This window comes from Paroedura picta, chromosome 4, assembly GCF_049243985.1.
Source record: "Paroedura picta isolate Pp20150507F chromosome 4, Ppicta_v3.0, whole genome shotgun sequence".
Classification (NCBI taxonomy): domain Eukaryota; kingdom Metazoa; phylum Chordata; class Lepidosauria; order Squamata; family Gekkonidae; genus Paroedura; species Paroedura picta.
The window spans coordinates 139311018-139429592 of record NC_135372.1 but is presented as its reverse complement, the minus strand read 5'-3'; the positions used below and the strand labels follow the sequence as shown (position 1 = coordinate 139429592).

Sequence of the window (118575 nt, the reverse complement as noted above, 5' to 3'; positions counted from 1 at the left end):
GATCAGGTCCATGGCCGATCCAGTCCAACACTCCAGTCCAACAGTGGCCTAAACCCAAGGGCCATCGGAAGGTCCACCAGCAGGGCCAGATGCCCTCCCACTGTGCCCCCCCCCCCAGCACCGAAAATACAGATCATCCCTGACCCAAACAGAGCGTTACTTTTATAGCTTGGGACTAAGAGCCACTAATGGACCTCTGCTCCAGATATTTCTCCAGTCCCTTCTTGAAGCTGTCTATGCCTGTAGCCACCACTTAGAATCAAAGAATCATAGAGTTGGAAGGGGTCTCATGGGTCATCTAATCGAACCCCCTGTGCATATCACTCACAACCCTTTTGGTAGCAGTGAACATAGCTTGGGACATACAGAGAGCCAGTTTGGTGTAGTGGTTAGGAGTGTGGACTTCTAATCTGGCATGCCGGGTTCGATTCTGCGCTCCCCCACAACCAGCTGGGTGACCTTGGGCTCGCCATGGCACTGATAAAGCTGTCCTGACCGAGCAGGAATATCAGGGCTCTCTCAGTCTCACCCACCTCACAGGGTATCTGTTGTGGGGAGAGGAAAGGTTAAGCGACTGTAAGCCGCTTTGAGCCTCCTTCGGGTAGGGAAAAGCGGCATATAAGAACCAACTCTTCTTCTTCTTCTTCTTCTTCTTCTTCTTCTTCTTCTTCTTCTTCTTCTTCTTCTTCTTCTTCTTCTTCTTCTTCTTCTTCTTCTTCTTCTTCTTCTTCTTCTAAGCAGAGGCCTTCCAGTTAATAAGAAATATTTCCTCTGCCGATACCCAGAATCCTACGTTTGCTAACTCCAGAGTGGGAAGTTCCTGGAAATCAGGGAATAGGACTGAAGATTTGAAAGGGGAGGGACCCAGTCTAGCATAAGCTCTTTTCTCCAGGGGAAACTGAGTCTACAGATGGAGATGCCAACCTCCAGGAGGGACCTGGGGATCTGCTGAAATTACAACTCATCTCCAGAGTATAGAAGTCAGTTCCCCTTGAGAGAATGGGCGATATGACTTTGTACCCCACTGAGGTCTCTGTTCTCCATAAGCTCCCGCCCAAAAAAATCTCTAGGGTTTCCCAATTTGTAGCTGGCAAAGAGACCAGACAGCTTTCATGAGTCCCTGTTTGCTTCAGGAGATGGATCAAGATGGGGAGACCTGTTAGTTTGTCTGCAGCAGCAGGGAAAGAGCCCAGCAGCTCCCAAAAGTCTTGCAACATTTGCCACAGGGCAGGAGTCCTTGCGAGTCACTGCTCACTTTTCCTGAACAAGTGAGTAGCGACTCCCGGAAGCTCATCCTCTGCCACAAGTCTTTATTTTCTACTCAAAAGGAGTCCCAAAGTGGCCTACAATCGCCTTCCCTTCCTCTCCCCACAACAGACACCCAGTGAAGGAGGTGAGGTTGAGAGAGCTCTGAGAGAACTGCCCTGCGAGAACAGCGAGAACAGGACTGTGACTTCTCCCAAGGACACCCAGCTGGTAGCATGTGGAGGAGGAGTGAGGAATCAGACCTGCCTCTCCGGATTAGAGGCCGCTGCTCTTAAACACACCATGCTGAAAAAGAAGGAAGGAAGGAAGGAAGGAAGGAAGGAAGGAAGGAAGGAAGGAAGGAAGGCAGGCAGGCAGGCAGGCAGGCAGGCAGGCAGGCAGGCAGACTTATTGAATATGTCAGATACAAAGCAACACATTCACCGGTGTTCTGTCTGTGAAATGGATCACTCATACATGCTGCAAGCTGCTACAGGACTCAGGCTGTAAGAATACAGCTCTGATTGTTTCCCTAAATTTCTCTGCCTTGCCCCCACATTCAGAGCCAAGGGTGGAAAGAAATCGGCCACCTCCACAAGCAGGAAGTGCATTTCAGATCTGCTCTACCGTTGTCCTTTGTATGTCCCCCTCTCATCTTATCCCTAACTGGCAACGTTTTCTGATTTTTTATTTTTGCGCAGTTGCTCTGCCCTCCTCCTTGGATAGATGGCCGCCCCTCCCACGGATCTCTCTCTTTCCTGAATCTCCATTTTTCAGGACCCGCCGGGTGTAAGGTTCCAGCAAGTATATTCATTTTTGTCTGATGTTTTAATAGTCAAATAAAAAGATATCACTGCCCTTCTTATTTTTTATTGCTTATCGCAGGGAAAAATTGATATTTCTTCCGGAAATGGAAAAAGATTCATTGCAACGATGCTGTCGTCGGCTTCTCTGCAAGGCTATCGGTTTGATGAGAGGGAAGATCATTTCATCCGTCATGACGGTAAGCAATTTTTCCAGGCAACCTGTGAGTTGCTGTGTAAGTGAAGCGAAGAACAACACAGGATCAAGTAGCTGAACGCACTGCAGGTTGCAAATGGAGCTCTGATCTCAGAGAATCACACAGAATCACAGAGTTGGAAGGGGCCATAGAGGCCATCTAGTCCAACCCCCTGCTCAACGCAGGATCAGCCCTAAGCATCCTAAAGCATCCAAGAAAAGTGTGTATCCAACCTTTACTTGAAGACTGCCAGTGAGGGGGAGCTCACCACCTCCTTAGGCAGCCTATTCCACTGCTGAACTACTCTGACTGTGAACATTTTTTTCCTGATATCTAGCCTATATCGTTGTACTTGTAGTTTAAACCCATTACTGCGTGTCCTTTCCTCTGCAGCCAATGGGAACAGCCTCCTGCCCTCCTCCAAGTGACAACCTTTCAAATACTTAAAGAGGGCTATCATGTCCCCTCTCAACCTCCTTTTCTCCCAAGTCCCTCAACCTATCTTCACAGGGCTTGGTCCCTTGATCTCAGCAAGAGGGAAACATTGATCGATTTTCAGAATATCAGAACATCAAGAGAGCCCTGCTGGATGAGACCAGTCACCCCTGTTGTCCAGCATCCCATCTCATATAGTGGCCAGCCAATTATTCTGGAGGTCAACAAAAATGGTGGGTCGGGACATGGAGGCAGATCAGACCAGGGGTCCACCTAGTCCAGCCTCCTGTCTCAAACAGGGGCCAGCAAGTTCCTCTGGAGGGCCAACAATATGGCATATAGAAGCCGCGGCCTTCGTAAGAACTTTGCAAGAGCCCTGCTGGATCAGACCAGCATCCTGTCTCACATAGTGCCCAGACAATTCCTCTAGAGTAGTGATCCCCAACCTGTGGGCCGTGAACCACATGTGGTCCTTCGACTAATTGGAGGTGGGCCCCGAAGGACGCCTCCCCCCCCAGCCCTTTACTTCATCCCCCCCAGCCCTTTACAACACACTTCATTGTTGTGGCGTGTCTGTATCTTATTTTGAAGGGATGTTTAAACATTACCATAGCGATCAGAGAGCGTTAGGGCAGTGGTTGAGAGTAGAGGAGTAAACTACCCCCCCCCTACCGGGCCTCAATAAAAGGCGTTGAGTGGTCCCTGGTGATAAAAAGGTTGGGGACCACTGCTCCAGAGGGTCAACAACAGAGTATAGTGGCCAAAGTATCAATTAGAGTGTCAGGAGAGCCCTGCTGGGTCAGACCAGGGGTCCATCCAGTCCAGCCTCCTGTCTCACACAGGGGCTAGCCAGTTCCTCTGGAGGGCCAACAACAAGGCAGAGAGGCCGAGGCCTTCCTAAGAGCACCAGAAGAGCCCTGCTGGGTCAGACCAGGGGTCCATCCAGTCCAGCCTCCTGTCTCACACAGGGGCTAGCCAGTTCCTCTGGAGGGCCAACAACAGGGCAGAGAGGCCGAGGCCTTCCTAAGAACATCAGAAGAGCCCTGCTGGGTCAGACCAGGGGTCCATCCAGTCCAGCCTCCTGTCTCACACAGGGGCTAGCCAGTTCCTCTGGAGGGCCAACAACAGGGCAGAGAGGCCGAGGCCTTCCTAAGAGCACCAGAAGAGCCCTGCTGGGTCAGACCAGGGGTCCCTCCAGTCCAGCCTCCTTCCTCACCCACTGGCCAGCCAGTTCCTCTGGAGGGCCAACAACAGGGCAGAGAGGCCGAGGCCTTCCTAAGAGCACCAGAAGAGCCCTGCTGGGTCAGACCAGGGGTCCATCCAGTCCAGCCTCCTGTCTCACACAGGGGCTAGCCAGTTCCTCTGGAGGGCCAACAACAGGGCAGAGAGGCCGAGGCCTTCCTAAGAGCACCAGAAGAGCCCTGCTGGATCAGACCAGGGGTCCATCTAGTCCAGCCTCCTGTCTCACACAGGGGCCAGCCAGTTCCTCTGGAGGGCCAACAACAAGGCAGAGAGGCCGAGGCCTTCCTAAGAACATCAGAAGAGCCCTGCTGGGTCAGACCAGGGGTCCATCCAGTCCAGCCTCCTGTCTCACACAGGGGCCAGCCAGTTCCTCTGGAGGGCCACCAACAGGGCAGAGAGGCCAAGGCCTTCCTAAGAACATCAGAAGAGCCCTGCTGGATCAGACCAGGGGTCCATCTAGCCCAGCCTCCTGTCTCACACAGGGGCCAGCCAGTTCCTCTGGAGGGCCAGCAACAAGGCAGGGAGGCTGAGGCCTTGATGAGAACATCAGAAGAGCCCTCCTGGATTAGACCAGGGGTCCATCCAGTCTAGCCTCCTGTCTCACTCAATGGCCAACCAGTTCCTCTGGAGGGTCAGCAAGATGGCAGAGGCCAAGACCTTCTCCTGATGTTGCCTCCTGTCCATGGACATCTTGGCCACCCCTGCTCAAAGCATTCTCCAGAGGAATCTGGGGCCAACCAGAAGGGGGTGTTGTCGTTATGGACTCATCAGGAGTCAGTTGTGAGGATAAAATGGGGGCAGGGAGGCCTCCCCGAGCTTCTTAAAGGTGGGGCAGGATAAAATGTACTCAAAACGCTTACATATAATAGATTAGGCACATAAATCATCTTCACATGAAATAATTATTTTGTTTGTCCCACGTCCATCTGTGGAGGAAAGAGATTATGTTTAGGAGTTCTGGTTGATTATTCTGGCGGATTCTGAGCCAAGAGGAATTTCAATATTTATTCACCAATAAACCAAATTTGGACAGAGTGAAAAAGTCCGCCATGAGCAGAGCGTGACTCTTAATTACATCTTTAGTGGACACTCTCACGGCTTGAACCTATTAAATTAGACAAATTAGCTTGTGTTCCAACAACCTTCCTTAGCAATTGCAGTGAGCCTGTGAAATTGAGTAGAACCAGGGCATGAAATCTGTTGTTTCCTTTTCCCCACCTGGTCGCAGAAGAAATCTGCACAAGGTTGAGGAAGGACAGCCAGCCATGTAGAGATGACAGAATCATAGAATGATTGTGTGGGAAGGGACTTGAAGGGTCATGTAGTCCCAACCCCCCAACTTGGTATAGTTTTTAGGAGTGAGAACGTCTAATCTGGTGAGCTAGGTTCGATTCCGCACTCTTCCACATGCAGAAGAAGAAGAAGAAGAAGAGTTGGTTCTTATATGCCGCTTTTCCCTACCCGAAGGAGGCTCAAAGCGGCTTACAGTCGCCTTCCCATTCCTCTCCCCACAACAGACACCCTGTGAGGTGGGTGAGGCTGAGAGATCCCTGATATCACTGCCGAGTCAGAACAGTTTTATCAGTGCCGTGGCGAGCCCAAGGTCACCCAGCTGGTTGCATGTGGGGGAGCGCAGAATCAAACCCAGCATTATTATTATTATTATTATTATTATTATTATTATTATTATTATTAGATTTATTTCCCGCCTCTCCCGATAGGCTCGAGGCGGGTCACAACAACTAATCCCATTAAAATTCCCATTAAAATATCAATCTACTAACTAACATGGCAGCTAAAAATCCCATCCCTCCCCCAATTATTAAGAGGTGAAGAGGAATGGATAGGGGAGTAGCGTACACTCCAACTCCTAGGGGGGGAGCGATGTCCCTGATTTGCTGACCCCAGCCTCAACCATAGACCTGGTGGAAGAGCTCCGTTTTACAGGCCCTGCGGAAAGCTGACAAATCCCGCAGGGCCCGCAGATCACCCGGGAGCTCATTCCACCAGGTAGGGGCCAGGACCGAAAAGGCCCTGGCCCTGGTTGAGGCTAGGCGCGCTTCCTTCGGGCCGGGAATGACCAACAGGTTCTCACCCGCAGAGCATAAGGCCCTGCGGGGGACATAGAGCGGTAGGCGGTCCCTCAGGTATGTGGGTCCCAACCCGCATGCCAGATTAGAAGTCCGCACTCCTAACCACTACACCAAACTGGCTCTCAACCAGTTGGGTAACCGTGGGCTCGCCACGGCACTGATGAAACTGTGTTCTGACTGAGCAGTAATTCTTTTTTTCAGCATGGTGTTGTGGTTAGCAGCAGTGGCCTGAAATCTGGAGACGCATGTTTGATTCCTTACTCCTCCTCCGCGTGCAGCCAGCTGGGAGACCTTGAGCCAGTCACAGTCCTGTTTGAGCTGTCCTTTCATCACAGTTCTTTCAGAGCTCTCTCAACCTCACCTTCCTCACAGGGTGTCTGTTGTAGGGAGAGGAAAGGGAAGGCGACTGTAAGCTGCTTTGAGACTCCTTTGGGTAGAGAAAAACAGCCTATAAGGACAAACTCTCCTCCTCCTCCTTCAAATGCAGGAAATCCACCTGTCCACCACAGTGACTCCAATTCCATGCCCAGATGGGCAGTAGGTTCAGGAGTGAGAAAGGAAAATACTAATTTACACCAAGAGTGATTAAAATGTGGAATCTGCTACCGGAGGCTGTCCTGATGATGGTTGTTAAATCTGCGGGGTCAGAGGTGGTCACAGACACTGGTAATTATTTGAGCTCTTTATGGGTCAAGACCTACTGCACTGGACCAACCCCCCCCCCCCAAAAAAAAAAACATCCAATTTGTATACATGAGCACACAATGGATCTTCCCACCAGTGCACTCTATTGGTCAGTTTCATTTCAAGCCGACTCGATCCTGCAGCTGGGCATTGGTCAGTTACAAACATGACCTGCTCCAAGCTCGGTCCTCCTCAAATCTACAGACACAGCAGGGGAAATAACAAAGGGCCATTTCTTAAAAACCCAAATGCACGAACTCGAGGGCGTCCAACGAAGCCGATGGGCAGTAGGTTCAAGAGAGACAAAAGGAAACACCACTTTACACCGAGCGCGATTAAAATGTGGAACCCGCTGCCGGACGATAGCGCGTAACGTTTTTTTGTTTTTTTTTTAAATCTCGTTTCAGGACCAAAAATAAAAATACAAATCACACGAATCTATGTGGATCCGTTAAAAATTTCCCACACTCCCTTTTGATCACGTTGAGGGCGCTCCGTTGTTGTGCGCCGCCCGGAAACGGCCAAGAAAGACAGACAGACAGAATGGGGGGCGCGGAGGCCCTCCTGCGAGCATTGCCCTTTTAAGAGTCGCAAGCCCCCCCCCCCATCACCCACCCACCCACCCTCCGCTTTCCTAGAGGGGCTTTCGCACAAAGCGCCCGCAGCGGCAGCAGCAGCAGCAGCGGCGGCGCTAGGAGCGGTTCGCCGGGCTCAGGCAGCTGGAGGAACCGAGCGGAGAACCGGGCCGGACTGCGCCTTGGGCCGGGGGCCGAGCGATGGTGGCGGGCTGAGGATCAGCGCGGCACAGCCAGGGCGAGGCGGGGCGCCGGGAGGCTCCCGGCCAGGCTCCCGGGAGGATGGGATGCTGCACCGGCCGCTGCACGCTGATCTGCCTGTGCGCTCTGCAGCTGGTAAGGGGCGCCCGCTTCGGGGACGCACTTGCGCCTTCGCGTGAATTCCGCGGAGACTCGTTCCCACGTGCAGCCGCGGCTGCTTTTTTGGCAGAGTTGCTGGAATTGCGATGGGGTGTTTTTTTTTTGGGGGGGGGGGAGAGCGTGGCTGTTCTTTTGCAAAGGGAAACGGCTAATAAAAACCCACACCCCACCCCACCCTCCCGATCTGCGCTCCGCGGGTTGTATTGTGCAGCGCCTTGCGCTCCCTGACCGCTCCGGCGGTCTCCGCTCTTCCTTGCTGTAAGGCGCAAAGCGATCCGGAGCGTGCGTGCAATCCTCCCAAAGCGCGCCTTGGCGCGGAATCAGGTTCGCTTCGCCTGCTGTTAGGCTTCCTGGAACGGGTTTTGCAACCGCTTTTGGAAATATTGGGGTGTGTGTAGGTGGGGTGCGGGTTACAAAGCAGTCGGAGCCTAGATCCACACGCTCAGCTCTTCCGGTGACACGTGTACGGGGGCGGTGGGGGTAGAGAGGGTGACCCTGGCATCCCGTGTGGACCTTAAGGCAGATGAATCCATCCAGATTTTAAAACTGCAATTTGGGGTCTATACTATAATAGGAAGAGGGAAATGAAATCAGAGTCCAGTAGCACCTTTAAGACCCACAAAGATTTATTCAACGCGTTAGCTTTCGAGTGCAAGCCCTGCTTGCACTCGAAAGCTCACGCCTTGAATAAATCTTTGTTGGTCTTAAAGGTGCTACTGGACTCTGATTTTATTGTGCTACTTCAGACCCACACGGCCACCCGCTTGAATCTAGGAATGGTAAAGTTAAGTAATATTAATATTAATAATAATAATAATTCATAATAGCATCTCCCTGTCAAATATCTGGCCGGGACAATTCATAATAATAACTTTTCTCTTCCTTTGCCTGTTTTTTCTTTCCTTTTTCTTGGTTAAAAAAAGATGCCGAGCCACAATAGCCATAATGTAGAACACCATCGACCCCCCCCCCGCTATCAAATATTTGAGGGTCCCAACGAAGAACAAGAATCTTTCTTGCCCCTTGAACTCCCTGATTCCTGAAACAACCCTCAAGCCCCTTCCAAAAACCATCAAAATCAGATATCCCATTGGAGGAGATGCTTCTCTTCCTCTCCCACTTGCCGCCTATTAATGAAACATGAACCCTGCCCTCCCCTAAAGTCACATCGAAATCAGAAAACCGAATTCCCCAAACCAGCCAGGTGGAGACTGTGTAAGGGGACTGATGACAGATTTCCGCCCCCCCCCCCCCGATCTTAATCGGCCCAGATGGAACTTCCTGTCCTTTGTGAGTCAAGGAGAAAGTTCACGTTTTAATGGATACGTACATCGATAGAAACAAAGGGGTATTCAGGCCAATTTTGTGCTGTCTCGGCTTTTGACAGCTGTGCCCAAACTTCAAAGGGACTCCCCAGGCCTTTGAGTTGCTGAAACAGCGAAGGAGAGAGAGAGCTAGCTCTCTCTTTGGACGGAGAGATTCAAGGCGTCGGTTTATTGCAAAAAAAAATTAATATTCTTCGCCAAAGGAAATGGAGGAGGTGCATTTCCCTCACCCCCCCTCCAAAAGTCCTAAACAAAAGACAGCTTGTTACCAGAATATTCCCACCCCCTTCCTTGGGGTCATTCTTTTTCAAGACCCGCTTTCTTCCTTGGCGAACTTGTGACTGTTATGTAGGCACTTGATTTCCTTTGGCCTCTTCTCCGGTTTTAATCCTTGAGAGTTCTTGTAGACCGGAATGGGAGGGAGGTGGGGGGAAGGGGGGACACACACTATTTGTTTGGGAGTTAGAAAGAGTGGGCCAGGGGCATTTGGCTGGCTGCTCTGGAAACCCAGGCGGGTTTTGCAAACAAAACTGGAGGGTCAGCTCTTTCATTCAAGGAGGGAGCCGGTCAAAGTCCCAAGCCTGCAGGCTGGACCAATCGTCATGCACAGAGGGCCAGGGGTCATCATGTCTATGGAGTGTGCTTTATAAGGCTTTATTATTGAGTGTGCTCATTTGGGGTGTGTCCTCCCCGTTCCCCCCCCCCTCCACGCACCAGTGCATGGAGCTGATGGGACCTTTGCCAGTTTGCAAACAAATAGCGTAAAACATTCTCAACCTAAAAGGCCTCAGGGAGAGAGAACAAATTCGGGTCAGAACTGGGACACCGAGGGGGGCGGGGGATGGACAAGAATGCTTCTCCCCTCTGGGAGCACTACATCTTTTCTGGCTGCTGGTCAGAGATAAACAAAGGTTTGGCTGTTTGGTCCTTATGACTGGAGGTTCCCCTACATGTCAATTTTTCATGGGTGTCTTTCTCGGCTTAAAAGGGCAACGGCCCAGCTGGGTTTTTTTTGTTGTTGTGGTTGTTTTTCTCCTCCTGTGGGTCCTTGCTCCCCCCCCTTCCTCCAGACCCACTTCATTTCAAAACAGGCTGTGGGTTTTGTTTAGGAAGGCTAGATTAGAATCCAGCATAGGATTGCCAGCTCTGGGATGGGGAAATCCATGATTATTAATTAATTAATTAACTAACTAACTAATTAATTGGCTTTTTAGATGGGTCTCCTGGCAAGCCAGCTCAAGGCGGTATACAAACCCACAACATTCTAAAATACAGTGGTTAAAACGATAAAAAATAAGATTAAATTAGTTTTAACATCACCCCGAAAGTCCAACTGAATTGAGAGTAAGTGTAGAAATAACTAGAGCAGGTTTTCTCGACCAAGGGTGTGTGAAACCCTGGGGTTTCTTGAGTTTCCCCAATTAGGGAGGACGGGGGTTGATTAATTTTTAACATTTTAAAAACTTTGCTAAACATTTATCACGTGATATTACCATAGATGGTCATGTCGACCTCCCCCCTCCCAAAATGGCCAATGATGGGACAGGAGGGGGTGGGAAGGGGAGCCCCCCCCCTCTTTGTCTTCCCAACTATATTTTGGGCTGTTGTACCACTTCTGGGTTTTCACAAATCCTGAAGAATGTTTCAGGGATTTCTCAATGGGAAAAAAATTGAGAAAGGCTGGACAGGTGGGATGGGCGGGCCCATAAATAAACAGGTAAGTTGATCTCCACTTTGGTCCCAACCAGAAGCCTGGCAGAAGAGCCCCGTCTTGCAGGCCCTGTGGAATTGTGTCAACCCCAGCAGGGCCTGGTTGTGTTCCGAAATCTCATTCCACCAGGTAGGGGCCAGGACAGAAAATGCCCTGTCCCTGTTGAGTCCAGGCATATCTCTTTGGAGCCAGGGACTGTCAACTGGTTGGTAGTCAAAGAACGAAGCGTTCTTCCGGGTATAGATAGAGAGGTGGCCTTTCAGATACGCAGGACCCAGACCACAGATGGCCTTATGAGGTTGCAGCCTGGAGAAGGCAGGATTTGGGGAGGGGCGTAACACCAAACCACCTGCCCTCCAAAGCAGCTGTTTTTTTGAAAAAAAAATCTTTCTTTTAAAATTTCTATTCAATGTATGGTCTGTTTTACTAGTTTTATGTACATTGTCATCATAGTGAGGGGCAATATATAAATTTGGATGGATGGATGAGTGAATGAATGGATGGATGGATGGATGGATGGATGGATGGATGGATGGATGGATGGGAAGGTGGGTGGGTGGGTGGGTGGACGGACGGACAGGTGGGTGGATGGGTGGAGGGTGGGTGAACTTATTGTTATTATTATTAGTTTTATGTACACTGCCCTAAGATATCATAGTGAGGGGCAGTATATAAATTGAATGAATGGATAGATGAATTTGTTGTTGTTATTATTTAAATTTGTATACTACCCTCCCAGCAAGCTGGGTCAAGGGAGATCTCTGGCAAATCTAGTCTAGCAGCAGTTTACAAATCAACAATATGAGGGTAGGGTGCTGGGGTGGGGGGTTTGCCCTGACCCTGATAGACCATCAGGTCCTGGAAGCTAAGCAAGAACGACCCTGGTTAGCACGTGGATGGGAAACCACTGAGGAATTCCAAGGTTGGTATGCAGAGGCGGGCCATGGCAACCACCTCTGAACATGCCTTGGCTTGAAAACCCCATTGGTGTCACTGGAAGTCAGCTGTGACTTGACGACAAAAAAAAAAAGATCTTTTCATCGGGCACAAATCAGAATGGAAATCCCTGAGCCCAGGTGTCCCAGTTGGAAGGTGGGAAGAGTATGGCAAAGAAAGGATGGGGGATGCAGAGGGCGGACCGCACAACGTAATCGGCTTGATTAGACCAGTTGCTGGCCCTCCAGAGGAACAGGTTGGCCACTATGTGAGACAGGAGGCTGGGCTAGATGGACGCCTGCTCTGACCCAGCAGGGCTCTTCTGATGTTCTCATGAAGGCCTCGGCCTCTCTGCCCTGTTGCTGGCCCTCCAGAGGAACTGGCTGGCCCCTGTGTGAGACAGGAGGCTGGACTAGATGGACCCCTGGTCTGACCCAGCAGGGCTCTCCTGATGTCCTTAGGAAGGCCTCGGCCTCTCTGCCCTGTTGCTGGCCCTCCAGAGGAACTGGCTGGCCCCTGTGTGAGACAGGAGGCTGGACTAGATGGACCCCTGGTCTGACCCAGCAGGGTCCTTCTGATGTCCTTAGGAAGGCCTCGGCCTCTCTGCCCTGTTGTTGGCCCTCCAGAGGAACTGGCTGGCCCCTGTGTGAGACAGGAAGCTGGGCTAGATGGACCACTGGTCTGACCCAGCAGGGCTTTTAGCTTCTTAAACTGGCTGGAGGCTGCTATACACAATCCGAATTCCAGCAAAAAGGAAGTCCTTGGCATTGAAAAGGATTTATTAAGCGTGAGCCGTTGCAGAAATGGCCAAGGGGGAGGCTGATCTGTTTGTGAGCTCATTGACTAGGAGTTTGCCAGTTCTTTTAAGAACTGAAACAACGGTTAAAAGCTGGGTGGACAAAATGCAAAGTTTATGCCATCCAGCGTGCTGTGATGGTTAAGAGTGGCAGACTGTAATCTGGAGAGCCGGGTTTGATGCCCCTCTCGTCTTCCGCAGGGAGCCTGCTGGGTGACCTTGGGCCAGCCCTAGTCCTCTTAGAGCATTCCTCATGGAGCAGCTCTCTCTGAGCTCTCTCAGCCTCACCCGCCCCGCAGGGTCTCTGTCATGGGTAGAGGAAGGGAAGGGATTTGTAAGCTGCTTTGGGGCTTCTTCGGGGAGTGAAAAGCAGGGTATAAAACACCTCCTCCTCCTCTTCTTTCTGGTTCTCCTCCTCATTGGAGGACACGGGCACCATCTGGATTCTTATCACAGTAAAGGAGGCCTTTGCCATGAAGAATTTTGTAGAAGAATCTGACTCTTCTTGCCCTCCAAACAGTCTACCTGCCTCTAGGCGCCAACGTGGCGGAGTGCTCGCACGCTGTCATCTGGAGAACTGTGTTGGATTCCCTGCTCCTCCGCATGCAGCCAGCTGCGTGATCTTGGGCCAGTCACAGTCCTCTTAGAGCATTCCTCACGGATCAGCTCTCTCTGAGCTCTCTCAGCCTCACCCGCCCCGCAGGGTCTCTGTCATGGGTAAAGGGAGGGAAGGGATTTGTAAGCTGCTTTGGGGCTTCTTCAGGGAAGGAAAAGCGGGGAATAAAAGCCAGCCCTGCTTCTTGTTCTGATTTGGTCCTCCTTCCCTCCTTCCTCCCCCTAGTAATGGTGGTCTTCACTATTGACAAGCGTGGGAGTGCTCCGGTATCCAGGATACGGTCAGACAAAGAAACACAAGCATTTTTCTTTTTTTAAAGAATCAGCGGGCTCTTTCGGGAGGGCCTCCCCCCACCCCCCACCCAGTTTTGGATGCCCTTTCCTTAGAAACTTCCCACGGCATTTTGCCTCGGAGGGCCGACGGGGAGGTCAAAAATTCAATGTCCAGGAATGTCGAAAGCGCTCTCTCTTGCTCTGCTTCGCACATGTTCACGCCCTTCTCCCAGAAGGATGAGCTCATAACTTCTTGGCCAAACTCCCAGTAAGTTACTGGGTGAAGCGGCCAGGGGGGCCGGGGTCTCTCCGAGGCCTCTGCTAGCTGCGTGGCCTCCTCCATCTGGCCGGCAGCACCCCCGGAGTCGGATCCCACGCAAGGTGGGCCCCGGGGAAATATGAAAGGAAAGGGGCGTCCATTGTCAGGAGTTGACCCTTTGCTTTTTCTCCTCCTCATCTGTGGCCGGATGGATCCTTTGAACTCTTTGTTCACCTCTTCCATGGGAACAGTTTGAAACTGCGGGGTGGGCAGGGCGATGTTTCAAAGGCTGCCAAGCGACACCCTCTTGCGGATCAGGTATCTCCTTCAGCATGCACGGCCCATCTCTCTACTGCTTGGGAGGAGAGCCCAGAGGAGACCGGTCCTGGGTTTAGGATCTCTTCCCCTACGGATTTTTCTCTCTTTAAAACTTCATGTTGGTGCGTTAGGAGAGAAGGATGTAGAAGTGGTGGATCTGGGTGGTGTGATCCATAAGAAATGTTCATAGAACAGCTCCGGCTCAAGTACTCTGGGTGGCCCAAAGCGATCTACTTATTCCTGGTTTGTTACAGGCAGAAAGGGGATAATAGGACAGCTACGCCTACCCTCAAGGGTTGTTGTAAAGCTCACTGAGATGGTGCTTGCAGATTTGTTCTCCCTGTTATTGTGACAACAGCCCTGTGAGGTAGGTTAGGCAGAGTGTGTGACTATCCCATGGACACCCAGTGAACTTCCATGGCAGAAGTTCCAAATACTGACCCCTCATGGCTGGGGTCGGTATTTGGAAGGGAGGCCACCAAGGAAGGCTCTGCAGAGGAAGGCCATGGCCAACCACCCCTGCTTCTTACCTGCCTTGAAAGCCCAGTGCTGGGGTTACCATAAGTCTTAGATGGGAGACCACCAAGGAAGGCTCTGCAGAGGAGGGCCATGGCCAACCACCCCTGCTTCTTACCTGCCTTGAAAGCCCAGTGCTAGGGTAACCATATGTCTTGGATGGGGGACCACCAAGGAAGGCTCTGCAGAGGAAGGCCATGGCCAACCACCTCTGCTTCTCACCAGCCTTGAAAGCCCAATGCTGGGGTCACCATAAGTCTTGGATGGGAGACCACCAAGGAAGGCTCTGCAGAGGAAGGCCATGGCCAACCACCTCTGCTTCTCACCTGCCTTGAAAGCCCAGTGCTGGGGTCACCATAGGTCTTGGTTGGGAGACCACCAAGGAAAGCTCTGCAGAGAAGGGCAATGGCCAACTAACTCTGCTTCTCACCTGCATTGGAATCCCCTTGCTGAAATCACCATACGTCTTGGATGGGAGACTACCAAGGAAGGCTCTGCAGAGGCAGACAATGGACTATAATGAAGCAGCCATTGGGGCAAAACTCTCCTCCTGTTTTATCATCCTAATGATGATTTTTGTGCTATTTTCTTTCCGACGTAGCCCATTCTACTTTCCTTGCGTCCTTTATATATTACCATTTCTTTAATTTTTTAAGAAATAACACAAATAGGAACATGTCCCGGCTTCCAGCTGAACCTTACTTAGTTCCTTCGTGTGCCTGAAGACCTCGGTCTCCCTGCAATCCGTTCCTAGCGTGGATCTCTTTGCCTGCCAAGTGAGAAGTCTGGACATGATTTAGCAGGGGCTGTCCGTGCGCCTGGGATGCTTGCTCCAAAATTGTTTGCACCAATTAGGCTCAAGAACGGAACCTGGGGATGGAGCTGTCCTTTGAAATGCAGCCAGAGAGTTTTTCTGCTGTTCCATTGTCTCCTTGTGTTTTTCCCCCCCCTTCACTTTTTGCACGTTCGAAAAATGACGAGATCCTTGGCAGCAATCAGCACTGGTCTACGTCATCGGGGAAATTGAGATAACGGGGGGCGGGATATTGCCTAGCTGGGTTTCTGATTGGTCCTTGGAGATCTGATGGGCTGCTCAGGTGTTTTTCCAAAGAAAATATTCCTTAAATCATGTGATCTTTGAACAGGGTATGCGGTTAAACAGCTTCTGCCTGAAGCGTGGGAGAGTTACCGTCGGCCTTTCTTATAGCCCTTTCTTACATGGTATTTTGGGCTGTATCAAACGGAGTATCGTGTCCAGATCACGGGAGGTGATGGTACCGCTTTACTCTGCTCTGGTTCGGCCTCACTTGGAGTCCTGTGTTCAGCTTTGGGCACCCCAGTTGAAGAGGGATGTAGACAAACTGGAGCGTGTCCAGAGGAGGGCAACAAAGAGGGTGAGGGGTTTGGAGACCAAGACGTATGAGGAAAGGTTGGGGGAGCTTGGTCTGTTTAGCCTGGAGAGGAGACAACTGAGAGGGGATCTGATAACCATCTTCAAGTATTTAAAAGGGTGCCGTATAGAGGATGGAGCAGAATTGTTCTCTCTTGCACCGGAGGGACGGACCAAAACCAAGGGGATGAAATTAATTCAAAAGAAAATCTGCTCAATTATCCGGAAGAAGTTCCTGACAGTTAGAGCGGTTCCTCAGTGGAACAGGTTTCCTCGGGAGGTGGTGGGTTCTCCATCTTTGGAGATTTTAAAACAGAGGCTGGAGAGCCATCAGACGGAGAGGCTGATTCTGTGAAGGCTCAAGGGGGTGGCAGGTTACAGTGGATGAGCAAGAGGGTTGTGAGTGTCCTGCATAGTGCAGGGGGTTGGACTAGATGACCCAGGAGGGCCCTTCCAACTCTATGGTTCTCTGATTCTCTGATTCTCTAGCACTTCCTTATGAAACTAGCGTGGTGACGTGGTTAAGAGTGTCGGATTGTAATCTGGAGAACTGGGTTTGATTCCCTGCTCCTCCTCCACCTGAATCCTTCATTGTGACCTTGTACCTCCCAAGGTGCCTGTTGTGGGGAGAGGAAGGGAAGGCGGTTATAAGCAGCTTTGAAACACTTGAGGGTGACCTTGAGCCAGTCCCAGTTCTCTCAGAGCTCAGTCAGCTCCACCTATCTCACAAGGCACCTGTTATGGGGAAAGGAATAGAAAGGCAATGGTAAGCTGCTTTGAGACTCCGTACAGTAGAGAAAATCAAGGTATAAAAACTTCCTATCCTGGATTTTTTTTTCTTAGTGAGACCCAGGCGTGATAACAATGCTTTCAAGCCGTGTCCATCGATGCTTCCGGCCTAGATGCTTTTCTTGTTTGCTGCTTCCGTCCTAGATGCTTTTCACGCCCCCTGTCACCTGATCCTTTCAGCTGGCCGCTCTGAGGATTGAACCTGGGACCTGCTGCATGCTGGGCAGGTGCTGCACCATTGAGTGACCACCCCTCTCTTGTCCAATTCCCCTCTTTTTTATTTCTCCCCGTAGATCAAGACGACACTGGCAACGTTTTGTTTTTAAAATAAATCCCGAGAGAAATGACTTTTAGGCAGAAAACCAGGGGCTCGACGCTTTGTCTGAAACAGACCCGGAATGGATTTGACAGGCCAGGGGGTGGAACCTGGAGAGCGGTGCCTGGACAGAATCAGATTCTGGATGATTGGTAAAATGCCAATTACGTTGGCAACCTTTTGCTTCTGGTGAGGGAAAGCAACGCCTTGGCCTTACGGCGAGAATTTCCCGCTAATAGGTTCCAGAAGTCTATAAGTGCATGCTTTAATCTGATAAGAGAAGTTCAGCAAGAGCTTGGGAAGCCGTTCTCCACACTAGGGAGAAGAGAAGGAGCTTTTCCCGTACCTCTGAGCCCCTTAGAATCATAGAATAAGAGAGTTGGAAGGGACCTCCTGGGTCATCTAGTCCAACCCCCTGCACTATGCAGGACACTCACAACCCTCTCGCTCATCCACTGTCACCTGCCACCCCCTTGAGCCTTCCCAGAATCAGCCTCTCCGTCTGATGGCTGTAGCAATCTCTGTTTAAAAACCTCCAAAGATGGAAACTTGGGAAGCAACAAGAAACCGAGTTGTTTTTTTGATGGGCTCTGAAGCTCAGCCCACAGTCAGTGATGAGCCCCCCCCCATCAACCCCCCTGAGATGATACCCCCTGTTATTATAATCCAGCATCAGATGAGGATTTGGAAGACCTGGGTTCAAATCTCGACTCTGCCATGGAAAGTCGTTGGGTGCCCTGTCTGGATGGCCAGACCTACCTAGAAATGGGCAACATGGTTCAGATAAGCCAAAAAGTACTTTATGGACCTATCCGCATCAGATTGCTTATCCCTGTGCTTTAAACTGCTGAAAGGTGGCTGAATCGCAATTCAGCCATGATTCATCAAGTTTAAAGGAGGGGGAAGAGGGCATGCCAGTCAGCTGATCTGTCATGATCAGCTGTTTGGTGGGCCCTTTAAATGCTTCTTCAGAAAGCAGAGATACTCCCCCCCCCCCTTTTCCCAGGAAGAAGGAATGGGAAAGAACATTTGAATGAGGGTTGTGATTTGGGCCGTTTTGGATTCGGACAAATTGATTTGGTCGAATCTGAACCAGTGAAGGGCCTTTCGGGGGATTAGGATTCAGCTTGAATTGATTCAGGCTGAATCTCCTCCCCCCGCAACCAACCTACCTCACAGGTTTGTTAGCCATATCATCATTGTTGTTGTTGTTAGGTGCGAAGTCGTGTCCGACCCATCATGACCCCATGGACAATGATCCTCCAGGCCTTCCTGTCCTCTACCATTCCCCGGAGTCCATTTAAGTTTGCACCGACTGCTTCAGTGACTCCATCCAGCCACCTCATTCTCTGTCGTCCCCTTCTTCTTTTGCCCTTGATTGCTCCCAGCATTAGGCTCTTCTCCAGGGAGTCCTTCCTTCTCATGAGGTGGCCAAAGTATTTGAGTTTCATCTTCAGGATCTGGCCTTCTAAGGAGCAGTCAGGGCTGATCTCCTCTAGGACTGACCGGTTTGTTTGCCTTGCAGTCCAAGGGACTCGCAAGAGTCTTCTCCAGCACCAGAGTTCAAAAGCCTCAATTCTTTGACGCTTGGCCTTCCTTATGGTCCAACTTTCACAGCCAGACATTGCAACTGGGAAGACCATAGCCTTGACTAGACGCACTTTAGTTGGCAGGGTGATGTCTCTGCTTTTTAGGATGCTGTCTAGATTTGCCATAGCTTTCCTCCCCAGGAGCAAGCGTCTTTTAATTTCTTTGCTGCAGTCCCCATCTGCAGTGATCTTGGAGCCCAGGAAAATAAAATCTGTCACTACCTCCATTTCTTCCCCATCTATTTGTCAGGATTTGAGAGGGCCGGATGCCATGATCTTCATTTTCTTAATGTTTTCAAGCCAACTTTTGCACTCTCCTCCTTCACCCGCATCAAGAGGCTCTTTAGTTACTCTTCACTTTCTGCCATTAGACTGGTATCATCTGCATATCTGAGGTTGTTGATATTTCTCCCTGCAATCTTGATCCCAATTTGAGACTCCTCTAATCCTGCCTTTCTCATGATGTGCTCCGCATGCAAGTTAAATAGGCAAGGCGACAGTATACAGCCTTGCCGAACTCCTTTCTCAATTTTGAACCAATCAGTGAATCCATGCTCGGTTCTCACTGTTGCTTCTTGACCTGCATATAAGTTTCTCAAGAGACAGCTCTGGTATTCCCATCTCTTTAAGAACTTACCACAATTTATTGTGCTCCACACAATCAAAGGCTTTAGCATAGTCAATGAAGCAGAAGTAGATGTTCTTCTGGAACTCCCTAGTTTTCTCCATGATCCAGTGTATGTTGGCAATTTGATCTCTAGTTCCTCTGCCTCTTCGAAATCCTGCCTGTACTTCTGGAAGTTCTCAGTCCACATATTGCTGGAGCCTAGCTTGTAGGATTTTGAGCATAACTTTGCTAGCATGAGAAATGAGTGCAATGGTGCAGTAGTTTGAACATTCTTTGGCATTGCCCTTCTTTCGGATTGGAATGTAAACTGACCTTTTCCAATCCTGTGGCCATTGTTGAGTTTTCCAAATTTGCTGGCATATTGAGTGTAGCACTTTTACTGCATCATCTTTTAAGATTTTGAATAGTTCAACTGGAATGCTGTCACCACCACTAGCTTTATTGTTGCTCATATACACCGACTAACCTACCTCACAGGGTTGTTAGCCATATCATCATATAGGCATTCAGGAAACTCTTCCAGGGCCGTCAAGAAGCCCCAGGGAAGAGAAGAAGTTCCAACAGTGGAACTCCAAGACAGATGTAGAAATCGCCTCTTGGCTTCCATTGACATGGTAACAGGGGAAAATATCACAGCACGATGTTTAGAATCTTCTCCCTGCCTCTAAGCAATCAATTTAGCGAGCGATCTTCATATAGGCGTATTATCATTAAAACATCTGCTCCAGAGGGTTTTATGCAAATGGCTTCTAACTGAATCTAATTCTAAATCATAATTCAATTCTATTCAGCAATATGCTGCCTTCAGCGAATCAGATCTGTGGTGGGGTTCTCCTGTGTAATGCAGGAATTGCAAAATGGGGAGCCATAAAGGGCATGACAGTTGGGGACCGGCACAAGGTGTTGTAAGGGTGGAATGAAACAACAGCCATGCTTGTATGGATTCAGAAAGCCTTCCCAAAGCCGGTGAGATGATGAAATGATTAAGAAAACGCAGTAGTGGTGGACATGGAAATGTAATGTAGCATAGTCCTGTTGGGCAGAAAGCTCAGCTAACTATGCTGGTTGGACAACCCCCCAGTCAGGTACGTATCTACTTTTCAGCATCTTGTGCTGGTCTATGACTGTAACTAAACTAAACTAAACTACTTCACTGACCCTTCGGCTGCCTAAGAAACAGAAACCAGACAGTGCAGCTACAGGATAACTGCCAGGTCTGACATTTTCTGTGACACTCATGAATGTTTGAAATAATTCCGTTCAGATTTGAAGAAGAAGAGTTGGTTCTTATATGTCGCTTTTATCTACCCGAAGGAGGCTCAAAGCGGCTTACGGTCGCCTTCCCATTCCTCTCCCCACAACAGACACCCTGTGGGGTAGGTGAGGCTGAGAGAGCGCTGATATCACTGCTCGATCAGAACAGCTTTATCAGTGCTGTGGTGAGCCCAAGGTCACCCAGCTGGCTGCATGTGGGGGAGTGCAGAATCGAACCCGGCTCGCCAGATTAGAAGTCTGCACTCCTAACCACTACACCAAACTGGCTCTCATTTGGAGTATTTACAGATCTGTATTATTCATGTGCGAATCCTGATTGTAAGTTCTTGCTTGAAAATACATCTGGTGTTATTGTTTTGCAATCCCCGGTGCCTTCTGCCAGTAACTGCAGCTGATTCCGACAGGATGGTTTTCCTCATAATGTTTCTAAACCAGCCCTCTGTTGTACATGTTGCAAACTTTGGCACATGCAAGGAAGGATTTCAAGCAAAAGATTCTTCCCACACAAAGACACACGTGTATTTTGAGGTGGCACAGTCCTGGGAGGGGACCGTACCATGTCAGAAATGGTGCTTTTGCATGGGCTTTGGGCATAGAGCAGAAGTCACTAGAGGAGTGGGGTGGATTTCCTGTGTTGATTGGAGAAGATGACCCTTGGTGTAGTGGTTAGAAGGGTGGACTTCTAATCTGGTGAGCTGGGTTTGATTTTTCACTTCCCCACATGCAGCCAGCTGGGTGACCTTGGGCTCGCCACAGCACTGATAAAGCTGTTCTGATCAAGCAGTGATATCAGGGCTCTCTCAGCCTCTCCTCCCTCACAGGGTGTCTTTTGTGGGGAGAGGAAAGGGAAGGCAACCGTAAGCAGTTTTGAGACTCCTTCGGGTTGAGAAAAGCGGCATCTAAGAACCAACTCTTCTTCTTCTTCAGTAATCTCAGGGCTCCCTCAGCCTCACCTCCCTCACAGGGTGTCTGTTGTAGGGAGAGGAAGGGAAGGCGAAGGGAAGCCACTCTGAGACTCGTTTGAGTACAGAAAAGTAGCATATAAGAACCAACTCTTCTTCTTCTTCTTCTTCTGAACTAGCTCTGGGCATAGAACAGAGGTCACCTTGGGAGCGGGCGGGGAGGTAGTTGCGAATTCCCTTCATCACGCAGGAAGTCGGACTAGATGACACGTTTCTATGTTCTTAACTGGAACCTGTCCCGTCCCCCTCTCCAAATTTCATCCTGTTCTTTCGAATCCCCTCCCTGCCACTCCACACGGATCTCTCCCTCTGAGCATTTGCTTCACAAGCGTCACCCGCTAACGTTCCCCTTTGTGCCGAAAAAGACTAGCCCCCTGCACGCCGGCTGGTGCGTAATCCAGATTTATGCAAGAGGAGCCTTCCGACCGACCGCATGAATGGCATGACCCCTTTCCCACAGATAGTCCCATCTGCTCTCCTCCCCCCAGGCTCTCTACCCTCCATCTGGTGGGTGACCAGGTGTCCGATCGGCGCAAAGTGCTCGGAGGGGTTTGGGGATGAGAATATTGCAGAGAGGGAAAAAAGCCCTGGGTGTGGTCAAAGCCGGTCTCACCACTTTAGGGCTGGGGGTTCCAGTCTATTGATCTGAGGGCTGTTTTTAATTTGGGGGGTGGGGAATCACAGGCCCCGTAGATACAGGAGTTCCCGACCGCTAAGGCTTTGAATGTTGAAGTCAGAATTTTGAATTTGGTTTCACTTCCAATCTGGGGCCAGTATGGCTGGGAGCATATGGGTGTACTATGTCAGTGGTCCCCAACCTTTATATCACCGGGGACCGGTCAACGCTTGATAATTTTACTGAGGCCCGGGGGGGGGGTAGTCTTTTGCCAAGGGACGTCGCTGCCACCACTTGAGCCCCTGCTCCGCTTGCTTTCCCGCCGGCGCTCCTGACTTCCCACCATCTGCTGGGGGGCGCTGCCAGCTGTGCAGTGCCATGCTGAGCGGGGAGCCCCAGCCATGGCGGCCGCTGGAGAGCACCAAAGGTGAGCCAGCGGCAGAGTGGCAGGGCAGCCCCCGAGGCAGCAGTTGAGGAGGAGGAGCTGCGGCCCGGTACCGACTGATCTACGGACTGGTACCGGTCCCCGGACCGGGGGTTGGGGACCACTGTACTATGTGCTCTCCATCAAGTCCCGGTAAGAACTCGAGCTGCTGAATTCTGGACCAGCTGGAGCTTCTTCCAAGACTGTCCAGCACGGAATGAGTCACAGGAGTCCGATTCGGAGGTGGCCGATGCGTGGACTGCAGTGGCTAGGTGGGGCGTTGGGAGAGATGGCATGAACTGCCATGCCTGGCGAAGATGGAAGAACGCCTGGTGAGCAACATTTGTGGCCCATAGATAGGAAGGCATCCGGCATCCCAACTAGGCTTTGGAAGGTGGCCGCAGGTGTCAAACAGACTCCATCAAGGGCTGGGCGTTACAGAGCATCTCTTTCAGCTTGGTCCTCTTGAGCCAGTCCACCACGGCCTCTACGCACCTGGCCGAGGACTCTGGGGTGAGGACGGATGGCCTCCCATCGGCAGAAATAGCTGGCTGTCATCAACATACGGATGACAACCCCCGTCCGAAATCACGGATCACTTAGGCGAGGGGCACATGAAGCCAGCATGGTGTCATGGTAAAGAGCAGTGGCTTCTAATCTGGAGACCTGGGTTTGATACCCCACTTCTCCACGTGCAGCCAGTTGGGTGACCTTGGGCTAGTCACAGTCCTGTTAGAGCTCTTCTCACAGGGCAGTTCTCCCTGAGCGCTCTCAAGCCCACTTTCCTTACAAGGTGTCTGTTGTTGTTGTTGTTGTTGTTGTTGTTGTTGTTGTTGTTGTTGTTAGTTAATTTTTAGACCACCCTTCTCCAAATAGGTCTCAGGGCGGTTTACATCATATATAGTTAAAACACAATAAAATCCCCATAAAAACCCCAATTATGTTGTGGGGAGAGGAAGAGAGGGCGATTATAAGCCGCTTTGAGTCTCCTGTTGGTAGTGAAAAGCGGGGAATAAAAACCAACTCTTCTTCTTCTTGATATTAAACAGCATCGGGGAGAGAATGGCTCCCTGCCAGCCCCCTTAACACAAGAACTTGCTGCTGGGATATTCTCTCCCCTTTTGCCACCTTTGTCCCCGACCTTGGAGGAAAGACTGTAGCCATTTTAATGCTGTGCTTTAGATCCCCATACTGGTTGGGCTAATAGCCCATGATGAACAGCGCCAAATGCTGCTGTCAAGTCTAATGAGGAGCAAGCGTTATTATTTGTTTATAAAAACAATCAGGAGAAGGACAGATGTACCAAACAGGTGTAGTGAACAGGTGTGTGTTTTGTTGATAGGGAAATGGGATATTTAAAAACAACAACAACGTTTTGCTGTTTTCCAGAACCAGCGGAATTTCTTGTCCCGTTCCGAAGCGTATACTGCCCCATACACTATGCACCCATGTAATGATATTACTGAAGAAGAAGAAGAGTTGGTTCTTAGATGCCGCTTTTCTCTACCGGAAGGAGGCTCAAAGCGGCTTACAGTGCGGCTTCCCTTTCCTCTCCCCACAACAGACACCCTGTGGGGTGGGTGAGGCTGAGAGAGCCCTGATATTCTCTGCTCGGTCAGAACAGCTTTATCAGCGCCACGGGGAGCCCAAGGTTCACCCAGCTGGCTGCATGTGGGGGAGTGCAGAATTGAACCCGGATTGCCAGATTAGAAGTCCGCACTCCTAACCACTACACCAAACTGGCTCTCTCTCTGGATGCTTGAGGCTGGTCCTGCATTGAGCAGGTGGTTCGACTAGATGGCCTGGATGGCCCCTTCCAACTCTAGGAGTCTATGGTTCTATTCTATGGCCAGTAGAAAGCAGCTTCATATCTATTCACGTGTGCACAGCTCCGGAAAGTGCAATTATTCCAGATGCTACAAAAAAAAGAAAAGAAAGAAATCTCAAGATAACGCGGCCTTATAATTCAGCATGCACAAAAGACATCTTGAAACATGAGTTTTGCCTTTTACTGGAAAGCAGCCAGAAATGGTTTCACCTGCTTCTATGCAGTTTCCTTTTTTTATTTACCTTGGCGTGCAATGGGGTATTACGTTTCGGCTGTTTTCGTATCCTTGCTTTGCATTTACTGTATGAGCTTCCTCGGATTTCCTTTGGGAAGGAAGAGTGCGCTCATAAATCTTGCAAGCAATCAATAGCGTGAGCGCGCCTGCCCTCATGCTCTTTTCCGTGCTGACGGCGTTTGACGGCGTTTGACTCTGGGCTGTCAACAGGATCTGATGCTATTTCAAAGCTGACCCTTGTTGGTGTCGGACGGGATGCAGCGAGGGTCATGCGATAGTTACACGATGCTGACCCTGTCTGACAGCTGATGGCTTTGCAAGGCCTTGATACCCACCCAAGCAGCTGGACGTGCTGAGATACAGGAAGCCGCCTTGTGCCATGGTAGACTCTTGATCAATCAAGGTCAGGAAGGTCTACTCCAGTGCTTCTCAACCTACCTGATGGCGTGACACCCCTTGGGACGGCGAGGCCGCTGATGTGGTGTGGCGCTGGTGGTGCGGTGGCGGTGCGGCCGTCCGGCCGTGGCCTTGGTGACCCAAAGGGGTTCATAGGGCTGTGCGCTCTGGTGCGCTGGCGATCCTGGAAACCCAAGGCTGAGGTTGGTGGAGTAGATCTATTGCCCCCCTCCTCCCGGGGCTTAATGTGGACATCTTTCTTGCTCCATTTTCTCGTTTCCCCGGCTGTAGGGGGGGGGGGGAGTGGGTTGGGTTTTGGCGTCCGCCATGTTGTGAGATTTTAGAGTCTTTTAATGGCGAGTTTTAATGGTTTTTTTAAAGACTGTTGTTACCTGCCACGAGCCTCAGCTGAGTGGCGGGATATAAATTAAATTAAATTAAAATAATAATTTTGATAATGATAACGATAATAATGATAAGAATAATGATAACGATAATAACAATGATAATAACAACAATAACAATAATAATAACAATAAAAAGGCAGCCAGCGCCGTGGCGCAGAGGGTAGGGGTGGCACCGGTGGTCCAGTTGGCAGCCACATGAAAGCACAGAGTTCTGCGCCAGCATGCAGGTGCTGGCTGGCACGCTGCTGGCACCGGCGCCCCTCCACGGCGCTGGCCACCTCGGGCTTCCTTGATGACTGAAGTCTCTGCACGCAACCCTTACGCCATTAGGAAGGCTCCGGCTGCACGGCAGCTGCGTGGTGGCAGCCACCCCTGGGCAAAGGGTAGATCTTACCCCCCTAGGGGTTGCATCGTTCCCATGGACGGCCAACAACAGGGCCATGGAGGCCGAGGCTTTCCCCTGATGTTGTCTCCTGGCTCTGGGATTCGGAGGCTTAGTGCCTCGGGATGTGGAGGTTCCTCTGAGCCATGATGGCAGGTACCCATTGAAAGACAGATCCACCACGAACCTATCTAATCCCCTTGGTAAGCATTGTCCTTCCGGTGGCCATCACTACATTCCTCTGGCCGCGAACGCCACGTTCGAATCCCTCCCGGCATAAAGCAGGATTCGATGTACCTCCCGCCCTTCAACTCCCTTGGCAGACTGGCCTCTCTTGGAGCTCGTGTTTGCCGAATTCTTCAGAAGGTGAATTAGGGTCCCAGTGCAGATGGCAATCGAGCAAGGCAGGGTACCAGAAAAGGAGGTCAATGGAGCCCGGGGGCTCATGCAGAGGCGACAAATATGTAGCCAAGGCTTAGGAAAACTCAGTAAGCCTGTGAATCTCGGAGGTGCCGTTGGCGTTGACGGATCTAAATAAATGATGCTGACGAGGCCTCGGCTGGCACCGTAGAGCAGGGGTGGCAGGGGCTCCTGGGAATTGTAGTCCATGGACCTCTGGAGGGCCGCAGTTTGACTACCCCTGCTGTAGAGCATATGGCAGCTCCCATTAAGGTGGAGAGCCTTGGCAGGTCCTGATGGCCTTTCTATAATCAGCTCTCCTGGCTTCGGTGGCGCCCTTCGGTAATAAGGACTTCCCTAGCAACCGACCTCCCTCTAATGAGCCTGTGAAAACTCTGTTATTCAGGGATACCCTCAGGTAGGGAGGGCTGAGTACAGAATGAGAATTTGGCTGTCACAGCCGACTGACTGTAACCTTCGTTTGGTGTAGTGGTTAGGAGTGTGGACTTCTAATCTGGCATGCTGGGTTCGATTCTGCACTCCCCCACATGCAGCCAGCTGGGTGACCTGGGTTAGTCACAGCCCTGATAAAGCTGTTCTCAATGAGCAGGAGTATCAAGGCTCTCTCAGCCTTAGATCCCTCACAGGGTGTCTGTGGTGGAGAGAGGAAGGGAAGGCGACTTTGAGCCTCCTTTGGGTAGAGCCTCCTTTGGGTAGAGCGAAGCAACATGTAAGAACCAACTCTTCTTCTTCTTCTTCAGTAATATCAGGACTCTCTCAGCCTCACCTCCTGCACAGGGTGTCTGTTGTGGGGAGAGGAAGGGAAGGTGACTGTAGGCTATTGTGAGCCTCCTTCAGGTAGAGAAAAATGGCATATAAGAACCAACACTTCTTCTCATTGGGTTTTCATGGCAAGAAATGTCCAGAAGCAGTTCTGGACATCCAAGGATTGTCCTGGACTTCTTTGGAGGTCTTCCTTTCAAGTACAGACCAGGACCTTCCATGTTTAGCCTCTGAGGTCAGGTGAGATCAGGTGTGTTTGGGGCATCCAGAGACCAGAAGGAGTTTAGGAAGTCAGAATGGAGGTTCTTCGCCTTTCCTCTTTGGGAGGGGGATGCATCAAACCTGAGAAAAGGATTATTTTGTGATTCTGGTGTCATTCTGGGGTAACTAAACTGCTTCCCCAGTGTGGGTTTCTGGGGCATCTTGGCCAAAAGGCAGGGAGGTGGGAGGGAAATTACAAGGAGAGGGAAATAAGCTCATCAAGTCATTGACATCCAGGTGACTCTCTGGTATTTGGGCAAAGCCTCTATGGTCAGACCAGCTTCTACCATAACATTTTCACCCAAATACCAGAGAGTCACCTGGACATTGCTGGCATCATGTCACTTCCGATGCAGCAACGGTTTCAAAGCCTAGGGCTTTCTCCTCACTCCTGGTAGTCCTCGCCCTCGCAGTCAGCTGGGGGTATGACCTGGTGGTGGGAGACCCCCGCCTCCCCCAGGGTGTCTGGCAGCCCTATCCCTGACTGATCTCTGCAGTGGCCTGATCCAAACACCAAGCCTGGGATGAGAACTGAACTTCAAGTGACAGAGAGAGTCCCCCTGGAGAAAATGATGGCTTAGGGAGGGGGGCTGTATGGGGTTATACCCCACCGAAGTCCTCCCCAGCCCTCATCCTTCTCAAGCACTGCCACTAACCCCCCCCCCCAAATCTCCAGGTCTGTCCAAACCGAAGCGGGCAACCCTACCGATAAGGGAGGTGAGTACGTGGACAAAGATACTCAAGCACAGGTGTGTACAGCCATGTCCCATGAGATTGTATCTGAATCTGGGGGACTAAGAAAGCTGTTGGGGATATAGTTGACAGCTCATAATTGAAATATTCCTGCGCATAGGAGCGGAGCAAGGGGACACTAAAATTTGAGGAGGATAGGGTCCTCAGAGGGATACGGAGCCACATAATCCACCCTAAAAAGCAGCTATTTCCCCAGGGAAATGATCCTGCTTGGTGTGGCGGTGAACAGCAGCAGCTTCTAATCTGACAAGCTGGGTTTGATTCCCTGCTCCTCCACATGCAGCCACCTCGGTGGCCTTGGGCTAGTCACAGTCCTGTCAGAGCTGTTCTCACATCAGTTCTCTCAGAGCTCTCTCAGCCCCACCTACCTCACAGGGGGTATGTTGTAGGGAGAGGAAGGGAAGGCGATTGTGAGCCATCTTGAGAGCCAGCTTCGTGTGGTGATTAAGAGCAGCAACCTATAGTCTGGCAAGCCAGGTTTGATTCCCCACTCCTCCTCCTGATCTTTGGCTAGTCACAGCCTTGATAGAGCTATTCACACACAGAGCGGTTCTCTCGGAGCTCTCTCAGCCTCACCTACATGGTGTCTGTGGGGAGGACAGGAAGGGAAGGCGATGATAGGCCACTTTGAGACTGCTTTGGGTACGGAAAACCAGGGCATAAAAACCAACTCTTCTCCTCTCCGTCTTCTAGAGATCAGGGGTCATTCCGGGAGGTCTCCCACTGCTGCCTAAAGGTTGGCAACTCGGATTGGGAAACTGAGATCTCCACCCGCTTAATACTTGGCTGTGAACAGTATGGCTGGCGGCCAGAGGGGAAAGGCACGCTAATAAGAGCTTGGCCTTCAGCAACTGTGGAGGACAAGGCAGCGATTGTGTGTCGCTCGAAGGATAAATACGGCCCCTTTTGTTTTGTTTCCGATATGACGGCCGATCCAGCCGGTCCCGTGAGATGCTCGGTGGCTAAATATACATTTGTAATCCGTGAATCTGGATGCAGCAAATGGTCCAATAGATTGCTGGGAAGGAGGGGAAAGAAGGCAGGCCGAAGCTTGTCTGCAGGAGGTCGGGTCAGGGTTGCCAACCTCCGGGGGGCGGCTGGAGATCGACCGCGATTGCAACTGCACAGAGATCTATTTCCCTGGGGGAAATGGCTGCTTGGGAAGATGGGCTCTGGGGCTTTGAACCCCACTGAAGTCCCTCCCCTATGCAAGCCTTCGGGTCTGTTCCCCAAAGCAGTTGGTTGCAAAGCCTGCTTGGTGCAGGGGTTAAGAGAACCTCACTGGGTGTCTGTTGTGCGGAGAGGAAGGGTAGGCGATTGGAAGCCCATTTGGAAATGCGTGAAGCTTTCTGGATGACCTTGGGCCAGTCACAGTTGGACAGATCCTTCTCCTGGATGCTGAGGGCTGATCCTGCCTTGTACAGGGGGTGGACTAGATGGCCTGCTTGGCCCCTTCCCACTCTAGGATTATATGACACTGTTCCTTGCCCCTGATTATATCCCTGTAAGACTTTCTCTCTGTTCACACATAGGTGGAAGCTTGCCTGTGGGTTCCACACTTCTAGAAGAGGGTGCATCCTCTGCACATGCCCAGAGGCATACCTCTTTCTTTCTCATCACTTTGGCTCTCCCAGGACCAAGTCATAGAATCACAGAATCACAGAGTTGGAAGGGGCCATACAGGCCATCTAGTCCAATCCCCTGCTCAACGCAGGATCAGCCCAAAGCTTCCTAAAGCATCCAAGAAAAGTGTGTATCCAACCTTTGCTTGAAGACTGCCAGGGAGGGGGAGCTCACCACCTCCTTAGGCAGCCTATTCCACTGCTGAACTACTCTGACTGTGAAAATTTTTTTCCTGATATCTAGCCTATATCGTTGTACTTGAAGTTTAAACCCATGACTGCGTGTCCTCTCCTCTGCAGCCAACAGAAACAGCATCCTGCCCTCCTCCAAGTGACAACCTTTCAAATACTGAAAGAGGGCTATCATGTCCCCTCTCAACCTCCTTTTCTCCAGGCTGAACATTCCCAAGTCCCTCAACCTATCTTCATAGGGCTTGGTCCCTTGGCCCCAGATCATCTTCCTCACTCTCCTCTGTACCCTTTCAATTTTATCAACGTCCTTCTTGAAGTGAGGCCTCCAGAACTGCACACAGGACTCCAGGTGTGGTCTGACCAGAGCCGTACACAAAACTCCCAGAACTGGAAACAGATCAACCCTCGATTAAAATCCAGATATTGTAATCCTCCTGCAGCAAGCCACTGCTGTGGCTTTCCTCACTTTGCGCTCTCCGGAAAGAGTTGATTGTCTTTTGAATAAAGCATGAGAGGGCCGAGGGGGAGGCCAGCTAGTGGGGACAGCACGGAGGCGGAGGGGGTGGGAGACGCTCACCCGAGGGATCGTGGCGTGCCAAAACTTAATTGGAGTGTTTGTTGGTCGGAGGCCAGGAAAATGCCCGTAGCTATGGCCTCAGAGCCAAGCGAGCTGCCGGAGAGAGAGCCTGGGAAACCGAAAACAAGTTGCAGGGGATGACAGGGGAGACGAATGAGGTTCCTCATTGAATAAGCTGTACTTAAGCAAGGCTGCATAAATGTTCGCGGTTACGCCACCGTGTCTCTCTGCTTTGCGAAGAGGCTAACTACAGAGTACAAGTCACGGCAAGTTGCAGAATTTCAACCAGTGCTGTCAGTTGCAGGTGGGGGAAAAGCTATGGATTTTTTTTTTGGGGGGGGGGTGGAGCTTGGAGGGTGGGATTTGAGTAGGGGAGGGAGTTCAGTGGGCTATCATGTTGTAGTTCAGTGGTTCTCAACCTGGAGGTCTGGACCCCTTTGGGGGTTGAGTGACCGTTTCACAGGGGTCGTGGATAGGCAAGCAGCTTGGCCGGGGGTGGGGGCACCATCCACACAACAGCCTTGCGGGGTAGATCGAGATAGAGCGTTCGTCTGTCTGGAGCAGCGGAAAAGAGCGAGATCGGCATGGTGGGACAAGAGGCAGAACTGAACTGAGAAACCCCGGGAAAAAGCCAATTTATAGACAATCCTGAACCATGGATCTTCACGCCATTGGTCGGTTTCGGTTTAATTTCTGTGAAAGAACCCTTGCATCATTTTATGGTTGGGGGTCACCACAGCATGAGGAACTGTATTAAAGGGTCACGGCATTAGGAAGGTGGAGAACCACTGTCGTAGAGGCCTCCTACCAAGGAAGCCACGTCCATTTGGCGATTGGTTGTAATCCCAGGACATCTCCAGCCAACACCTGGAGGTTAGTAAGCCCGATTTCCACAGTGTATTAAAGCGAGCCAAAAGGCCTAAACGAAGCCATCAAACTGGCTCAGACCTATATCTGAACTGCTGAAACGCCAATGAAAAATTGGTTCTCTGCTCGTTTACGGAGAGCAAAATGAAAAGAAAAGAAAGAAGAGCTGGTCTTTTATACCCCACTTTTCACTCCCCGAAGGAGTTTCAGAGCGGCTTACAAATGCCTTTCCCCCTCTCCTTACAACAGACACCCTGTGAGGGAGGTGGGGCATTTGGAGTGCCAGGAGGGCTCAGAAGAAGAGAGTTTGCCGGCCCTTTCCTGCACCACTTCAGCAAGAATATCAGTTCCCTTTCTTCTCACGCTCCTTAAGTACAGCCCCCAACTGTCCTGGAATTTCCCAAACAAGAGTTAATGTACAGTCCCATCACCTGTGTAAACATTTCTTCCTGAAAAAAAAGTGAGTGGTGTATCACCTGTAGAACTCCAGGAGAATAGAGGAGCAGTCTTCCAGCTTCATGAGAAAGTCTGCAGCACAACATAGAGTCTGTCCTCTAAAGCACCATTTCTTTCTGAAGAACAGAGAACTGGCTCATTGTAGTGGTTTTCTCTCAGGCCCACCTGCCACACAGAGTAGGGTGTCTGTTGTCGGGGGACAAAGGGAAGGTGATTGTAAGCCGTTTTGAGACTCCTTCGGGTAAAGTGGCATATAACAATCAGCTCTTCTTCTTCTTCTACATGCAGCCAGCTGGGTAACCTTGGGCCAGTCCCAGTTCTCAATGAGCTCTCCTTAAGGCAGAGAAACTTGGCCAATTCTAATCTTGGTGTAGTGGTTAGGAGTGCGGACTTCTAATCTGGCATGCCGGGTTTGATTCTGCTCTCCCCCCACATGCAGCCAGCTGGGTGACCTTGGGCTCACCATGGCACTGATAAAACTGTTCTGACCGAGCAGTGATATCAGGGCTCTCTCAGTCTCACCCACCTCACAGGGTGTCTGTTGTGGGGAGAGGAATGGGAAGGTGACTGTAAGCCACTTTGAGACTCCTTCGGGTAGAGAAAAGCAGCATATAAGAACCAGCTCTTCTTCTTCTTCTACATGCAGCCAGCTGGGTGACCTTGGGCCAGTTCCAGTTCTCAGTGAGCTCTCTCAGCCCCACCTGCCTCACAAGGGTGTCTGTTGTCAGGAGAGGAAGGCAATTGTAAGCTGCTTTAAGACTCCTTCGGATAGTGAAAAGCGGGGTATAAACCAACTATTCTTCCCTTCTTCTCCCTGTTGGTAAAATATAGGAGAACTCCAAACTGCACCTTGAGCTTGGTAGCCCTAGCCCAAACCCACTTTATTCTTGAACCGAGAGTCCCCCGTGGTTAACACCCTGCTTAGTGTCTTCCAGAATTTCCTTCCAGCCATTTCCGAATGATGCTAATCCAGGTCAAAAAACCAAAGAATCCCATTTTCAAATCCAATTCCTGTTCTCGCTTCTTAAGAACAGAAGGGAAGTCCTGCTGGGTCAGCCCCATGGCCCGTCCAGTCCAACACTCTGCGTCACACAGTGGCCAAACCATGGGTGCCATCAGGGGGTCCACCAGCAGGACCAGAACTGCGCATGCCCTCCCACTGTAGCCCTTCAAGTCCCAAGAAGACGGAGCACCCCAGCCCTGGACCTAAGAACATAAGGGAAGCCATGTTGGATCAGGCCAATGGCCCACCCAGTCCAGCACTCCGGGTCACGGAGTGGCCAAAATCCAGGTGACATCAGGAGGTCCACCGGTGGAACCAGAACTCCTGAAGCGCTCTCACTGTAGCTTCTTCTTCTTCTGCCACTGGAATTCAGGCGGGGAAATGCAGAAGACGCTTTGAGCATCTTACACGGAAATGGCTCTAAAAGCCATGGCAGGAGGACAGCCATCGCTTCCCGGAGCCGCCCTCTCCCCTCTCCCCGTCCCAGCGAGTCTCTAATGAATTCCCTTCTCTAGCCTGACATCGGCTTGATTTGTAATGTAAATTACTCGCCCGGCGTAAAGACGAGAGAAGAGAAGAGAGCGCTGCGGGGTTCTAATTACAATTTTCATTAAACTCCGTCTGTTTCCGAACATCCGAGAGCCGTCCGGGGGACTGCGGTGGGAGCGGCAAGGAAATTAAAGCGGCATCCACGCCCGAGAGACAGAGGACGGGTCAGTCCTGCCCAGCTGCTGGAATAGACGGCAAGGCCCCGAATCCAGCTCCATCAGCGACTCCAGCCTCGGAGAGGAAGCAGGCAGCCTGGATGGTCCCGCCCCCCCCCCCAATTGCTTCTTGGCCCCAATGATGCAAAGGTTGAATCAAAATAACTGGCCTGGGTCTGTTTTTTGCCGTGTTGTTCAATCGAGTGATCCGTTCTTGGCCTAATTAGAAGGATTAGGACATTCCAGGCCTGTCTGAAACCTGCCGGAGCTGATCCTTGTTCCCGTAAAAGGAATTCGCGGTGGTAGGGTTCGCCCAGAAGCATGGGCTGGGCAGGCAGAATCGGGCCCTTTGTTTTCAAGAGGGATGGTTTGGCAACCAGTTGGGGAATTGGGGAGGGGGGGAGGCATCACCAGGCTGTTGCCTGTGGGCTGGTGGGAATGGGAGAGCCAGTTTGGTGTAGTGGTTAGGAGTGCGGACTTCTAATCTGGCACGCCGGGTTCGATTCTGCACTCCCCCACATGCAGCCAGCTGGGTGACCTTGGGCTCAACACAGCACTGATAAAACTGTTCTGACCGAGCAGTGATATCAGGGCTCTCTCATCCTTACCTCCCTCACAGGGTGTCTGTTGTGGGGAGAGGAAAGGGAAGGCGACTGTAAGCCACTTTGAGACTCTTTTGGGCAGTGAAAAGCAGGGTATAAAAACCAACTCTTCTTCCTGTAAAGAGCTTCAAAAATCTGCACAAAGCTCCATTAAAAAAAAAAAGTCCTCCTGCAATGCTGTTCCCCTTTCCCCTACAGCAGGGGTAGTCAACCTGTGGTCCTCCAGATGTCCATGGACTACAATTCCCATGAGCCCCTGCCAGCAAACACTGGCAGGGGCTCATGGGAATTGTAGTCCATGGGCATCTGGAGGACCACAGGTTGACAACCCCTGCCTTACAGCCATTCTGACGGCTCCAGCTACTTCATCTGGAACACAGTTCTCCTTTAAAACACACACACAAGTTTCTAGCCCTTCGGGATGCAGAATAAGATTGGAAACAGGGAAGCAGAGATCACCCAAATACCCGCTAAGAAGAGTTCTTCCGTGCAACAGAGATGAAGCATTAACATTCTTCGTGGGTCCCTTTCCATCTCATACGGTGAAGGAGCAGATGGAGCCTGATTTCCTTAATTTGTCACCGGGGCTAATGTGTGTACGGCACAGGCAATTTTGGTCTCTGGTGGTGGGTCTTCAGGCAGTCTCTTCTCAACCCCGCCTAGCAGCTGGAAGACAGCAATGGCTCTCTACCACCCTTAGCAGGCAGAGGTCCTGCGGCATCCGGTCTGTCTGGGCTCAAAAGACAATTGGGTTTTCGTTGAGAAAGACATAGGGTGCCGCTCCCACTGTCCGTGAAAGGGCCTTTCCGCATGCCATAAATATAGTGAAATGCTTACCTGCTGAAGACGCTACATTTTTTGGCGTTTTGCATGTTGCCGCCAGCATCCAGCGTCCCAGCAAACCGCCAGCTATATTCTCCATTTGAAAGTTCTAGTTCGGGAATTGCATAAAGTGGATTCCCCACCCTAAAAAGTGCAAGCTACAGGAGAGCAACCAGCAGGCCATGTGCTAAAGAAATGTATGGAGGCGAAGAAGTGCTATCTCTGCTTCCAATATCCTGCCCTCGCACCCGCCTCCCTATGCCTTCTCCTGGGGACATTTTTTTAAAAGATCAAACTGCCTGGAGCAACGAATTGGCATACAAGCATACAGGCAAAGCAACAACAAAAAAAAAATTCCCCAAGGAGTCACACAAAGCATAACTCTCTAAAGCCCCCCCCCCATCAGGAACAAGATTTTTTTCCCAGTATCAAGACTCATGAGACCATAATGGGTGGCATTTAAGAAGCACTATGCATCTATGATTAGAGCCATATGCATTTCAACGGAGAAGGTTTGAATTAAAAAAAAAATTATCGGGCATCGCAGGCCCTTTAAAAGGTTGAGAAAGGGGATTGGTTGCCTAGCTTGATTGACAGGTGAAAAGAGTCGTGTGTAAGCCGCTTTGAGACTACTTTGGGAGAGAAAAGTGGCATATAAGAACCAACTCCTTCTTCTTCTTCAGTAATCTCAGGGCTCTCTCAGCCTCTCTCAAAGGTCAGAGAGCGAACCCCAAACGCTGCGTGTTCCACCAAATTGCACCTAGCTTCCTTTCCGCCTTCAATACTCTCTTCTGTATTCTGCGACAGCGAGTTGACCTCATACTGTGGTTGGTCCATCATTAAAAACAAGAACACTCTTTGCTAGAAGGGGCGGCTATTGGAAACTCGGCACCCGTCGGCCGCCCTCTGGCTTCTTTTGTTTCGGGTTGCAATTTGGAATATCAAGAGGCCCTGAAGCACGCAAGCGTCCGTCCCCTGGGAAGCAGACGGAACAAACTTAATACGGAATGGGGTCCGTTTTATTAAGGGGCAGCGCTGACCAAACACGTCTGAGAGACGCAGTGGCAAATATCCCCCCCTTTCAATTACTCTTTTGACCTCTGCGGCCTAGAGAGGGCAATATGGACACTGAGACCACGGAGCCCGCAGATGTTTCCTTGGTAACCCTCGCCACCGGAGGAGGTGGAGGAGGAGGAGAAGGAGAATGAAATTTCATAAACGTCGCCGTGTTCGGGGCAACAAGGTGATAACCTTCTGCTCGAAGCGGCTTCTGCGGCTGGCCTGTTTATGGAAGTGGAGCGGCAAGAAATCCCTTAAAGAGTCGGTTGCAGGAAAACTGGCTGGGGGGTGGGAAGTGTCATCAACTCGTGGCTGGCTTATGGGGACCCCCCAAGGGGTGTTCAAGGCAAGGGACTTCCTGGGTGTTCTCTGTAGTATTGTGAACATAGGACATATAAATATGAACCAAGGCCGATCCTATTGAGTTTTTGAGATGGGGATAGCCTGGGTATCCAAGCCAAGGCTAAAACGAAGAAGAAGAGGAAGAGGAAGAGGAAGAGGAGGAAGAAGAAGAAGAAGTTGGTTCTTATATGCCGCTTTTCTCTACCCAAAGAAGTCTCAAAGCAGCTTACAATCACCTTCCCTTGCCTCTCCCCACAACAGACACCCTGTGAGGTGGGTGAGGCTCAGAGAGCCCTGAGATTACTGAAAAAGAAGAAGAGTTGGTTCTTATATGCCACTTTTCTCTACCCAAAGAAGTCTCAAAGCATCTTACATTCGCCTTCCCTTTCCTCTCCCCACAAAAGACACCCTGTGAGGTGGGTGAGGCTGAGAGAGCCCTGATATTCCTGCTCAGTCAGAACAGCGTTATCAGTGCCGTGGCAAGCCCAAGGTCATCCAGCTGGCTGCATGTGGGGGAGCGGGGAATCAAACCCAGCTCGCTAGATCAGAAGTCTGCTCTCCTAACCATTACACCAAGTTGGCTCTCATGAGGATTTGTGCTACCACATTTTGTACCAGTTGGTATTTCTGGAGCAGTCTCAAGTGAAGTTGCAAGAATCTAATCTAGAGGTGACCATTGTATGATGGCCGTTGACTACAATTCCCAGATGGCCATGGACTACAATTCCCATGAACCCCTGCCAGCAGCATGCTCTAAAGCAGGGGGTCATGGGAATTGTAGTTTATGAATATCTGGGGAGTCACAGTCAAAGTTTGGCCACCCCTACTGTAGGGTTTTTCAGAGATAGAATCATAGAACCATAGAGTTGGAAGGGGCCGTACAGGCCATCTAGTCCAATCCCCTGCTCAATGCAGGATCAGCCCAAAGCATCCTAAAGCACCCAAGAAAAGTGTGTATCCAACCTTTGCTTGAAGACTGCCAGTGAGGGGGAGCTCACCACCTCCTTAGGCAGCCTATTCTACTGCTGGATGACTGTGAACATTTTTCCCCTGTTATCTAGCCTATATCGTTGTGCTTGTAGTTTAAACCCATAACTCCATGTCCTCTCCTCTGCAGCCAATGGAAACAGCTTCCTGCCCTCCTCCAAGTGACACCCTTTCAAATACTTAAAGAGGGCTATCATGTCCCCTCTCAACCTCCTTTTCTCCAGGCTGAACATTCCCAAGTGCCTCAACCTATCTTCATAGGGCTTGGTCCCTTGGCCCCAGATCATCCTCGTCGCTCTCCTCTGTACCCTTTCAATTTTATCAACGTCCTTCTTGAAGTGAGGCCTCCAGAGCTGCACACAGTACTCCAGGTGTGGTCTGACCAGTGCCGTATACAATGGGTGATTTGCACCACCTTCCTCTGTGTTGTAGCTCTGGTGTTCTTTGGTGGTCTCCCATCCCAATACTGGCCCGGACCAGCCCTGCTTATCATTAGATCTTTAAAGATCTAATGAGGGTACTAAAGGATACAGCTCAGGGCCTTGTGCTGGAATAAGGAGCCACATTCTCCTCGGCTGGTGAATTTTGGACGCCATCCTGGACGGAAGTCAGAGCACTCCGATGAAAGCAAAGCCAGCGCATGGACACATAAATACAGAATTCTGCTTGCCTTTCCCAGTCATTTATCACGCTGCTCAAATTTGGCACCTGATGCCTAAGAGCCATTAGTATGCCAGGAAACTGCGCCTGGGGACCAATTTGCTCAGCATCTTTGGAGAAATCTTCTCACTTCGAAGATGACTAATACGAGCGTTTGTCTTACGGAGACAGGTATTACGGCCCCTGGAGCAAAGCAGAGCTGAGCAGAGCTTCCTTTCGTTGTGCCAGGGGTAGGGGGAAGAGGATGCAGAAACAGGGGCTTCTAAGGGTGCCTCAAAGGGTAGCGCCCACCCCCCTCTCTCCTGCTTGCTGGCTTGCTCTTTGTAAGGCTCCAGATTAGCTGTCCGTAATCCCCCGAAGTAATCACTCGGCTGTTTTCCCGTAGGACTAGGGGGCAGACACTGGGAGACGCATCTAGTCCCCGGCAAATAAGATTAAGAGGATTGCAGAGCTGAGTAAATGGTTGTTATTTATCGTATGACATGCGTGTAGTACAGCCGGGAGATCTGAAAATTGTCTGGCAGCCAGATAAGAGATGATTGGAGGTGGTTTGCCATTCCCTGCATCCACACAACCTTGGAGGTTGACTCTGCTTTGCTTGTGATAAGATTGGGCTTGCCTGGGCTATCCAAGTGAGTGAATTAGTATGACGGGAATCTAGTTGAACATGGGGGCTTGATTGCAGAGTCAAAGCAACATGGGAGGGAAAGAATTATTGGCCTCCTCTGGCATCCTAGTGGTTTGGTGTTGGGACTCGGTCCTAAGTCCCTCCAGAAGAATGGAGTTGCAGATTTTTTTGCCGAGCATTTGCAGTTATTGGTTACCTTTTTGTGGATTAGGCATGGATCCAGACTCGCAGCACTTTGAGGTTTAAAAGGAATAATCTTTATTGGAAAGATTATATAGGAAACATATCACATTCACCTGCTTCTGTCTCCCTACTGAAGCGGTATACAATAAGAGAATCATTACAAACGTAACACATAGAAAGCCTCTATGGCTGGGCTGCAAGCAGGACTACATACCCACATGTCAGCTGATGAAGAGAGCTAAAAGGCTAATGGATTATTCCTTTTTCCTTGCAAGCAGGAGATTCTTCTCTTCCTGAAGGAGGAGGAAGTGGGCAGTGGCCCACTTTAAACAAAGGGCCATGTGCTCAAACATTTCCTCTGCAGTCCCAGCAATGACCATTTGGAGCACACAGGTGCAGCTATGCTACTTAACAACTTAGCAACAACTCTTCAGGACTGACTTCACTAAATTACTTGCTGATTGCAATTCCAGCAGTTGGGTTCCACTCTCAGCATTCTGCTGTTCATCTGCAGGACAGAAGCAAGGTTACCGACCACATTGATAGTGACAAGGAGTCTAGTTCTTCAGCTGGGAATGTCCTGATCTGTGCCCAAGATGTGGTCGTGATGGTCCATGAACTTTCCTGAAGCCAGACAAGTCTGGGTTTCATCAGAGCCTGGCTGAAAGAAGGGTTCATTTGCAATTCCCCCAGAAACATTTCATGGATTGTATGATCACAGGTCTTGAAAGCAGCCATGTGGGGCTGTTTATTAGCACTTAAATCTCCTGCAGCTCTTCTATTAGGAAAGGTGGAGGGGCTTGGGAGTGTTCAGCCTGGAGAGTAGGAGGTTGAGAGGGGACAGGACTGCTCTCTTTAAGTATTTGAAAGGTTGTCACTTGGAGGAGGGCAGGGAGCGGTTCCTGTTCACAGCAGAGCTTAGGACCCACAGTCATGGGTTTAAACCATGTGCTGAATGGTACTGGTTAGATATCAGGAGAGAATATTTTCACAATGTAGTTCTGCAGTGGAATGGGCTACCCAAGAAGGTGGGGAGCGTCCCCTCACTGGCAGTCTTGAAGCAGCAGCTGGATAGTTCCTTATCCTGGATGCTTAAGGCTGATCCTGCATTGAGCAGGGGGTTGGACTAGATGGCCTCTATGGCCCTTCCAACTCTATGATGCTATGATTGCATCCCTTCTGAGCTCCTTCCCTTCCCCAAATTCTGACTTTTCCAGGATCCACACTCCATTAATTTCCCAAGCTGAAGATGGCAGCCCTTGCAGCATGAATGTACACCTGGAACATGACAACAGGAAGGAAACGGGTCCCCTGGAATTCCGGGTCTTCTGGAATTCAGTTAATTCAGGCTGATTTTAGCTTATTCTTTCCCGGGGAACTGTAACTGATGTGCAAAATAGCTGCTCACCTATCAGGTTTCCCTTTTTATCATGTCAGTCTTGGAAAGCATTTTCTTCAAAAGCTGAGGGGGGAGGGACGGGGGGTGTAACTCTTTTCCTTCCCTGTTGTTGAATAATACAGTAGCAAACCTTAGTGCTTAAGGCTTTGACAAGTGTATCCTCTTTACATCCTTCTTACGAAGCCTCAAGGCCCTTTCGAGAGCTTTACCCAGCAGGCATCTTCTGGGCAGCAGGGGCATTGGCCTGCAGGCATCGAGTTGGGGTCTTGGAGCAGATCTGATATAGATGCTGCTGCTGAAAAACATGTTCAAAATGTATGAGATTGCACATCTGGTATGCGCAGGAGAGGAGGAGAGTCAGCTTGCTGGCGTGTTTAAGAGCGGCAGACCCTAATCGGGAGAACCGGGCTTGATTCTCCACTCCTCCACATGCAGCTATCTGGGTGACCTTGGGCCAGTCCCAGTTCTCTCAGAGCTCTCTCAGCCTCACCTACCTCCCTGGGGAGACGAAGGGAAGGTTATAGTAAGCCACTTTGAGACTCCTTAGGGCTGATCCTGCATTGAGCAGGGGGTTGGACTAGATGGCCTGTATGGCCCCTTCCAACTCTATGATTCTATGATTCTATGGTAGGGGAAAAAAGCAGCTCTTCTCTCTGGTTTTTTTGGTTATCCCGTCTGAGCGTTTGAGGAAGGGTGGGTTTTAAATAGAATTTTATTCCCAATCCGTCTTTTCCGAATCAGACCCTGATTGGCATACAGAATAGAGAAAACAGGCAGGGAAAACACCACGAAGCATTTATTGTTTGCCCGCTGCATGGCCTCCTAGCCTCCTGTTGAAACTTGGCAGCCGATTCAATGTCTGGAAGGCTTTTGTTTGGTAGTAAGAAAATGATTTTGGCATCATCAGTTCTGTGTCATTCAGACAAAAGTGTGTTGAGGAGCCGCCCACGAAGAACGGCGTACAGTGAACAATAGAAAAACACGTGTAAGTTCTAAAATTGTATCATTACTAGGGGCCAAGCCCATTGCATTCAGGAATACAGGGGGCACTAGATTGGGGAGAGGGGGGTTGAGTGGAAGAACTCTGTGGACGGCCTCTCCCTCCCCCCAGGACCTGGAAAGGCTGCAGGCAGCTGTTAGGGAACTCACCAGCAGGGGGAGCTCTCACATGGCAGGAATCTGCAGCCTCCGAGCTTCAGAGGGAAGTGGAAGGAGGAGGGGGTAGTCAGGGGTGGGGGATGGAAGGTGATTGGCTGGCTGCTGGACAGACAGGCAAGCCAGTTGGAGGAAGAGGCCACCCTGAGTGGGTGTTAAGTGCTGAGTGGCACTTAAGCCATGAGACACGCTCCTCCTCCAAGGCCTTACCAGAAATATATTATGTGGATGGATGGATGTGGATGGAACAGATTATTGTTTCACTAAGCCAACAAGGTAGGGAAAGGTGCCTGGGGAGGATTTAACATTTAGAGTGGAAAAAGAGCTCCCCACAGCAAATATCTGTTCCTCCAGTTTCTGAACAGCAGCTTGGTGTAGTGGTTAGGAGTGCCCAGGGCTGCCAGCCTTGTGTTGGAAAATACCTGGAGATTTTGGGGGAAGGACCTCTGCTGGTTAGAAAGCCACAAAATCCACCCCCTCACTAAAGAAGCCGTTTTCTCTGGGGGAACTGACCTTCATTAGATGGTGATCAGATACAATAGAGAAAAAGAGCTGTGTTTTTTTTAATGCCCCACTTTTCCCTCCCCGAGGAGTCCCCTAACGGCTTAGGAATCCCTTTCCCTTCTTCTCCCCTCCCTGTGAGGAAGGTGGAACTGAGAGAGCTCTGAGAGAACTGCTCTGCTAAAAACAGCCCCACGAGAACTGTGACTAGCCCAAGGTCATCCAGCCGGCTGCACATGGAGGAGCAGGGAATCCAACCGGGCTCTCCGGATTAGAAGCTGCCACCCTGAACCACGACACCGTACTGGGAGATGTCCCGACCTCCCCTGGGGGGTGGCAACCCTCAATCAACCCCAACTCCCTCCCCCCCCCAGCTGCTTTGGACCAGGCCCAGCTTGGCTGCTTCTTTCTTCCCGTGTTATCTCTCTTTGCCACATACCCCGGCAGGGTTCCCCCACTTAATAGGTAAACCCAGCCTCTGCACGCTTGGCCCTTTATCTACATTTCTAGGTTTTCACATAACAAACAAAGCCAATTAAGCGGCCGATTGGACTCACCGATTGCCGTCACGTGACCCCGAGCCAGCCAACCGGCGTCCGGGGTCCGGGAGCGTTATGACGGCATGCGCTTTGATCCCCCTAATGAAAGATTAAAGGCCTTACATGTTGCTGCCGGGCTCTGATGATGCGGAGAAAATTGATTTTGGAAATGAATAATGGCCTTCCAGTATCCACTTTCCCAGGCCTGGGATTTCTTCGTTCGATAGACAGAGGGGAGCGGACGGTACCTGCCTGGCCGATAATTAAATCAGGCCCATTCAAAAGGACAGGCGGAGTGAAGGAAGAGTGTGTTTGGTGCGGAGGGAGGGAGAGAAAGAACAAGGGTTCACCAAACCCAGGGGGGAGAGAGCTGAAAGTGGCCATAGTCTTAATCCGGTTAAACCCTGTTGATTAAGTCCATTGAAATGAATGGGGGATGCACGGGAGCTACAATTGTACGGCCCCGGTTTCCAATCTCCAGCAGGGGCTGTGGCTCAGTGATAAGGCCTCTGCTTGGCATGCAGAAGGTCACGGGTTCAATCCCCAGCATCTCCAGTTAGCGGATCTGGCGGTAGAGCATGACCTCAGCCTGAGACGCCAGAGATCTGCTGCCAGCCTGAGCAGACAATACTGACTGGGATGGATGGAGGGTCTTGGTTGGGATGAGGTAGCTGGGTGTGTTTGTGTGTGTGCTGTACACAACGCATGGCCTGTAACAAAAAGCGTGGGAAGACAGCGGCTGGATCGAAGCACTGGTCCAGCCATTCCAATGCCTTGTCTCACACAGGGGCCAGCCAGTTTCTCTGGAGGGCCAACAACGGGGCAGAGAGGCTGTGGCCTTCCTAAGAACATCAGGAGAGCCCTGCTGGGTCAGACCAGGGGTCCATCCAGTCCAGCCTCCTGTCTCACCCAGTGACCAACCAGTTCCTCTGGAGGGCCACCGACTGGGCACAGAGGCCAAGGCCTTCCTCTGATGTTTCCTCCTGGGATTAAGAGGCTGCCTCTGATTGGGGAGGTTCCCTCTAGTCATCATGGCTAAGAGTCAGTGATAGACCTATCCCCCTGTATCTCTTCTATGTCCTAGTGTCAGCCAGTACTTTTATCTTGGCCACTGTTAATTCTGGTAAGCCGCTTTGAGACTCCTTCCGGTAGTGAAAAGCAGCCTATAAAAACAACTGTTCTGACAGAGCAGTAATCTCAGGGCTCTCTTAGCCTCCCCCACCTCACAGGGCGTCTGTTGTGGGGAGAGGAAAGGGAAGGCGATTGTAAGCCGCTTTTGAGACCCCTTTGGGTAGAGAAAAGCGGCATATAAGAACCAACTCTTCTTCTTCTTCTTCAGTAATCTCAGGGCTCTCTCAGCCTCCCCTCCCTCACAGGGTGTCTGTTGTGGGGAGAGGAAGGGAAGGTGACTGTGAGACTCCTTCAGGTACAGAATAGTGGTCTATATGAACCAACTCTTCTTCTTCTTCTCCTCCTCCTCCTTCTTCTTCTCCTTCTTCTCCTCCTCCTCCTCCTCCTCCTTTTTCTTCTTCTCCTTCTCCTTCTTCTTCTTCTCCTTCTTCTCCTCCTCCTCCTCCTCCTCCTTTTTCTTCTCCTTCTCCTTCTCCTTCTCCTTCTCCTTCTCCTTCTCCTTCTCCTTCTCCTTCTCCTTCTCCTTCTCCTTCTCCTTCTCCTTCTCCTTCTCCTTCTCCTTCTCCTTCTCCTTCTCCTTCTCCTTCTCCTTCTCCTTCTTCTTCTTCTTTGGCACCCCATTGATTTCCTGTCTGTGGGTATATGGGAAGGGCTAGAGTTGTTGTCTACAAGAAGGGAATGATCCGAAGGAAACCCAACATTAATAGCAAACATTTTTTTGTGCAAGGGAAAGAGCAATTCAAAGGGTTAAAACATTTTCCAAATTTCCTCAAGAGGTTGTCCCTTGTGTGCCCGTGGGCAGCCCTGATCCACACCATCTCTCCCCTCCTAAAAAAAACCATCTTATTATTTTTTCCCCCCTGATTCTTGGGACAAAATGAAAATTAAGTCAACGGCTCTGTGCCGCTGCCCGCAAAAGAAAACAGAACAGATGAAATATTCCGTTTCTTTGCTGCTGGTGACTTCCACGGGTGATTGACCCGGGGTTTGTCTTTTGGTTTTTGGACAACTTTGCTCTTTGCAAGAACTGAAAGAAAAATGTTACAAGGGCAGGCAAGGCGGGGGGTGGGTGGGCGAAAGGCTCCAGTGCAGCCTTTGAAAAGGGTTGCCAAGGAGGGTTTAAAGGAATGCCTCTAACAGCCTGCCAAATAGGGGGCGTGGCTCAGTGGACGAGCCTCTGCTTTGTATGCAGAAGGTCTGCGGTTCAATCCCCCAGTTAAAAGGACCAGGCAAGAGGGGATGGGAAAGACCTCCGCCTGAGACCCTGGAGAGCTGCTGCCAGCCTGAGTAGGCAATACTAACCTTGATGGACTAAGGGTCTGACTCAGTAGAAGGCTGCTGTTTGTGTTCATATGTCCCGGGGAGGGGGGGTCGATTGCCAGGATCTCCATTTAAAAGGACCAGGCAGCAGGTGGTGGGAAAGAAAGACATTGGAGAACTGCTGCCAGGCAATTCCGACCGTGATGAAGCAAGTGTCAGATTCAACATGCGGGCGCTTCAGGTACTGGCGGGAGAAGTAGTTTTGCTTTCAGAGGGGCAAAGGGATGTGAACCCCCTGGGCCGAGTTTGGCTAAGCAGAGACGGCTGCTTAAAGAATAAAACAATTTTATTTATGAGGAGAACCAACGATGTACAGAAAGAGAGTAGAGAGAGACCAGCTAGCTGTTGTTTTGCAGGCAACTGTCGTTCAGCTGCTCTGGACACTGGAGGGGGTAAGTTGAACATCCTCAGGAAGTTCTTATCCCCCCTATGCTAAATATACATCTCCTCTGGTGCCCCCTGCAGGGCACCCTTTATATTCTGCTCAATTATGCACACTGCAGACCTCGCAGAGTCCCGCGGTCCCCCTCCCCCTCTGAACGATCGCCCCAAAAACCAGCACTCTGATTCAGTTCCCCTCCAGCAGCTACTCTGTCTTCCAGCGGATTCTGAGAGCCAGTTTGGTGTAGTGGTTAGGAGTGCGGACTTCTAATCTGGCATGCTGGGTTCGATTCTGCGCTCCCCCACATGCAACCAGCTGGGTGACCTTGGGCTCACCACGGCACTGATAAAACTGTTCTGATCAAGCAGTGATATCAGGGCTCTCTCAGCCTCACCTACCCCACAGGGTGTCTGTTGTGGGGAGAGGAAAGGGAAGGTGAATGTAAGCCGCTTTGAGACTCCTTCGGGTAGGGAAAAGCGGCATATAAGAACCAACTCTTCTTCTTTCTTCTTTCTTCTTCTTTCTTCTTCTTCTTTCTTCTTCTTCCTTCTTCTTCCTTCTTCTTTCTTCTTCTTTGTTCTTCTTCTTCTTCTTTCTTCTTCTTTCTTCTTCTTTCTTCTTCCTTCTTCTTCTTCTTCTTCTTCTTCTTCTTCTTCTTCTTCTTCTTCTTCTTCTTCTTCTTCTTCTTCTTCTTCTTCTTCTTCTTCTTCTTCTTCTTCTTCTTCTTCTTCTTCTTCGTGCATAACAAGGCCTGAACGCCGTCTTCACCCGACCATCCACCCACCCACGCTCCTCCTCTGTTTTTCAGCTTGCGGCCTTGGAGAGACAAGTATTTGATTTCCTGGGATACCAATGGGCTCCCATCCTCGCCAATTTCCTCCACATCATCGTCGTGATTCTCGGCCTCTTCGGCACCATCCAGTACCGGCCGCGCTACATTGTGGTGGTGAGTAACACAGAGCTGCCCGGAGTCGAGAGGTGTTTTGAAACCTGACTCACGCTCACTAAACCAGGGGTGTATCGACCCCGTTTTGTAACCTGCTGCAAGCCGCTGGGCGGAGCTTGGTGATGGGGGAGGGGGGCTGAATGGGTGGGAGTTATTTTTAATATATATTTATTTTTTTAAAAAGGAGCCTCTTGTGGCGCAGAGTGGTAAGGCAGCAGACGTGCAGTCTGAAGCTCTGCCCATGAGGCTGGGAGTTCGATCCCAGCAGCCGGCTCAAGGTCGACTCAGCCTTCCATCCTTCCGAGGTCGGTAAAATGAGTCCCCAGCTTGCTGCTGGGGGGTAAACAGTAATGACTGGGGAAGGCACTGGCAAACCACCCCGTATTGAGTCTGCCATGAAAACGCTAGAGGGCATCACCCCAAGGGTCAGGCATGACTTGGTGCTTGCACAGGGGATACCTTTACCTTTTTTTTTTAATTTAAAAATTGGTAATATGATCGTTTTTTAAATATAAAAATTGATGGACTCTCACCCAATCGGTAAAACCTTTCTGGGGCCGTGGAGATCCCCCAGGGTTCCTGTTGAGAAAACCTGGCCTAATGCCTATTCTGCCCTGTTCTCCTCTCCTTCTCCCGGCCCATGTGGACCCAGTGGGAAATCATCCGGCGACACCTGGCACTGCGTTCAGTCCCTGGCATCTCCAGGGAAGGGGACCGGATAGGAGGTGATGTGAAAAACCACCGAGACGCTGGAAAACTGCTGCTAGTTTGATAGACTGATGGCCTTGATTCAGCATAGAGGGGCTGCCAGTGACAGAGTATCTGCTTGGCACACAGAAGGTCCCAGGTTCAATCCCCGGCATATCCAGAAGTTGAAATGAGTCACGTACCGGTCTTGACAGCTCATCTCTGTTCCCAGGAGGAGCGTCCTGCAATGGAAGTGTAACTCTTGAGAAAGAACTATCCAGTTTGGATGGTTTAAGGCAGCCTTTTTCGACTTCTTTCCCACCGAGAAACCCTTGAAATAATCCTCAGGCTTCGAGAAACCCCAGAAGTGGCGCAATCGTGCAGAATGTGGTTGGGAAGCAGAGCTATGGACACGCCCACCCGGGGCCCCTCCCTTTCCCACCCCCTCCAGACCCATCATTGGCCATTTTAGGACGGGGCACGGCAGGTGAATTGCCTGCTCTTCCTCTCCCACAACAGACACCCATTGAGACCGAGAGAGCCTTGGGAGAACTGTTCTGTGAGAACAGCTCTGCGAGAACTGTGACTAGCCCAAGGACACCCAGCCGGCTGCACGGGCAGGGGGGAACCGAACCCGGCTCTTCAGAGAAGAGGCCACCTGTCTTTAATCCCTACACTCCACAAATTGGCCCTGTATACAGGCAGCTTCCTCTGCTCATGAACTGCTAGCTTCATGGATTCATGCGTGTTCGGACTTTTGCATGGATTGGTGAGGAAAGGCCACGCCTTTCCTTCCTTGGAGGACATTGGTGAGATATTGGTGAAAAGAATGAATGGGTCACAAATGCAAAACGACCGAACAAGCTTCCCCCCCAAAAGATCCTTCATTCGTTCAAACAACTTCCATTTACTGCTTGCTTTGGTTTTATAAGTGTGAGTTTGTAGAGAGCCCTGGCAGACTGCAAAAAGCAATGGTCCATGGCGTTAAAAAAACGATAAATGGAAGATTTTTGGAAATGCAATGCACGGATTGTTATTTCATTCATAGTTGGTGTTCTCCAAAAGCGAAACGGCTGCACAGAGAACGAGAGGAGGCCCCTGAAGAGTACGTACCATCAAAGAGTCAGTTTTCCTGCTCTATGCTTCATAAACCAAATAAAATTACTCAAGCAGCAGATTGCAAAAAAACCCCTAAATGTTTTTACAGCCCACCAGTGTGCAAAATGAATTATCCATCATTGGCCAAGTTTAAAAAAGAAAAGAAAAGAAAGATAATCCAAAATGATTTAGCAGGGGTAGCCAAACTGTAGCTCTCCAAATGTTCAAGGGATAAGAGTTTCCATGCTGGCAGGGACTCATGGGAATTGTAGTCCATGGACCTCTGGAGAGCCACAGTTTGGTCAACCATAGGAAGCGACCCTTGTCTGGACCATCAATCAACCCCCTGCCAAACAACTCCAATTTTAATGGTTTGATTCTCAGATCTGCTTTAGGGCTACTCAGATTCCATAGAATTTCTAGGAATGGCCAGAAATGTAAAAATTCTGGTTTGGGCTTTGGGGTTGCTTGAGAGACGATGGGGGTGGGGAGAATGAAGCAGATGAGTTCAATGACTCACAGCCATTTAAATCCAGCAGGAGAGGAGTGCACCCATCCCCCTGTTTAAATGGCAGGCAGCCATTTCACAGGTCGATTTTTCTCCCCCCCCCCCTTCCAAGTTTATCCTGCATTTGGGCTTATGAACCAATAGCCATAAACTCTTCTTCTTCTTCTTCTTCTTCTTCTTCTTCTTCTTCTTCTTCTTCTTCTTCTTCTTCTTCTTCTTCTTCTTCTTCTTCTTCTTCTTCTTCTTCTTCTCCTTCTCCTTCTCCTTCTCCTTCTCCTTCTCCTTCTCCTTCTCCTTCTCCTTCTCCTTCTCCTTCTCCTTCTCCTTCTCCTTCTTCTTCTTCTTCTTCTTCTTCTTCTTCTTCTTCCACCATAGAGTTAAGGCTCGCCCCTAGCTATCATGTACCCTGCCCGTCGCTTGTGGTCTCGGGGCGGCCTGACAACATAGTCAAAAATAGAATTTGAAGTACATTAAAACAGTAAAAACATAATTTGATATAAAACCTACTATCAATAAAACAAGGACTATTTATAAATGCTGTTGACTGTTAATACTTGTGCTTTTGGGCAGCCCAGGATTAACCATTAAGCAAAATAAGCACATAGACAGGGTACCATCAAAAAAAAGGGGGGGTACCACAAGAGGTACCACAAGTGTCCCCCCCCCCGGCTATCATGCCTTTGACTCGAGAGCCAGCTTGGTGTAGTGGTTAAGGGCACTGATCTCTAGTCTGGAGACCCTGGTTGCATTCCCCATGCCTCCACCTGCAGCCAGTTGAGTGGCCTTGGGCCAGTCACAGCTCTCTCTGGGCTCTCACAGCCTCACTGGGTGTCTGTTGTGGGGAGAGGAAGGGAAAGGTGTTTGTTTGTAAGCCGCTTTGAGGCTCCTTTGCGTCAGAACTGCCAGGAGTGGCAGGATAAAAATCGAATGAATGAATGAATGAATGAATGAATGAATCAATGAATCAATGAATCAATGAATGAATGAAAATGCAAACCAGGGTACGAAACAAAAGCTCTTCTTCTCCTTTCGGCTTACCACCTCCCCTCCCCTGGCTTCCTCTCAGAGCAGCAGGCCCCCCTGGCTTGCCTGTGTGTTGCTGAATCCCAGCCGTTCTGAAAACGGAGCCAGAAAAGTGCTCCCGGAATGAGAATCCTCAAGGTCTGGTGGACGTCAGGCTGATGAGCTTCTCTTTGCCTGCTCTGTTATGCTCTGCTGTGACTTAGCTCTCCCCCCTTCCTTTCTCCCCTCCCCAGTATGCCATCTGGACAGCCATCTGGGTCACCTGGAACATCTTCATCATCTGCTTCTACCTGGAGGTCGGCGGCCTTTCGAAGGTGAGTGGAAGCCAATGCCTGAGGTTCTCAACGAGGGCAGGGAGCAGAGAATAGGCCACGCTTTGGTCTGAACTGGCAGTTGCCAACTCCAGGCCTGGAAATGCAGAGGCGGAGCTTGGGGAAGGGTGGGAACCCTTTAGGTCCGTGATGCCATAGAGCAGGGGTGGCCAAGCGGTCTCTCCAGATGTCCATGGACTACAATTCCCATGACCCACGGCAGTTGTAGTCCTTGGACATCTGGAGAGACACCGTTTGGCCACCCCTGCCATGGCATTAAAGTTGCCAGGCACCTCCTGAAATGGTAGGAGACATTTTGACCATAGAGTTCGAAACTGAATGCTAGAGCATCCCTGCATCACCATCGATATGATGACATCACTTCCTGGGCTGGCTGTCGGGGATATCCCTAAGATGTTGAGCTAAGTCTGACCCGCTGCTGATAAGTCCCCTTGCTGGTGAGATGACGGGATGGGGGGGGGGGGGCTGTCGGAGTTTAAATCTGCAAAGAGGGGCTTAGCACCAGGCTGCTTAAACAGTTTTATTAAGCAGAGAAAAAAACTTTGTGAATAAAGTTGGAGTCTTGTGGCATCCTTAAGTCCGACAAATCTTTATTCAAGGTATAAGCTTTCGGGTGTCATGTCAGTAGGATTCTTCAGATGCAAACCTGCATGCACACAAAAGGTTGGTGTAGTGGTTAGGAGTGCGGACTTCTAATCTGGTGAGCCGGGTTCGATTCTGCGCTCCCCCACATGCAGCCAGCTGGGTGACCTTGGGCTCAACACAGCACTGATAAAGCTGTTCTGACCAAGCAGTGATATCAGGGCTCTCCCAGCCTCTCCCCCTTCACAGGGTGCCTGTTGTGGGGAGAGGAAAGGGAAGGCGACTGTAAGCCACTTTGAGACTCCTTCGGATAGAGAAAAGTGGCATATAAGAACCAACTCTTCTTCTTCTTCAGTAATCTCAGGGCTCTCTCAGCCTCACTCACCTCACAGGGTGCCTGTTGTGGGGAGAGGAAAGGGAAGGTGACTGTAAGCTGTTTTGAGACTTCTTCAGGTAGAGAAAAGAGGCATCTAAGAACCAACTCTTCTTCTTCTTCAGTAATCTCAGGGCTCTCTCAGCCTCCCCTCCCTCACAGGGTGTCTGTTGTGGGGAGAGGAAAGGGAAGGCAATTGTAAGCCGCTTTGAGACTCCTTCAGGTAGAGAAAAGTGGAATATAAGAACCAACTCTTCTTCTTCTTCTTCCTGTACCTTGAATAAAGTTAAGTCAGTCTTAAAGGGGCCACAAGCCTCCAATTTTCTGCTGCTGCTTCAGACCGGCACGGCGACCCATCTGAAACTTTGTGGAGACAGGAAGACTCCTCAATCTGTCTCGCTGTTGCCTTCTTTTCCTTCTGCCGGCACTGGAGGCAAGCGGGGAGGAAGTGAGCTCAAAGGAGCAGGAAGTCCCCAGATAAGCCAATCAGGATATAGGAAAATACTATTGGAAATATATCAGACGGTTCCTCTTCTAACCATGCTCGATGCACATCTCTTCTGATGCCCCCTCTAGGTCAGATTTCATATCCTTTGGAGCCATGCACACTATAGATCTTGCATATTCCAATAGGGGGCAGCATCCACCACTCCTGGCAGAGGCCTGTCCAGCATCTGAATTGGCTATTTTCTTCAGGGGAACTGTTTTCTGTAGACTGGAGATTCGTTGTGGCTTCCGGAGAACATCAGGACCAATTTGAAGACAAGTGGCCCACACTGGGAGAGTAATGTCTACCCACTTCTTGCATAACCATATAGAAATTGCCCTGCTGGATCAGTATATCTGACAACTGGGAGTTATGGGGTGGAGATGTAAAGAGCCACAGCGCCACCTCCAGGGAAACCCCAGAAGTGATGAAGGGTAAATCTAGGCAGGTTTCGTAGAATCAAAGAGCCATAGAGTTGGAAAGAGCCATGCAGGCCATCCTGTCCAATGCGCTGCTCAATGCAAAATTATTTAGGATTGCATTTAATAAATCTCAAGAAGACACAAATACAAGAAGACTCAAGAAGGCACAAAAACTCAAATACTTTGGCCACCTCATGAGAAGGAAGGACTCCCTGGAGAAGAGCCTAATGCTGGGAGCGATCGAGGGCAAAAGAAGAAGGGGACGACAGAGAATGAGGTGGCTGGATGGAGTCACTGAAGCAGTAGGTGCAAACTTAAATGGACTCTGGGGAATGGTAGAGGACAGGAAGGCCTGGAGGATCATTGTCCATGGGGTCGCGATGGGTCAGACATGACTTTGCACCTAACAACAACAACAACAACAACAAGACACGACTTTTTGCCTATTGATTTTGTTTGGTTCCAGTGCAGGATCAACACAAAGTAGGGGTTCCCAAAGGAGGGGGGGTGAGACAAAAGAACATCTGTGCATGTTACTTGTATACTCAGGGAATTGCTGATCACTACTCTGGAATGGTAGGTGAATTTCCTCCAGGCCAGGCTGTATTCTGGAGATCTTTGGTGGAAGGATCACTTGGACATGAAATTGGGGTCCCTGTGGGTGGGCAGTTAGTTGTGAGTTCTTGCATTGTGCAGGGGGCTGGATTAGATGACCCTAGAGGCCTAGAAGGTCCTGGCCTCGATGCTCTACGGCAGGGTTAGTCAACTTGTGGCCCTCCAGGTGTCCATGGACTACAATTCCCATGGGCCCCTGCCAGCGTTTGCTGGCAGGGGCTCATGGGAATTGTAGTCCATGGACATCTGGAGGACCACAGGTTGACTACCCCTGCTCTATGGTGTTGGTTTTCCAGGATGCTACACAGCCTGGACCAGTGGTCTGATCCAGCAGGACTCTTCCTATGTTCTTTTGTTCCCAGCGAGCTGCATCAATACACAACTTAGGGAACCTTTAAGATATAGTGAAGTTAATTCCCTTGCTGGCTCTGGGAGACGCAGTCATTCGGCGCGTGCTGCCAGGAGATGAAAAATGACAGTTTCTACTGTTAGGGAGGTAATAAATTTGCTTGCCTTTAAACATGCAAAATTATTCAGCCGTCGGGTTCTCTCGGGGCTCGCCTCGCCGGACTCAGTGCGCTCAGAGGTCTATTAGCACGGCCTCTGCTGGGTAATTAATGAAATGGGAGAAAGCAGGTAGCCAGAGCGGGAGTCTGGCCATCTCAGGTGCTCCTAGGCCCACCCCCCAAAAAGAGAAAAAGCAAAGCAGGCTGGGAGGGGGTAGGCGGGGAGGCCACAGTGACACACACACACACACACACACATTTGTCTTGCAGTATATGCAAATCTTTGCGCAACAAGGAGGCAAAATTCAAAGGCATGCTCTTGCAATGGCATACGTTTCCCGCTTGCTGGTTGCCTTTAAAAATATCTCAGAGAAAAATTTGTACAGGAACGTTGCTTGCCTCAAAGAACTGATCTGGGGTGCTCCGATGCCAGAATGTCACGTCAAGCCGAATGGGCAGGTTGTGCAAGTTTCCCTCCTGAGTGTGTGGGATCCCCAGTGTGGTCCCTGTGGGCTCGAATCCTGGCACGGATCCTGCTTCGACCGGACTAGATGGACTAGATGGACCACTGCTCTGATCCAGGCAGCTTCATGTTTGGATACGATGCCTCTGACAATGACCGAAAAGACAAAGAGCTCTTGTGAAGCTCGGTTTGCCAATTCTGGGTTGGGAAATGCCTGCAGATTTGGGGGGGTGGAGTAGGGAGGGGGCGGGATTTGGGGCAGCGAGGGACCCAGTGGAGTACAATGCTCTGGAGACCACCCTCCAAAACAGGGGCAGTCAAACTGCGGCCCTCCAGATGTCCATGGACTACAATTCCCAGGAGCCCCTGCCAGGGGCTCCTGGGAATTGTAGTCCATGGACATCTGGAGGGCCGCAGTTTGACTACCCCTGCTCCAAAGCAGCCATTTTCTCCAGGGGGGCTGATCTCATTAGTCTGGAGATGAGCTATAATTCAAGAGGATCTCCAGGTCCCATCTCTGCAGTCCCATCTCTGATCTTCTCCGTGCTTCTCCAGCATCCTGTGCACTGCCCTCTTGGGTGGGGATTTTGCGTCCAAGTCAGGACAAATGAAATCCGGTGGGGCAGATCGCCAAGGTTCATTGCCTGCGGTCCCCCAGCTGACGTGCTGTTTACGGGCAGAGGTCAATAAACTATTTGCCAGGAGTGTTTCTCCTGTTACTCGTCCTCTTGAGAGCTTCAGCCGTGAGCACGTCTCAGAAAGGAATATCGCCCTGTGCTTTCAAAGCAGGGCTTTGCTGTGTGTTATTCGTAAAGGGCTGGCTGTGGAGTGCCTTTCTGAAGGCCCTCGGATCCTAGAATGAATCAGAAGGGCCCCAAGCTCTTATTTATTTACAGTTGACCCGATCCCCTCCTCTTTGTCTCTCTACCTCTCTCTTCCTCTCTCCTCCTCTGTGTCTTCTTTCTCACACACAATCACACCCACGCACAGACCCTTGATTCAAGAACTCCAGATGAGAAACACATGCATAGAGATGGGAAAAGGAAATGTTGGGGGGGGGGGGAAGAGGGGAATGAGTAGGTAGAGACGGAACTCTGCAATGGCAGATGTATTTGAAACGGGTTTTGGAGGAAGGGTTAATGAAAATTTTTATTAGGAGTTTTTCTGCCATTAAAAAGAAGAAATGTGTTCCAAAGAAAAGGAGAGAAAAGGGGAAAAAAGAGCAGACATGTTAACCATGACATTAATTTTTTAAGGCTCCAGCCAAGCAGCTAATAAACTATAATCTGTAGTTCATACTTACTGTGTGATAGCAAACTTCTGAAAAATTAAAATCAATTTGACACTGTTTTTTAATTCACTTAAGCCAGAAATCATCCATTTCCTCCCTCCCCCCTTTTACTGCAAGAAGTCAAGAGGTCCTTATGAAGACCTTGGCCTCTCTGCCCTGTTGTTGGCCCTCCAGAAGAATTGGTTGGTCCCTGGGTGAGACAGGAGGCTGGACTGGATGGATCACTGCTCTGATCTAGCAGAACTGTTCTGATGTTCTTAGGAAGGCCTCGGCTTCTTTGCCCTGTTGCTGGCCCTCCAGAGGAACTGGTTGGCCACTGTGTAAGACCAGAGGCTGGACTAGGTGAACCACTGGTCTGATCCAGCAGGGTTTTTCTTTGATACTTATGTCTCTCTAGTTTTCTCTGTGCAGGGATCTTTTTTCTTAACAATGAGCTAGCTGTCTGGTGAGCTCCTTTCTTCCTGAAGTAGCCGGCTTATCATTTCCATGATCTTTGCGCTGTAGTTTCAGCTTCAGGATGCTCAGCCTAATCGCTGGCGCCAGGGATTTTGTCCACCAGGGTATGTCGGCCCCCCACTGGCTCACCTGGGATCTGTGGTGGTCCGGTGTTGGGACTCTGTTGCAAGCCCCTAAGTGAAATGGATTTTGTTGTTGCTGAAAACCCCTTTTGGGCAGAACAGTCTCTCAAGCCCCTCTGCTGCTTGGATCATTATGATGGTCGAGTCTTGCCGAGATGGATTTAGCTGCTTTTGCCAAGTACGGATGTGGAGGGGCGGATGTTCATAAGCAGGCAGAAAAGAGGCCAAGAGACAATGAAGTGATCGCAGCTTTACCTGCAATACACAAGTTCTCTGGCCGAGGTGCCCGTAGGACGTAAGATTTATCCACCAGCTGGAGAGCAGAGATTCGGTTTCTTATAAAGGCCCAGAGTCATGAGTTGTTAACGACTGCTCATTAAGTTGGTTAAGCGCCGTAGCTGTTTGCATGCTGCGAACAGCTCTGGCTCTCTGCCTTTTTCTCTCTCGCTCTCTGGCTCCTTCCCTCCCTGGCTTAGCGAGTGTAGCAGGGGCCTGGATATGACATTCAAAAGACAAGAGACTTCTCAAACGACCCAGAGGCGAATCCAGATCTCGGAAAATGCATGGCATGGGAGGTGTTGCCCTAGACCACCCCGATGGCTTATAGCTTCAAGCAAGAGTCATGATAGTCTCAAAGCGAGAGAGCCCTGAGAGAACTGTGTCTGGCCCACGTCAGCCAGCGGGCTGCATGTGGAGGAGGAGTGGGGAATCAAAACCAGTTCTCCAGAGCAGAGGCCACTGCTCTTTGGTGTAGTGGTTAGGAGTGCGGACTTCTAATCTGGCATGCCAGGTTCGATTCTGCGCTCCCCCACAGACAACCAGCTGGGTGACCTTGGGCTCGCCACGGCGCTGATAAAACTGTTCTGACCGAGCAGTGATATCAGGGCTCTCTCAGCCTCACCCACCCCACAGGGTGTCTGTTGTGGGGAGAGGAATGGGAAGGCGACTGTAAGCCGCTTTGAGCCTCCTTCGGGTAGGGAAAAGCGGCATATAAGAACCAACTCTTCTTCTCTCTCAGCCTCCCCTCCCTCACAGGGTGTCTGTTGTGGGGAGAGGAAAGGGAAGGCGATTGTAAGCCGCTTTGAGCCTCCTTCTGGTAGGGAAAAGCGGCATAGAAGAACCAACTCTTCTTCTTCTTCTTCAGTAATCTCAGGGCTCTCTCAGCCTCCCCTCCCTCACAGGGTGTCTGTTGTGGGGAGAGGAATGGGAAGGCGACTGTAAGCTGCTTTGAGCCTCCTTCGGGTAGGGAAAAGCGGCATATAAGAACCAACTCTTCTTCTTCTTCTTCTTCTTCTTCTTCTTCTTCTTCTTCTTCTTCTTCTTCTTCTTCTTCTTCTTCTTCTTCTTCTTCTTCTTCTAGAGCCAGGGCTTCAGGTTCAATTGAATATTTTGAGGAACTGCAGAGTTTCCTTCCTAACCAGGCAAAATCACAACCTTGTCTGCCGTGTTTCTTTACTGCCACAGGCCCCGGATGGCATGATTTAGTGTATTGAGGCGGCCAGGCCAGAGAGGAGAAAAACTACATGTGGAGAGAGGGTTGCGGGAGTCGGTGTGCAGAAAGAAAAGCCAAGGGCAGCACCCGAGAGGAGGGACCTGGAATTCTTGGGAGTTGGGGGAAAGGTCCGTTAAGGAGCAATCGATCACATTGGAGGTCGGTCGCACCAAGTAATCTGACCCAAGAGGTTCATTGTGACCGGGGTAAGGCCACGCCTGCAGCGAGCCATGCGTCAGAATGCCAACGGGAGAGGAGGCGATAGAACGGAAAGAGAAATTTATGGGGGATATTTCATGTTCCCGACACAAAGGAAATCTCCCTGGCCCGTCTGCTGTGAAAATATTTCCACTTCTTTTTTCCGCCCCTTGCAAGTTAAGACTCTGTGTGTTTGTTGGTGCGCGTGTGTGTTCAATCTCCAGGTCCCCGTATTTCTTTTCAACATCTCACACCTGATCAGTTCTCCTTGTGAATTTATACAGAGAGTTATTAAAATGTGGAATTTGCGGCCAGAGGATGTAGTGATGGCCACAGGAATACGCAGCTTTAAAAGGGTACTCAGTTCATGGAGGAGAACTTTATCAGTGACTACTGGTCATGGAGACTGAAGGGGGAACCTCCACATTCAGGGGCACTAGTCCTCTGAATCCCAAAATCTAGGAGGCAACATCGGGGGAAGGTCTTGGGCTCTATGCCTTGTTGTAGGCTCTGTTTGGACACTTAGTGAGAAAGAATGCTGGTTCAGCAGGTCTGGTCCAGCAGGGCTCTTCTGATGTTCTTAGGAAGGCCTTGGCCTCTCTGCCCTGTTGCTGGCTCTCCAGAGGAACTGGTTGGCCACTGTGTGAGACCAGAGGCTGGGCTAGATGGACCCCTGGTCTGATCCAGCAGGGCTCTTCTGATGTTCTTAGGAAGGCCTTGGCCTCTCTGCCCTGTTGCTGGCTCTCCAGAGGAACTGGTTGGCCACTGTGTGAGACCAGAGGCTGGGCTAGATGGACCCCTGGTCTGACCCAGCAGGGCTCTTCTGATGTTCTTAGGAAGGCCTTGGCCTCTCTGCCCTGTTGCTGGCTCTCCAGAGGAACTGGTTGGCCACTGTGTGAGACCAGAGGCTGGGCTAGATGGACCCCTGGTCTGATCCAGCAGGGCTCTTCTGATTTTCTTGTAAAGGCCTCGGCCTCTCTGCCCTGTTGCTGGCCCTCCAGAGGAACTGGCTGGTCCCTGTGTGAGACAGGAGGCTGGACTGGATGGACCCCTGGTCTGACCCAGCAGGGCTCTCCTTATGGCCTTATGTTTTAAACCCCGATATTCTAGTATTATGATGGGATGGCGGCATCAGGGAGTTTCATCAGTTCAACAGAGGTGAAGTTACCAAAATGTGTGCATTGAAATCATTAGCCGTCTTAACGGCCTGTGTGTTATGCCTTCTCCTCCCCAGGACAGCGAGCTCTTGACCTTTAACATCTCCCGGCACCAGTCGTGGTGGAGCGAAAATGGGCCAGGCTGTGTCCGGAAGGAGACCCCCATGACGGGCATCAAGGGCTTGGACAGCCATTCCTACGTCTCCGTGATCGGCTGCGCCCTGGAGTATCGCTACATCGAGGTCATGCACAGCGCAGTCCAGATCCTGGTGGCGGTGAGTAGGAGATCTGCAGAAGGCACCAGTTGGGACCTGTGTTGGAGGTGGTTGGGATTTCTGTTCTTAGGAAGCTTTTTTCGTTCTTCCACTCCGCTTCTACGCACACACACAATTTTAAAACTAGCGGCTAGCCATGAATTGTGAGGTTGGACTGGAGAAGGAACACGGAATAAATTTTTAAATATTTTTTAAGTTCCCAGTCTTTGGGATTTCCCTTTCACTGCAGTGCTCTGTCTGACAGAATTGGCCACTGCCTTCCTCTTCAGAGCCTTCCTTGGTGGTCTCCCACCCAAGACTTATGGTAATCTTAGTAAAGGGCTTCAACGCAGGTGGTTAAGTAGAGATGGTTAACCATTGCCTTGCTCTGCTGAGCCTTCCTTGGTGGCCTCCCATCCAAGACTTATGGTGACCCCAGCACAGGGCTTTCAAGGAAAGTGAGAAGAGGTGGTTGGCCATGGCCTTCCCCTGCAGACCCTTCCTTGGTGGTCTTTCATCCAAGATTTATGATGACCCCAGCAAGGGGCTTTCCAGGCAAGTGGGAACAGATGTGATTTGCCAGTGCCTTCCCCTGTAGAGCCTTCCTTGGTGGTCTCCCATCCAAGACTTATGGTAATCTCAGCAAGGGGTTTCAAGGCAGCTGAGAAGCAGAGGTGGTTGGCCATGGCCTTCCTCTGTAGAGTCTTCCTTGGTGGTCTCCCTTCCAAGTACCGGCCCTGCTTAACTTCCGAGATCTGACGAGATCAGGCGATACCATTCTGCCTTCCACCCCCACCCCACCCCGAATTACAGCACCCATAGTCGGTAATGCTTAGAGCAGGGGTAGTCAAACTGCGGCCCTCCAGATGTCCATGGACTACAATTCCCAGGAGCCCCTGCCAGCATTCGCTGGCAGGGGCTCCTGGGAATTGTAGTCCATGGACATCTGGAGGGCCGCAGTTTGACTACCCCTGGCTTAAAGCAAGGGTAGTCAAACTGCGGTCCTCCAGATGTCGCTGGCAGGGGCTCCTGGGAATTGTAGTCCATGGACATCTGGAGGGCCGCAGTTTGACTACCCCTGGCTTAGAGCAATAGGACTTCGACAAATCTGCATCCGGGTCAATATTCGTAGGCATCTTTGCGATGCAGCCCAAATTCCTTCCCCTTCATACGTACCTGGCACCTCCGGCCTCATGGAAAGATGCTGAGACTCTCTTACAGTGTTGAACGACTGCAACAGAGTGCTTAGGATGCTGGCTACAATCTGGAAGCCTTGGGTTCAAATCTCACCCCGCCAGAAAGATTGGTGGGGGGGGGGAGGTTTGAAAGGGAGGAAAGAATCCAATTAGTCCAAATCTGTGCATGTGTGTTTTCTCCCCCCCCCCCCAGGGACATAATGCACCCTGTCAGAAAACAATGCATTTCTAATGCAACCTACCTCGGTTTCTGTAGACGCCAGCAAAATGCAGGCATCTCTCCGTCAGATGCTCCTGTTGAACGTTCCTTCCATTATTTATCCCCCCCCCCATTAACTTTGCAGCCATAATTGGTGCTGCCGGGTAATTAATAGATTCTCATTTGCAGGGGAATTAACTAACACAATCCGACTAAATGCCGGACGCCTTGTGGACAGTCTCAAGGCTTGTGCGGAGAATCTTAAGCCTGCTTACCTTTGTTTCATGGGCCTGGATAAGGCAGCAGCGTTCTCTTTTTCTTCTACCGTGCGGCTCCCCAGGGGTGCGTGAATGTGTGGACAGATGTCATGTGTGAACTCAGCACAGGACGATTAAGCGTCCTCTGACCACGTTGGCAATGCTTTTCGGCATGTGGGTTGTATGTTTGCGTTGTTGTTGTGGCTGTGGAACCCACCGGGGTTCACGGGGGTCTCCGTGGTTTGGCTCAAATCTTTCCCGAGCAGGTATGCGCATTGTTGCTATTCCAGATCTGCTGTGAGTTTCCGTTCTGGGCAGGATCGTTCCCTCTGGTAGAGCTGGTGCTTTTGTCCTGCAGTACGAGAACTCGTTGGCACTCAGTGAAATTAATGAGTAGGAGGCTTAGGAAAAAGCCAAAAGGGAGTCCTTCCTCACCCAAAATGTCATTAACTTGTGGAAGTCACTGCTGCAGGAAGCAGTGGCACCTACAAGCGTGGGATGCTTCAAGAGGGGATTGGGGAAACATCTGGAGGGGATGCCCAGCTGTGGCTGTGAGCCACAAGGTACAGATGAAACTGTGTTTGGGGCAGCATATTTTTAGTGCCTGGGGGTACAGATGGGCCATTAGCCTCATCCAACATGGCTTCTCTTATGCTCTGGGGCGGTATTCTTGGTGCTTGGAGGGGGGGGCAATAGTGGGAGGGCTTCTGGAGTTCTGGCCCTGGTGGGTTTTGATCTGATGGCCCCCGGGTTTTGACCACTGTGTGACACAGAGTGTTGGACTGGATGAGCCATTGGTCTGATTCAACATGGCTTCTCTTATGTTCTTACATCTGGGGCAGTGATGCTCTGTATTCTTTGGCTTCTGGAGTTCTGGCCCCAGTAGTGGACCTTCTCATGGTCACCGAATTTTGGCCACTATGTGACAGAGTGTTATTCTGAAAGTGCCATTGGCCTCATCCAACATGGTTTCTCTTAAGTTCTGGGGCAGGGATTCTCTATATTCTTGGATCTTGAGACAGCAACAGGGGGAGGGCTTCTGGAGTTCAGGCCCCAGTGGTGGACCTTCTGATGGCCCCTGGGTTTGGGCCTCTGTGTGACACAGAGTGTTGGACAGATGGGCCATTGGCCTAATCCAACATGGCTTCTCTTATTTTCAGCATTTATTTATTTAATTGATGCTTGAATTGATCTGACGAAGTCTGGTGAGAAGACCAGCTTCTGAAAGTGGGATCTGTGGCCTTCTGTCTCTGCTGACCGGTTTCCCCTCCCCAAACGGGAGGTAAGAGTCTCCCAAGTAAATGCAAAATGCTTGCCATGAACGCTGGCCAGTGACGGGAGAAAACTGCAGAGGCCCAATGCCAGGCACCAATTCATGGTCTACATTTCGAATCCGATGCAGAGCGAGCATGCTGGGAAATCACAATGGTGGAATTAGTCACGGGGGTTACAGATGAAGGACACAGGAGGAGCCCGCCCTGAAAGAAGCCATGAACTTTTGACGGAATTTTGATGATTCTGAATCTTCCTTCACCTTTTCAAACCACTTGTAACCAAACAGTTAAACACGGAAGAGCCAGAGTGGTGGAGTGGTTAGAGAGTGGCAGGCTGTCATCTGGAGAATTGGGTTTGATTCCCCACTCCTCCATGTGCAGCCAACCCACTGGGTGACTTTGAGCCAGTCGCAGTTCTCTTTGAGCTGTTCTCACAGAGCTCTCTCAATCCCTCCTACCTTACAGGGGGGTCTCTTGTAGGTGCAGGGAGGGGAAACTGTATGTAAGCTGATTTGGGACTCCTCTGGGTTGTGAAAAGCAGGATATAAAAAAGCCAGCTCTTTTCTTCTTCACCTTTGTACTGCTGCACTCCCAACCCCACACAATATAGGGAAAGGCATGAGGGGAATTTCCAGCTCCAGGCTGAGAAATTGCAGATTTTGAGGGTGGAGTATAAGGAGAAAAGGAGGTTGAGAGGGGACATGATAGCCCTCTTTAAGTATTTGAAAGGTTGTCACTTGGAGGAGGGCAGGATGCTGTTCCCGTTGGCTGCAGAGGAGAGGACATGCAGTAATGGGTTTAAACTTCAAGTACAACGATATAGGCTAGATATCAGGAAAAAAATTTCACAGTCAGAGTAGTTCAGCAGTGGAATAGGCTGCCTAAGGAGGTGGTGAGCTCCCCCTCACTGGCAGTCTTCAAGCAAAGGTTGGATACACACTTTTCTTGGATGCTTTAGGATGCTTAGGGCTGATCCTGCGTTGAGCAGGGGGTTGGACTAGATGACCTGTGTGGCCCCTTCCAACTCTATTATTCTATGAAGGAAGAATTTGGGGAGGGGAGGGTCTTCAGTGGGGCATAATATACAATCCACCCTCCAAAGCAGCCGTTTTCTCCAGGGGGAACGGATCCCTGCAGCCTGGGGAGCCCGTGGAATTCTGGGGAGCAGCCTGTTTCAACCTTTTGACCATGAAGAAGCCCCTGAAACGTTTTTCAAGCTTCGATGAACCCCAGAAGTGGTGAAATGTCCCTGATCAGTAGATCGATCATCTACCGTTTCTGCTGTGGGGAAAGAGATAGATGCCTGTAGGCTAACTGGGGACTTCTAGTGATGTCAGCGGTCATCTAAACTTCTGGGAAAGGCTGCACAAACCTGGGGTGTTCTCACAGAACCTCCGGGTTCCCCAGAACTCGGTGGGGGAATCCCTGGCCCAGAGATTCTCAGCCCTCGGAACTGGGCTCAGGTGTTCTTTTTAAAACTTCTAAAGCATAAACCTTGCCAAAGGCTCTTTGTATCCCGGATAAAATAGCATGCCTAACAATGCTAGCAAACTTTTCGAGGGAACGCACCAGCCCATTCCACCCCCGACTCTGGCTCTAATTATCTCCTGGGGCTCAGCTGTGATTCCCCACCCACCCACCCACCCACCCACTCTTGCCCAAGGAATAGAGCTTTTATCTCTGCATCCATTGAACTGGAACTGATTCTGCAAAGCAAGAGGAAGGACCAGCAATGGGCGCGGCACCGGAATGTTCATCGGGGGAAACAGGTGTGCAGATGACTCCCACATAAGCACATATCTCCCTGCAAGCCACCCTGAGTCTTCAGGGAAGGGCGGTGCGTAAATGAAAATAAATAAATTATATACAATGTGAGTGAACGCATGATGTTCCCTTTAAGCCCAGGAGGGACGGGGCTTGAAACTCACACAAGTGGGTGAAGGAAAAATCAGGTGCGACAAAGAAGCTGTACAATGAAGACTCTTTAATCCCAATATCTATCTATCTATCTATCTATCTATCTATCTATCTATCTATCTATCTATCTATCTATCTATCTATCTATCTATCTATCTATTCATCCATCCATCCATCCATCCATCCATCCATCATCTATCTATCATCCATCCATCCATCTATCATCCATCCATCTATCATCCATCCATCCATCCATCCATCATCTATCTATCCATCATCCATCCATCCATCCATCCATCCATCCATCCATCCATCCATCTATCTATCTATCATCTATCTATCTATCCTCTCCATGATTCTATTAGAAAATCCCGTTTCTGAAATTGCCACCCCGCCTACCTTAATCAATATGTTCTTACATGCTCAAATCTCAGACTAAATCCTGTAACAGAAAAATAGCAGTTATGTCTAAACCATATTTTGGGTTTGAGATCCTGAACTATGGACGGGATGCTCCATTTAATTTTGAGCCGGTGGCCACGTTGATCTGTTGAGGCATGTAAAATTTCGTGCTGTTTATATATTCCGATATGAATTTAATCATGTACGTTGTGTAAATCCAGACCTGGTCCTGGCTAGCTCCGAGATTCATACAATATCAATAAAAACAGAGAGTCAACTTTTTGGGATTAAAGAATCTTTATTGCACCTTGTTTTCATCTTCAACCTTCAGGTGGGGCCTGGAGTTTTCTTGTCGTGCCAACTCATGTCCAGACAGCAAAGATCTGTTCCTCTGCCGAAAATGACAGCATTGGGGTGTGGATTCTGCCACAGTACTCTGCTGAGATTCCTTTCTTCTCCCCCCCCCCAACAGTCCAGGTCTTCCCCAACTGAGAACCAGCAACCCGACCCTCGCCCGGGAACCCAGACCTACAGGTCATGTCCCCCCACCCCCTACATCTCTCAGCCTGCCATTCCCTCAGGAGGCAGGGTCGATATTAACCCGGTGTTCTCCTCACACAGATGGCTGCAAAGCCAGCTCCGGAGGACTCTCCACAGCTGAAATTTGCCTCCCAGGGAAAAGGCAGACGAAGGCACCGTCTGCCCACAGGAACTGTAGCTGAGAGGCCCATATGGCTGATGGGAAGCAAAGTGAGATTAGAATCAGCCCAGGCGTCCCTCTCCATTTCCTTGCATACATATTGGAAAGAATGATTTTACCCGGATCGTGAGTGGGTGGGCAGAAGGGATTTTGTCTGGGCTTGGCTCTTGTGGCCCTTTCTTGCATTCTGCAGGGGGTTGGACTAGATGACCTTGGAGGATCCCTGCCAGCTCACTCCTTCTTTGGAAGGGTTGCCAGCCACTGGTATCCCAGCCAAAGTGTCACGGGAAATGGGAAACGGAAGCATGCTGGCGGCATGACTTCAGTTTCCTGCAAATCCCTGGAAATGACGTCAAATCCCCAGCATGCCCCTTGCTGAGATTTTACCCGGTCTAGATTCTTATTCCGTTACTGAGAAGATAATCCATCTTCTCTCTGATTCTGATGAGTCTGCAGCATATAAAACATCATTACAGGCCCCTAGCAGCACGGACAAGAGGCGCTAATGTGGTTACTCTGAGAGCAGTTACTTAATTTTAAAAATATTAGAATGCCGCTCTCATGGTTATATGGCTTTATGGTTTTCTATGGCAAATGATCCTATTTTAATGGCTCATTTTATTTCACCCTACGCTTCCTGTCAATTTGCTGTGAATTTATGGTGCTTTCCACCGCCACAAGTCGGTATGAATGGGGGACCGCCGGCCTTCTTAAATTCCCCCGACTTCCTTAACGTGACATAAAAAGCTGCTTTATAGCCCATCACACCCCTGGTCCATCTGGCCTTATCGACTGTAATATTATCGACTGTAATATTATCTACTGTGAGTGACAGTCCAGACTTTCATCCTCTTTTCCAGGCTCAAAAGCGGATTCCGATTGCTTTCCCTTCCTCTCCCCACAACAAAAACCCTGCGAGGAGTTGGCGAGAGCTCTCTTTGAGATATCTCCTGACGTGTGAGACTGTAAACGGGAACTGTCTTTACCATAGAGTTAGTGAGATAGACAGGCATACAGGCCACTCACCTGTGATCTCACAGACCTATCCCTAGAGGGTAATTTCCTGTTTATAGAATCATAGAACCATAGAGTTGGAAGGGGCCATACAGGCCATCTAGTCCAACCCCCTGCTCAACACAGGATCAGCCCAGAGCATCCTAAAGCATCCAAGAAAAGTGTTTCCCCAGACTCTTTTCTCTCCCTCAAGCCCATAACAGGATGGAAGAGCATCCAGGGGCTGACCCTGCAGAGCTTCCAAGATGGGGCTAACTTCACCCATCCAGGTCAGGGCATCATTAAGTGCCCTCCAAAAACAGCAGACTCTTTGTGACCTCATAGGGTTTTCAAGGTGAGAGAATCAAAGAATCCTAGAGTTGGAAGGGACGTCCTGGGTCATTTAGTACAACCCCCTGCACTGTGCAGGACACTCACAACCCTTTCGCTCATCCACTGTCACCTGCCACCCCTTTGAGCCTTCCCAGAATCAGCCTCTCCGTCAGATGGCTCTCCAGCCTCTGTTTAAAAACCTCCAAAGATGGAGAGCCCACCACCTCCTGAAGAAGCCTGTTCCACTGAGAAACCGCTCTGTCAGGAACTTCTTCCGGATGTTTAGACAGAATTTAGAATAATAGAATAATAGAGTCGGGACCTCATGGGTCATCTAGTCCAACCCCCTGCACTATGCAGGACACTCATGAGAACCCACCACCTTCTGGAGGTGGTTTGCCAGTGCCTGCTTCTGCACAAGAACTGTGGACTTATAGGTCTCCCTCCTGAGGGCCAATCAGGCTCATCCCTGCTTAACTTCCGAGATCTGATGAGTTCAGACTCACCTGGGCCATTCCGGTCAGGATGAACGTGACACCATTACCTCTTAATTTACCTGTGGGAGGTGCCACGGCTGAGACCTTCCATTATTTCGGAAGCCGAGAATGGCTGATCTGCATCCCCCATCGCTCCTTTTTTAAATATTCATCTAAGTGATGACGAACAGATCTCCGTCCGGCTTCTCCACCACGGCCCTTTTAATCTCCTCTCTTAATTCGGCCCTCTTCCCCTTCCCCTCTTCTCTCGGCCTGCTCCGTCTTCTGATTAAAATATTTAAAGCGAAGCGGGCAGAGAAGAACTGGAATGGAGGTCAACGCTCGACCCCGTCGCGTTTGAAGAGCCCCACTTCAAAATCTTGGGGGCGGGCTCAGCTCTCTGGAAGACGGGAGCGACGGCCGTTTCATTATTCATGGGGCCATTTTCTTTCCAAAGTTACTTTAATTCGAAAGGGGAGGGGGAGGAGCCTTCCGCTTTTAAGCCAAGATGCGGAATCGGGAAAGGCTCAGCGTGACGACCTGTGGGAGTCGTGCATAATTCAGTGCCTGAAATTGCCGCGCGAAATCTCTTGTCTTTCAGACAGCGAGTTAATATTTCCAGACAGTTACAGAGATGACGCTCGGGGTGACTCGCAGCAGGGAGATGGACACGAGTCCTTGTAATGCTGCTTGGGAATCGGGTCCCGGATTGTAGGAGAAGAGCTGAGAAGTTGCAGCTAACTTTTGGGAACCCCGCAGTGCAGCCGATTTCAACCTTTTGATCATAGAATCATAGAATCCTAGAGTTGGAAGGGGCCATAGAGGCCATCTAGTCCAACCCCCTGCTCAACGCAGGATCAGCCCTAAGCATCCTAAAGCATCCAAGAAAAGTGTGTATCCAACCTTTGCTTGAAGACTGCCAGTGAGGGGGAGCTCACCACCTCCTTAGGCAGCCAATTCCACTGCTGAACTACTCTGACTGTGAAAATTTTTCCCCCTGATATCTAGCCTATATCGTTGTACTTGTAGTTTAAACCCATTACTGTGTGTCCTCTCCTCTGCAGCCAACAGGAACAGCATCCTGCCCTCCTCCAAGTGACAACCTTTCAAATACTATCATGTCCCCTCTCAACCTCCTTTTCTCCAGGCTGAACATTCCCAAGTCCCTCAACCTATCTTCATAGGGCTTGGTCCCTTGGCCCCTGATCACCTTCGTCACTCTCCTCTGTACCCTTTCAATTTTATCTACTTTATCATCAATGTATCCATTTTTATCTGGTGTATGCGAACAATCATATAATCCAATGTATTTTGTTTGCTGGTTTTTTACCGTATTAATAAATATGATTCTGTGATTCTGAGTCTAAGGAACGCCAGGGCTGCTGTACAGAGGAAGACAATATCCTGCCTCGGAAACTCTGTGGCAGAGATTCCCAACCAGTGGTCCGTAGATTCGTAGATCGTGGAGGAGCCCCTGATATAAATTTTCAGGCTTCAAGGACCCTTCCGGAAGTGATGTCAGTGGGCCACGCCTCCCTGCCCTGTCCCCCGGAAGTGGAATAACCACCCATGTCCTTTGCCCGCCTTTCACTCCCTCCCTCTGCCTTTACTACAGCTATGGTGGCTCCACTTTGTGCAGGATGGAAAGGGGCAGGAGCCGAGAAGACAGCCTGGACCCCCATGCACACCATGCCACAACCCACTCCCCTCCTTTGACTTTTACACCCATGGCCTACCCACTGAGCCCACCCAGTGGAAGTGGCCTGTTCCCTAGCTTGTGACCAAGTCCATTTAGACAGGAGGGGGAAAGCCACGGACCCCTCCAGAGTTCCCACAATCCCCTGGGAGTCCACGGAACCCTGGTTGGGAATCTCTTCCACAAAGTTTCCGAGGCAGGATATTGTCTTCCCTTGTACAGCAACCCTGGTGTTCCTTAGACTCAGAGTCACCTGTCAGAATCATCATATTTATTAATACGGTCAAAACCCGGCAAACAAAATACATTGGATTATATGGTTGTTCGCATGCACCAAATAAAAATGGATACATTGATGATAAAGTAGAAACATACGGCAACAGTGAAATTACCCATTTTGTTTAAGTAAAGTTTTTTGTTTTCTAAATGCTAAGAAGCAAAATTTGAAATTGAAATTTTGAAATCACCTTTGACCTGCCCTCCATAAGGCATTTAAGCAAGCGGCACTCTGCATATTTCAGGTAGTTATCTAGGGGCTTAAAGCAGGAAGAAGCAGGCACTATCAGCTCATTTCTTTCCACTTCATAGAATGCACAATGGAACAAAATCAGTCTCCTTTTCAAGTACAATAATAATAAGAAGAGTTGGTCCTGAGATTACTGAAGAAGAAGAAGAGTTGGTTCTTATATGCCACTTTTCTCTACCTGAAGGAGGCTCAGAGCAGCTTACATTCCCCTTCCCTTTCCTCTCCCCACAACAGACCCCCTGTGAGGTGGGTGAGGCCTAGAGAGCCCTGCTCGCTCAGAACAGTTTTATCAGTACCGTGGCCAGCCCAAGGTCACCTAGCTGGTTGCATGTGGGGGAGCGCAGAATCGAACCCGGCATGCCAGATTAGAAGTCCGCACTCCTAACCACTACACCAAGCTGGTAAAGGTAAATAAAATTTGTTAGCAACCAGTTGCTAAAGCAATTATGTCGGAAATGACACAAAAAATCTATTCCCAACCAGCTACCAAAGGCTGTTTGGAAGGAGCCAGAATCCTTGTTGGGGCAACAACTGCCTCTTCTGGCTGCTGTCCAAGGTCCTGCAGTAGCTGAACATATTTCTAACCATGTTACTCAGCCTGAGTGCTGGATTGCTCTTGTGAAAGATCAGTCCCCTCCTGCTTCTGGAGAGCTTTGATGAGTCACTGGGAGGAATCACACACTGCTGAAAGCCAGATCTCCATCGGGAAGGGGTCTGGCCAGGAGGTGTCTAAGTCCAGTTCGGTTTCAGGCGTACACAACGTCTGATCCACCAAGATGAACACAGTCAATCAGGCCATGTGTTGCATCTGTATGACCATCTCCTCCCTCCAATTTTTTCATACATATGGTTGGTGGTTGCAGGGGTCACAGGCTGTAATAGTCCATTAGCTTTATAACAACGTATTGGATTTAAATAGAATTTTGATGGGATACGTCTATCACGAAGAACGGATCCTCAATCCATTGCAAGCCAAAACGCGTTCAGGACTTCTCGTGGCATTATGGGACTCCTTTTTTCCTAAATGTGTTTTTGCTTACTTTTTCTCCTTTCTGATGCCCTAATTCTCTTCTTGATAATTTCCTGTCTGTTTCGACCTTGAAGTGGTTTCTCCTCTGGGCAAACGCCGTGATGGATGGGGCTATAATATGAGAAGCCGATAGATCAGAAAACACTTCACTTTCCATGCTGAGATAAAACATTTATTCCACCCCTCCCCCTCCCCCCCAGTCATATCCATTTTAGATACTATCAGAGGATGTTCTTTAGTAGACTTTTGGGGGATGTCTCTAGGCAGAGGAGTGATTATCTTCTCTGTTCTACTCATGAGCACAGAAATCTACACAACACAATCTTCTTTTATCTTTCCTGTGGTTGGGATTCTTCCTTCCTCCAGCCATCCTGTAAAAGGGAGGGACTGTGGCTCAGTGGAAGAGTATCTGTTTTGCATGCCAAAGGTCCCAGGTTCAATCCCCAGCACCTCCTGTTAAAAGGACCAGGTGGTAGTCGAACTGAAAGACCTCAGCCTGAGACCCTGGAGAGCCACTGCTGGTCTGAGCAAGTATTCCAGATCTTATAGAATCATAGAATCATAGAACCATAGAGTTGGAAATCGTGTCCCCTATTGTGGGAGAAGAGCTGAGAAGTTGCAGCTAACTTGTGGGAACCCCGCAGTGCAGCCGATTTCAACCTTTTGATCACAGAATCATAGAACCATAGAGTTGGAAGGGGCCATACAGGCCATCTAGTCCAACCCCCTGCTCAACGCAGGATCAGCCCTAAGCATCCTAAAGCATCCAAGAAAAGTGTGTATCCAACCTTTGCTTGAAGACTGCCAGTGAAGCTGAGATGAGACTGTTCTCGTGTAGGGGGAGCTCACCACCTCCTTAGGCAGCCTAGTCCACTGCTGAACTATTCTGACTGTGAATTTTTTTTCCTGATATCTAGCCTATATCGTTGTACTTGAAGTTTAAACCCATTACTGCGTGTCCTCTCCTCTGCAGCCAACAGAAACAGCATCCTGCCCTCCTCCAAGTGACAACCTTTCAAATACTTAAAGAGGGCTATCATGTCCCCTCTCAACCTCCTTTTCTCCAGGCTGAACATTCCCAAGTCCCTCAACCTATCTTCATAGGCTTGATGGACCAAGGGTTTGATACAGTATAAGACAGCATCTTCCCACTCTGGGATTCTGTGCGTCTAGTTCAGTAGTGGAATGGGCTACCTAAGGAGGTGGGGAGCTCCCCCTCACTGGCTGTCTTCAAGCAGAGGCTGGACAGATCCTTCTCCTGGATGCTGGAGGCTGATCCTGCACTGAGCAGGGGGTGGGACTAGATGACCTGCATGGCCCTTCCCACTCTAGGATTCTATGAGTCTAGTTCAGCAGTGGAAGGGGCTGCCTAAAGAGGTGGGGAGCTACCCCTCACTGGTGGTCTTCAAGCAGTGGCTGGACATATCCTTCTCCTGGATGCTTGAGGCTGATCCTGCATTCAGCAGGAGACTGGACTAGATGGCCAGTATATCCCTTTCCAACTCTATGGTTCTATGATCTTATATCCCCTGCACACAAATGTCCCAGACGCTGGAAAATTCTTGTTTCTAGAACTGGGCACGTTGCTTGGAAGAGCTGGAAGGAAGTTATAACACTCTGCAAACATGACTCAGTAGCGGATTTGCTTTTTCAGATGAAAACATTTCCACGCCTTCGTCTTTGCATGCCCTTCCACTGAGCAGGGCTTCCTGGACGGAGTTTGATTTCATCGGCCATATATCATTCATATCTCATGCAGGAGGCAGGGTGTGGGGAAGCTGCCAAGCGTTCGCCATATCCTTGGGGTGTCGGGGCTTAATTATAGCACCGCTCGGACCACATGGCCATGCATCTTGCACTCAAACAATGCGCTCTTCCCCAGATCCCTGCGCTCTTGAAATCTCTCCGTTCCAGATGAGCTGAGAGGCTGATGTAACCTTTCATGGTGAAGCAGGGAGAGCCGAACAAATGAATGGAAAGCAATTTATTATTGATGGACTCCTGTATCTGTCAGCGTTGGGGCGGACTGGGAGGAGCATCAGACCAAAGCAGGACATGTTGAGCCTGCCACATTGGAATGGAGTCTTTGGATGGGACGGTAGGGCTAGAAACAGACCCTGCGAGGAATCCCTGAAATGGTTTTCAGGCATCGAGGCATAGGGGAAGTGATGTCAGGTGGCCACGCTGGCTTGCCACGCCCCCCAGAAGTGATGTCACTGATTCCCCTCCCTCAGAAGGGCCATTAGGATAAAACAAAAAAGGATGCGTTAGATCTGTTCTATATTGGGCTTGTGGACCGACAGGGAAAGTGGGGTCCTGTGATGTTTAGCGACGTCCGTGGTCATCCATGCTTCCAGAAAAGGCCGTGGAGCCCCTAAGGAAGCAGGGAACCCCTCTAACCAGGTCCGAATAGCAGCACTTAAGAGCACATGGGCTGGGAAGCGCAGAAATTTGGGCTGATCCTGCGTTGAGCAGGGGGTTGGACTAAATGGCCTGTATGGCCCCTTCCAAACCCCTGCTCAACGCAGGATCAGCCCAGCTTCCTCTGTGGCCCTTTGATACCAGGAAAATCTTGATTTCTATCTCTGCTTTTCATCTTCAGCTAGTCTTTCGAGGTCAGGTCAGGTGACGCCTGGGGGAACGGGGAACCTCAGTGGTAGCCCCCACCTGGCACGCCATACCTGGATGAAGGAGGGAGAAAAAGAATTACGCCACAGTCTTTTCCCCTGAAAACTGAATGTTGGAGTCTGCTTCTCTTGTGGAAGCAACATCACGATATTTTGCTTTGAGTTAGCATCTGATGGCCAGGGGGAGAGAGAAATCAGGCTGGATGGAGGCGACTCCATCCATGTGATTGGTGGTTACCTAGCTTCGGTTTATTCCCATCTCTTCTGAAAATTGGTGGCTGGGCTGGAGGGCTCAGTGATAGAGCATCTGCATGGTGGAAGGCTCCAAATTCGTTCCTCGACATCTCCAGTTTCAAAAGGGTCAGGCAGGAGGAGATGGGAAAGCCCTCTGCAGAAGACCCTGGAGAGCTGCTGCCCACCTGAGTAGACAATACCAACCTTGATGGACTAAGGGTCTAATCTAAGGCAGCTGGGGGTTGGCTTGGAGGGAGAGCCTCTGCTTAGCATACAGAAGGTCCCAGGTTCAATCCCTGGCATCTCCAGTCAAAAGGATCAAGCAGGAGGTGAAGGAAGACCCTGGAGAACTGCTGCCTGCCTGAGTAGACAGTTCTGACCTTGAGGGATCAAGGTGCCAATTCAGTAGAAGGCATCTCCTTGTGTTCAGGGGTGCCCCATTAAAGAAGAACGCAACAACTAGCCCAAGAGCAGGTTGGGGACTCTTCAGGGCATTTGTCCTGTTTTCAGAACCATGGACAGTTCCACACCCTCTTAACTTGTCTAATCCTAACCAGTTAGGAGCTTCAAGGCTGGGATTTCCAACCTGGGCTCCCTGGAGTTCTGGGGCTCTGTGAGAACTACCCAGCCTTTCCCCTCTATCCTGCCTTAATGGACTCAGCTACAAGCTATTCCTGGCATTTCCATGAAAGCAGGGAACTCGCTGCTTCCATTGACCAAGGGGGGTGTTCTCACATGGTTGCCATCAGGCTTTCTCCACCAGGGTTTCATGAAGATAGCCAGTGATGGGCCTAGAGGGGAAGGGGAGGGGCCCTCTTTCAGCTTGTCCGACCACATTCAGCATTTTTGAGCCACTTCTGGAGTTTCACAAAGCCTGAGGAATGTTTCGGGGGGTTCCCAGCGATAAAATAGTTGAGTGATTCTAAGAGGAAACAACTCTGCTCCATCCTCCATATGGCAGCCTTTTAAATACTTGAAGATGGTTATCAGATCCCCTCTCAGTTGCCTCCTCTCCAGGCTAAACAGACCAAGCTCCCCCAGCCTTTCCTCATACATCTTGGTCTCCAAACCCCGCACCATCTTTGTTGCCCTCCTCTGGACACGCTCCAGTTTGTCTACCTCCCTCTTCAACTGGGGTGCCCAAACCTGAACACAGGACTCCAAGTGAGGCCGAACCAGAGCAGAGCAAAGCATCTTGATCTCCAGCATCCTTATGTCCCTCCGTTTCAGCTTGTTTCCTTTTCCTGCACGTTGAATTTTGCCCTGTTGGATCCTCAGGCTAGACAAACGTCATCTGTTTTTCCAGCACCGTCCTGAATATTTTTGTTTTAAGTCTCAGGAAAGAGTTCGACAAATGTGACTTTGCCCGTTTTTTGAAGAGCACAGCTGGACTTCCCGAAAAAGCTGCTGTGGCCATCTGGAAACAGCTGGATCTTCTTTGTCATCCAGCAACCCAGAGAGATTAAAGGGCTTCCTTGAAAACTGCATGTTTATTTATGCAGCGTGTGTAGCTCACTGCAGCATACACGAGAACAGTCTCATCTCAGCTTCACTGGCAGTCTTCAAGCAAAGGTTGGATGCACACTTCTCTTGGATGCTCTAGGATGCTTTGGGCTGATCCTGCATTGAGCAGGGGGTTGGACTAGGGGGTTGGACTTGGATTTTAGTAAAGCTTTTGACAAGGTTCCCCATGATGTTCTGATGGATAAGTTGAAGGACTGCAATCTGGATTTTCAGATAGTTAGGTGGATAGGGAATTGGTTAGAGAACCGCACTCAAAGAGTTGTTGTCAATGGTGTTTCATCAGACTGGAGAGAGGTGAGTAGCAGGGTACCTCAGGGCTCGGTGCTCGGCCCGGTACTTTTTAACATATTTATTAATGATCTAGATGAGGGGGTGGAGGGACTACTCATCAAGTTTGCAGATGACACCAAATTGGGAGGACTGGCAAATACTCCGGAAGATAGAGACAGAGTTCAACGAGATCTGAACACAATGGAAAAATGGGCAAATGAGAACAAGATGCAATTTAATAAAGATAAGTGTAAACTTCTGCATCTGGGTCAGAAAAATGTAAAGCATGCCTACTGGATGGGGGATACGCTTCTAGGTAGCACTGTGTGTGAACGAGACCTTGGGGTACTTGTGGATTGTAAACTAAACATGAGCAGGCAGTGTGATGCAGCGGTAAAAAAGGCAAATGCCATTTTGGGCTGTATCAACAGAGGCATCACATCAAAATCACAAGATGTCATAGTCCCATTGTATACGGCACTGGTCAGACCACACCTGGAGTACTGTGTGCAGTACTGGAGGCCTCACTTCAAGAAGGACGTAGATAAAATTGAAAGGGTACAGAGGAGAGTGACGAAGATGATCTGGGGCCAAGGGACCAAGCCCTATGAAGATATGTTGAGGGACTTGGGAATGTTCAGCCTGGAGAAAAGGAGGTTGAGAGGGGACATGATAGCCCTCTTTAAGTATTTGAAAGGTTGTCACTTGGAGGAGGGCAGGATGCTGTTTCTGCTGGCTGCAGAGGAGAGGACACGCAGTAATGGGTTTAAACTTCAAGTACAACGATATAGGCTAGATATCAGGAAAAAGTTTTTCACAGTCAGAGTAGTTCAGCAGTGGAATAGGCTGCCTAAGGAGGTGGTGAGCTCCCCCTCACTGGAAGTCTTCAAGCAAAGGTTGGATACACACTTTTCTTGGATGCTTTAGGATGCTTAGGGCTAATCCTGCGTTGAGCAGGGTGTTGGACTAGATGGCCTCTATGATTCTATGACTAGATGGCCTGTGTGGCCCCTTCCAACTCTATGATTCTATGATTCATCATTTCTCGGGTCGGTGCCCTGGAGGTTGGTAGGAACTGAAGCACAAGCAGTCAGCTTGGGAGCAGCACAGTCTTTCAATCTGGGATTCCCAACCAGGGATCAGGGGACCCCCCCAAGGGTCTTTAGGATCTTCAGAGGGAATCTGTGGCCTTTCCCCTCCTGCCTTAATGGACTCAGCCACCAGCTAGGGAACTGGCTGCTTCTGTTGCTCCCCCCTCCCTGAGCATGACTTCTCTCATGGTTTCTGCACCTGGGAGGGTGATTCTATGAAGGTTCAAGGGGGTGGCAGGTTACAAAGGATGAGTGATAGGGTTGTGAGTGTCCTGCGTAGTGGAGGGGGTTAGACTAGAAGCAGAGGTGATTGGCCGTGGCCTTCCTCTGCAGAATCTTCCTTGGTGGTCTCCCAAATATTGACCCCAGCAAGAAGCTTTCAAGGCAAGTGAGAAGCAGAGGTGGGTGGCCATTGCCTTCCTCTGCAGAGTCTTCCTTGGTGGTCTCCCTTCCAAATATTGACCCCAGCAAAGGACTTTCAAAGCAGGTGAGAAGCAGAGGTGGGTGGCCATGGCTTTCTTCTGCAGAGTCTTCCTTGGTGGTCTCCTTTCCAAATACTGAACCCAGCAAGGGGCTTTCAAGGTAAGTGAGAAGGAGAGGAGGTTGGCCATGGCCTTCCTCTGCAGAATCTTCCTTGGTGGTCTCCCTTCCAGATATGAACCCCAGCAAGGAGCTTTCAAAGCAGGTGGTTAAGCAGAGGAGGTTGGCCACGGCCTTCCTCTGCAGAATCGTCCTTGGTGGTCTCCCGTCCAAGACTTATGGTGACCCCAGCAAGGGGCTTGGCCATGGCCTTCCTCTGCAGGGTCTTCCTCAGTGGTCTTCCTCCTAGGCACTGGCCCTATTCAGTTTCCGAAGTCTGACAAGACGGGGCCATACCATGCCGGCTTCCCTCTCAGTTGGTCAGTAGGTTTTGTTGTTTGCGCAAGGAGTTTTGCATTTCTCATTGTGCAGAAGGGCCCTTGCACGAGCGCACAGAACGCTTTTGCAGCGTGGGGCTCCTGTGTGAATCATGGACTCCAACCGAGCAGAGGAAGGTCCCTCTCTCCGGAGAGTTACCGGAGGGCCAGCTGCTTTGATTTCCGCTGCAAATTCCAATCCACTTTAGCAAAGAATTAGCCTCTCCCAATTACTCACGCTTCAGGAAGACAGAATGATGCATGAGGAGTCCCTGGAAAGCAGAGTCATTCATTTTTAATACAAGAGCAGCATACATCACACTCCCGAACACCGGCTAGGATAATGAGGTTTCGGTGGAGGTATTGTGGGGAGCTTCAGAGTTCTGCTGGCCGCTCCCAACGGTCCCTGCTTAGAAACTGAGTGATGGTCGATATTGTTTGGGGCTGGGGCAGATGCCTTGGCAAACATGATGCACCCGAGGTGCTCTATCAAAAGTTCCAAGCACTAGGATTGAAAGAGGAGCTGCCTTTTGGTCCTTTTCCGGCTCTTGGGACTAGGAAACCTTCTGGCCGGCAGTGCGATGGGGCAGCAAGAGATATTTTGTCAAGGATGCTGTAGGGCAGTGGTCCCCAACTTTTTTTAGCACCGGGGACCGGTCAGCGCTTGACAATTTTACTGAGGCCCGGGGGGGAGGTAGTCTTTTGCCGAGGGACGTCGCCACTGCCTGAGCCCCAGCGCCCCTGATTTTTCGCCGCCCACTGGGGGGCGCTGCCAGCTGCAGCTGCACAGTGCCATGCCTAGGGGGAGCCCCAGCCATGGCGGCCGCTGGAGAGCACCAAACATGAGCTGGCAGCAGAGTGGCAGGGCAGCCCTTGTGGCAGCAGCCGGGGAGGAGGACAAGGAGGAGCCGCGGCCCGGTACCGACTGATCCACGGACCGGTACCGGTCTGCAGACCAGGAGTTGGGGACCACTGCTGTAGGGCAATCCCACATTCAGCAGAGAGTTGGAGTGGATGGCCTGTCTAGCCCCTTCCAATGCTGTGAGTCTATGATTCCTGGCAGGCTTACGAGTTGCTATCTGATTGATGAACTTTGGTGTTCCTGAATAAGGGCTGGGCTGCAGGCATGTCAACAAGAGAAATGGTGCAACAAGAGAAATTGGCATTAGTGTTCAAAGGGGGGGGAGAAATCCAGGGCAGGCTGCTTGCCTGTCTTGTTTAATTTGCAGTTTGGTCACTAGGGTTTCCAGCTCTGGTGTGAGATTTGAGGGTCTGAGATTTGAGGGTCTGAGATTTCAGGGTGGAGCCTGGGGAGGGGCATCAACACGGCATAATGCCATCAAGTCCATCCTCCAAAGAATCCATTTTCTCCAGGGGAACTGACCTCTATAGAAGGGGTGGACAAACTGTGGCTCTCCAGATGTCCATAGACTACAATTCCCATGAGCCCCTGTTGGTGCTAGCAAGTTTGGAGGTGGTTTGCCATTGCCTGCCTCTGAATCATGACCCTGCTGTTCCTTGGATGGCTCCCTTCGAAACGCTAGCGAGGGCCAACCCTACTTGACTTCTGAGATCTGACAAGATCAGACTAGCCTGGACTACCCATATCAAGGTCTCCATCAGGGTTAAACATCCCTCTCTTCCCCCTTTTAGCCCCGAGCCCAACTAGGCTCCCAGGTGGCACCTATTAGAATTTTATAAAATGCTGTTTTCATGTTCACCAGTTATCTGTTCATGTATCTCTTGGGAATGCCTTTGTAGCATGCTTTTGCTTGGGAAACACTGTCCGGGCTTGGCAATTCTACCAGTGCGCCTATTTTCAAATTGGGGAAAGAGGTTTAGAGAAACCATCTAGTCTTGCTTGCTAGCTTTGCTTTCAGTTCTAGCAAGGATTCACCTTGCTGTCTGTTCGCCATTCTCCTCAATAAAGAGATTTCCTTCAACAATGAGTCTGCTTGTTGAGAATTTAACAGGGACTTGACACGGGTGGCTCTGATCTCCAGCACCTTCTCCCAGGGCGATTCTGAGACCTGGTGCCTAGAAGACACCAGTGAAAATCAAATGCCATCCAAATGCCTGACATCTATGGTGTAACGTGCAGTTGAGATTCCCCACTCCTCAGTCATTGGAGCAATAACCCATGACGTCAAATCGATTTCTTCCTGCTTGTGTCTTTCAGCTGGTGGGCTTCGTCTACGCCTGTTATGTTGTCAGTGTTTTTACAGAAGAAGAAGATAGCTGTAAGTATTCCATCCTGGGAAACCCTTGACAGTGGGGTTAGATCAAATGCTCTTCTGCCAAGGACAAAACACCCGAAGCCTCTGACTGACAGGATACCACGTAGGACAAAGGAGGTTATAATGAGACATTTTCACCTTCATTTTTGTTCCCCAGTGACTGTAACATCGTTGAGTGACCTGATGGTGTATAATGGTCCTCCGATCAAAAACCACAAGATGGGGGTTCAGTCCCCTTACCCTAGAACAGGGAACCCAGTCTTTTGAAACCTGAAGGCACCTTTGGGATTCTGACACATGGTGGGTGTAACTACAAAATGGCTGCCATAGGAGGCGGAGCCAGCTACAAGATGGCTGCCACAGGAGGCAGAAGCTCTGTTTAACAGGAACAAATGGTTTTAAAATAGTTTTGTCCATGCACACAAAATAACACAGTGAAGATGTTTGTGCAAGAGTCAGCTTAGTGTAGTGGTTAGGTGTGGATTTCTAATCTGCCAAGGTGGGTTTGATTCTGTGCTCCCTCACATGCAAGCAGGTCGGTGACCTTGGGCTGGTCACAGCACTGATAAAGCTGTTCTGACCGAGCAGGAATATCAGGGCTCTCTCAGCCTCACCCACCTCACAGGGTGTCTGTTGTGGGGAGAGGAAAGGGAAGGCAATTGTAAGCCACTTTGAGACTCCTTCGGGTAGAGAAAAGCGGCATATAAGAACCAACTTCTTCTTCTTCCTCTTCTTCTTCTGCTGCTGCTGCTTCTGCTTTGACTGCAACTGTTTCTTAAGAAGCATTTTGAAGATCTGTCCAGCAAATCAGAACTGCAGTGGCCAATCAGACGCTCTGCTGGGCAAAAGCCCTATCTGGCCCCGCCCACTTTCACAGAAAATAATTCTGTCTGAGGAAAGCTCCTTGTACCACTACAGGAAGGGATCTGTTGGACTCAGCTCTTTATCCCTGCACATGGGAGCCAATAGAAATGGATCGGGGAAAGATCTGAAATCTTCAGAGGGAAGAAGTCCTGTAATAACTCCATGATTGGAATAAGGCTGTTTTAGTACCCAAAGGAGTCTCGAAATGGCTTACTATTGCCTTCCCTTCCTCTCCCCACAACAGACACCCTGTGAGGGAGGTGAGGCTGAGAGAACTCTGACCCAAGGTCACCCAGTTGGTTGCATGTGGACCAGGACTGGGGAATCAAACCCAGTTCTCCAGATTACTTCACCACTACACTGCACTGGCTCTCTCTTTTCAGGAGAAAAGAAAGCCCTCATTGTTATAAACTATAAAGAAGAAGAGTTCGCTTTTATACCCTGCATTCCTCTACCAGAAGGAGTCTCAAAGCAGCTTACAATCACCTTCCCTTCCCCTCCCCACAACAGAAGTAAGTGGGATGGAGAGAGCTCTGACAGAACTGCTCTGTGAGAACAGCTCTATCCGGTCTGTGACAAGCCCAAGGTCACCCAGCTGGCTGCATATGTAGGAGCGGGGAATCAAACTCGGCTCATCAGATTAGAAGCCCTCACTCTTAACCACCACACTACGCTAGTTCAACAAAATGTCTTAAGTGACCCTGGTTCGGATTCTGTTTGCTGTAAACCAAACTCAGAGGTTATAAAACCAGCCAGTGATCAGTGTAAAATTCCACAAGGGGGGGGGGGGGAGACACCCTTCCAAGACCCAAAATAATGCTCAGAATGGATGGATTAAAGATTTTCCTCCTCCTCCTCCTCCCCCCTGAATTATGATTATGATTTTTGTTTTTGTTTAATGTAGGCAAGTCCATTTGGAATTTAAAACCTTTGAATTAGGGAGCCTAGATCCCACCATGGAGGTATATATTTATATAAGCCTGTGTAAAGTTTGTATATCTCAAGGAAAAACTCAGTACAAATTGAATGCAAAAAGAGATGCCTGTGTGTGTGTGTGTAGAGTGTGTGTGTGATTGATCTACCAATTCACGATGCCTAATTTCAGGCCTCCTTTCCCAGCCCCATCCAATCTGCTCTCCTCCCCTCTTCCTGGATTCCAAGCCCCAAATGCCATCCTCAATAATTAACATCGACAAACATCAATATTTCACACTCTCCGTGGTGAGACTTTGCAGTGACCCGAACAAATTGGAGCCTGCCTTTTCATTTTCTCTTCCCTTTGTGGGCTACTTTTTAGAAGGCTCCTTTGATAGGAAGCGGGAAGCGATTATTGGGGCAGAAGCACATTTGTCGAGTGCTTAGGCAGAGCACCCTGAGGAGGGGCAGAGGAAGGAGGGGCATTAGAAACAACAAGGCAAGCCGGAGAAGAAGAAGAGTGAGTTCCTTTCAAGCCCACTTTTCACTACTTGAAGGAGCCCCAACGCGGCTTGCAAACACCTTTCTCCTCTCCTCTCTCCTCTCCTCTCCTCTCCTCTCCTCTCAACAGACACCCTGTGAGATAGGTGAGGCTGAGAGAGCTCTGAGAGAACTGCTGTGGGAGAACAGCTGTAACAGGACTGTGACCAGCCCAAGGTCACCCAGCTGGCTGCATGGGGAGGAGCCTGGCTCTCCAGATTAGAGGCTGCCGCTCTTCAACCACTAACACCACACTGGCTCTCTAGCATTCATCCTTCCACCCCTTTAAGTCAAGTTTGAAACCTCCCTCCTTAAGGTAGGGATGCCAAATCTGGGTTGGGAAATTCCTGGGGGTTTGCGGAAGTGTCCTAGGGAAGGCAGAGACCTCAGAGGGATAAAATGTCATAGAGTCCGTCCTACCCAAATGCCATCTTCTATAGATTCAGGTGGGTCGCCATGTTGATCTGAATCAACAGAACAAAGTTTGAAGAGACGGCACAAACCAGCCAGGAACAGCCGAGTGGCTTGCTGTCCATTGCTCAGGGGCTTTTGGGGGAGGCTTTCTACAAACCCTGTTTCAAGAGGTCCTTTTCGAAGGGGTTTGCAGATTCACGAACGGCAAACCAGTCTGGTTCACTGGCGGGCCTCCAGGTTCAGTTCACGGTTTGGCCACAAAACGAACCGCATTTTCCATGTTCATGCCCATCCCTGTGGGGTAAGAGAGTCCAAATGGAGTGCAGCAGTATATAAATACGTAAACAAACAAACAAACCAGCCAACCCCACGGGGTTGCTACGAGGATAAAAGGGAAAAGCAGAGAATGGGACAAGAAATCCCAAGTAATTCCAGGACTGATCTGGCCTAGCTAAACGTGGGTGCTCCCACACAATGACGAGGCTCTTGTTACTGTGGAAGATCTCCATGGCAGGTTTCCCACACAGTGTCCCTGCCCTGATACCCCCATGGCCATCATCCCCCCCCTGCACCACCAGAAGATTTTGGGGCACCCCCATTCATAAACTATAGCGACATTTCTGACACAGGGGGGAGGCAAGCGGCGGATGTGGGGAGCATGCAGGGGAAAGGGTCCCAACGTGGGTAGGACTGGGGGGGGGGGATCCATTTTTACTCTGCACATCATCCATGCCACTTTGACCGTGGAAAAGGTGGGGAAATACAGGACAGTTCACAGGTGTGGAAGATCTGAGCCCTGGTCACCAGAGTGGTGCCTTTTGCCCACCAATAGTTTTTAGAGGGTAGGTGGGGCTCTTGCGAAGTAGGGCTTCTGATTGGCCACCGGAGATCGGATCGCCCCTCCGATTAAAAGAATGTTGTTTTAACTGGAGCTGCCCCAGCCATGCCGGCTGCATTCCTTCCCGGACTCCTCCCCCTGGCGCTTGGGATTCCTGGGTACGTGAGACTCCACCTCCTGTGGCAGCCATTTTGTGCTTTGCTCTGCCTCCTGCAGCAGCAGCCATTTTGCAGTCGCACCTACCCTTCGGGGTCAAGATCCCCACAGGGGCCCCCAGGCTTAAAAGGGGTGGGGATTGCAGCTCTTTCAGTCTCAAAATGAACCCAAAGCACCTGTGCGGAAACTAGCCATGTTTGTCTCCTTAGGATCTGTGTGTACCCAAACATGGCTGAATTGTGTCTTCGGTTGTGGTCGGAGGTCCCCTCCCCCCCCCTTTTCCCATCACTTCCCTTCTCATGGTCTCGTGGCTTGCTTTCCCTGTTGGCCATCCTCACCACCCCCTTTGCTTTCTTTTGATTGCTCCATCGTTATGGTTTGAGTTGTGATTTTGTTTCTTTCAGTTGATTTCATTGGTGGATTTGATCCATTCCCTCTCTACCATGTCAATGAAAAGCCCTCCAACCTTTTGTTCAAGCAGACCTACCTGTAAGTATGGCTCGGTTGACCTCGGGTGGGGGGGACTCCGGGGCTGGCGCCAGGATCACGAGGATCCGAGAACAGGAATCCGGAGACATTTCAGGGATCTTGCTGAAATCCTTTAGGCATGCCTCGAGGTGTATGAGGCAGCTGAATACCAGTGCCAGGAGGCAAACATCAGGAGAGAGCCTTGGCCATTGTGCTTTGCTGTTGGGTCTCTAGAGGAACTGGTTGGCTAACGTGTGAGACAGGATGGTGGACTAGATGGACCCCTGGTCTGAACCAACAGGGCTCCTTTGATGTTCTTATGAAGGCCTCGGCCTCCCTGCCCTGTTGCTGGCCCTCCAGAGGAACTGGCTGGCCCCTGTGTGAGACAGGAGGCTGGGCTAGATGGACCCCTGGTCTGAACCAACAGGGCTCCTTTGATGTTCTTATGAAGGCCTCGGCCTCTCTGCCCTGTTGTTGGCCCTCCAGAGGAACTGGTTGGCCACTGGGTGAGATGGGATGCTGGACTAGATAGACCTCTGGTCTGATCCAGCAGGGCTCTTCTGACATCCCTTATGAAGGCTCGGCCTCTGCCCTGTGGTTGGCCCTCCAGAGGAACTGGTTGGCCACTGGGTGAGACAGGAGGCTAGTCTAGATGGACCACTGGTCTGATCCAGCAGGGCCCTTCCTATGTTCTTATGAAGGCCTTGGCCTCTCTGCCCTGTGGTTGGACCTCCAGTAGAACTGATTGGCCATTGTCTGAGACAGGATACTGTTCTAGATAGCTCCTGCCCAAACCCAGCAGGGCTCTTCTGGTGTTCTTAGGAAGGCCTGGGCCTCTGTGCCCTGTGGTTGGCCCTCCCGAGGAACTGGTTGGCCACTGAGTGAGACAGGAGGCTGGACCAGGTGGAACACCACCCTGATGCAGGAGGGCTGATGGTCTTAGATCCTGGCCAGAAACTTGCTGGCAGTGGGCAGAGTTACAACTGCCCGGGCCTTGCGTTCCTGCGGTGGGACTGCTGCAGCCGCATTCCACAGGCCCCCTGTCTTTCATTTGCATTCTTGTCACTAATCTGGGGACCACATGGTCCACACAAGGGGGAGCATTTGGGAGGAGTTAAATTAATGTAGCCTTTCATGAGCAGCAAGGGATTTTACGTATGCAGACAGGGCTGGGGGAAGGGGGAGGGATTCATATCACTGCATTTCCTGCTTGCTTCCCCTCCTCTGAATTCTCACCTCTCCCTTTCTTTGAAGCCACATTTCTTAATTCGGAAAAGAAGGGCCCACCTCCCTGGAGAACTTGCGCTTGAGGAGCTAGGGGGAGAGAAGGCCGGGGTCATCCAAGCTAAGTGGCTGAAACCACCTGCCAGGAAAAGGGCCCGTCCCCAGGGAAAACTTCAGCTTTAAAAACCAGGGGGGAGGAGATAGACGGTGGGAGCTGGCAGCCAATTTGAGATGCACAGCAAGAAGCAGTTGCTTTGACGGAGACAGAGAGCACCCCCACCTTCTCCGAGACTTAAAAAATCACCCCTTCCTGACAGGTGCTCATCCAAACCACCTGCCGTGGCTGCATGTTCCACCTGCGAACAGCCCTTACCTTCAGAAAATGCAGTGAAGAACGGCAGTTTCTAATCTGGTGAGGCAGGTTTGATTTCCTGTTCCTCTCCATGCAGCCAGCTGAGTGACCTTGAAACAGTCGCAGCTGTCTTGGAGCTGTTCTGACCGAGCGGTCATGTCAGAGGTCTCTCAGCCCCACCTACCTCACTGGGTGTCTCTACTTCTTAAGTAATATCAGGGCTCTCTCAGATTCACCCACTTCACATGGAGAGGAAAGGGAAGAGGATTGGAAGCTGCTTTGAGACTCCTTCGGGTAAAGCGGCCTATAAGAACCAAATCTTCTTCTTCTTCAGTAATCTCAGGGCTCTCTCAGCCTCACCCACCTCACAGGGTGTCTGTTCTGGGGAGAGGAAAGGGAAGGCGACTGTAAGCCACTTTGAGACTCCTGGTAGTGAAAAGTGAGCTATTCTGCTTAATTGGAACCTCCTGTCCCCAATTTGAGCACCAGGGAGGGGGGGGTTGCTTTCCAAGGAAAGGTCCATTTCTCACATGCATGTTCTGCAGCCTACACGGCAGATGTTTTGGTTCAGTCACCGTGACAGCCTTGCCAACTCCAGGTTGGGAAATTCCTGGATATTTGGGGGGGGGGGGTAGTAGTGGCCGGAGGGGTGTGTGTGTGCAGCAGGGATGTGTTGCCAGAGAGATTCCCTTCTCCAAAGCCACCTTTTTCTTCTCCAAGGAAACGGCCATTAAAGATATATAATGGATTTTAATTTTTTATAGATTCATGGCCATAGTTAATATGTGGCAGTCGACACATAGAGGTGAGGAGGAGTTTAATACGGGATATGGAGTAATGATAAGAATGAATTATGTAGTGGAGAACAGAGTAATTAGAATATCTGGACCACTGTAAAGATCACAAGGGGGAGGCCACTGGACAAGAAATATTTTGATTGTTTTCTAGAATCACAGAATAACAGAGTTCAAAGGGACCGCATGGGTCATCTAGTCCAACCCCCTGCAATATGCAGGACACTCACAACCCTATCGCTCATCCACTGTCACCTGCCACCCCCTTGAGCCTTCACAGAATCAGCCTCTCCGTCAGATGGCTCTCCAGCCTCTGTTTAAAAATCTCCAACGATGGAGAACCCACCACCTCCCGAGGAAGCCTGTTCCACTGAGGAAGTGCTCGGACTGTCAGGAACTTCTTCCGGATGTTTAGATGGAATTTCTTTTGAATTAATTTCATCCCATTCATTCTGGTCTGTTCCTCCGGGGCAAGAGAGAACAACTCTGCTCCATCCTCTACATGGCAGCCTTTTAAATACTTGATGATGGTGATCAGATCCCCTCTCAGTCTCCTCTCCAGGCTAAACAGACCAAGCTCCTCCAGCCTTTCTTCATATGTCTTGACCTCCAATCCACTCACCATCTTTGTTGCCCTCCTCTGGACACGCTCCAGTTTGTCTACATCCCTCTTCAACTGTGGTGCCCAAACCTGAACACAGGACTCCAAGTGAGGCCGAACCAGAGCAGAATAAATATACCCTGCAATCATCAAGAACCAGCGTAGTGTCATGGTTAAGAGCGACGGCCTCTTATCTGGAGAACTGGGCTTGATTCCCCATTCCTCCACATGCAGTAAACTGGTTGATCTCAGACCAGTCACAGTTCTCTCAGAGCTCTCTCATCGTGACTTACCTCACAGAATGTCTGTTGTAGAGAGAGAAAGGGAAGGGGATTGTAAGCTACTGTGAGGCACTTGAAGTCTGCTAGGTGACTTTGGGCTAATCTCAGTCCTCTCAGAGCTCTCTCAGCCTCATCTACCTCCTAATGTGTCTGCTGTGGAGAGAGGATGGGAAGACAATTATAAGCCCCTTTGAAACACATGAGCCCTGCTCGGTGACCTTGGGCCACTACAGTTCTCTCAGTGCTCTCTCAGCCTCACCTACTTCACAGCGTGTAGGTGGGGCTGAGAGAGCTCAAGACAGAACTTTTCTGTGAATACACCTCTAACAGGACTGTGACTAGGCCAAGGTCACTCAGCTACCTTCACGTGGATGAGGAACGGGGTATCAATCCCAGCTGTCCACATTAGAGGCCAAGCTCTTAAACACAACAGCAAGCTCACTAACATGGCTACAAACCTGGAACTATCTCCCGTGATCTAGGCCAGGGGTAGTCAAACTGCGGCCCTCCAGATGTCCGTGGACTACAATTCCCAGGAGCCCCTGCCAGCGAATGCTGGCAGGGGCTCCTGGGAATTGTAGTCCATGGACATCTGGAGGGCAGCAGTTTGACTACCCCTGATCTAGGCTGTACCACTGCAAACTATAACTGAATATTCCTCTGTACAATAAAATCCCCCCCACACACGCACACACACAAAGCCCTCACCAAGAAAGCTAGCACTCAGGGAAAAGATCTGCAGTCTATCCTTCTCTCATGCTACATTTCTGTGCCAGTAGTTTTTCCTTATTTGATTCTGACCCTACACCAGGTTGATAGCCAAACGTCCAAATTAGGTCCCTTTGTTGTCGCAACAATCACACTGAGAGTAAAACCTTTTATATTTTTACTGCAGCAGAAATACAGACACAACGAGCATATCCCAATTCCCCCAAATCTGTGTACAGAACAAAGGATTGCATGAGACTTTATAATATTCCATTGAAGGCCGGGAAAGATGATGCATTTTGGGTCAAACCAATAACCTGGGGTCTCCACCCCCTTGCACATCCCACAGGACCCCACCCCATTGCCATTATGCCAAGTCACCGGGAAATGGTTACCAAAGGCAATTTCCCCTTCTTTCTCAGTCCTCTGGCAACATAAACAATGGCGTGATATAACTATTGTCCCTGGCCTTGAGAATGGAACATAACAGATACGATCAAGAACAAATTTCTGGGCCTTGTGTTATGAAACCAGCTCGTGGTGGTTTACGTAAGATTTAAAAACGCCACATAAAAACAATACCCACACAAATCCAGATGGGGGTAAATCATTGTCTGCAGGATACCCACTCCATTCCCCACTCCCCCAACCCCCCCCCCCCATGCATAGCTGTCAACCCTTCAGGAGGTAGCTTCAGAAAGAATTTGGCCCAACAGAGGTCCATAGTCCTGTACAGAGAGGGAGCCCAGCCTCAACCAAATGCCTGGCAGAAGAGGTCCATTTTACTGTGGAACATTGATAATTCCAGCGGGGCCCTTAGCTCTTCCGGGAGCTAATTTCACCAGGTTGGGGCCAGGACTGAAAAGGCCCTGGCCATGATCGAGGCCATGTGTACCTCCCAGGGTCTAGGGACAAGCAGCAGATTCCTACCCACAGAATGAAGAGCCCTGCGAGGGCCATAAGGAGACAAGCGGTCCCTCAAATAGGTGGGACCCAAGCCTCAAATGGCCTTACCAAAACCTGGAACCTGATCTGGAAGCTGATCGGCAACCAACGCAGCTGCCTCAGCATAGGCTGGACATGGGCCCTCCAAGATGACCTCATGAGGACTCTTAAAAGCAGCATTTTGCACCAACTGCAATTTCTGGGTGAGAGGCAAGGGCAGGCCCGCATAGAGCGAATTACAGAAGTCTAGTCTGGAAGTGACCATTGCATGGATCACCGTGGCCAGGTGGTCCGAGGACAGGTAGGGCACTAGTAGCCGTGCCTGGTGTAGATGGAAGAATGCCACTTGGACTACTTTTGTGACCTGATCCTTCCTCGATAAGGAGGCATCGAAGATCACCCTCAGATTCCTGGCTGCAGGCACAGCCGTAAGCTGCACCCCATCCAGGCAGGGGAGGTGTGCTTCCTGCTCCTGTCTCCTTCTACCTGGAGAGGCTGAGTCTGTGAAGGCTCAAGAGGGTGGCAGGTGACAGTGGAGGAGCGAGAGGGTTGTGAGTGTCCTGCATAGTGCAGGGGGTTGGACTAGATGACCCAGGAGGTCCCTTCCAACTCTAGGATTCTATGATTGTACCCAGCCACAGAACCTTAATCTATGAGGGGTTGACTTTCTTCACTACCTCAATGAAAACTACCCCTGCAGCTGTAACATTTTGACAACAGGGCATATGGCAGATTGAGGCGAGCAGCTACAACTTAGTGCTGAAGCAACCCTTCCTCCCCCTCGGAGACATTTGGGGCTCACCGGACTTTTTCTTCCCCGTCGCCAGTACAAAGGATCACGAACTTTGTGAATCCCCCATGCAGGATGAGGATAACCCCTGCATGCTAAAATTAAGGTGCACTGGGGAGGGGAGGGGAGATTGGAATTTAGGATTTAATTCCTTCCCAACTGCCATCTCATTTGGATGGATGGGGTAAGAGATTAAATATTGATTTTCCGTACAGGAGGTTTCTGGAAGGAGGGCGTATGCAGAGCCCCTGGAGGTTCCTCGGCAGCTGCTTGATTTACAACCCCAGAAGGTGGACAGAAGCCGAAGCAGGGAGGGAAAAGCACTTGCATATGCGTTTAAAGGGCACCCCATGGATCTAACCCAGCCTTTCTCAACTTCTTTTACTCTTGAGAAACCCCCTGGAACACTCTTCAGGCTTCGAGAAACCCCAGAAGTGGCGCGATCCTACAGCATATGGTCGGGAAGCAGAGCTGTGGACACGCCCACTTTGGGCCCCTCCCCTTCCCACCCCCTCCAGGCCCTTCATTGGCCCTTTTGGGAGGGGGTGGGTGGGTCGATAGGACCATATATCAGCAGTTCTCAACCTGGGGGTCACAACCCCTTGTGGGGTCATTTGGTCTTTCCTGGGGGGGTCACGGTGGTGGTGGCATGGCGCTGGCCTCCTCTGTGCCACCTCGGAACCGAGGAGGCCAGCACCATGCTGCCGTCACCACTTCTGCCACCACCGCCGCTGCTCCTGTGACACTAGTGGCACGGAGGTGGCGTGGAGGAGGCCAGCGCCATGCCGCTGCCGCTCTGGCTGCTGCCACCGCTCCGCAACCCCTGCAGCAGGAGCAATGGCGGCCTCTGCGCATGCGCGCTGCCGCATGTGCGCATGTGTGCTGCTGCCACCCCTGCTGTAGAAGCTGCGGAGCGGCGGCGGTTGAGAACTGCTGCCATATATGGTCCTCTCACCCGATGAATGTTCAACAAATTTAAAAATATCGATGCAAAATTATTGAACTCTCATTGATTCGGGAAAGCCTTCCAGGCCATGAAACCCTGGCTGAGAAATACCAACTGGGGCAACCCTGATTGGCCTGTGAGATCAGGCTGTCCTGGCCCATCAGAGCAGGCTAGGGCTGTCTTAGCACAGAGGCATGCTGGACAGTTGCTCCAGGGCCCCACGAGCATAAGGTCTCTGTGCTCATCTATGTATTGCTTGATAGTTTGTGGTTTGTTGTTGTTGTTAGGTGCGAAGTCGTGTCCGACCCATCGCGACCCCATGGACAATGATCCTCCAGGCCTTCCTGTCCTCCACCATTCCCCAGAGTCCATTTAAGTTTGCACCGACTGCTTCAGTGACTCCATCCAGCCACCTCATTCTCTGTCGTCCCCTTCTTCTTTTGCCCTCGGTCGCTCCCAGCATTAGGCTCTTTGTGATGCGTGAATGTTTATATATGACCGGTCTTCTCAGCCAGAGTTTCGTGAAACCCCGAGGATGGCCCTAGACGGGTTTCCCGAATGGGTGGGAGTTAATTAAATTTTTATATATTTTCTAAAAAATTTAAACATTTTTCAGGTGATATGAACATACGTGCTGATGTCAACCTGACCTGTGCTCCCATAATGGCTAATGATGGACCCGGGGGGGGGGGGGGGAAGGGAAGGGAAAGGGTGGGCGTGTCCACAATTTAGGTGGGCGTGTCCACAGCTCTGCTTCCCAACCATATTCTGCCTGATTGTGCCTTTTCGAAAGGGGGTTTCTCAAAGCCTGAAGAAGGTTTCAGGGCTTTCTCAACAATATAAAAGTCAAGAAAGGCTGATATAAGATATGAAAATTATAGCATGTAGACCTAGACAGAAATGAATCAGTGCGGTAGACAGTTTGGATTAAGAATAAATATAATGTAAGAATGTCTATGTGCTAAAATCTCTCATTGACTTGAGTTTGGGTTCCAAGAATTCTAATGAAAGGTGGGCAGAAGCATAAATAGAGCCTATTAGAAAAAGAAACTTTTGGGCAGTACCAATATATCTACGCTTAATTTTATTGATAAGCTACATTTTTATTCCTGTGAGTGCTTCTGCAGGTAGACCCCCAGTGCACTGTTTTGCCCTGGGGCGTATAATACTCTTATGATGGGTCAGAGCATATATTTATGCATTAGTAATCCAAGATTTTCACGTTCATCATCTAAGCGGTAGTCAAACTGCGGCCCTCCAGATGTCCATGGACTACAATTCCCATTTGCTGGCAGGGGCTTCTGGGAATTGTAGTCCATGGACATCTGGAGGGCTGCAGTTTGACTCCCCTGGAGCTGTTAGGTAGGCTCGTGAGGTTATGCTCCATTTTTACATGAGGCACTGAGACAGACAGAAGCTTACCATAGGCTTCCTGAAGAGTTCAGAGCAAAGGTGCGATATGAACTCCTCTGTTCCCACCCGTAATTACTACTTCCAAAGCGAATACTGGCCTGCCATGCAGGACTGTTGTCAAGATTACCAATACAGCATAAGGGAGCTGCTTTGAAGGCACACTATGAATAACAAATGGTGCTTAAGAAGACAAACCCAATCTGGAGCCAGTCCAGCAAACGCAGGAGCAGGGGCTCATGGGAATTGTAGTCCATGGACAAATGCTGGCAGGGGCTCATGGGAATTGTAGTCCATGGACATCTGGAGGACCATAGGTTGACTACCCCTGGCTGGGAGAGCTGTCCCAAATCCAGATTTGCTCCATTGCAATATGTCTCCTCACCCCACTTCCTTGCTCTCCTTCCTCCTTTTCTGCAGGCCTGCGTAAGTGAAAGTGATCCAGAGGCCGGATCGGGCAGAAGCCAAGAGCTGCAGGATCACCTTTTGCTTGCCGGCTGCCCAGATGTGCGGCAGAAGCGACACGAAATGTGCCTCACCTAGGAGGACGCTGGCGGAACAGCTGTACTTTTCAAGCCGCCCCCAAGGCCGAAATATCAGTTTTGCTGGCCTTCTGAACCGCCCAGGCCGTTCAAGGACCTGCAGTTTTTGCTGTGAATGAATTCAGGGGAAAGTGTATCGCATCCCCACCCCCAAAACTCCATTGAGGACCAGAGACAAAGCATTTTTTTCAAGGGGGGGGGAGATCTCCATTTGATTCCACCAGCTCTCCCTTCCTGGAAACCACCCACCAAAGCAGCCAGCAAAATCTTTGGATATTATAGGGCATATATACTTCGTTCTTATAAATGGACTCTCACTTTGCAGTTCCTCGTAGCAGACGAGGGGCAGCGTCTGATTCAGGATCCTTGGTTATTTTCTCTCGGTGTCATAGGAAAATTAGGATCCACTTCTCAACCGCTAATCCCTCCCACCAGTTCCTGTCCCAGGAAATCTACAATTGAGTAGAACATTCGTCGGGTTTCGGGCCCCTGGGAGGTATCCGACCACCGATTCGTCCCACCCCATCGAGAAGGAAAATGTGTTTTCGCATAACCCGGCAAATTAAACTGGACGAACCTGACAAAACAAATCGGATAAACATGGTCGTTCAGGGGAGAAAGTAAGATGATGAAGCTGTCTTAGACGGGATCAGTTCTTTCGTTCAACAAGGTCGGTGTATACTCAGACTGACAGCTGCTCTCCCGGGCTTCAGGCCGAGGTTGGTCCCGTCACCTCCCGCCTGGTCCTTTTTAACTGGAGATGCCGGGGACTGAACCTGGGACCTTCTGCATGCCAAGCGGAGGCTCTTCCACGGAGCTGAATTCACAGTAGAAATGACCCATCTCAACTGCGCCGTTTGTAAGAAGAGCAGGTTCCTATCAAGTAAGCCCAGCTTGCTCAGACATTTCAAAACCTCTTCAGCACCATCCCTGGAGATCTCAGAGAAGCTGGGCATGGGATCGGAGACGTCCAGTGTCCTCGTTCGAGACAGCTATGGTCTCCCCAATTCCACATGTATCAGCACTCATGTTAGAGACCTGCGTCTTCCTATACCATTGCACAGAAGAAAATGCATCTTGGATGGTGAAGAGTGGGTTTTTATACCCCGCTTTTCACTGCCCAAAATGAGTTTCTCAAAGCAGCTTACAGTCGCCTTCCCTTCCTCTCCCCTCAACAGTCAGGTATGTGAGGCTGAGGGAGCTCTGAGAGAACTGCTCTGTGAGAACAGCTCTAACAAGACTGCGACTAGCCCAAGGTCACCTAGCTGGCTGCATGTGGAGGAGCGGGGAATGAAACCCGGTTCTCCATATTAGAGGCCACCGCTCTCAACCACAGTACTATGCTAGCTTAGTGTGCTACAGACCGCGAGCATTAAGCGCTCATTCATCACATGCACCATTAAAACCTTCTCTGATACCTCCTTCCACAGAAATGATGGGAGATTGTGGGGTCCCATTATGCAGGAGTAGACAGAGTTGGGTCAGGTTTCCACACTACTTCTGGTGAGGTCTACAAGCAGGTGCAGCCACTAGAATCATAGAATCCTAGAGTTGGAAGGGACCTCCTAGGTCATCTAGTCCAACCCCCTGGATTATGCAGGACTCTCACAACCCTATCGCTCGAAGTCTCCAAGAGTGTAAAGTCTCCAAGCATGAGCCAGCCCTGCCAAAACAATTAACTTCGGGGACCCAACCACACCCTCAAATTTTGCTTAGGGCAGGGTTTCCCAGCCACAGTACTGAGGTGCCATAGGGTACCACAAAGGCCCGTCCAATTTTACTGTGGTGTGTGTGTTTGGGGGGGGGGGGTCAAAATGGCAGCTGGGGAGCATCCTGTCATTCTGTTAAAGGAAAAGTTCTAATTTTTTAGAGTGAAAAAAAATGCTACCCTGATTTGGGCAGGAGGGGTTGGGAAGGGGAGGGCCCCAGGAAATTTCAACCTTTGCCCCCCCCAAGGCTCCTTTCACTTCCAGGGGCGTGTCGGGGAGGCGTGGCCAGCTGACATCACTTCCTGGTACCGGGAAGCCTGGAAAACATTTCTGCGGTACCTCCAGGGTCGAAACGTTGAAAAAGGCTGGCTTAGAGGCATACTTGTAAAAAAAAACAACAACAACCCTGCGTACCTTTTCCCTTTTGAGTAAAAGCTTCCCTCAGCTTGCTCCCGCAATTGCCTCCATCTCTACCGCTCCTTCCCAGCAACTGATTTTATCTTTATTGCCCCGTGCCCCGAATTCCCTGGAGCTGCTGCAGTCACACAAACAATTAGAGCAAGTGGAACATGAGCCCTCCTCTTCCCCACTGGCCCGATCTGAATGCTAAAGGCCTCTTGTGCCTTTTGCAGGTAACCCCATACCTGAGCCTCCCTTTATCACTCAACTGTATGTAACTTGATTTTAGAGGCTGGCCCGGTGGGAAGTCTGTGCACGCAGCAGGCTCCCCCCCCCCCCGACCACCACCTGAAGACCCTGGCCTTTGAGAATGCAGAAGGCAACTCAGAAGATGAGGGGGTTGGAGCCCCTTCCCTGGGAGGGCAGAAAAGAGACAGCTAAGGGAGGACCTGAGAGAGGTTTATAAAGTTACGCCCGGGGTGGTGAGAGTTAACAAAGAGAACTTTCATCTCCTCCTCCCAAAATATTAGAACTGGAGGGCATCCGATGATGCTGATGGGCAGTAGGTTCAGAATGGACAAAAGGAAATACCACTTTACACAGAATGATGAAAATGTGGAATTTCTTGCTGGAGGGTGCAGGGAGGGCCACGTGAATCAGCAGCTTTAAAAGGGGATTGGGTGGAGACCCAGGATATGTCCGTTAGCGGCTCCTAGCCATGTTGACTGAGGGGAATCTTCACATTCAGACGCACTAAAATTCTGGATCCCAGTGCCAGGAGGCAACATCTCCAGAAGAACGTGGTGATTGTACAAGAAAGGATGCTGGGCTAGATGGACTATTGGCCTGATCCAGCAGGGCTCTTCTTACGTTGGTGGTTTGTGACCTGCAACGAAGCCAGCCCATAATACTCCACACCCTTTTCCTTTCATAGCAGCTGTTGTGTCATGGTTCTCTCTCCATCGCATGTGCCTTTGATGTAAACAGCATCTGCAGTGGTCATATCACGAGAGACTTCCCTAACTCCCGAGCACAGATTTTATCCCTGTTCAGTTTTGTGGTTGGGGCACTGAACTATCTACTGGTCAGATATTCTATCAAGCCGACGGCCTTCTCCCTTCGGTCATCTAACAGCCACGGCGGCTGCAAAGGGCCCCGATCCCCGGCCTGGCAGGAGTCCAAGCAACACGCGCACACTACCACCTATCCACCGCCAGCACCCCGCAAGTCTGCCCAGAGAGCTTCTGCTTTTCCCGGCCCCAAATTCAGCTCTAGGATCTGGCTTCTCCTGTGGATCACGCAGCTGTTTGTAGCCTGGGGGCAATTCAGGGGGGCACATAAACAAATCCAGAAGCAACCGCTGAGCATTGGAAGGGAACTGTCTTCTACCGAGGACTCCTCCACCTTGGACTCTTTTAGAAAACCTTTTTTTTTTTGTAATTAGCATGATTCTCTGTTCTTTGTTACTCGTCTAATAAATTAATGCTTTCAATACAGCAGGCTTATTGGACCTTTCAGCCAGTTCAGGGCCGGTTGTTCTCTCCTCTGGCTAGCCCCCAGATGACTGGTGCAGTGAGGCCCCACCCATCTGAGCTTCAAGAAGGGTTTGGATGAACAGCTGGAGGAGAGGCCCATCAGCCACAAGGTCTAGATGGGACACTGTCTGGCCCAGGGATGAACTGGTGACTGGGGAGGGGGCAGCAGTGGGAGGGCTTCTGGAGTTCTGGCCCTGCTTGTGGACCTCTGAATTTTGGCCACTGTGGGACACAGGGTGTTGAACTGGATGGGCCTTTGGTCTAACCCAACATCTCTTATGTTCTTCTATGGAGCAGAGGAACATCAGAGGCTATTCGCCACAAGATATACAGGGATCACTCTGGCTGGGGAAGTGATGCTCGGTCTTCTTGGTGCTTGGAGGGCAAGAGTGGGAGGGCTTCTGGAGTTCTGGCCGCACTGGTGGACCTCCGGATGGCCCCTGGGGGTTGTCCACTGTCTGTAGCAATGTTGGACCAGATGGGCCATTAGCCTGATCCAACATGGCTTCTCTTGTGTTCTTATGCCTGGGGCAGTGATGCTGTCTTCTTGGTGCTTGTGGGGGGCAACAGTGAGAGGGCTTCTGGAGTTCAGACCCCAGTGGTGGACCTCCGGAGGGCCCCTGGTCCTGGGCAGAATTGGGCTGGACAGACTACTGGCCTGATCCAACATGGCTTCTCTTGTGTTCTTACGTGCTTATAGGCATCTTTGATTCAGGGCTGTGGGTGTGACCACAAAATACCTTCCATAGGGAGGTGAGGTGGCCACCAACTGTCAGAGAGTGAGATTATGCATGACTGCAGAAGCAACTCTTCTGCATTTCAGGCCAAAGTACGCCTTGTTAAAATGAACTTGCTGTTTAAAAATATTTTCTGGCATCTTCGCAGGTTCACCGCATGACAGAAGGTAAGTAGAGCCTTGTGCTGGGGTGGCAGATGCTGCCAAAACAAAGAGTTTATAAAGTCTGTATAGCCAGGCAGTCAGAAGCCCTGTTTGGCACACACACACACACACACAGTCATACCTGTTGCGTAAAATTTGTTAGTGGGCACTAGGAAGGGTGCTGAGGGGGAGCCATAGCTCCAACAGGTGAGATGTTGGGGGACCTCTAGGTCAGGGCTGGTGAAAGGAGGCTGTTTCCTGTTTATGATTATGTATGTTTGTAAAATAGGACCAGACAAGTCCCTCTAGAGATAATTTTACACAGAATTTGAGGCTTTCAATAAACGTTTTTATGAAATGGAAGGGCACTGTAAGTACTAAGAGGTTAGGCTTCCTACTTTGAAACAACAGAGTGCAGCTGTGGAAGGACCAGAAGAAGGTCCTTTTATAACCTGCTTTTCTCTAGCCTCAGGTGTCTCAGACCAGCTTATAATTGCCTTCCCTTTCTCTCCCCACAACAAGCACCTTATGAGGCATGTGTGGCTGAGGGCTGTTTCTGTGTCTGGGTGAAGTTCATTAGCAAGTCCAGTAGGAAGTGTTTTTCTTGTGCCTGGATGGAGTTCATTAGCAAGTCCATTAGGAGATGTTTTTCCCTGTGTCTTCCTGATTCTAGTTCATCCCCTGAGAGACTCCCAAGATTGGACAGGAATATGGTGCATTGCACGCACACACACAAATAAAATGGCCAACAACTGTTTACACACTCCACATTCTGGCGCCAAGAGATCTCCATCTTGCCATGTCGTACCCCTGAAGATGCCAGACACAGTTACCGGTCAAACGTCAGAGACTGAAACTACCAGACCATGGCCACACATCCCGAAAAACCTACAACACGGAAAACCCACAGCCACCAGCCCCGAAAGCTTTTGACAAGGCTTTGTACTTAAATCCTTCCCTTGAGATTGAGACAATTCACACCTTCCACATAGGACTTCTCTTTCAAGGAAACAGCGAAATGCCGAAGGAAATTCACGCTGCTCCATATGCTACTTCCTCCCTGCCCACCGAGGTAATGTTTGACAAATTTTGCGGGGGAGGACACCGTCCCACACACTCACACATAGCTCAGCTCTTCAGCTAGGAAAAAACATTGCCTTTATTACCAGGTTAAGGCTGCTCTCTCCTGGAAAAAAGCAGGATTGCAGTCGTTGGGAGCTTCCCCTGGAACTTCTCAAATGCACTAGCAAAACGGGCCAAGCTAGCTTGATCTCACCATATCTTGGCGGCTAAACAGGGTTAGCCTAGTTAGCTCTTGAATGGGAGTTAGTCCTAGTTAGCTCTTGAAAGGGAGGCTGTCGGAGAAATAAGCAATCGTTTTTTCTACACCCCAAAAACTCGGGGGGGGGGGGGGCGGAAGAACAGATTGCTTATCCTTAACTGGCACCCTTGGACTGATCCGCTGGGTATTCATGGAGCGACCCCAACGAGGACCAGCGTGATCTCAAAGAAGGTTCTGGAATGCTGTGAATCCCATGGACAGCCAAAGTGACCGACAAGATAGATTTAGAGAGGAGCAAACCAACTAGATCATTAGAAGGGAAGATATTATGGCTGAAGCTCACTTACTTTGGACACATCGTGCCATCAGACTTGCTAGAAAAATCATTAATGCTCGGCATGGTCAGTGGCAAAAGGAAACGTGGTCACCAAAGGATCTGCTGGCTCCACACGATCAAAGCTGATACAGGGATGACCATGAACCAACTAAAAGAAGCATTGACAGAAACCTATGGTGAAAATTTCCTATAGAATCGCCGAGGGTCAGACACGACTGAATGGATAACATCATCATCATCATATTAGTATGTTTTTCTGGAAAGGGAGGCAATACGATAATTTGATCTTTCTGCACTGTTTGACACACCCTCACTATGCAATGCCTTACTTCCAAGCCAGGCTTTGTCAGCCAGGGTTTCGTGAAAGCCTGGGGTTTCTTGACGGACGTGAAAGACATTCCTGAATGGGTGCAAGTTAATTTTTAATATATATATATATATTTTTTTAAATCCATTAAACATTTATTGGGTCATGTGACCCAACAAATGGGTCATGTGGCCATATACGGGTCATATATGGTCATGTCAAACCACCCCTCCTCCCCAAATGGCCAATGATTGGAGGGAAGGGGAGGGGCCTTGGGTGGGGGCGTGACCACAGCTCTGCTTCCCAACCATATTCTGCATGATGGCGCCACTTCTGGGGTTTCTCAAAGCCCGAAGAATGTTTTGGGGGTTTCTCGATTGTTAAAAAAAGTCAAGAAAGGCTGATCTAAGCCAAAGGCTAAAGCTTGGAGGAGCAGCTGACAAGACAGGGCAACGAAGCTCGGGGATCCTGCAGCTCTTTCGAGAATTTACTACACACGATCCCCAAAAGGTAAAATAAATTTTTATTCCAAAAGTATTCAAGTCCAAAAGTGAGGGTTTTTTGTTTTTTTCAGACCAAGCTACTAAATAAGAAAGACACAATGTTATCTAGTTATGTTTTGGCTCAGGTAAGAAATTACACAGGGGTTTTTTTTGCTGTTGTTGTTGTTGGAAAACGAAAATCCTTCTGAGGTCACCGTGGGGCATGGTGAGAGAGAGAGGAGACACCTCAAGCCAGCTCGTCTGCCGCTTGTGCAGTGGGGGATTGCAACTTGCCACAAAAAAAAAGCATGCAGGAAGAGGAAAAAACAAAAGTTCTGAAGGCAAGTTTCCGGATGTCCCCAAGTAGCCGGCTCTCATTCAGAGACATCTTGGGTTTTTGCGTCCTCAGGAGGAGGAAGAGTCCACCTTTGGAGATTTGGAAGCAATCAGGATTGGTTATCAACATTTATTGTATTTGTTTTCTGCCCAACCTCTGTGGACTCGGGGCAGAATTGCATCAAGATAAAAGACATGCCCCCCCCCAAAAAAAGAATTATACCAATAAAATAGAATCGTTAATAACTAAATATGCTTTAAAAACACATTTGACCAATTCTTCTGTTAGCTGGAGAGGAGGTAAGAGGAAGTGGGAGGGTCATCTGCACCCTAAAGCAGGGGTAGTCAGCCTGTGGTCCTCCAGATGTCAGTGGACTACAATTCCCATGAGCCCCTGCCAGCAAATGCTGGCAGGGGCTCATGGGAATTGTAGTCCACGGACATCTGGAGGACCACAGGTTGACTACCCCTGCCCTAAAGGACATATAGATGATGAAGGTTTGGACAGGGAGGCCAATACAGTGCAGATGTTGCTTTAGGACCTCAACCACAGGGCTGGTGGAACACCTCCATCTTGAAAGCCTTGTGGAACTGTTTGGGGTTCCATAGGGCTCCAAGATCACTGCAGATGGGGACTGCAGCAAAGAAATTAAAAGACGCTTGCTCCTGGGGAGGAAAGCTATGGCAAATCTAGACAGCATCCTAAAAAGCAGAGACATCACCCTACCAACAAAAGTGCGTTTAGTCAAGGCTATGGTCTTCCCAGTTGCAATGTATGGCTGTGAGAGTTGGACCATAAGGAAGGCCGAGCGTCAAAGAATTGAGGCTTTTGAACTCTGGTGCTGGAGAAGACTCTTGCGAGTCCCTTGGACTGCAAGGCGAACAAACCGGTCAGTCCTAGAGGAGATCAACCCTGACTGCTCTTTAGAAGGCCAGATCCTGAAGATGAAACTCAAATACTTTGGCCACCTCATGAGAAGGAAGGACTCCCTGGAGAAGAGCCTAATGCTGGGAGCGATTGAGGGCAAAAGAAGAAGGGGACGACAGAGAATAAGGTGGCTGGATGGAGTCACTGAAGCAGTAGGTGCAAACTTAAATGGACTCCGGGGAATGGTAGAGGACAGGAAGGCCTGGAGGATCATTGTCCATGGGGTCGCGATGGGTCGGACACGACTTCGCACATAACAACAACAACAACAAGGGCACAGATTTCACTTGGAAGAGTGTTCCACCAAGCTGGGGCCAGGACCGAAAAGGTCCTGACACTGGTTGAGGGAACTTGGACAGGGCAGGGCCCTTGAGCAGATTTTGCTTGCTGTATCTTAAGGCTCTTTGGGGGATGTACAGGGAGAGGCAGTCCCTCAGGTATGATGGTCCCAGATCATAACCAAAATCTTGAATTTTATTCGATCTCCAGGCCAGACTTCCTTCCATTCAGCATCCAACAGGGACGATTTATAGAATCACAAGCAGCTCAGATGAAGGAGAAGAGCATTTCCTTCCATTACCTACCCAGTTTCCCGGTCAGGACATGAAGGCCCGCATAGTGTCCCGGATGGTCGCTCTGCAGATGGGGCAGCGTCTCAGATTAGGGGCGCATTCCGCACACACCACCAAGTGGCCGCAAGGTATGAGCACGATGGAGACGTCCTTGTCCATGCACACTTTGCACATGCGCTCCTCCCGCAGGCGCCGCAGCTGATCCTCCACGTTTGAGGCAGATTCTAGGACGGAAGGGAGCTTGTGAAGTGGCTGGGACAAGTTGGCATGGCAAATTTCCTCTTGTTGGAGGGGGCTAATGGGGTTTAGAATCATAGAATCATAGAGTTGGAAGGGGCCACACAGGCCATCTAGTCCAACCCCCTGCTCAACGCAGGATCATAGAATCATAGAATCACAGAATCCTAGAGTTGGAAGGGGCCATACAGGCCATCTAGTCCATCCCCCTGCTCAACGCAGGATCAGCCCAGAGCATCCTAAAGCATCCAAGAAAAGTGTGTATCCAACCTTTGCTTGAAGACTGCCAGTGAGGGGGAGCTCACCACCTCCTTAGGCAGCCTATTCCGCTGCTGGACTACTCTGACTGTGAATTTTTTTTCCTGATATCTAGCCTATATCGTTGTACTTGAAGTTTAAACCCATTACTGCGTGTCCTCTCCTCTGCAGCCAGCAGGAACAGCGTCCTGCCCTCCTCCAAGTGACAACCTTTCAAATACTTAAAGAGGGCTATCATGTCCCCTCTCAACCTCCTTTTCTCCAGGCTGAACATTCCCAAGTCCCTCAGCCTATCTTCATAGGGCTTGGTTTAAGCCTCAGTTGAACCCTGAACTTAGAGAGTTAGGGAGCGGAAGAAGATGCTTGATGGTAACTTTTACACGTACCTTCATCACACCTTGTGGTCAGCAATAGCCATGCATCATCATCATCTCCTCAATTTATTACCCGCCACTCCCGAGTGGCTCGTGGCGGGTTACAACAGTCTGAATAAAATCCCCAATAAAACTCCCCTTCAAACCCCAGACATAAAACACAGACATCCAAATCACAAATCAAGAAAAGATACGGTGGAAAGGGGGAAAAAAACCCCCAATTCTAACAATCTATCCAATTCCCCCACCAGCAATCTCATAAAGGGAAGAGGGGGCCAGATGGAACCCGAATCCAGGGCCTAATCTGCACACAAAGGATAATGCACTTTCAATGTGCTTTGGCAGCTGGATTCTCCAGTGCAGAACAGGAAAATCTACTTCTAAAGTGCATTGAAAGTGCATTATCTATTGTGTGCAGACTAGTCCCAGCATGCACAATGCTCAATGCTCATTACTGCCAAAAATGTTACCTAACGAACACATGAATATTGGTGCCACACAGGATTGCCAGCTCTGGGTTGGAAGAATTTAGGGGTGGGGCCGAAAATGGCCACGATTCGGGGCATGGAGGGACCTCAGTGGAGTGCTTTGTTGCCATTTTCTCCAGGGGAACTGATCTTTGTGGTACTGTAAAACTAGGGGATCCCCAGGTCCCGCCTGGAGGCTGGCATCTCTAGTACAGGCTCAGATTCTACCCAAACGGTGCATGAAATTGGCCCAGTAGTATTACCGTATCGACTAAGGGTTTCATGAACATCTCTGGCAGGGTAGGAGCATTTGTGAGTCGCTCCTCCCTTCAGGAAACAGATCACAACGGGGAGCCGTATGAATCTGCCTGTAGTGGCAGGAAATAGCAGGCGTCCATTTGCACCTTAAAGGCTAACCAAATTGGTGGGATTTCTTCCTGATTCTTCCTGAGTTCCTGCTGATGTGCGGAGTTTGAGGAGTGCGGCCAGCTCAGATTCTTGCGCATCGTTTGTTTTGCCCAGTATGCAGTGGCTCCTTCCTTGTCAGCTTGCTTCATTATAGTAGCTTATTTTTATCGGTTTTGTTATTATGTCTTATGATTACGATACCTTTCATGTCACAACTTGCCAAGTTCTCTTTCGACCAGCCCAGCCTGGCGCTGCTTCCCACCCACCAGCCACCTTAGACCCAGGAAACCCCTTTTCCCATCTCCTCACCCCCTTCACTTGGCTGCTTGGGTTCTGCCTCTCTTCTCACCCTGGTCAGATCTGGTTCTCTTCGAGTGGGTTCTGTGCAAGAGAAAGAAGAGCCAGGTTATTCTATTCGAGGTTCTCCAACCTGCAGGTTCCCAAAGCCGTGTCAAGTGATAGAGACAAGCTCCAGGTTGGCTTTTTTCTTTCCTTTTTTCTTCTTCTTCAAAAAACAAGTTTCTAGTGCTTACAGCTGTGAAATACCAGGTTCCAGTCTACTGTGAAAAGTCAGAAATAGAAGTCACCATAGAAGAAGAGGGAGGAGGTGGAGGTTGGTTTTTATACCCTGTTTTTCACTACTCAAAGGAGGAGGAGGAGGAAGGAGAGGAGGAAGAAGAAGAGTTGGTTCTTGTATGCCACTTTTCTCTACCTGAAGGAGTCTCAAAGCAGCTTCCAATCGCCTTCCCTTTCCTCTCCCCACAACAGGCACCCTGTGAGGGAGGGGAGGCTGAGAGAGCCCTGAGATTACTGAAGAAGAAGAAGGGTTGGTTCTTATATGCCGCTTTTCTTTACCCGAAGGAGTCTCAGAGTGGCTTACAGTCACCTTCCCTTTCCTCTCCCCACAAGAGACACCCTGTGAGGGAGGGGAGGCTGAGAGAGCCCTGGTATCACTGAAGAAGAAGAGTTGGTTCTTATATGCCGCTTTTCTCTACCCGAAGGAGGCTCAAAGCGGCTTACAGTCGTCTTCCCTTTCCTCTCCCCACAACAGACACCCTGTGGGGTGGGTGAGGCTGAGAGAGCCCTGATATCACTGCTCGGTCAGAACAGTTTTATCAGTGCCGTGGGGAGCCCAAGGCCACCCAGCTGGCTGCATGTGGGGGAGCAGGGAATCAAACCTGGCTCGCCAGATTAGAAGTCCACACTCCTAACCACTACACCAAGCTGGCTCTTGGGGGTAGACCCTGGCGAGATTGGGAAGAGAAAGAGCTCAGGAGGGCACAGGGCCATAGAATCTACCCTCCAAAGCTGCCATTTTCTCCAGGGGAGCTGAGCTGGGTCATTTGGAGAGTCATTATAATAGTGGGAGGTCTCCTGGTGCCCCCTGCAGGTTGGCAACCCTAACAGCAGGTGAAACAGCAGCATATAGCTAAGATTCTCCGATCCGACAGTACTAATCCTTAGGACCAGGGGGCGTCAAACTGCGGCCCTCCAGATGTCCATGGACTACAATTCCCAGGAGCCCCTGCCAGCATTCGCCAGCATTCGCGAATGCTGGCAGGGGCTCCTGGGAATTGTAGTCCATGGACATCTGGAGGGCCGCAGTTTGACTACCCCTGGGTTAGGACCAGAAGCATTACCAGAAGCCCTTAGTCTAGCCCTGGCTTTCTCAGCTAGGGTTTTGTGAATCCTTGGGGTTCCTTGAGAGCCCTGGAAAGGCTTCCTGAAAGGGTGGACGTCAATTAATTTATATATATTTTTAAGAAAATTGTTAAACTTTAGGATGCTTTAGGATGCTTAGGGCTGATCCTGCGTTGAGCAGGGGGTTGGACTAGATGGCCTGTATGGCCCCTTCCAACTCTATGATTCTATGACTAGATGGCCTGTATGGCCCCTTCCAACTCTATGATTCTATAAACATTTATTGAGTGATATGACCATATCCGGTCATGTCAACCTGCTCCCCTCCCAAAATGGCCAAGGAGGAGGTGGGAAGGGCAGGGGCCCTGGGTGGGCGTGTCCGCAGCTATGCTTCCCAACCATATTCTGCACAATTTATTTGGGGATTTATATACCCACTTCTGGGATTTCTCGAAGACTGAAGAATGCTTCAGGGGTTTCTCGGTGGCAAAGAAAAGTTGAGAAAGGCTGGGCTAGCCGCTTCCCGTCCCCTTTTGTGAGAGAAAGAGAACAGCCACCTGCCTACAATACAGGCCTGCCCTAAAGATAAAGGACCTTAAGTGCTTTGAGACCACTACGGAGCCCCACGTAAAAAGGGTTCGTCATACCTCTCGTCTTCTCTGCCTGGCTGTCTTGACCCTGCACTGCCTGAAGCAAATCCAGGACCAGCTCGGACAAAGATGAATAACCAGCCCCCATCTGCTGGTATCTGTTCTGCAGCAAACTTAGCACCAAGTTCTGGTGAAAGCCCATCTGGAGGGCACTTTGCACCATGGAGGCCAGCTGGGGGGAAGCTAAGTCCAAATTTCCCAGACTATCTGTAACGAGACGGGAGGGCTTGGATCATTGTGGCTGAATAGAACCCTCCTCCCATGATGGGCCCCTCCGCTATGGACAAAGTTGTTGTTGTTAGGTGTGAAGTCGTGTCCGACCCATCGCGACCCCATGGACAATGATCCTCCAGGCCTTCCTGTCCTCTACCATTCCCCAGAGTCCATTTAAGCTCACACCGACTGCTTCAATGAATCCATCCAGCCACCTCCTTCTCTGTCATCCCCTTCTTCTTTTGCCCTCGATCGCTCCCAGCATGAGGCTCTTCTCCAGGGAGTCCTTCCTTCTCATGAGGGGGCCAAAGTATTTGAGTTTCATCTTCAGGATCTGGCCTTCTAAAGAGCAGTCAGGGCTGATCTCCTCTAGGACCGACCGGTTTGTTCGCCTTGCAGTCAGTCAAGGGACTCGCAAGAGTCTTCTCCAGCACCAGAGTTCAAAAGCCTCAATTCTTTGACGCTTGGCCTTTCAGAAAAAGAGAGCGCCTCTATTCTCACGAGCACTGCATGTGTTCACTCAGCCCATTCCGCATGTATACGATAATGCACTTTCAGTGTACTTTTACAGCCAGATTTTCCCGTGCAGAACAGGAAAATCTCCTTCTAAAGTGCATTGAAAGTGCATTAACTAATGTGTGCGGAATGGGCCTCTGTAACAAGCAAACATGGAGGCCTCATCCAGCAACTGGCCCCAATGCCTCTGTGTTTGTATTTTAAACTATATCCTGCTTTTCCTTTTCCTAATCAGGACCCAAAGTTGTTCACTCCCTGCCTCCACCAGGTCCTCACCATGACCCTGCAAGGTAGGTTAGGCCGAAAGGTTATGACGGGCCCCCATCCAATTTCAGGAGGGAGCAGGGATTTCACAATCTGATTGCCTGGACTGACCCGGTCCGACATTCGTGATCACAACGCCATGGCAGGATCGAACCTCACATCTTCGGTGTACAATCCATGTGGGTCCACAGCCCCTTTTTAAAAGAGCTGCCCCCAGAAGTCTCTGTAATATTGCAAGCAAACCCGGTGGCCTTGGACATTAAACACAGAGCTACCTGGTGCGTCTGGGATCGCAGCAGGAAGAAGGGAAGCTACAAATTCTATGCAAACTAACCTTCAGAGCTTGAGGGATCTCGCTCGGCTTGGTTCGAGGCTTCTTCCTGAAAATCACCACAAGGTTACCATCATTGTCAGAAAGGTGAGGACATCCAGATCATTCCCGAATGCACACCAAAAACTTGTACTCACGCACAGCGGTACTCACTGAAGCGACGGGAGTATTGAGGGAAGATTCTTGGACGCTGCGTACAAAGTCTCGCCCTCTGGACTGCAGAAGGAATTTGCACCTAAAAAGGGAGTTGGGGGCATCCCAAGTTAGTCACAAATACTCTGTGAGTCCATGAGAGAGCCCCATCCCCTGGTCAAGACACCCAAGCAACTGAGGAACATGACAACTTCTAAACCTCAGTGTGGCATCGGAGTTGGCTGGAACCTCCTGGGCTTGCACTGCCACCAGCTTGGCTAGAAACAAAGCCATCTGCAGAGATGTTGCAGGAGCTTGGGCCCCACCTGGTTGAGTTACATAACGGAGCTTGGTCTGTTCAGCCTGGAGAGAAGGCGACTAAGAGGTGATATGAGAACCATCTTCAAATACTTGAAGGGCTGCATTAGAGAAGATGGAGCAGAGGCTCAGACCAGAACCAATGGGCTGAAATTAATTCAAAAGAATTTTTGCCTAAACATCCGGAAGAAGTTCCTGACAGTTAGAGCGGTTCCTCAGTGGAACAGGTTTCCTCAGGAGGTGGTGGGTTCTCCTTCCTTGGAAGTTTTTAAGCGGAGGGTAGATAGCCATCTGATGGAGAGGCTGATTCTATGAGTGTAGGCAAACTGTGAGTGGATGGGCAGGAAGGGATGTGCCAGTGTTTGTCTCTCGTGGCTCTTCCTTGCATACCCAGGGAATTGCTGATCACCCCTCTAGGATGGCATTTTTGGTGGGGCATGAAATTGGGGTCACTGTGTTTGGGCAGGTAGTTGTGAGTTCTTGCACTGTGCAGGGGGTTGGACTGGATGACCCTGGAGGTCCCTTCCAACTCTACAATTCTAATTCTATTTTTATTTCTAACCCACACTTCCCCAAAGGCTCATGGAAAGCAACAACCAATGTGAAAACAGTAATAAACAAACAGCAACTGACATTTTAAAACATCCTGCATCCAAATTGGTTCAAAACCGCTCTCTAATTTCCCAGTGGAGGGCGGTACTGATGTCAAATATGGTGAAGGCTTGGCTGGTGTTTTGGGCAGGGAGGTCAGAATTTCTATGTCATTCCTGGCCTCAGCCGTAGGTCCGGCAGAACAGCTCTGGTTTGCAGGCCCTGTGGAACTAGCCTAAGTCAGGCAAACTGACCTGTTGCTTGAAGATCAGTTGTGACAGCAGGAGACCTCCAGCTGTCACCGGGAGGTTGGCAACCCTACCATTTAAAGCAGTCATGCCCCAGAAAGCCTTTCAGCCCCACTGAATCACAGAGTTGGATGGGATCTCCTGGTTCATCTAGTCCAACCCCCTGCACTTTGCAGGACACTCACAACCCTATCGCTCATCCACTGTAACCACCACCCCCTTGAGCCTTCACAGAATCAGCCTCTCCGTCAGATGGCTCTCCAGCTTCTGTTTAAGAATCTCCAAAGATGGAGAACCCACCACCTCCCGAGGAAGCCTGTTCCACTGAGAAACTGCTATAACTGTCAGGAACTTCTTCCGGATGTTTAGATGGAATTTCTTTTGCATTCATTTCATCCCATTGTTTCTGGTCTGTCTCTCTTGGACTAAAAGGAGGATGTGCCTGTGTTTATACCTCCCGACATGATTGCTTCTTCTGCGACACGGATCTCTGGTTTGGGGCAGAAACCTGGCAACCCTTGCACAGGTACTAGGGTTCCATGTCCATAGGCCATTGGCGGGTGGTGGGTAAGGAGGTTTAGGGGTGGAGACTGGGGAGGACAGTGGGGTATAAGGCCATAGAGTCTGCCTTGCAAAACAGCCATTTTCTCCAGAGGAACTGCAGCTTGGAGATGAGCTTTAATTTATGGGATTCCCCAGGTCCCACCTGGAGGTTGGTGTCCCTAACAGGGACTTCCCTGAATGCTTTCCTCATTTCCAGCTTGGTGTCGTGGTTATGAATGGTGGCCTCTAATCTGAAGAAGCGGGATTGAGTCCCTGCTCCTTCCCCACATGCAACCAGCTTGGTGACCTTGGGCCAGTCATGGTTCTCTCAAGCTCTCTCAGCCCCACTGCCTCACAAGGTGCCCGTTGTGGGGAGAGGAAGGGAAGCCGCTTTGAGACTCCTCAACGTAGAGGAAAGTGGGGGATAAAACCCAGCTCTTCTTATTCTTCTTGGTCTGCATGCTGCCATCCGGAAGCTAGCGTTGTAGATTCCTGATGACAGGTTTCTTCACAATTTCCCTGCCCCAGTTGCCGGGAGAGAGTTTTCCTTCCCCTGCAGTGGCAGAGATTTTGCATTCTTTTGTTTTTAAAGGAAACACGAGAACATTGTTGTAGTGATACAACTTTATCCCAGTATATTTAACAATCTCTCCGAATTCCCTGCAGTCTGCGGCCTTCCCCTTTACGTCTCTCGAAGGGGCTAGAGATTGACTTTTTTTTTTCAAAGATTGGAAAACTACAGATCCAGAGGACTGGTGTAATGATACTGTAGTGAAAATTAAAACATGAAAACTGAGGATGAAATTGCTATCGTGGGGACTGTTTTTAGGGAAAATGGCTGCTAGGCAGGCTGGGGAAAAAATCCATATTTCCCCATCCAGCCACACAGCTGCCACTCGGTCTTTATTGTGATCTTTCCCGAAATTTCAGAGCCAAGCGGGTTTGCAAAACATTGGAGGGCCGCCAGGGAAACCCTAGGAGGTGCATGAATGCATCGTGAGGCGATGGGTATTCAGGAAGAAAAGCCACCTCTGGAAAACACTCAACCCAGAACAGATAACCTGTTTCGACATAGCTATTGTTTCAAGACAGGACAGTGATGTGGGGCAGGAGAGAAGACAGACATTCCCCTCTGCCTCCCACGGTAAGGTCCCCCATTGAATCGGGACAAGGCATAGCTTTGATCTGCCAAGAGAAAGACTTGAGAGCAGCAGAAACCAACTCCCAGTATCTCTTCTAACTAGGTAGGTCATTGGGCCGCAACTTCAAACAACTCTGCTGCTTTGGTCCAAAAAGAAAAGCGGAGGCACACTGAAGCGTATTGTGAACAGCTAGCGCAGATCAGGAAGAAAACAAAGCAACCAGAGAGTTGCAGCCAACTGTGCAGTAGCCAACTGGGAAGAGTTTACTGGACGACTCTGACACGGCATCCCTTCAGACCCATCAGAAGCCAGCTCAGGCTGTCTCAACTAGGGTTTTGTGAACCATGGGGCTTCTTGATGCACCAGGAAGGAGAATGTCCTTATCCATTGTTCCTCTTATATATTTGTGAAACAGGCCTGGGGGTGGAGACTGTCCTCCCTGTCCGGGATGGAATAGAGCCAATCAGGGTGCAGCCAGCGAAGCCCTCCCTCTCCACCTCCCATCCTCCTTCCTTGCCCGCTTGCAGGGGGGGAAGACTCCCTTCCCTGTGACCCGCAAGGTGCTCTTGCTGCCTCGCCGAGCCCCAGGGAACCGGCCGCACCAATGGTAGGGGGGGGGGAAGGTTCCCTAGGGCCCACAAGAACTCTCGCTGCCTCGCAGAGCGCTTGGTGGGTCCCAGGGAGGTGGCTGTGGGGGCCGGGGGGGGGGGAGGCCTTTCAAAACCAATTTATGCACAATCCTGAACTATGGATCTTCACACCATTGGTCCATTTAGGTTTAATTTCTGTGAAAGAACCCTTGCATAATTTTAGGGTTGGGGGTCACCCCAACACGAGGAACTGTATTAAAGGGTTGCAGTATTAGGAAGGTTGAGAACCACTGATCTATGGTCATGTTGACCCATGCCTCCTCCCAAGGTAGCCATTGATGGGCCTGGAGGGGGTGGGAAGGGGAGGGGCTCCGGGTGGGCATGTCCACAGCTCTGCTCCCCAACCCTAATATGCACAATTGTGCTACTTCTGGGGTTTCTCCAAGCATGAAGAATATTTCAGAGGTTTCTCAAGAAGTTGGGAAAGGCTGAGCTACCCTTTGTAGTCTGTTCAGGGTGTGGGTCTCAGCACCTTAAGGCAGGGCATAGAAGAATATTAGCAAAACTATTGGAGAAATGGCACAACCAATTTTTCCAAACAATAAAAGGTCTCGATGACAAGAGTTCACCTGGAGCCAAGGAAGAAAAACAGGGATGATTCAGCACATCCCTAGCTGTAGACACAAAAGTAGACTCGGTCACCAACCATTATGAGCTATGCACAAGATTCATTTGGACCTCCTGGAACAACAACATCAACAGAAGTACACACACAAAAATTATGAAATGCCACACAGAAGTTACCTTGGAAACCACCGAGCATGCTCCATCCAGGGGTCATCTCCGCGTTCCCAGTTCCTCAAAGCACCGTCACAATGGAAACAGCGCACGTAGTCTCCGTCGCCTGAAAAACACAGTCGTTCTGAGGCTCTTAGCGGCAACACAGAGACCAGCAGAGGCACAGAAGTCTCATGCGCCCAGTCATTTGTTATTTGTTTTTGGGTTTTTTTGTAGCTAGGATTCATTCTGGAAACTCTATGGGCACATCACGAGGTAAGGAAGGTGATGGGACTGTTTGGAAATAGAGAAATATCACTGCCACTGCTTGGAAGAGCCAGCTTGGTGTAGTGGTTAGGAGTGCGGATTTCTAATCTGGCATGCCAGGTTTGATTCTGCACTCCCCTACATGTAGCCAGCTGGGTGACCTTGGGCTCGCTATGGCACTGATAAAATTGTTCTGACCGGGCAGTGATATCAGGGCTCTCTCAGCCTCCCCTCCCTCACAGGGTGTCTGTTGTGGGGAGAGGAATGGGAAGGCGACTGTAAGCCACTTTGTGACTCTTTCGGGGAGAGAAAAGCGGCATATAAGAACCAACTTTTCTTCTTCAGTAACATCAGGGCTCTCTCAGCCTCCCCTCCCTCACAGGGTGTCTGTTGTGGGGAGAGGAATGGGAAGGCGACTGTAAGCCGCTTTGTGACTCCTTCGGGGAGAGAAAAGCGGCATATAAGAACCAACATTTCTTCTTCAGTAACATCAGGGCTCTCTCAGCCTCCCCTCCCTCACAGGGTGTCTGTTGTAGGGAGAGGAAAGGGAAGGCGACTGTAAGCCGCTTTGAGACTCCTTCGGGGAGAGAAAAGCGGCATCTAAGAACCAACTCATCTTCTAGTATGACAGGCATCCAGTTGCAGGGCTTGAGACAAGGGGTTAGATCCAGCCAAATTTCCCCACTCAGGCAGGGCATAAATGAAGCAAATAAACGAACAGACTGTGGTTTGCAGAGGCATCTAGCTGGCATTTGCTGGAAGCCAAAATATCTGACCTGCCATGCAACATGGAAACACAACCCTTACCTGTATAAAAGAAGCCCGCCCTGGCCAATAGCTCGGCAGACACTGGAGCATAGGAAGGCCAGGTGTTAAATGTCACCAACCGATCGCCTTCCATCTCCATGTCCGGATATTCCGGGGAGTTGTCCAGGAGGGCCTCTTCCATGCCCAAACTCTGCAGCATGCCAAGAAACTGCCCGTCCACGCAGTCCCAGAGCTGCCTATCCGAGGGTATCCACTGGCCACCTGCAGCCTTGTCCCGGATGAAAGCACACCGAGGGAAGAACTTCTTGTGCTCTGCTACGGGGTCATCCCCCGGAAGCCACTCGTACAACATCCCGCCGCAGCAGAAACACTCCACCCGGTCACCGGGGCCCACGAGGAAGAAGCCGGCCGCAGCCAGATCTGCTGGAGAAACAGGGGTGCTGGACGGCCAGCCTTGGAAGGTCCTTAACCGTGCCTCTTCTGACCGCATGCTGGGCTCAGACAGCCGTGGCTGCCTGCTCCTGATGTCCCCGGAAGACGAGTTGGCCTCCATTTCCCAGTTCCCGGAGAGGAGATTAGTCAACACACGAGCAACCAGCTGGGTTCCCGTGGCAATGAGACGGTCCCTCATGTTGTCAGCCTGCATCCTTTGGCCCCCTTTGGCCCTGCCTACCGTGGGTTCTGGAAAGCTTCCCAACTCAATAGCCCACGGGCTTCTGAGCGGCAGACAAACAGGTTTCTGTTTTTTCTACGGCCAGCTGATGACTATTGTCACAACTGCAGGACAATCGCTGCTTTTTCTGCTCAGTTCTTCTTCTGCCTGGACAGGGAAGAGAAAGAATTCTCATACCGGGTCACAGAGAAGCCCCAATCTGCTTCCCCCCCCCCCCAACTGTGCCCCGGGAATCTTGCCACAAAGCTTTCACAAGACCCAACGCAGCCATCACAAGGGATACTTAGCACAGGATGGAGCGTGGAGAAGAGACGGTTTAGTCCTCTGTAGCTTCTGGGTGATGCAGAAGGCGTTTCTCTGACGGCGCGTCTCACCTCGCTGAAAGGTCAGTTTGAGTACTGGTTGCAAAAGGCCCCCGACACACACCCGTGTGCTACATGTTCAAAAGTGTCACTTGCTGTTTTAGTGCAAGTAATCAACGGAGAAACAACATTGAGCAGAGTGAAAGGCGCAAACCAAAGAAGAGGTCTACAAGAGAGGCGTTTTCAGAGGGCAGGTATGTGGATCTGCAGGAGAAGCGCCAGATTCAAGTCCTGGAGCATCTTATAGACCAATGGTTCTCAACTTGGGGGTCGGGGCCCCTTTGGGGGTCGAACGACCCTTTCACGGGGGAGGCGGCAGGGCAAGCAGCTTGGCCTGGAGAGCGGCATCCACACAACAACCTTGCGGGGTAGATCGAGATAGAGCGTTCGTGTGTCTGGAGCAGTGGAAAAGAGCGAGATTGGCATGGTGGGACAAGAGGCAGAACTGAACTGAAACCCCGGGGGAAAAAACAGTTTATATATAATTGTGAACAATGGATCTTCACGCCATTGGTCAGTTTTGGTTTAATTTCTGTGAAAGAACCCTGGCATAACTTTATCGTTGGGGGTCACCACAACATGAAGAACTGTATTAAAGGGTCGTGGCATCAGGAAGGTTGAGAACCACTGATAAAGTTATCAGCTATGCTTAGGAAAGTCCTCTTCCCCAATCAAAGCTGCCTAGAGTGATTGAAAGCAACTGTAACCTACATAGTTTTTCACGGGGTTGTTAAGAAAGTTACCTATCAACCTTGCTTGGCGTAGGAAGAAATAAATTGCAGCTCTGGACACAACAAATGCAGAACTTTCTTACCGATGGCAACGGATTAAGGAAACTGGGGTGGGTGTGTGGATTTTTTTTTTTGGCTAAAAAAGGTGGTCTGCTTTCATTGATTGCAGTTTTAGTTATTTAAAAATATATTTGGAATATTTGGAATCCAAGTCATTACAGGTCATTGCCTTTTATGGATAACAGGGTGCAGTTTCCGCGTGAAAAAAGTCAAGGCGTTTCTCCTTGTAGTTCACTGCCTTTTGCTGTAAAAATCGAGGCAACAGAACATCCAGTCGGGGTTTTTACCTGTACTTTCCTTGGCTTGGCCTCCAGTAGCAGACATTACCAACCTCCAGTCACCAAAAGCAATCGTTTTTTTAAAAAAGAAAAATAACTAGATTACTGTAGCATTATAATGATTCCCAAACTTTTTCAGCCTTGGCTCCCAGCTCACTTCCCTAGCGGCCCTTCCCCACATGTATATATGAACACACATCACTTTCCTGGTGTTATTCAAAGTGTGTACATTCAAAACACACTATGCTGTCTATACTTCCTTTTTTGGTTGCTGTGTATTTTAGTCTGGAAAAAATACATACTTTAATTGTAAAAGTCATTTGTAGGAGCTGCATTGGGTACTCATTGGGGAGAAAGAGAGAGAGAGAGAGAGAACGCAAGGTAAGAAAAATGACACTGAGATGAACAAGAACTTTTTAAAAAATGCACATCTTCAAGACTACCCAGTGCTCTGAGACCATGCTCAGCAAGTTTAGAAGGAAGCACAATAAAGCCGAAGAAAACATGGAAACAGGACAAAGAGAGGATGCTGCTGAAGGAGGCCACGGTGGCGAAAAACATGCACGTGGATATGAATTAGCAGGTACACCCATGGTTGTTTTATAGCCAGCCAGCGTCCAAAGGAACAAATCTCCCTCCACCCCAGAAACAGAAGAGAATGGCCCATTTAGTCCAACACTCTGTGGCACAGTGGCCAAAATCCAGGCATCATCAGGAGGTCCCACCAGCGGAGGCAGAACTGTAGAAGCCCTGTGCCCCCCCCCCCTACACACACCAAGAACACAGAGCATCCCTGTCCCAGACAGAGTGTCCCACCTATACCTTGTAGCTAACAGCCACTGATGGACCTTCATATGTTTATTTAACCCCCTCTTGAAGTTGTCTATGTTTGCAGCCACCACTAATTCCTGCAGCAGTGAATTCTGCAGGTTAACGACTCCTTGGGTGAAGAAATGGGAAAACAGATGAAAAGAATGGGTTTGCTCCCATGCAAGATTCCTAAAGCAGAAGGAGAACAGGGCTCTGCAGTCCAGTGGCATCTTTAAGCCCGACGTTTTATAGAAGGGATAAGCTGGCGCATGCGTGCACATTTCTCCAGGGTTTTGCGTCGCATCTAATAATAGCTTGAGACCCTTGTTAAAATTCTGCAGTATCCGGAACCCCTCTTCAGTTTGCTCAAGAGCAAGGCTCATTCAGTAGGGCTACCAACCAGCCACCAGAAAAGTCTTTAACTTTAACTTAGAATCCTTTAGCTTAGAATTTGTGTGCAAAAGGGGGGGGGGGACCTGAAGCTTCCCAAGGCATGGAAATAAATAGCAGCCCACTTTCTCCCATTACCTCTTTCACAACCCAGTAAAGCCTAACCCCCTATAGCTATTAATCCTTTGATTAGCAGCCTTACACCCTCAAGCTAAGCTTTATTGGATAGAGCATTTATTTAATAGAGCAGGGGTAGTCAAACTGCGGCCCTCCAGATGTCCATGGACTAAAATTCCCATGAGCCCCTGCCAGCATTCGCTGGCAGGGACTCATGGGAATTGTAGTCCATGGACATCTGGAGGGCCGCAGTTTGACTACCCCTATAATAGCGCTTTCCCAGGTCCTAGCAGTGAAAGGAAGATCCACATGCTCCATTACCTTCCCTCCCTGTTAAGCCCACATAGGAAAAGAGCAAGGACCAACAATCACAGCACCACACTCACCAAATAATTCTTCCCAACGCAACAGATGACAGAATTAACTTCGGTATAGTGGTTAAACTCTATACACAGCCAGGGTATTTCCACAAAACTAATTTTTAAGCACTCGCCTGCCTAGAATTAAACAGCTATTGCACCATCCCACTGCTAACCAGGAGCAGATATATGCAGAACAGCTGGGACCACTTTTAAGACCCATCGCTCCACCCAAAGTGTTAACCACCTTCAGCAATCATTGCTCCTTTTAAAGCGGCAAGCAGTTTTTAACCTAAATTTTAGACACCATTCAGGCTTTCACGCGTACTGAATAAGGCGCTTTTAATGCACTTTGCGCTTGGATTTTACTGGGTGGAATGGCAAGGCTGCTGAAGTGGCTCGAAATGGCATTATTTAGCAGGCCTCTTCATACCTGCCTGTGAGTAAGTGCCTGTGAGTACGTGCCTGGTGTTGACATCCTCTGTTGCTGGAACCCCACTCTCCTCCGATAGATTTACCAGGGAGAGAGCACTGAACTTGTGAACAGACTCCAAAAGCAGCAGGGGAGGAATATCTTGATTAGGACAAACTGACACCCAAAATTTCTGAGTTAAGTAGAATTCTTCAGAGGGAGGGGGGACAGGGCAGCAGTAGGAGGGAGAGGATTATCTATCTATCTATCTATCTATCTATCTATCTATCTATCTATCTATCTATCTATCTATCTATCTATCTATCTATCTATCTATCTATCTATCTATCTATCTATCTATCTATCTCTCTCTCTATCTAGCTAGCTAGCTAGCTAGCTAGCTAGCTAGCTGGTGCTGGAGAAGACTCTTGCGAGTCCCTTGGACTGCAAGGCGAACAAACCGGTCAGTCCTAGAGGAGATCAGGCCTGACTGCTCCTTAGAAGGCCAGATCCTGAAGATGAAACTCAAATACTTTGGCCACCTCATGACTCCCTGGAGAAGAGCCTAATGCTGGGAGTGAATGAGGGCAAAAGAAGAAGGGGACGACAGAGAATGAGGTGGCTGGATGGAGTCACTGAAGCAGTCGGTGCAAACTTAAATGGACTCTGGGGAATGGTAGAGGACAGGAAGGCCTGGAGGATCATTGTCCATGGGGTCACGATGGGTCGGACATGACTTCGCATCTAACAACAAGTCTGGAGGTGACCATTGCATGGATCACTGTGGCTAGATTAGATACCAAGAGGTAAGGTGCTAGTTGATGGGTCTGAAGATGATAGAATATCTGGTGCACAGCATTTGTGACCGGGGTCTGCATAATAGAGAGGCCTCCAGGATCACACCCAGGTTCTTGCTGGCTGCTGAAATTGGAGTCGGGAGCAGCACTGATTCCTCTGGAAACAAAGATATTGCTGAATATGGCAGATATTCCAAAGCATAGTCAAATAGTATTAAAATGGGAAGAAGAGCCTTTGCTTGGCATGCAGAAAGTCCAGGTTCAATTCCCAGCATCTCTATTTAAAAGGATCAGGTAGCTGGTGATGTGAAAGACACCCACTGGGGACTTAGGAGATCCCTTCCTGTCTGAGTAAGCAAATACTGATCTTAACCGAGGGTCCTATTTAATATAAGGCAGTTTCATGTGTCTGCTCGTGGGTTTTAATTCAGCTCCTCCTTAGGTATAAGATGACCTCAAGCTGTACCAAGGATTATTTGGACAAAAGACACCTGTTAACCTTGTAACATAAGGACTGTCACATCTTGTTTGTTTGCTGCCTGCTCCCTTCAAGAGCCCTTTGTGTTCCAAGAGACAGCTCCGAATCAAGGCTGGCTTTTATATTTTCTGCAAGAGAGCTGCCACTATGTCGTGGGCATTTGCCACCCGGCCTGCTTGCCAGCTTGCAGTCCAGAGAATGTCAAAAAGATATCAAAGTGAAGGAGGGAAATTTCCCTACTGAATGTGCAAGTAATTCTGTTTGAATGCGGATACATAACATTAGGATTCTTTATGCCAACTGCATGTCTTCAATAAGTACCTAAAGAAAAAAAAACCCACACCATTATCTTTGCTCTTGTAAAGCTTAATAATTCCCCTCCATTTATCAGTCAAATTAATTACATTTGCCAAACCCAGAATGAGCTTAATCACGGGCTTGTGAATCATTTAGCCCCCCACCCCAACTGGCCAGAAGCCACCTACTCTGACCTCTTGCTGCAGGCAGACATTTTGAGATATTCAGTGAGCGAAGCAGTCAAAGGAACAGAATCCCTTTTCCCCCAGTCCAATTCTAAAATCTGTTTTTTCCATTGTGCAAAAGTGTTTTTTTCCACTTCTCCCTTCTGAGCATGTGAAGCCAAACGCACCCGTTTTTGACAGGTTGTGAATAATGCAAGTCACCAGGGGACAAAAGTGTCTTCTAAATCGGAGAACTAGAACACGGCCTGCTGTGAAATGACTCGTGAGTGATGAGAACAGTCACCTGTGACCCTGCTCAAAGCAAACCGAGCCATCTGCCTCTAGTTTAAGCATCTTACTGTAAGTCACTCTTCAGACAACACATGCAGTGTTCTAGTGTTTACATGCCTGAATCTGCCATGGCCTTATTAAGACTAGATTCATACCAGCCTAAGAAAGTGGTTTTAGTCTATTGAAGGTGGATTCCTCAGAAATGTCAGTAAGGCATCATGTTAATACCATCCAGTTTCATGTAACATGCCTGTCTGTTTGGAATGCCTCAAAATCAGGCATTTATTCTGGCGTTTTTGGACAACACAGGCACAAATGTACAGGGATCACACTAAAGGTCCATTTGGTCCAGCATCTTGTTTAGTCACCTAGAGTAGGGGTAGTCAACCTGTGGTCCTCCAGACGGCCATGGACTACAATTCCCATGAGCCCCTGCCAGCAAATGCTGGCAGGGGCTCATGGGAATTGTAGTCCATGAACATCTGGAGGACCACAGGTTGACTACCCCTGACCTAGAGACAAAGCCCAGTTAGGGCTAGAATGCCATAACTCTTCCTTCTGCCATTAACCTTCCAAGCAGCATCCAGTAATAATCAGGAGAAACTGTTGAAAGGGAACAGATTTAAAGTCCAGAGGCACCTTTAAGACCAACAAAGTTTTATTCAAGTATGAGCTTTTGTGTGCATGCACTTCCTCAGATACAATGTTGAAAGGGAAGTCTTTTTGGAACATTACTCCATTCCTTTTTTCCCCCTCAGGTGTTTCAGAACAGGATGCTTGTAAGTGTTCCTTTATCCTCAGAGGTACACGGAAAATATTTCCTTCATAGTTGCTTCAGAGGCTCGCTGTAACGGAACCTCACAAACTGGCAGAAAGCCAGTGGTAATGTAGCAGTTAAAGAGTGTGAAACAAGGAAGCTTGCTGGGTGAGCTTGGCCCAGTTACACTCTCAGCTTAACGTACCTTGCAGGGTTGTTGTGAGGATGTTGGACAGAATGGTGGAGCATAACCTCCTTCGCTTTGGGTTCTGTTTGAAAAGTTCTATTTCATTGCTAATTGTTATGCTATTGTTGATTAATACTGGTTCTTACTGTTATGATTGTTATGGTTATAATGTGCTCCCCTATCTTTTATGTAAACTGCCCTGAGCCTTACGGGAGGGCAGTATAGAAATATAATAAATATAAAAACTTTGCTGACATCTTATCCTGTTTAGGACGGCTTGTGTGTGGGTAGCGAGTTGCATCAAAACCAACAACTCTACAGGATCAGACCCATGGTCCAGCTAGTCCTGCAACCTATTTCAAAGTACCCAACCAGAGGACTACAGAAGACTTATAAAGAGCACCTTCCGTGGAGTTTCAAGTGGGTAGCCATGCTGGTCTGAAGCAGCAGAACATAGTTTGAGTCCAGTACCCCTGGACCCAAACTTTGTTCTCTTATTCAGTGTTATTGTCTCTGGACCTGGAACACTCATTCCATATCAAGTTTTCCAATCCTCAAGCAGCAGCCACCCTTACAATCTAGGGCAGCAAATTGCACATGTGAAGATCCTGTGGAAGTGCTTCTTTTTGTCTGTCCTGAATCAACTTGTCCCAGAGCTGTAGCCCTACGCTGGAAGATATTCTGTCTCCACTTTCTCCTAATTTCATACCCATCTGAAGTAAGCTGTGACTTCACCAAAGCTCATATTGAAATGTTACTAGTTTTCAAGGCTTGAGTGCAGTGGCATCTTTAAGACCAACCAAGTTTAATTCTGGGTATAAGCTTTCATGTGCATCCACACTTTTTCTGATAGAGAAAAACCAAGTACATCAGTGTATCAGAAGAACTGTGCATGCACACAAAAGCTTCTAGCCAGAATGAAACTTTGCTGATCTTCAAGGTGCCGCTGGACTCAAACCATGTTCAGTTGCTCCAAACCAACACAGATGCCCACCCGAATCTGGCTTTTACGGAGACCCTGGGCTTTTGTTTTATTTTGCTACCTCTCAGCAACAATTTCAAAAAACCTACAGGGATACCACGTGTCCTCTTTTTAGAGGACATATCCTCTCTCCTTTTGGTGTCGGTCCCCTTTTTAAAAAATGATTAAAACGTCCTCTTCTTGGTGTGGAAGGCTGGGAATATTCCTAGGCAGTGATAGCGATGATCGCAGCTTCAGCAGCAGCAATGTTTAAAACGAGATTTTTGGCGCTGGTCAAATCTGGCTCTCTTTTGGCCTTTCACA

At 50.0% G+C, this 118575-nt stretch overlaps 2 protein-coding genes across 6 annotated transcripts; one reads left to right on the top strand and one right to left on the bottom strand.

Annotated features, from left to right (window-relative positions):
- Nucleotides 1–7357: 7357 nt before the first annotated feature.
- Nucleotides 7358–94229, top strand: NKAIN4 (sodium/potassium transporting ATPase interacting 4). 2 transcript variants are annotated; one of them, XM_077335835.1, is made up of 7 exons: nucleotides 7360–7610; nucleotides 45756–45893; nucleotides 49443–49523; nucleotides 57783–57980; nucleotides 77780–77840; nucleotides 81969–82053; nucleotides 90504–94229. In XM_077335835.1, the coding sequence occupies exons 1-7, from the start codon at nucleotides 7557–7559 to the stop codon at nucleotides 90511–90513; spliced, it is 627 nt and encodes a 208-aa protein (XP_077191950.1). In that variant the 5' UTR covers nucleotides 7360–7556; the 3' UTR covers nucleotides 90514–94229. The 2 variants fall into 2 exon arrangements, with proteins under 2 accessions (XP_077191951.1, XP_077191950.1); XM_077335836.1 differs by lacking the exon at nucleotides 81969–82053 and having other exon boundaries at nucleotides 7358–7610.
- A 3349-nt stretch (nucleotides 94230–97578) lies between these two features.
- BIRC7 (baculoviral IAP repeat containing 7) lies at nucleotides 97579–114104 on the bottom strand. 4 transcript variants are annotated; one of them, XM_077335820.1, is made up of 9 exons: nucleotides 113935–114104; nucleotides 110167–110947; nucleotides 109120–109219; nucleotides 104893–104986; nucleotides 104755–104800; nucleotides 103425–103634; nucleotides 101446–101517; nucleotides 99405–99616; nucleotides 97579–97982 (listed from the first exon to the last, which is right to left on the bottom strand). In XM_077335820.1, exons 2-8 carry the CDS (start codon nucleotides 110771–110773, stop codon nucleotides 99417–99419), a joined length of 1329 nt encoding a protein of 442 aa, XP_077191935.1. In that variant the 5' UTR covers nucleotides 110774–110947; nucleotides 113935–114104; the 3' UTR covers nucleotides 97579–97982; nucleotides 99405–99416. The 4 variants fall into 4 exon arrangements, with proteins under 4 accessions (XP_077191935.1, XP_077191937.1, XP_077191938.1 ...); XM_077335822.1 differs by having other exon boundaries at nucleotides 104905–104986; XM_077335823.1 differs by lacking the exon at nucleotides 103425–103634.
- Nucleotides 114105–118575: the final 4471 nt, after the last annotated feature.

Excerpts from the sequence above, each read along its gene's own strand:
- NKAIN4 (XM_077335835.1), top strand. The coding sequence starts at position 7,557 with ATGGGATGCTGCACCGGCCGCTGCACGCTGATCTGCCTGTGCGCTCTG. Across the intron at positions 7,611-45,755 it reads GCCTGTGCGCTCTGCAGCTG|CTTGCGGCCTTGGAGAGACA; the intron begins GTAAGGGGCGCC and ends TCTGTTTTTCAG. Across the intron at positions 77,841-81,968 it reads TACAGAAGAAGAAGATAGCT|TTGATTTCATTGGTGGATTT; the intron begins GTAAGTATTCCA and ends TGTTTCTTTCAG.
- BIRC7 (XM_077335820.1), bottom strand. The coding sequence starts at position 110,773 with ATGCAGGCTGACAACATGAGGGACCGTCTCATTGCCACGGGAACCCAG. Across the intron at positions 109,220-110,166 it reads GGCGGGCTTCTTTTATACAG|GCGACGGAGACTACGTGCGC; the intron begins GTAAGGGTTGTG and ends TGTGTTTTTCAG. Across the intron at positions 103,635-104,754 it reads AGATCCCTCAAGCTCTGAAG|ATAGTCTGGGAAATTTGGAC; the intron begins GTTAGTTTGCAT and ends GTCTCGTTACAG.